General features: G+C 37.4%; 7 protein-coding genes across 7 annotated transcripts; 6 read left to right on the top strand and 1 right to left on the bottom strand.

The window, feature by feature from the left end:
• Positions 1–19656: 19656 nt before the first annotated feature.
• LOC148210748 (uncharacterized) lies at positions 19657–20336 on the top strand. Its single transcript, XM_088125171.1, has 2 exons — positions 19657–19942; positions 20083–20336. Exons 1-2 carry the CDS (start codon positions 19657–19659, stop codon positions 20334–20336), a joined length of 540 nt encoding a protein of 179 aa, XP_087981297.1.
• A 17513-nt stretch (positions 20337–37849) lies between these two features.
• On the top strand, positions 37850–41433 carry LOC111019910 (uncharacterized). Its single transcript, XM_022296428.2, has 5 exons — positions 37850–38866; positions 39454–39536; positions 39967–40078; positions 40592–40644; positions 40889–41433. The coding sequence occupies exons 1-5, from the start codon at positions 37912–37914 to the stop codon at positions 41030–41032; spliced, it is 1347 nt and encodes a 448-aa protein (XP_022152120.1). The 5' UTR covers positions 37850–37911; the 3' UTR covers positions 41033–41433.
• A 23460-nt stretch (positions 41434–64893) lies between these two features.
• Positions 64894–66256, top strand: LOC111019892 (germin-like protein subfamily 1 member 13). The gene is made up of 2 exons (XM_022296415.2): positions 64894–65101; positions 65592–66256. Exons 1-2 carry the CDS (start codon positions 64957–64959, stop codon positions 66131–66133), a joined length of 687 nt encoding a protein of 228 aa, XP_022152107.1. The 5' UTR covers positions 64894–64956; the 3' UTR covers positions 66134–66256.
• Positions 66257–79996: 13740 nt separating this feature from the next.
• LOC148210747 (uncharacterized) lies at positions 79997–82473 on the bottom strand. The gene has a single exon (XM_088124760.1). The coding sequence runs from the start codon at positions 80666–80668 to the stop codon at positions 79997–79999; it is 672 nt and encodes a 223-aa protein (XP_087980886.1). The 5' UTR covers positions 80669–82473.
• Positions 82474–103467: 20994 nt separating this feature from the next.
• On the top strand, positions 103468–104468 carry LOC148210746 (uncharacterized). The gene is made up of 2 exons (XM_088125170.1): positions 103468–103764; positions 103926–104468. Exons 1-2 carry the CDS (start codon positions 103468–103470, stop codon positions 104466–104468), a joined length of 840 nt encoding a protein of 279 aa, XP_087981296.1.
• Positions 104469–111147: 6679 nt separating this feature from the next.
• Positions 111148–112503, top strand: LOC111019889 (germin-like protein subfamily 1 member 13). Its single transcript, XM_022296412.2, has 2 exons — positions 111148–111336; positions 111829–112503. Exons 1-2 carry the CDS (start codon positions 111195–111197, stop codon positions 112365–112367), a joined length of 681 nt encoding a protein of 226 aa, XP_022152104.1. The 5' UTR covers positions 111148–111194; the 3' UTR covers positions 112368–112503.
• A 1539-nt stretch (positions 112504–114042) lies between these two features.
• Positions 114043–114869, top strand: LOC148210745 (uncharacterized). The gene is made up of 2 exons (XM_088125169.1): positions 114043–114548; positions 114599–114869. The coding sequence occupies exons 1-2, from the start codon at positions 114043–114045 to the stop codon at positions 114867–114869; spliced, it is 777 nt and encodes a 258-aa protein (XP_087981295.1).
• The last annotated feature ends 12700 nt before the right edge of the window (positions 114870–127569 follow it).

The raw sequence follows: 127569 nt of genomic DNA, 5'->3' as shown, positions 1-127569 counted from the left end.
AAAGCGGTGGATGGACATAGAACCTGTATATCTACCCTTCAATATCGGTGGAAATCATTGGGTTATGATTTGTATCGATTTTGAAAAAGGTGAACTCATCGTATGAGACTCCTTCAAATCAATCACCACAGATACAAAGATAGATGTTCACTTCATGGTCATGTGCACCATCATCTCAGCAGTATTCAAATGTGATGTCATGGAAGTTGAGCCTAATCTACCCGTTACACCATGGTGTGTTCGTAGAGTTATGTTAGCAACGCAACAGATTGGTAGTAGGGACTGCAGTATATTTTGTGTCAAATATTTTGAGTATGATGTAACAACCTTAAGACAAGATATGATTACAAACTTAATGAGGCAAATTGTCTTTCGACTTCAAGCAAATAGACTTGTTTTTGATATTATCAAACATAATTAATGTAATATATTTTATTTACATGTTACAAAAATCTTGTGCAACATCAATCAATAATAAAGAATATACTTATTTGGTTTAACAAAAAAAATAGTAATAATAAAAATAAATAACACGTATAATATCACAGTTGAAGGAAGAATAATAAGTTTTAAAATTTTTCAACGAGGTCGAGAGTTGCTCAGCCAGGTTTTTTTTATAGTGTTTTAAAACTTTATTAATATTCCTCGGGCGAGATCATCTTTATTATGTCTAGGTTATTTGATAGAATAATAATTTTTGGATTATTAAATCGTTTCTCACGAGTCTCTACTAACTATGGCTCATGTGGGTCACGAGAATTTAGACAGAGTATCCATAGGAGTGAAAGTAAACTGAGAAATTACAGCATCACAACAGATGAATATTTCACACAATCCAAAGTCCAACAAAATAAATTTCTGAATTAAATACACCGGTCTATTTAGTTTAAGTTATTCGAAGAGGGCTGTTTGCATGTCTTACGGTTGTGTCCTACGTTTCCACAACAATTGCACTTATGTACTTGACGAGGTTCACCGGTTGAAGGTATTCTTATGATTTGGTGGCATCTAAATCTAGGAACGAAATGGGCGGCTTAATGATTAATGGCACATAGTCTGCCGGTAAAATCCAATCCTCTTCATCTCCAGGTGGGTACATTGATTCAGTATATGCAGTTATAAAGGTATCTATTATATAATAATCGAAACATAATGTATGCGTACTAATGTTTTGAAGGACGGCACCAGCAACGACGTGAGAGCATAAAATCTTGTAGTAGTCAAACTCTTTGCAGGTGCATGTCTTAGTATTTAGGTTCACATGTACCTTGTTCGTTCCACCATGCATTTCAAATTCGAACCAATCAATTGTCTTGAAAGAATGACATTGAGCTCGCTCTGTCGCTTCTTTTAGAATATTCTCTGTATAATTTGTCAGCGAGGTTCCTCGACTAGATACGGTCTCTTGCCTCTAGTAAAACCATCCTTGTAGGAGAGCTCAATAATGTTCAAATAGTGTAGTTACCGACAAAGCACAAGCATAAACGAGTATTGCATTCATGGACTCAGAAATATTAGATGTCATTTGGTTGTACCTCATTCCGGTTGATATCCACATGCCCATTTATCAAAACTGATGTCTTTTAGATACTTATGCATTCGAGAGAATCCGACAAGTTGGTCCTAATAGTATCGAAACTTTGATTCCTTGAAGGCCTTTGCTGCTTTATAAAAAAGTTTATGCATTCTCAGATCTTTAAACTTCTCGTTCAGTTTCATCTCTACGTGATGCATGTAGGTGAAATGTGGTGCATTAGAAAACACCACCGACACAAAGTTAATTACACTTTGATGCCGGTCAGACTAAAAAACTAAAACCATCTACAATCCCTATTGAAATCTTAACTCTTTCCAAAAACATGTCCATGACTCATCAGATTATTTGTCAACAATTTCAAATGTAAGAACGTAGATTTGATTGTTTACTGTCTACTAAGGATGCAATAAGTATGATGCTCTTGTACTTACCTTTCGGATGTGCTCCATCTATTACTATTACTGGCGTATGCAACTTGTAAAATGTCTAATTGAGCAACATAGGGCCATCAATGCATATTTGAAATATGTGTTGTTCTCCAACTTCATGAAAAAAGTGGTGCCTTCATTCACAGCATTTAGAACCTCTCCATACTTATGTAGAGTAGTATATGACTCTTTCGACGATCCCATCAATAGGCACAATGCAACTTCTTTGGCCGGCCATGCCTTGTCATGTCGGATACACTGTAATACTTCCACATATCATTATGAATATCTTTAAACTGGTATCGACGACTGACCTCCTCGAAGTTTGACTTTATTAGCTGACCCACCTTTCAACTACTAGTTTGTCGATGATTATGTGTCAATATCTATTGTTTGCAATTGTGACTCTCGAAAAACTTAGAGATGAGGACAACCTTTAATTCTTCTTACACGCAGTCGCCATTTGCATTCGTCTTTCGTGCACCCAACAGTTAACAATCTTGTAGTAGATTTTTTAACACAGAACTCAAAAAAAAAATTTTTTTATCGCCAACATGGATAGTTTAAATCATAATTCATCCTTAAAGTGAAAATATTGTCAATTGCAATGTCATCCACCGAGTCATCTTCATTATCAGTCGTAACAATCTGCTCGAAGGATGCGTGCACCCCCTCAACTGTTGGACATGGAACATTCCTACTTCCATATGCACTTCAACAACATGTGTTGTTGGTAATGGAACACCGTCACAAACAGGTTCTACCTCATCCTCAGCTTCATTATCATCCTCATTCTCAGTGGGTGAGTAAACATCATCCTTAAGATCATCCTCAACCATCGTATTCTCATGGTCATCATCATCTTATTCTTCAACCTCATTCCACTAACTGATATATTGTTGTTCATCGTCGTTTAAATTGCATGGGACAACATTGTCTATCAATGGAGTCATGACTCGTATAGAAGATGAGGGATGGACAGTACATAGGGGGAGTTCTTAGGATTAAATAGGATAGAAGAAGGAACCATTTTGTCCTACGTAGTATGAAAATTTAGAAAACGTTTCAGTTCGGGGACAGAATGGTATATTGTGTGAGTTTCTACCACTACCCATGTCTTTCCTTTGGTACGACAAATTCGTACAAGGGCACTTGAAAGAGATGTGGAGGGCCGTTAAGGAAATAAACTAGGGCTTGTATCATCAAAGACATAATAGTTCGACACTTGGTACTGGAACTCAAATTTGTAGATACATTGTATGACAATATTGAACAGGTTAGAATTTATTCAAGTAAGCTTGAAGATCGCATTTACGAGGTCTTTATATGTTATGTCTTCATTGACATCCAAACCTCTAATAAATCCACCTTTGTATACAGTTCTTTCCTCATTCCACTGATCCTCATAGCCAACAAATAGATGAAAGATTATGTTCTGCAAGTGACAAAGCACAAATGAAAAATGAGTACAGATAAAAACCGGGGAAAATAAAAAAATGTAAACCTCGAGCGAGGACACATTTTCTCGCTCGCGGTGTTTTTGATCTACACACCACGGTTAGAGAATACGACCACTACAAATTTTCTTCCTTAACATTGACCTCGGGCGGGGACTACAATAATACGTCCAAGGCTCTTCTATATAAAGAAAACTCATCTCGTAAAACATAAATCTCGCGAGAGGATAGTTATAAAACTGCACAAAAGCTAAGAGAAAAAAATCGGCCATAATATTGAAAACTGCTCGAGGACATGAATGAAATTGTTATAAAAACAAACAAAAAATAGAGCCAAATAAAATGTACTGTTCAAATGTAGCCCATTAAGAAAACAACTATATAAAAGAACAGTAGAAGTACTCCCACCTTCCAACTCTTCAAATTAAAGGTACAGTTGACGCTACCTTCTTCAAACTTCCAAAAAGATAATCGTAGTACTGTTCATTTTTTTTATTATGCAGAGAGTATTTATGATAAAGACTTTTTGTTTTTTGAAAATTAATGGTAGTACATATTGGTTGATAAAACTTAATACGAGGGTACAGTAGTTGGTGAGAAGTAAATTTGTGGAATTAAATGTACCTCAGGTGGGTTTTATCTGGAACTAAGACATGATTTTCTTCCAACGGTTAATTAAAAGTCATTTCCTGACATTTCATTAATGCTTAAAGTGGGTCACAAAATTATGTTTTGAAAAAATAGGTCAAATGAGAAAAGCCAAAACTTTTGTGGATCGTTTCAATCAATTTCCCATGGATTTCCATGGTGTATCATGGGTTGATCCCAAGATTTGAAATGTCGATTTAAAATGTCAAGGCCCTGATTTTACGGAGATGTCGATATCAACAGAAAAGTCTTCCGAGGTGGGAGACTTTGCGATTTTCTCCAAGAAACAAGTTATCATTTCGGAAATAAGTGTCCAAGTTCGATTTGCTCGAACCCGACATGTCCGACATCAAATCCGACCAAAGTAACCGCCAATCGTAACCTAAACCTATACCTATAAATAGAGGGCCTCATTTCACCATCATGTATCGTACTTCTCCTTGAACTTAATATTGAGTCCGAGCTGCTTACTAACTTGAGCGTCGGAGATTTTGTCCTCTGGTGCAGACCTTCCTTTAAAGTTTCAGGTTGGAGTAAGGACCGAGTTCGAGCTTGACTCAATTTGATGTTGTGCAAACTCTTACATAAACATTTGGCGCCATCTATGGGAAAGGACAATTTAAGTCGTCTTAACAACTAAGTGATCCGAGATGGTTCAGTCAACAGAGTCTGCAAACATAACAGAACGGAGAGGCATGAACGGAAACAATGGCACTCAACACGAGCTTGATGCCAAGGTGGCCGAGGATCAAGCACAGGCATGGCAAGAGGTAGACCTACCTTGGAGGTCGACTCGCAACACGAATACGATCTTGCCCCTGCACATACGAGACCTAGTAAGACCAACCGAGGTCGAGGTGGGATCTCAAAGAAGACTTTTTGAAGGGCCGCGCCAGCTGCGGACCCTAAAGTTCTCGCTACCCTCCAGCAGGAACTAGATGACATATGTAACCAAGTGCACACTATGGAGGAAACTTATAACGAAGTGATGCAGGCAAATCGAATTGGGTCCCGATCCAAGGCCCTAGGCGGAGCAGACGACCTACCTACGACGGAGACGACAAGGATCCCCCCTTCATCCCGATGACGATGAGCGCATTGCTGACAATGGAGGGGTCGACTATAGTCGGCGAGATCACGATCTCAGAAAGCACCTCGTCGACAAGAAGAGGAACATCTCACGAGGCTCGGAGCTCTCCCCATCCTGCTCCAACAAATACTCCAACTCCAACCTCGAAGCTCAGTCAAAGTACCAACCCTTGACATCGGAAGGAGTGATCACGAGGGAAGAGTTCGACCTTATGAAAAACAGGTTTGACGAGCAAGTTGAAGTACTCAAGGCGAAGTGCGAAAAGAAAGAAAGTTCATTTGATGACAGCGAAATGGGTGAATCGCCGTTCACCTCAGCATTTTGGAGGCCCCAATTCCTCCAAAGTTCAAGACACCCGCTATGAAGCCCTATGATGGGTCTAAGGACCTGAAGGACTATGTGGAGGTCTTTGAAGGCCTCAAGGACTTCTAGGCGGCGATCGATGCCATCAAGTGCCGAGCATTCCAGATCGCCCTCACAGGGAGTGCTCGGCTCTAGTACGAAGGTTGCCAGCCAGGTCGATCTCGACCAACAGTCAGCTGAATAAAGAATTTATCAGTTAATTCTCTTATCGGCACTACAACAGAAAGACAACCACTCATCTTGCCACCATTCGACAGAAGGAGGGCGAGATGTTGAGATAATACGTGACCCGCTTCCAAGAGGAGCAGCTCAAGGTTGTGCATTGCTCCGACGATTCGACCATGTGCTACTTCCTCACCAGCCTGGCCGATGAAACTCTGACAGTCAAACTGGGCGAGGAAGCGCCATCAACTTTTGCTGAGGTCTTACAAAAGGCCAAAAAGGTCATAGATGGGCAAGAACTACTTAGAACCAAGCTGGGTCAGACAGAGAAAAGGTCCGACCCGAAAAAGTCAGGAAACCAAGATAAGGGGAAGTCTGATTCCAAGTCTAAGAACAAGGGGTTATCTTCTCAGCCCTCCCAAGACCGATTCGACTATAGGAGATTCGACTCGGACTCCAACTAAAGGGGACCGTATGAGAGGTACACCTCAACCACCATTCCGATCTTTGAGATTCTCACTAACATCAAGGAGAACAAATTGGAGAAAATCCTCAAGCGACCTGATAAGCTCAGAGGGGATCCAGAGAAACTCAACAAGGACAGGTACTACTGTTTTCAACGCAACCACAGCTATGACACCTCAAGTTGTTGGAAACTGAAGGGCCAGATTGAATACCTGATTCAAGATGGTTACTATATGTTGGCAAGCCGGGCTTGAGCTCGACAGAGAAGAAAGAAGAGAGGAAGTGTTCAAGGACGCCACCTTGGAGGGATGACCGACCTACGATCATCAACACTATCTTCGGCGGCCTAAGTGGGGGCCAGTCCGGAAATAAGAGGAAGGAGCTTGCTAGAGAAGCTCGGCATGAGGTTTGCACCATCTGAGAATAGAGGCCGAGTTGCCCTATCTCCTTCTCAAACTTCGACTTGGTGGGGGTCTATTGGCCCCACAATGATGCTTTTAGTAATCTCGCCGCTAATCGACCATGTGAAGGGATGTGATTCCCAGAGCGGAAGTTGATATTCGTTGCTGATTTTCGGGATACAAAATCCAAATGGAAAGAAGGAAATACATGGGAAAAACCAAACCTTTGAAGAACGTTTATTCAGTGAGTTCCCCTTGAACACTACCACCGGATCTTCCTCGCTATCCTCTGGGTACGAGACCGTGCTTGTGGGAGCAGTTCTTTGGAATGAGATAGAAAAGATCAGATAGAGAGAGCTTGATTTTTGAGAGAAAATCAATGGGAGTTTTTTTTCCTTGTTCTATTCTGTTTTCTCCAACCCTTGGAGAAGAAGAACAATGACGTGGGGTAACTCCCCACGTCACAGCAACCTCCCACTCCCCTGCAATATTGCAAGGGAGTTTAATAATAATAATAATAATATTATTATTATTAATAAATAATAATATATAATATATAATAATTAATATATATATAATTAATTAATCAAATTAATTAATAAATATAATTAATTATTAATCCAATTAATAATTAATAAATATATATATACATAAATAATTAACACTTGATTATTTATTATAAAATTAGAATCATATTCTAAAACATTTCTCTCGTATAACCTATAGTTTTAATGTACATCTTATGTACATTATTTTTAACCTATAGTTTTAATATGAATCTTATTCATATTAATTTTATTTGAATCTCATTCAAATAATATCTTTCATAATATATAGTTTTAATTTACAATTAACTATATATTATAATGTATCAATATACATATAATCCCTTAAGTAATTTGAACAATTCAAATTCTTCCAAAAACTTGATCCTCGTTTTACCCGTTATGAGCTAACAAGGGGACCTAATGGACCTACAGATCCGAAACTCCAACGATGCAAGATTAATTGGTCAAACTCATTGACCGAGTTAATCTAGATTCGTTAACTATGGGTCATTCCACTAAAGACCCGCAGTTGCACTTTTCTCACTGCAGAATGTTTTCGTGTCCATGGATATACAACCATTAATGACGAGTCAATCCTTCACGAGTGTTCGTAACTCAAGATGGGTCAAATTACCGTTTTACCCATGAGTTACATCTTACTCCTTAAACACCACTGCTCCTCTAATGAACAACCCGGTTATGGTCCAACCAATAACCGGAAGTCCCTCTCGGCCAATGAGAGGGTGGGGCCCCTTGTTCAAGTCCCGGAGTCAGCATTTAAGGGAACACTCATCTACTCCCCTAAAGTCGGGGAGGAGTGAATTCCATCTTGTGAAGTTATGTTCCCAGCTCCCCACTCGGTCTCGTCCCCAAAATGGTAGGAATGTTGAGTCGGCGACTCGAGCCACTCTCACCGATACAGATCAAAGGATGAGCCCTCACAGGCAGGAGTTTATAACTCACTCAGGATTGAGAATGAGTTGCCTGGTCATCCTAAGAAATAGCAATCTATTAGTTAACGGTGTTACATCTAAAGATTGCCTATTTCGTGGTCCGGTCTTATACAAATTCATTGTATAGGATACCCCCATTCGCATGTCTCCACACGAACGACCTGGATCGAGTCGTCTGTAACCTTTACAGAGTGGGCCGTATCCATAGTGTTGCCAGGATAAGGTACCCAGCCTTATCCATATATTATAGACCCTTTAGGTTATTCACGGGACATTATCTATTCATATATTAGGGGTATATTAAATATATACCCCGTATATCAATTATATACTCAATATATATACTGTCCCGATTACATCATAAATAACCTTGGATGTTTAGTTTATTGGATTTTGGACAATGCAAAGCTATGATTCAACAACAAATTTATTGAATAAAACTTTATTAAATAGACATTTGTTTTTACAAAATACAAACTACGAGTTTAGGGCAACACACGCAACAAACTCCCACTTGAACTAAACTCGAGTGGGGTGTACATTATCATAAAGCAAAGGGAAAATACAATAAACTAGGGCATACACTATACCCAATTACATTTCTCCCACTTGCCCTAGACTAACTGTACAAAGATCGTAAACCTAGATTTTCTAGATTGCCCTCAAACACTTTAGTCGTGAGTGCCTTTTGTAAAAGGATCAGCAATATTGTGCTCTGTAGCGATCTTTGTGACAATCACATCTCCTCGCTGCACTATCTCCCGTGTAAGGTGGTACTTCCTTTCGATATGTTTGCCTCTCTTATGGCTTCGAGGTTTTTTAAAATTTGCCACAGCACCACTGTTATCACAATAAAGTGTGATGGGCAAGTTCATGTTCGGAACGACTTCCAAATCTGTCAAGAAGTTTCTAAGCCAAACCGCCTCTTTTGCTGCTTCACAAGCCACAACATATTCAGCTTCCATGGTGAAGTCTGCGATACATCCTTGTTTGATGCTTCGCCAAACTACCGCTCCTCCGTTAAGAGTGAATACTGACCCCGACGTAGATTTCCTTGAATCCTTGTCTGTTTGGAAGTCAGAGTCAGTGTATCCTGTGAGGATCAAATCCTTAGCGCCATACACGAGCTTGTAATCCCTCGTTCTCCGTAGATACTTTAGGATTTCTTTAACAGCAATCCAGTGATCATATCTTGGGTTGGATTGGTACCTACTGACAATGCCTACCGCATAGCAAATGTCAGGTCTAGTACACAGCATAGCGTACATCAGGCTGCCCACTGCTGAAGCATAGGGTATACGTCTCATATCCTCAACTTCTTGAGGTGTCTTAGGACACTCTTCCTTAGACAAATGAATTTCATGCCTGAAGGGTAATAAACCTTTCTTGGAATTCTGCATCGAATATCGAGCAAGCATCTTGTCAATATAAGTTGCTTGAGACATGGTTAACGTTCTGTTCTTGCGATCTCTTAGAATTTGGATACCAAGAACATACTAGCTTCTCCCAAATCCTTCATTTGGAACTCAGTCGCTAGCCACTTTTTTATGTCAGTAAGGTATCCTACATCATTCCCAATGAGTAGAATATCATCCACATACAACACTAAGAAGGCTACGGTGTTGTTGACGATTTTCTTGTATATACAAGGCTCATCAACGTTTTGGTCAAAACCATAAGATTTGATCGCAGTATCGAATGTTATGTTCCAAGATCGAGATGCTTGTCTTAGTCCATATATGGACTGTTTAAGCTTGCAAACCTTTTGCTCTTGACCTTGTTCTATGAACCCTTCGGGTTGAGACATATAAATACTTTCTTCAAGATTGTCATTCAGAAAAGTAGTCTTGACGTCCATTTGCCATATCTCATAGTCATAATATGTGGCACTGGACAAAAGTATTCTAATAGACTTAAGCATAGCTATAGGGGAGAAGGTTTCTTCATAGTCCACCCCTTCCCTTTGTGTGTAGCCTTTTGCCACAAGTCTCGCCTTATAGGTCTGTACCTTTCCTTCGGCGTCTCGTTTTTGCTTGTAGATCCATTTGCACCCTATGGGTTTTACCCCGTCAGTTTGATCTACAAGTTCCCAAATGGAATTGAAGTACATCGACTCCATTTCCAGGTCCATTGCTTTGACCCATTTGTCCTTGTCAGTATCTTCCATTGCCTTCTTATAGGTCAATGGATCCTCGACGCCGTCATCAGGTATGACAACTTGAGTTTCAGTTAAACCCACGTAGCGGTCAGGTTGTGACACAATCCTCCCACTACGTCGAGGCACCCTCAACACTTGAGGTGGATGTGACTGACGCGATGTGCTGGCTTCATCAACAACTCTTGTTGTAGTGCCAGTTTGATCAACAACTCTTGTTGACGTGTTTGTAGCCTCTTCGGAAATCTCGTTAATTACTACCGTACTCCATGGTTTATGATCTCGAACATGGCCTTCTTCTAAGAAAGTAGCATTTATCGATACAAACACTCTGTTTTCTTTATGATCGAAGAAGAAACCACCTCTCGTCTCTTTTAGGGTAACCTACGAATAGGCATACTTTTGAACGAGGTTCCAGTTTCTTCAGGTTAGTCATGAGCACGTGTGTCGGGCATCCCCAAATGCGAAAGTGACGTAAACTAGGTTTACGACCCTTCCATAGCTCAAAGGGTGTTTCAGAAACATTCTTTGATGGAACTACGTTCAAAATATAAACTGCAGTCTCCACTGCATAACCCCAAAACGAGTTAGGCAACTGAGCATAGCTCATCATTGATCGAACCATGTCCAACAAGGTTCTGTTTCTCCTTTCTGATACACCGTTTTGTTGAGGTGTACCAGGGGCTGAGAGTTGGGATGTGATTCCATGTTCTATCATATAGTCCTGGAATCTCAAGTCCATATACTCTCCACCCCGATCTGATCAAAGTGTTTTAATGGTTTTACCTAATTGATTTTCAACTTCAGTATTGTATTCCTTGAACTTTTCAAGGGCTTCAGACTTATGTTGTATTAGGTATAAATAACCATACCTTGAATAATCATCGATAAAAGAGATGAAGTATTCATACCCTCCTCGAGCTCTAACATTCATCGGACCACAAAGGTCTGAATGTATAAATTCTAAGGGCTCTTTGGCTCTATAACCTTTTCCAGTAAAAGGTCTTTTAGTCATCTTGCCTTCAAGACAAGACTCACATGGTGGTAAAGAATCGTCTTCTAACTCACTTAGAATGCCATTCTTAACCAACCTCCCAATCCTATTGAGATTAATGTGACCTAATCTTAAGTGCCAAAGATAGGTATCTTCCTTTTGAGAAACTTTTTGCCTTTTATTTTGAGTTCTAGCATTTTTAAACAACTCGGTATTTAAAACTGCTTTAGTTATGGTTGATTTTAGCACATACAAGTTGTTTTCAAGTAAAGCTGAACAAATATTAACACCATTTCTTGAAATGAACGCTTCATTTAAATGAAATGAAATTGAATACATTTGTTCTAACAAACAAGAAATTGAAATTAAGTTCCTTTTAATTTTAGGATTTACGTACACATTATCTAATAATATATACATATTCTTGTTTGTAAACAACTTGAGCTCCCCTACCGCCACAGCTGAGACGACCTCTCCCATTCCGACCTTGAGAGTCATCTCTCCAACGTTAAGCTGCCTCCAGGAACTAATTCCCGGAAATGAAGAACAAACGTGATTAGTGGCTCCTGAATCCAGTATCCAGGCGGAGTCATCATTCTCCACTAAACATGTTTCCAATACAAGTAAATCATATTTACCTTCGTTGGCTTTCTTCTTTTCGGCCAAGTACTTTGGGCAGTTACGCTTCCAATGCCCTTCCATATTGCAGTGGAAACACTTTCCTTTCTCTGCAACCTTGGCCTTGCCTTTCTGGGCAGTAGCAGCTGAGTCAGGTTTAGACCCCTTACCAGCAGCCTTCTTCTTCTTAAAAGTCTTACTTCCAGAAGAAGAGGGCGCAGACCTGGTTTCAGAGGACGATCCTCTGTTGAACCTCTTTGAGGTGGCAACATTTGCCTCCCCTTCTTGTCCCTTACATTTCATAAGAGACTGGTAGGTTTGCAGTTCGTTTAGAAGCGTGGTAAGAGTGTACTCCAACTTATTCATAACCGCATTGCTGCGGAATGGTAGGAAACTCTTCGGAAGAGATTCCAGAATGAAGCTGACATGACTCTGCTCGTCTATGACGGCCCCGTTCGACTCAGCCACGTTGAAGTAGACCATCAGGTTGAGAACGTGTTCTCGCACTGAGGAGCCCTCCTTCATGCGGGAGTTGTAAACGAACTTAAGAGCTTCATGTCGAGCCTGTGAGGACGGTTGTCCAAACATGCTCTGCAGTGAGTCCATGATCTCCTTAGCGGTGACCGTGTCCTCGTGCTTCTTAGCAAGCACATCAGATATGCTCGCCAAGATGTAGACTTTCGCCTTGTCATTGGCCTTGATCCACCTGTCATAGACGTTGCGCACCGCTACAATGGCGTTAGGCACAGGAGCTTGAGGACAATCCTCTTGCAGGACGAACCTAAAATCATCTATCACGAGAATAGTGTTTAGGTTTGACTTCCATTGTTTGTAATTTTCGCCATTAAGTCTTTGCGCGGCTAAGAGTGCAATAATAGAAGTAGACATGCTGAAAGTAAAAACAAATCTATATTAGTTTCATGTCTTAGCCTTTTAAACCCAATCAAAATTTTAGCAAAAGTAATTAAGCACCCTAACAAAATTGTTTTGCAACGACGCTTCAGTGATTTAGAGCAACAGCCACCGTAGGGCGGACATGTACTCCTTCACTGAATTGAGACATTCTCAACTAAATTTTACACCAGAATAACTCTTATTCCTATAAATTTTAGTCATCGTTTATTTGGTCAGGAAATTGCGAACTAACTTAACAACTCCTCGTAAGTGTGACCCAACATTTTTGGACCTCAGAGGTCAACCCCAATAATCCTGTCGTAGGGAAGGAAAATATTGGAGCAAAACCTAAGAGACTCCTATCCATTTCTGGAGTTTGCCTTGGTTTTGGTTTCCATACAATGAACCCTCCATAGGGATGGTCGCTCCAGGACGACACACATGTCATGTATGAAAAACCAATGGCGGAGACAGCAGGATGTGTTGTTACACATCCTTCTCCCACTTATTATGAACACTATCTCCATTCACCTCAATATTGAACCATGCAAACACCTTCCATAGGGAGGCCGCGCCCAGGGCGACACGAGGCTGAGCATGGAACTCACAGCGTGAATTTAAATGAGAACATGAGAGAGAGAGTAAAGTATGTTATATATACTTTGTATATCAAATATATACGTTGTATATTACATATTCTCTTTTGCTCCCACCTAGTATTCTAAGACTAGGGTAAATTACTTAGATAAATCCCGGCTAAGTGAAATTAACTAAGTGAATTTTTAGTCGGCCCAATATAACTATTATATCGGAAGTTGTACAATAATGTTTTAGTTCGTTAAACACTTTAATAAACCAACGACATTATTGCTTGTATATAAAATATTGACTAATTCAACCCCCAGGTCGGTTCCCAAGTAGAGGTGTTCCCTTACGGTCAGCTTAAATACCTCAACCTAGACAGAACCTTCCTTAGACAGGGTTCCCTTATAGACAACATTTTATATTTAGTCTTTTATTATTCCATTTTAAACCTAGTTAAAACAAAATAAAAGACTACCCCCTAATCACATTAGAAGATATAACCTAAGGTCTAATTAATTTTAAACCCCTTTAAAATTAATTAGACCTTAGGTTATATCTTCTAATGTCCTTTAAAATTAATTAACTTAGATCTTAAGTTTGCATGCAACTCTTTATTATAGATTTTAATTTCTATCTACCACATTTTATAACTCTTATAAAATTTAAGAAATTAAAACTATAAACATGCATTGGAAGCATACATTAATATAACAATTATATTATCCAAAATAATGTCATGCTCAATGCAACTTTATTTTCATCTAATTAATACAACACTTATATTAATTCTGAAAATAAAACATGCATACATACATTATAACATTTATAACTATATGATGCATGACCATACATACATACTATATATCAAATATACATATTATGCATATAACCTATGGTGGGATTTTAAAACTATATGGCATACAATATGCTATATGATTTTAATTAAAATATATATTCATAATGCATAAAATAATTAAATAGCAAAGTTGGAACAGTTTTTGGCATCCTAGGAAAACGAAATAATACAAAATAAGAAAACCGACTGCATCCGCCCTCGAACCACGAACCGGAGCCTCGGAACGGCGTCGAAAGACACCCGGGATAGCGCCTCAACGCCTAAGAGCAGTGCCCTTGCACCGTGGCGCTGTGTGCTGTCCCCGCAGCGCCATGGTGCTATCTGCGCAGTCTGCTTCGTCTTCTTCGGTGTTTTCTGCAACTTTTCGCCCAATCCGACGCCACGAATGACTTTTGAGCGACCTGGACTTACAGAAACAAAGCAGAAACATAATGCCCAAAACACTGGGCCCTTACATGATCGAATCACGAAGAAAAACGCTATCTAAGTGCAAAAAACCGGAAATTTTCTAACCCTCAAACCCATATTTCGAAAATATGAAATCACCCACCAAACAGCGATTTTGATCCCAAAAAATCTGAACTGCAACCTGGCTCTGATACCAATTGAAGGGATGTGATTCCCGGAGCGGAAGCGGATCTTCGTTGCTGATTTTCGGGATACAAAATCCAAATGGAAAGAAGGAAATACAGGGGAAAAACCAAACCTTTGAAGAACGTTTCTTTAGCGAGTTCCCCTCGAACACCACCACCGGATCTTCCTCGCTATCCTCTGGGTACGAGACCGTGCTTGTGGGAGCAGTTCTTTGGAATGAGAGGGAAAAGATCAGATAGAGAGAGCTTGATTTTTTTAGAGAAAATCAATGGGAGTTTTTTTTCCTTGTATTTTTCTGTTTTCTCCAACCCTTGAAGAAGAAGAACAATGACGTGGGGTCGTCACAGCAACCTCCCACTCCCCTGCAATATTGCAGGGGAGTTTAATAATAATAATATTATTATTATTAATAAATAATAATATATAATATATATATATATAATAATTAATATATATATATATAATTAATTAATCAAATTAATTAATAAATATAATTAATTATTAATCCAATTAATAATTAATAAATATATATATACATAAATAATTAACACTTGATTATTTATTATAAAATTAGAATCATATTCTAAAACATTTCTCTCGTATAACCTGTAGTTTTAATGTACATCTTATGCACATTATTTTTAACCTATAGTTTTAATATGAATCTTATTCATATTAATTTTATTTGAATCTCATTCAAATAATATTTCTCATAATATATAGTTTTAATTTACAATTAAGTATATATTATAATGTATAAATATACATATAATTCCTTAAGTAATTTGAACCATTCAAATTCTTCCAAAAACTTGATCCTCGTTTTACCCGTTATGAGCTAGCAAGGAGACCTAATGGACCTACAGATCCGAAGCTCCAACGATGTAAGATTATTCGGTCAAACTTATTCACTGAGTTAATCTAGATTCGTTAACTACGGGTCATTCCACTAAAGACCCGCAGTTGCACTCTTTTCACTGCAGAATGTTTTCGTGTCCATGGATATACGACCATTAATGACGAGTCAATCCTTCACGAGTGTTCGTAACTCAAGATGGGTCAAATTACCGTTTTACCCCTGAGTTACATCTTACTCCTTAAAAACCACTACTCCTCTAACGAACAATCTGGTTATGGTCCAACCAATAACCGGAAGTCCCTCTCGGCCAATGAGAGGGTGGGGCCCCTTGCTCAAGTCCCGGAGTCAGCATTTAAGGGAACATTCATCTACTCCCCTAAAGTCGAGGAGGAGTGAATTCCATCTTGTGAAGTTATGTTCCCAGCTCCCCACTTGGTCTCGTCCCCAAAATGGTAGGAATGTTGAGTCGGCAACTCGGGCCACTCTCACCCATATAGATCAAAGGACGAGCCCTCACGGGCAGGAGTCCATAACCCACTCAGGATTGAGAATGAGTTGCCTAGTCATCCTAAGAAATAGCAACCTATTAGTTAACGGTGTTACATCTAAAGATTGCCTATTTCGTGGTCTGATCTTATACAAACTCATTGTATAGGATACCCCCACTCGCATGTCTCCACACGAACGACCTGGATCGAGTCGTCTGTAACCTTTACAGAGTGGGCCGTATCCATAGTGTTGCCAAGATAAGGTACCCAGCCTTATCCATATACTATAGACCCTTTAGGTTATTCACGGGACATTATCCATTTATATATCAGGGGTATATCAAATATATACCCCGTATATCAACTATATACCCAGTATATATACTGTTCCGATTACATCATAAATAACCTTGGATGTTTAGTTTATTGGATTTTGGACAATGCAAAGCTATAAGCTATGATTCATGACTGAGGTTATGCTGAACGCACACACTAAGCGTGGTAACAATTCTACAGATGCAAGCGCACACCTGTCAGAGTAATATAAAATGGATGGAGTATCCAAGTATCGATCCTCAAGGACTTCTAAATAATTTCCAAACTCTAAAGTTTTAATGAATAGTGAACGTTGAAATGAGTGATTCTTGTAAAATGGGAAGTGGTCATAAATAATGGTTTTGGATTTGGGATTTGGTCTTAAAATGGTAAAACCTAGCCCAAATTACTTCAAGTTAGCCAACAAAGAATCAACGACTACGCTTTTCACTTGACTTATGTCTAAGCAAGTTCAAAGTCGTAAGACATTCCCTAATATGTCTATTATGAGAGATATCTTAGTTTTAGGATGGAAATAGTCGCAACCTCGGGTTAAGGTCCTATGTCTAGGCTACTTAACCGGAACCCTTATGTCTAAGGCGCTCCTCTCCTCGGTTTAACCTCTCCACAATGCAAATAAGCAACCTTTTCAGTATTGACTTGTTAAGACTTACAGTGGCCTTCTCTAAATCCTAACTTTTTGGGAAAACATGTTGAGCAATGAGTGGAAAGCAAAAACACTACTTCTTAGCAACCCTTTTTAGAAATAAAAGGCTAACTATCCATAACCGGGCTAGAGACGGGAATTTAGAAAGACATATTTAAGAAAATACAGCAAGTAAAATGGTTGAAATTGAAATGCATGTGTGAAAAACAAAAGTTAACTAACGGAGAGTTTTGCTCGGGATTGAGAGCTTCGCCCTTCTCTTTCAATCAATGGGGAGTGTCACGTGCTCTTCCCTCAAAAAACACAATTCTCTTAACTAAAAATAAAGTAAAGGCAAAGTAAAGATAAGCTAAGTGCTGGATTTTTATAAATTTGAATAGGTAGAAAATAACTAAGTAACAACGGAAACAAAACAAAGCTCAATAAAGGAATGTAAACTGCTCGGGATTTAAAAACTAAAAGTAACTAATGAAAGCAACTCAAAAGTACTTAGAAAGCAACAAAGAAACACTAAGAATGATCAAGAGAAGGAAGCAAGGCTTCATGAATTTGGTGGAGAAGCTGCTGGAATTTATAGTTGTGCAGAATTGGTTAGGTAGGTCCTAAAACGCTGGTGGATCACCCATTTCCAACTCCTTTGACTGACTAAATCGTGCTCAAACTGATAGTGGAACACTTCTTCTACACGTATGCATCGGTTGGAACCACCAAAACACATTGGAAGACGCGTTTCATTAAGGGCAAAGTTGGAAGAAAACCAGTTTTTCTGCAGCCTCCCAGGCGCCTGGCGCCTCCAATGATGGTGTTTCGGACTTTTTGCTTCTTTTGATTAATTTGCACTCCCAAATGGTCCTAAAATGTCATAAATACAATATAAGCCAACCACAAACCATCATATATGAATTTTGCATGAATTGGAACTCAAACGACCGAGAAAAAGTCCGAAACAAAGTTAAAACATAGTAAAAATAGCATCTAAAACCTTCTTTTTACGCATGTAAACAGGCGTAATCAATTCAACAACAAATTTATTGAATAAAACTTTATTAAATAGACATTTGTTTTTACAAAATACAAACTACGAGTTTAGGGCAACACACCCAACACCATGTACAGGTCAGAAGGGTGCTAGTTGATGGAGGTGCCTCTATCAACATCATGTCCCTTACCACTTATCTAGCATTGGTGTGGACCAGAGCATAGCTGAAGAAAAGTCCAACGCCCTTAGTTGGATTTGCCCGGGAGTCCCGAAGGTTGTATTAATCTTCCTATCACAATCGGCCAAGATGACACCCAAGTCACTTAGATGACCGAGTTCGTGGTGATTAATGGCAGATTAGCCTACAATGCCATCTTTGGACGACCCATCATCCACTCACTTCGGACCATTCCGTCAACTCTGCATCAAGTTATGAAATACTCAACTATCAACAAAGTCGGCATGATTCAAGGAGATCAGAAGACATCCCGAGAGTGCTATACTTCGGCACTTAAAGGATCGACAGTTTGTGCCTTGGAAGAGGAGTCAGTTCTTCTAAGTCGAGTTATTCCACCTTCCGAGGATTAACTACCTAAAGCTAGCCAGTGAGAAGTAGCTGCGCCCATTGAAGAGTTGGAACTTGTTCCTTGCTCAGCCTAGAGAAGCAAGTGAGCATAGGCACCAAACTAGGGGCGGGTGATAGGGAAGAGCTCATCTCTTTCCTCAGGTCAAACTTGGATGTGTTTGCATGTTCCTATGAGGACATGCCTGACATTGATCCGAAAATAATGGTTCATTGCCTCAACATCGACCAATCATTCCGACTTGTCAAGCAGAAAAGAAGACCTGTAGATAAGGAGAGAAGTGATGTAATTGTTGAGAAGTGAACAAACTATTGAAAGCTGAATTTATAAAAGAAATTATGTATCCCAAGTGGCTCTCTAATGTTGTCTTAGTTAAAAAATCCAACGGCAAGTGGAGAATGTGTGTAGACTTCACCAATCTTAATAAGGCTTGCCCAAAAGATTGCTTCCCACTGTCGAGGATCGACCAGCTCGTGGACGCTATGACCAGGAACGAGCTGGTAACCTTCATGGATGCCTACTCTGGATACAACCAAATAAAGATGCACAAACCAGACCAAGTCCACACCTCCTTCATAACCGATTAAGGCCTTTACTGCTATAAGGTCATGTTCTTTGGCCTAAAGAAGGCAAGGGATCAGAGGATGGTGAACAAAATGTTCGCCAACCAGATCGGATGCAATATGGAAGTATACGTGGACGACATGCTTGTCAAGAGCAAGCAGTCCAGGTTGCACATGACTGACGTGACCGAAACTTTCGGAGTCCTTCAAAAATATCAGATGGAGCTTAACCCGGCCAAGTATGCCTTTGTAGTTTCATCCGGGAAGTAACTTGGATTTATGGTGAATAACCGAGAAATATAAGCCAACCCGGAGAAGATAAGGGTCGTGCTTGAGATGCAAGCCCCATAAACTCTCAAGCAGCTGCAATGCCGTAACGGTAGGATTGCTGCCCTCAATAGGTTTGTCTTCAGGTCTACTGATAATTGCATCCCCTTCTTCAAATTGTTAAGAATGAAGGGGTCATTCAAATGGACAGCCGAGTGTGAGGCAGCCTTTGAAGAGCTCAAGAGATATCTCTACTCGGCACCATTGCTCGCGAAGCCTATGCCCGGAGATAAACTACACTTGTACTTGGCCGTGTCCGATAACGTAGTCAGCTCGACCCTCATCAAGCAAGATGGAGTGCGCCAAAGTCCAGTTTATTACATAAGCAAAGCCATGACCGAGGCCGAGACCAGGTATCCTCAAATGGAAAAACTGGCTCTTGCCTTAGTCACCTCGACACGTAGACTGAGCCGTACTTCCAAGCCCATACCGTGACCGTACTCACGAACTTGCCTTTGATGCAAGTCTTTCACAAGCTAGAGACATCTAGCCATTTAATGAAGTGGGCCGTGGAGCTGAGTGAGTATGACATCTTGTTCGAACCCTGAACAGCTGTGAAGGGGCAAGTCGTTGCGGACTTCATAGCAGAGCTCACTCCCCCGCCGGTTCAAACCTTCACATCCGACCTAACATGGATCATGTACGTGGACGGATCGGACAACGAAAGAGGATGTGGCGCAGACGTTCTCCCTCTCATCCCAAATGGCATGCGCTTTGCGTATGCCCTTTGCTTCAATTTTCGTACCTCAAATAATGAGGCTGAGTACGAAGCCCTTTGGCCGGGCTGCGTATGGCAAGGGGACTAGGAGCCAGCCATCTTCAAATTTTCAGCAATTCCTAACTGATAGTAAATCAAATTAAGAATGAATATCAGACGTAAGATCCTCAGATGGAGAAGTATTTGGGAAAGGTCGGGTCGCACCTCACCCACTTCCAGGTTTATGAAATCAGCAAGATTCTGAGGTCAGATAACTTTAATGCCGATGCCTTTGCCAAATTAGCATCTGCGTACCAGACCAGTCTGGCAAGATTTGTCCCGGTGGAGATATTGGATACCGCTTCCATTTTGGAGCCAAATATGATGGATGTCGATTCCCAACCTCCATCATGAATGGACCTAGTCAGAGACTTCCTAACAAGTAATGTCCCAACAGATCCAAAGGAAGCAAAGAAACTGTCACGGAGAGCAGCTCGGTACCTGCTCCGAGATGGAGCTATGTACCGGCACGGATTCTCCTTACCCCTTCTTAAATGCATCTCCAAAGAAGATAGGAACTACGTTCTGAGGGAGGTACATGAAGGAGTTTGTGGCAACTACTCGAGGGCCAGATCGTTATCGGCCAAGATCATCCGTCAAGGCTACTACTGGCACAGTCGATCAAGACGCAAAAGAGTTCGTGAAGGCGTGTGACTCAGCGCTTCGGGAACATCATCCATAAACCCCCTGAACTGTTGACTCTGATCTCAGCTCCAAGGCCCTTTGTACAATGGGGAGTGGATCTAATTGGACCTTTCCCATTAGGCAAGGGACAAATCAAGTACGTCGTCGTAGCCATGGACTACTTTACCAAATAGATCGAGACCAAGGTGATTTTCACAATTACGGAAGCTAGGGTCACGTCCTTCATTTAGACAAACATTGTCTGCCACTTTGGTATACCCAATGCCATCGTGACAGACAATGGCAAACAGTTTGACAATGCGATGTTTAAAGACTTTTGTCACAAGCTCGGAATCAGTCATTTATGTTCGTCCCCAGCTCACCCCAAGGCCAATGGACAGGTAGAGGCGATCAATAAAATTATAAAGCACGGCCTTAAGCTACGCTTGGACACAAGGAAGGGCAGGTGGGCCGATGAGCTACCTGAAGTACTCTGGTCCTACCGAACAACACCACGGGAGTCCAACCTGAAGTACTCTGGTAGGACTCGTCCCTAGCCAACCACGCTCCGGAGGCGAAGAACCACTTTCCGACCCACTTCTTTATGGAGGTCGGCCCTTTGAGGATGTCTCCTGCGCCATTCCTAGCGTACAAGTAGTAAGTCAACCTTACGTAAGTAGACTCGGCAATAGGGCAAACTTATATATTTTTTTCAAGGACAAAAGTTCTTTAAGGTGGGTAGACTGTAACGCCTCGTATTTTTTTATGTATGATATTTTAGTAGTTTAAATCCATATACTATAGAATTTTTTTTTTTATTTTCGTTACAATAGAGATTTTTTCTAATTTAGTCTTATTGTTCTTTGTTATTATTTTTTCTAAAAAAAAAGATAATATTTATTAGGTAAGATGAGATTAGATAAATCATATTAAGAAAATAAAATAAAAGGAAAGAAAGATAAAAGAAATAAAAATAAAATAAAATAAAAGATTGGTTGGGCTAGAATTAGTTAAAAGAGAATATGACAAACCCTAGGTTATATTGTTAAGTTTTTTCCTTTCCTCCCTCCCAATTTTCCCTCTGTTTTATTTTATCCTCCCTCGTGCACACGCATCCAACGTTAGTAAGTCACGAATAAATTTTTGGTTTGGTAATCCTTATACCAGGTGTTAAATTTCATCAATTAAATTTTATTATTTTTTTAATTTTAGTTAATTTTTGGAAAATTAATTTAGGCTGGGCCAGTAAATTTCGTGGATTAAGCCAACATTTATTTTGGATCGCTATTGAGGTAAGTGGCTTTGCTTTCGGAATGCCTTAGGGCTAAGTTGGAATTTTTGTACGATGTTTTGAATGACTATATAATGATTGTTGTTTGGGAATTGAATGTCATGTGAAATTGTTGCGTTGTATTACATAATGTTTAGTTATGGGATCTCATGCATGATCTTGAATGTGAAACTGTTATATATATATATATATAAAGAAGCTGTGGCAATCACCCTACTGTAATGCACATACTAGACTAAAATTGAGGACCTAGGTGGGTGAGACTCGACTCTGCTGGCTGGGTGCCAACTACCATCAGTTTGGGTAGAGTCTCCCAGGAAACTCACCTATGTACCATAATGGAGTTGGTATCATTTGTGTGGGGTTGGGTTAATTGCTCACTTTGACCAAAAGGAAAGGAAAGAAAATGAAAAAGAACAATAATTTGACTGGATAAATATTTAGGTCCCACATGTTCATGTTGTATGTGTATGCATGTCTGACCCAGTTAGCTGGGTTACTTACTCGGTATTTTTAATACTCACCCCTTTCCCCTTAGATTTTAAGTCCCAAAAAGTTGGGCTACTTATTTTAGGGATTAAGACGTACAAGGTGTGTGATGTCTACAGTGCCATGAGTTTTCGCTTCCGCTTTAGTTTCATTTTTTTTAATAATTTGCATTAGAAGTCATTTATCTTGATATTATGTTTTAGGTAAACTATTTATGGGATCCCAAATAAAGTTTTTTATTTTATTTTATTTTATAAAGTTATGTTATGAGATTGTATTTTGTTTTATGGTTGAAAAACACATTTGGTCCCTGTACTTTCGTTAAAGTAACGATGTAGTCCCTGAACTTTCAAAAGTAACGATTTAATCACTGTACTTTTAAATTGGTTACAATTTAGTTTTTGCCATTAAAAATTAGGTTAAAATTTAACAAAAGTGTGAGGTGCTGCCAACTAGGATATGTGTGAATAAATTAAATGGCCACCTAAGCATAATAATGGTTCGGTTCAAGTTTCAAGCTTGGGTCGGTTTGGTTTAGGAACTAAAAAAAGCAACACAAATTGAAATCTCCTCCTTCAACTGACGACAAAATCTCTATTCTCAATTTATACCATATTTTCCCACTTCTCCCAGATTGAATTTTCACAGCTTGAAAAACATGACTCTGACAATCTCCTCCGCAAAATCATCACCTCCATTTCTTAAACTTAAGCTCTGAAAATACCTTTGTAGAAAGAAACAAACCACATTTCGCTAAAATTTGTTTTCCCCCTTTTATATCCACTCATTTGTCACTTGCAATTTCCATTGATTCCTCCATAGTTTCAAGAAAATCCATTGTCTGACGACGGCCGCGAAACCTTACTCCGGCTAGGTTATCAAAATTCGGCCGTGAAACCTTACTCCGCCTCCATCGCCCCCATCTTCTTTATCAGTACCTGCGACGCCACAATATTTCCCCCAGCAGCGTTCAGCGGAGTTTCCTAAGCTCGTACAGCGATGGACATTATCGTGGAGTGGAACAATGAGATTTAGTCAAGTTTGAACCAACCTTAAAACTTGAACCTACCCATTATTTTGGATGCCTTTTAATTTGTAAACATATATCTTCGTGGGCAACCACGCCACATTTCCGTTAAATTCTAACCTAATTTTTAAAAGACTAAATTATAACCAATTTAAAAGTACAGGGACTAAATCGTTACTTTTGAAAATTCACGGACTAATTCGTTACTTTAACGAAAGTATAGGGACCAAATGTGTTTTTTAACCTTGTTTTATTTATTATCATTTATTTTTAAAAGAGTTTTAAAATATTGAAAGCATGCATGTAGTAATATCCTTAGAAGTTTAAGTCCTAAAAAGTTAGGTGGTTACAGTTACCCACTCAAACTTTTCATTATAGTCTATATAAAGACAAATAGAGAGTGAGGAATGCATAATTGGGTTTTAGAGTGGGAGGTTAAATATAGTTTATCATAACCCACTTTTTTATGTATTCATGAATTGGGTCTTAGTAATATTTGCAAGAGAAATTGAATTGAGTAAGTATATCTTTAGCCATATTTACAAGAATGTCTAACTTCTTTTGTAATTTACAAATATGTCAAAAATTTAAATTTTTGTATTTTCAGAATTTTTATTATTCCAATTTTACTGTTATTGTATGTAATATATATCTGATATACATATGATGTATGTACCTCTGATTTCTTATTGATATACGTCTAATGTACGTGTGACATGTTAAATGTTAGTACATTTCTTGAACCTTTTTTAGATAATCCCTTCAACCTCTTTTGTATTTTATAAACATGGCAAAATATTTAAAATCTTATTTTTGGAATTTTATTATTCCAATTTTTATAACCTATTACAAATGTAGTAAGAGGTTTTGGATTTTGCAAATATGGCAAAATTATTTGAAATATTATTTTTTGTTTTTTTATTCCAAATTTATCCTTCTACTTTGTTTTACGTGTTTTATCACCTTTCTTGGTCTTTTTTTCGAATTTGAAACTTCCAATTTCTACAAATGTTATTGTTCGTCAAACGGCTATAGAATCTAAAATTTCTAACTTCTACAAATCTTCTTCTTTAAGCCGAACTGCTATAGAATCGAAACTGAAACTTTTGGCTTCGCGACACATCATCGTTCAAGCTGAATCTGAAACTTTTGGTTCAAACTGAAACTTCTGACTTTGCTACAAATTTTTATTCTACAAATTATTCTTCTTCATTCACATTGAAACTTTCAGCTTCCCGCTCATCATTGTTCAAGCTCATCTTCTTCTTCGTATTTTTATCTTGGTTCATCGAAGAAAACAAGAAAAATAGGAAAATTAAACATAAATTTAAAAATCGTAGGTCAGGTTTTTCAATTGAACCCACTTTGGAATCTATCCGTTTTTCTTCTTTTTTTTCTTCTCCTCTTAGTCTCTTGGTATATTAGTTTTTGAAGTTTATTCATATTTGATTCCTATTTTGCTTTGGTTTATTTATCGTTTAGCTTGTAGAATACAATGTTGTATATCAAATTTGATGTAACTTTGATGAATATCAAACATTGGTTTCTATTTGAAACATATGTTTCTTACAGTTCTAAGGGAAATGATTTTCAAGTTCAACCTCTGCAACCAAGTCACTATTTGTCCGTAGATATCATAGTTATATTAATGGTAAATCAAAAATATATTAGTGATATATAAGAGATATATCAAGTATACATGGGACATATAGCAGAGTTATATCAGTAGTAAATCAGTATTGTTGTATCAATATTGGCTACCCTAGGGGTGAATATGGTTTAATGATAAAATATATATTTTTTAACATGGTGGACTCACTTTAAAAAATTAACAAACTTTTTAGAAACAATTCATTTTAACACAAATTAATCAATAAATTAGAAATACATTTTAAGCACACTAATTAATTCTAATCTTAATCTAAAGATTGACAATAAATATTAAGAACAAATTTTTGTAATTAATTTCATGTAACACTAGAAAATTAATTGTACAAATTAAATAAGAGAGGGTTAGAGAAAATGACATTGAAATTTTATAGTAGTTCGGTAAACTGCCTACTCCAATCTAATTTTGGATATATTTCCTTTGAACTTGTTTCGGTCAAAACTTCTTCGTTCAAGCTCCAATCTAATTGATTTAAGAGAGGTTGGAATCATTGTATCGAGCTCTACGATATGGATACTTCAAAATACGAAAATTATCAATAAACAAAATTAGGTATGTTATCATCAAAACATTAATTAATTAATTAATTAAAGTTAATTAATTTGAGATTAAGGCCTAAAAAGCCAACTCTGATATCGACAAATTATTAATAAATTAGCAAACATAGGATTAAATTCAAAATGTTTTATATATAAAAAAGCTTATTGCCATATCGTTCAAAAAATTAGTGTTTACTAAAATAAAAATAATAATAGTGTATATATTAGTAGTATATCAAAACCCGTATCAGAGGTAATATACTTGAAATCATTGGGATATTAATGATATAGCAGTGATAAATCAGTAGTAAATTAATGGTACATCATTAATCGTACCAGAAGTATTTATCAACACACATATATCATAGTTATATCAATAGTTATCATAGTTATATCAGAGGTATAATATCAAATATATATCAGTGGTAAATCATATAATCATATCAGAAGTTATTTTAGTCGATATCGTAGTTATATTAAAAGTAAATCAGTTGATATCAATGGTACATGAGTGTATATCAAAGTTATATCAAGTATATATCAGTTATATATCATTGTTATATCAGTAGTAAATCAATAATTAGTAAATCATATAATCATATAAGAAGTTGTATCAGTAGATATCATAGTTATATTATTAGTGGTGTATCAGTTGTACATCATTGATATATCAGTTGTATATCAGTAGCATATCAGTTAAATATCAGTGGTATATCGGTGATAAATCAGAGGTATATCAAGTATATATCAAACATACATCAGTGCTATTAATGTTCTGGGCTTCCAGGGTAAATTGTACCTTTTCAATTTGTACCTCCGTTTTGTTTTAAATTGTCATATTTTCAAAAACTAAATGTGGATGCTAAATGTGCTGCTATTTTACTTAATTTTTTTTTGCTATTATTGCAAGTGCCCATTTTTGTAATTATATATTGAGATTAGGGTTTATGAACAGGATGAGGTTGATAAGTGAGGATACAGAGGTGCAAGAGAGGGAAATAGATGAAGAGATTGAGAATGGATGCGGCAAAAATGGACTGCAAACGTGAAAATGGTGAGAATCAATTACAACGGCTGGAGATTTTGGACGAGGAATTTGTAAGAAGAAGAAGAGGTACAATTTTCTTGAAGGTAAATGTGGGAGGAAGAAAGGAACAATTAGAAGAAATGGTGGGAGTGGGTGGAATAATATAATTACTGCTCTACCCAAGTTTAATTGATCAAATTCTAGGCTTCACAAAACTATAGGCCAAATGTGGGGTTGGCTCAAGATGCCAAACGCGGCCCAAGCCAACACCACGAGTCAAACAACCCTTAAATGCTTCTTTTTATTGTTGCTCAGGTAAGGATAACTTTTACATTCTCGATGTTTAGAGAGTTTTATTCAAATACATCTCTGCCGATGTTGTGCCTTTCCTTCCAAATCATTACGACATCTGTTAATCCAAGCCCCATTTTGTGAAGCAAATTCGGACAAGGAAAAAAGGCATGGAATTGATAGGAAACTATAATCCAATGGTTAAGGTACAAATTTGCAAAATTTCTATTAGTCGGGATCTATAGCTACAATACACAACATCAAAATCATTATTTCTATAGTTGGCTTTATTAGTATTTAAAAAATTCATCAACTGTCTGTTTACTTATTACCTATTTGTCTACTTGTGTTTTTTTTTTATCTTTTAAAACTTCGTGAAAATATTAATCCAATTTTAGAAACCCTTTTGGTTGAAAAAGGAAGATTTCAAGAGTAGTTTAATGCATGGACAGAAGAGTAGAAAAAGAAAAAAAAAAAAACTAAAAGCAAACGGTCAACATATTGTTCTAGCCTCATCTACTTCTTGAACATGATTGGGAATATCAAAAGAAAACTGTGTTTTACAAAAGGAAAAATTTTTTAGTTGTCCCATAATGAAAAAATTTTGAAGTGTGAAAGAAATTTATAATGGGAGTTCTTTTATTGATGAGCTTCAAAATGTATGGGGTAAGCCCAAGACATCTCCGCACACGTGTGCTGCCGTCGTTCATTTGGTCGGACGGGTGGGTAATTATTATTATTGTTATTATTTTATTTTGGAGAAATCGTTTTTAATTTATAAATGTTCGGTTTTTGTTTTAATTAAAAGCTAAAATATTTTTATATTTAATTAAAAAAATGGGTTCTATTAATTACAAAATGTTTGAATCTCAAAAAATGTTTTTCATTTAATTGTGTAAAACGTTTTTGGTTTTTGAAATCCTATATAAATCTCTCTTTCATATAAAACAAATTCTACTTCCTTCTCTTATGTTTTCCAAAAAATTCTTTTGAGCTGATTCAAACAAGTGTATGCTTGAATTTAGATCTTGTGTTAACCTTGGGAAGCAACCAGCAATAAACGATTTAGCACCAAGGTCGTGCTGAATTTTGCTTTCAAAGGAAGTGGGTTCCACGACAAAACAACATTTTCTAATTTCTTGCTTACTGATTCTTCTTCTCCAACAATCTGAAAGCAAAAATTATGGTTGCTGCAATCCGATCTGGAAAGGTTATGTCATATCTGTCTAAATTGGGATCGCTCGATGGGTCCAATTATCGCCACTGGTCTCAAAATCTGTTTATATTATTCGAGAAAATGGAGGTCGATTATTATGTCCTCGTGCACCAGTTCTCATTGCTGCTGTTGTGTCTGCTGATCAGCCTACTGTTGATGCTACTCAACCAGTTATCGAGGTCGATCAATCCATCGTTCCTGCAACTCAGCTAGCTGCCACTGTTGCTACTTCACCCATCGATTCTGACAATTTTGAGAAAGACAATAAGATGATCTATAGTCATCTCTTCAACCATATGAACGACTCCCTCTTTGATCTATTCGTATCTGAAAGATCCAGATATGGAGGGGACGAGGTAGGAAAACATACGTCGTTGGTAAGTGGCTATAATTTCAAATGTCGGATGACAAAGCTGTCATGGACCAGGTGCACGAGTATGAGAAATTGGTGGCAAATGTATTATCTTAGGGCATGAAGAATCTATGAGATTTTCCAAGCGAATGTGCTGCTCAAGAAATTTCATCCTTCTTAAAGTGATTATCGCAGCCATCTAAAACACATGAAGAAGGATTTGACTCTGCAAGAATTGATGAATCACATGTGCAAAAAATAAGCCAATATGCAAAAGGTTAAACTCTCTTCCTAATCTTTAAATTCAATTAATGCTAACTTAGTTGAATATTTCAGTGCAAATAAAGACATATTCAAAAGTAAAGGAAAACATGTTTCCAATGGTAGAGTAAAAAAGAAGAAGGGCTTCCAATTCAAAAATTCCAGTGGAAGAATTGAGAAGACCAAAATAGTTTGTTATGTCTGCGAGAAATCAAGACACAAGTTATAACCATTGTAATATGTGATGGGATGTAAATCCCGGAGTGGAAGCGGATCATCGTTCATGAGTTTGTGAGAAACAAAATCAAACGTTCAAAGATGAAATACATGGGGAAAAGTTGTTTACCTTTGAAGAACTTTTCTTTAATGGATTAACCAACGAACACCACCAAACGATCTTCCATGCTATTCTTTTGGGTCTCGAGAACATGCTTGTGGGAGCGTTTTATTTGGAATGAGAGGGAGAATTGAGAGAAAAACTTGATTGAGAGAGTATCCTTACTCTTACCCGGGAAGAACTGTACAGAACTATTTTGTACAGTTTAAGCAAATGTGACGTGGGATAACTCTTCCCACTCCCCTCCAATTTTGCAGGGGAGTTTTTAATTATAATTAATATAATAATTAATTAATTAAATTTAATTATTAATTATTAATCTAATTAATAATTAATTAATTAAATCTAATATTAACTAAATAAATAATTAACAATTAATTATTTAAAATTTAATTACATATCACATATTTAATTAAACTCATATATTTGAATCTTATTCAAATGCATCTCTCTCGTATAACCTATAGTCGTAATGTACATCTTATGTACATTATTTTTAACCTATAGTTTTAATATTAATCTTATTCATATTAATTTTATTTGAATCTCATTCAAATAATTACTCTCATAATATATAGTTTTAATTTAGAATTAACTAGAATGTATCAATATACATATATTCCCCCATTTGAACAGTTCAAATTCTTCCAAAAACTTGATCCTCGTTTTACCCATTATGAGCTAGCAAGGGGACCTAATGGACCTACAGATCAGAAGCTCCAATGATACGAGATTAATCGATCAAACTCATTGACCGAGTTAATCAACATTCGTTAACTACGGGTCACTCCACTAAAGACCCGAGGTTGCACTCTTCTCACTGCAGAATGTTTTCGTGTCCATGGATATACGGACCATTAATGACAAGTCAATCCTTCACGAGTGGTCATAACCACAGATGGGTCAAATTACCGTTTTACCCCTGTGTTACATCTTGCTCCTTAAATACCACTACTCCTCTAATGAACAACCCGGTTATGGTCCGACCAATAACCGGAAGTCCCTCTCGGGCCAGTGAGAGGGTGGGGCCCCTTATTCAAGTCTCGGAGTCAGCATTTAAGAGAACACTCATCTACTCCCCTGAGGTCGGGGAGGAGTGAATTCCATCTTGTGAAGTTATGTTCCCAGCTTCCCACTCGGTCTCGTCCCCAAAATGGTAGGAATATTGAGTCGGAATTTCGGGCCACTCTCACCCATACAGATCAAAAGACTAGCCCTCACTGGCGGGAGTCCACAACTCACTCAAGATTGAGAATAAGTTGTCTGGTCATCCTAAGAAATAGCAATCTGTTAGTTAACGGTATTACATCTAAAGATTGGCTATTTTACGGTCTGATCTTATACAAACTCATTGTATAGGATACCCTCACTTGCATGTCTCCACATGAACGACCTGGATCGAGTCGTCTGTAACATTTACAAAGTTAGTTGTATTCATAGTGTTGTCAGGATAAGGTACCCAGCCTTATCCATATATTATAGACATTTTAGGTTATTCACGGGACATTATCCACTCGTATATGAGGGGTATATCAAATACATACCTCGTATATCAGAGGTATATCAAATATATACCTAGTATGTCAAATATATATCCAGTATATATATTGTCCCGGTTACATGATAATAACCTTGGATGTTTAGTTTATTGGATTTTGGACAATGCAATGCTATGAATTCAATAACAGATTTATTGAATATACATTTATTTTTACATAAATACAAACGAGTTTAGGGTAACACACCCAACAAATATGAGAAAAGGAAAGCCAGATCAAAAATATGCTCCACAATCCAACCTTGCTGAGATAAACAAAAGCATTACTAACGTGGTCGTGGAAGCGAATTTGGTCGAAAACAAGTCCAACTGTATTATTGATACTGAGGCTTATAGACACTTCTATTCAAACTGGAACCTCTTCCATGAGTTGTAGGACTCTACGTCGGCAAGTGTGTTTTTATAGGCAACTCGGCAACTGTTGAAGTGTTGGATCGGTATGGCAACCCTGGAGGGGGGTGAATAAGGTTTAATTAACAAAATATAAACTTTTTAATAAATGGACTCAATTTAAACAAAAGTAATACACTTTTTGAAATATGCAATTTTAAAAAAAGTACGATAAAATAAATTCTAAGGCAAACAAGAGAAATTTAAAGCAAACAATAAAATTCTTAGATTAATTGCAAAAATAAATAAAGAGAGAGGGTTAGAGAAATTTGACACTGTGAATTTTTATAGTGGTTCGACACAACTGTCCTACTCCACTTCCCAAGCACCTTTTGGGTTGTAAATTTGAAATTCTGACTCTTTCCACGGTAGGAGTTAAACCGGTACACTGCTTTTCACAAGAGCAAAGACGATCATCTCCACGGTGAGGATCACACCGTTACAATGAGTTGAAGATTTTGAAACACACACTTACAAACTCTCAAATAGAGTAAATATAAAAATTTGAGCTCACAAAAATTTCAATCCTCACAACAATAAATTTCTCTCACAAATAAGATGGAAAGAAAAATTGAGAACTTGGAGAGATTAGCAAATGAGAATTTTGAAGTTATGGAGGATTGAGAATAAGAGAATTGTTGTATTAATTTTGAAGGAGAAGTTGAGTTTAAAATAGAGGAAAGAAAATGGTAAAAATAATCAAATTTAATTTTGAACCATTAGATCTGAATTATTAAAAATGAAGGGTTGAGATAATTTTAAAAAAATAAATTAAGAATAATATATATATAGAATGATGTGATAGAATATATATATACATATTGAATAATCTCAACCCTTCATTTACATATATTTTTTTATCACATCATTCTATATATATTTTTCTTAATTTATTTTTTTAAAATTATTTCAACCCTTCATTTTTAATAATTCAGATCTAATGGTTCAAAATTAAACTAGATTATTTTTACCATTTTCTTAAATAAAATATATATATATATATATATATATATATATATATATAAAATGATGTGACAAGTTTGAATTGTATATATATATATATAAATAATAATAATAATAATAAGATATATATATATGTGTGTGTGAGGAACGGTAAAATTTTCAAATTTTTTTTTACAATGACACATGTCAGCATTAATTGCTGACATGACGTAATTAATTAATTAATTTTTTTTTATAACTTTTCAAAGTTACAACGGTAACTTTTTTTTAAACCATTTCTTTTCTTTTTCTTTTATATATATATATATTAAAACGAAACTTGCCACTTGTCAGCCTACGAACTGTCCACGTCATCTTCTCGGGTATTTTTTCTTCCAATTTTGTTTCGATCCTAACTTCTCCGTTTGAGCTCCGATTTGGATGATCTAACAGTCGTTGGAATCGTTGTAACGATCTCTACGATGTGGATACTTTAAAAAACTAAAATTATCAATAAATAAAAATTAAGTTTGTTATCATCAAAACATTAATTAATTAATTAATTAAAATTAATTAATTTGAGATTAAGGCCAAAAAGCCAACATGAAGTACTCGAGAAAGGGAATGTTCTTTTAAAGCTTACATTGGCAAAACTTTATCTTTGAATGATGTTTTGTATATTCCTTCACTACGTAGGAACTTCATGTCCGAAAGTCTTTTGAACAGGGTTGGGCTTAGGGTTGTGTTTAGGTCGATAAGGTTATCATCACAAAAAATGGTGACTTTGTTGGTAAGGGTTATTTAGCTGATGATTTATTTGTTCTGAACACTACTTCCACTTCTGCTGTAAAATGAAATTAATTCTCGCTCTGCATATATCGTTGAGTTTATTGATTTGTGACATGGTAGACTAGGACATGTGAATCTTGCATCGATTAAAAGACATAAGTTTTAATTTAATCAATGCTTCTTAAATTTCATGAAATTATAAAATGTCATGTCTTCGTAGAGGAAAAATTTACCAAAAAGTCTTTTAAACCTGTCACAACTAAGAGTACTGAACTACTAATATTATTCATTCTCATTGAGCCGATTTCAAAAACACCACAAGTAGAGGTGGTAAAAAATACTTTATTTCCTTTGTTGATGATTTTTCTAGATATACAAAAATTTATCTCCTAAAATCTAAAGATGAATCAAGCAGTATGTTCTTTAAATTCAAATCTGAAGTAGAAAACCAATTGGATAGAAAAATAAAAAGGTTAACATCAAATAATGGTAATGAGTATAGTGATATTTTTGTGAATTGAATGGTATTATATAATGAAGTTATTGCTCCTTATTCAACTCAACATAATGAAATGATGAACGTAAAAGTAGAAGTTTAAAAGAAATTGTGAATGTTATGCTATTGAGTTCTGGTTTATCTGATAGTATGTAGGAGTGCTTACCAAAAGTGTCCAGATTTATTCTTAATATGATTCTAGACAAAGATTTGGATAAAACGACATATGAGCTATGGAAATGATATTCTCCTAACCTGAACTAAGATACTTTAGAGTGTGAGGGTGCTTAGCAAAAGTGAGCCTCCAGATTTTAAAAAACCTATGATTAGATCTAAAACTTTTGATTGTATAATTTTTTTTTTTGTTATACTTAGAATAGTTCTGCATATAGATTCATGTGCTTAAGTGATAATTCAACTTGTAAATATAAATGTACTTAAGTGATAATTCAACTTGTGAATATAAAGATGTTGTATTTTTTAAAAATACTATTCCTATGATAAAGATTGTTGGTGAATCTAATGGAACTTCAAAACAAGTTTTTCCTCTACCTTTGATTATATGATAAATTATGAACCTAGGACTAATGTATCTAAACCTAGGAGAAGTAAAAGGTAGAGGATTAGTAAAAGTTTTGAACCTGATTTCTTAAACTACTTTTTTTGTTGAAAACTTTGATAAAGATAAATTATCATTTTGCTTACTTATATCCGATAGATGAAGATCCTAAAATCTACTAAAAGGCTATAAATTCTATAGATTCTAGTTTATGAAAAGAAGCAATTAAAAGCGATTTAGACTTCATGGTTATGAATCAAACATGAGGCTTGGTAGATCCACCTATAGGAAATAAACCTATAGGGAACCAATGAATCTTTAAAAAGAAAATTAGACCAGAAAGTTCAATAGAAAAATATGAGAATAAATTAGTGGTTGTGGGTTACGTACAGAAATATAATATTGATTATTTTATACATATTATCCTATAACCAAAATAGCTACTATTAGATCTCTAATTGCTATTGCTACTATTCGTAGCCTATTAATACATCAAAAGGATGTAAAAACAACATTTCTTAATGGAGATTTAGAGGAGGAGATCTATATGACACAACCTGAAGGTTTTCTAATTCTTGGTCAAGAGAGTAAAGCAGGTAAGCTTAAAAAAGCTCTCTAGGTCTTAAACAAACTCCTAAACGTGGTGTGAAAATTTTAATGGTACTTTAGTAAACAATGATTATAAAGTAAATTGTTGTGATACATGTGTTTACTCAAAGTTGTTTAGAGTTGATTGTGTGATTATATCCTTATATGTTGATGACATGCTTATTTTTTGTACAAATTTAGATGTTATTAATGATACCAATCTATTGCTATCTTCAAATTTCGAAGTGGAAGATTTAGGAGAGGCTGATGTAATAGTTGGTGTTAAAACAAGAAAAAATAATTATAGTTTTCGTTATGTCAATCACACTATATTGAGAAAAATGTTGAAGAAATTTGATTGCTTTTATAAACTACCTATAAGAACACTAATGATGCTAGCATGAGTCTTAAGAAAAATAAGGGTGATAGTGTATCTCAATCTAGATATGCAAAATTCATAGGTAATGTCATGTTTTTTTATGAACTATGCTAGACCAGATATTGCATATGACATGAATAAATTAAGTAGATATAGACCTAATCTTGGTAAAGAACATTTGATTGCTCTCCATTGTTTGTTAAGGTATCTTAGAGGTAAAATAGATTATTGTTTGCATTTTAACAAGTTTTCGGCTGTGCTAGAAGGTTATAGTGATGCAAACTGGGTTACAGATAATTATGAGGTGAGCTTCACTAGTGGATATGTGTTTCTTTTAGGTAGAGAGACTATTTCATGGAAGTAAACGAAATAGACTTACATTGCATGTTCCAACATGGAATCTGAGTTCATAACAAGAGGCTCAATAACTGAGAATTCTTCTTGGAGACGTGCCTCTGGGGGTGGGAATCAGTACTAGTATCCCTACATTGTGACTCACAAGCTACCATATGGATTGCCAAGAACAGTGTACACGACAACAAGATAAGGCATATACGCCTAGGACATGGAGCTGTGAAACATTTGTTGAAAGGTGGAATTATCTACTTGAAGTATGTGAGGTCTCAGAGGAACTTAGTGGATCCTCTCACCAAAGACCTAACAAAGAGGGTAATTCTTGAGTCCTTAGTATGTATGAGGCCAAAACTTTGATGTTATACATTTATGTATTGATGAATTCTGAAAATTAATAGCTCTTTTGGGTGGTCTATATATGGATTTGATGAATTATTTACAAAATCTTCATAGTTTAGTTTTTGAGTGGTTTATCTATTAATAAAATTGATGAAGCACTAATATGATTGTGAAGGTGGGACCGACTTCTATGAAAGAGTCGATGGTCTCTTCCTAAAGCTTTCACTATAATCCGAGGTTTTATGTGTATGCTCATTAATAGCACTTGATGTATATCACAGAGTCAAAATTAAGGCTTAAAATATGTGTTGTGGGGGTCTCAACCATGATTACTGAAAGTTCAAGAGGTAACTCACTTTCATTTCTTTGGTTGTTGTCTCACTTTATTATGCATTAATTCAAATCAAAAGATATTAATGCTTAAGTTTTTTTTTTTTTTTTTGCTCAAAAAACCATTTATTTTACCTATTGTCATTCGTGGGGATTGTTGAGAATGTCAAATGGAAAAATGTTTTAGTTGTCCCACGTGGAAAGATTTCAAAGTGGAAAGAGGTTCATAATAGGAGGTCTTTTATTGGGTTGTTAAAGATGTATGAGGTAAGCCCAAGACATCTCCACATGTGTGTCGCTACCACGAGAAATTATTTTATTATATTTTATTTTGGGGAAATCGTTTTTAGTTTATAAACGTTACAATGTTTTTTTTGTTTTAATTAAACATTAAAAACTTTTTCTATTTAATTACAAAATGGTTTCTATTAATTACAAAACGCTTTTGATATCAAAAGACGCTTTTCATTTAATTGTATAAAATGTTTTTGGTTTTTGAAATCCTATATAAACCCCTCTTTTGTTTCATTTTCGAAAAATTCTTCTAAGTTGATTCCAGTTCGATTCCGACAAGTGCACGCTTGTATTTGGATGTTGTGTTAACCTTGAGGAGCAACCGACAACAAACAATTTAGCTGCCGAATTTTGCTTTTAAGGCAATGGATTAGATTGGTCAATATTTCTAGCTAACATAAGTATATATCTTTTAACTCTACCACATTTTTACATTTATTTAATGGTCATATTTTCTTTAGCCAACATTATAATTTTGTGTTTTTAACTCTAAGTTTATTCCATTCATGCCATAGTTTACTACACATGAGTTTATTCTTCTCTACAATTGCTATATAATAAGCCTATGACAAAAGTCAACCTGGTTTGACCAAGTGGTCAATAAGGATTAATGTAAATAGTAAATGACTTAGTGGAAATGAATTATGTTGATGCAGAAATTATGATTCCGCCAATATTCACATCAATCTTCTAGAATAAAGGGATCAACGATACCTGCAAAACAGAATAGCACTAAGACCGGTGTGACTTTTGCCACACGAGTTCCGATGCTTAAGTCATGATCGGGGTAGTTGAGTGTAAAATGTAGGATATTGTGTGCATATCTCTGGTTTGGCTTACCATTCTATTTATAGAAGTTGAACCCTAATCCCTTCAAAAATTACCAAAATTGAATCCTAGTGTGCCCAGGAGATTTTGACTTCTGGGTCTGTGTGTTTCGTAATTGGCCCAATGTCGAATCTTGGGTTGAGACAAGGTAAACTCGGATCGGGCTGCGCGGGGGTTGGGAGAGAACCATTAGGGTTCTTGGCCGGGGTGGCGAGAACTCCTTAGTCGGCTATGGCTGGCTCGAGTCGCCGGGTTTCGATCTCCTTACCTAGTAAGCCCGCTCTTCCTCTGGCCCAACTCCTATCTTCTGCTCGTCCAATCTGATCTCGTTTTATCTTGGTATAACAAGTTAAGACTAAAATGGTTTAATATAAAAATGTAGTAAGGTCACATGCTTCTTGTGAGGTTAATGAAGTGCATGAACCAAAATGAACGATAATGATAAAAATAATATTTTAACCTAAAAATTAAATGAATTAAAACTTAGACACGAGGGAAAAAAAAAAAGTTCGGTCGGGTCGTATAAGAAAATCAATGGGGCAACCCGACCCGGTTCGGTTTGGGGTCAATTTCTGCGGACATTTCTGAAACCCTAATCACCTTCTTCTTCCACCGTCAAAAACCTCTCTCCAAAGCTTCTTCAGTCGCTCTTCTAATGGCGCTTCAGCTCAGCCTCAGACCCAAAAATCTCAAAAACCTCAACGCTTCTTTCGCCCACCTCTTCTCCTCCAATTCCTCCGCCCCATCTGATCCAAATGACGACGCCGCCGATACTTCTTCCTCCTTCGCCGCCGCCGAAGCTCAGTCTCCCATGTCCTCTTACTTCAGCGACGTCAAAGCGCGCCTCAAACAGCAGCCACAATCGAGTGCCAGAAGGCCTTCGTACCCCTTCACTTCGAATCCATCGAATTCTCCGGCTTCGAAAGCCGCTTCACTGGAAGAAATTAGGAAGAATCTCTCTGAATTTCGCAGCCGATCTGCTGCGCCTCCGCCCTCCGATCCCGGCTCCACATCTTCCTCTTCTGCTCCGTCGTCTTGGGAGCGCGGTATCTCGTTTCAAGAGCTTTACCAGAGAAGTGCGATGAGGAAGGGCCAGGATGGTAATGCACCTGCTGCTGCCCGTAGTGGCATGCTGCCATTCGATTCTATTCGGGAGAGCTTGCGACAGGCGGCCCCGCCAAGGGCAGTGCAAAATGAACGCAAGGGCGGGGATTCAATATCTTTATCGGCGTTTAAGAACAGCTTGAAATTGAAACCATCGGATCCCGCGACAGCGCTGTCGCTGGGTTTGACGGGGAAATTTCCGTCGTCGGTTTTTGGGAAGGAGATGAGGGACAGAAAAGATGGGGAGAATGGGGGAATGAAGACGGAGTTTGTGAAGATGTATAGCCATGGAGAATTGGGAAGCAAGTTGAGAGCTCTGAGGCCAGATAATACGAAAGGAAAGAATTGGTTCTCATTGGCGGAGTTGAATGAGAGGTTGATGAAGTTAAGGGCAATGGAGGAGAAGGAGACTGAGTCAAGGATTGGGGGACTTTCATGCCAGGATTTGAGAGAGAGTCTGGAGAAGATCAAGATGTCTGATGCTGAAAAGGCAAAGAAAACCACGAGTGAGTAAAACAAATTCATTCACAGTTGGGAATTATAACTAGTTTCTTTTAGAATTGCTGAAAGAAATTTTTTTATGTTACTGAAATTAGGCTGGAAGAAAAACTGGACTAAAAATGTTGCAAAGTAAGATTGCTTTGGTAACGTAAATAGTATTGTAACTCCGACACTCATGGATTAATGAACGATGAAATAATATTTTTAGGTATGTTTTGGACCAAATTGGAAACAAGAGAACATAAATAGTTGTCAAATGCTTAAGATAAAATTAGAAACGCAGGAATGTTTAAGGTCCTAGATCATATGAACTATTAAGGGCTACTTTTAGTTCCTTTTCCTATTCAGAGTTGACAAAATGGAGATTGGGATAACTGAACTTTCATATGCTTATATTATTTTGTATCGTAGAGGAAGTACATAAATCTTCCCATTCTAGTGTAAATCAAAACTTGGTTACGGACTATGATCTCTCTTGGGGAGTGATGAACTTTTCCTATGTTAGTCTGTCTTGTTTGAAAATCCTGTCAAGAGATGTAAGTCTAGTTCTATAGTGGCTGTAAGTTTAAAATTGATTCTTTTTTCCTCCCAGTTCAGCGTCTCAATATCCTGGGTCAGCTGGGTCGAACCCCGGATTATATGCTACAACCTCCAAAGGAATATCTGGTTGAAAAGGTATGGGATTTGTTTTTGCACTGATAATTAGAACTGGTATTTCTTTTTTCATTATCAGTTTTAAACTATCATATTCCTTGAAAGTTGAAAATATGTTGGACTGCACATATTTGCTTGTCCTCGTGGCTACCAGAATCTTGGCTCTCACTTCTAATTCTATCGCTCGGTGTATGTTCATCATTTCTTTTGGAACTATCTGATTGTTCTTGAAAATATTGATTTTTTCCTGTCCCATTCTTCAAGTCATCTAAGGTAATAACAGTGTTCCTGAGTTTTCTATTAAATTTTTAGAATGCAAGCAGGCTTCTGATTCTCATTTTTAAAATTACATTTGAAGCTGTAGTTTCATTCTTATTGTTTTATGTTAAAGTTGAACTACTTACTACTTGCTTTTGATTTTTCATTAACTTAAACCAGTAATTTCATGCAGTATTTCCATCCGGATAACATGTCATCTGCTGAAAAGCTGAAAATTGAGTTAGCAAAAGTTAGAGATGAATTTAAAATGTCGGAGTCAGACTGTGGATCGGCTCGAGTTCAAGGTATAGCTTTTAATTGTAGTTTTGTTAAACATTCATCTCGGCAGACATCATATTTCTAACTTGTATTTTGAAATGTACTTATCTCCAATCTTTCCTTCCCCTTAATATTTATATTTCTGTTGTCCCTTAAGGCTGTAATTTAACTGACATGAGATGCGGAAGTTGCTGGGCCTAATGCTTAAGTTAAGCTAAATAGTTTAAAGTTATGATTTCGACATCCTTTTTCTTCATATCCCGGGTTTGAATATTGCTGGAGATTAGTTGTCTTTGTTTGATTCTTTTTGTAATAGTGTTCTACATCTCTCTTTGTTTTGGTGGTGCTAAAACTATAGAAAATTCTTTTGTAACTATAGGCTTTCGTTAACTATTAGTGATTGAAAGATCCTTCTTGTGTAGTTCTTTGGGTTCCTCCAAGCCAGTCCTCTAGGCTCTTCTTTTCTGCCTTTATCTTGAGTATATTTCTCCCTTTTCTTTAAACAAACTGCTGAATTTTGTCTGCTGTGTAATCTGCAGTCGCACAACTTACAACGAAAATCAAACATCTGTCTTCCGTCTTGCACAAGAAGGTGAATGAAACTGTATTTTCCTTTATTCTACACATTTTCAGAGAAGAAGGTGAATGAAACTGTATTTTCCTTTATTCTACACATTTTCAGAGCATAGTTACAACCGTCTTGATTCTGTTCCATCTCTCGTAGAATATATTGAATTCATACTTTGAATCTGCGTTATGTTATCAAAAGTGTAGCTACAAAATACCATTTGGCTTGAAACTTTTAGATGGTCACAAAATTGCTCAATATGGTTCAGGATAAGCATTCTAAGAAAGGTCTTCTTGCAATGGTGCAACTGAGAAAAAAGCTACTGAAGTATCTTCGACGAACTGACTGGGACTCGTACTGTCTGGTTCTTGGCAAACTTGGTCTTCGAGACAACCCGGATTACAAACACTGAAGTTACAGGTGGTATCTCTTAAATGCATTCGAATCTCTTTCCTGAGGTTTGCACTCAGTTTTGCTGGAAAGAAAGTTCACCTAGAATTTTGTTTCATTCATAATCATCATATCATCAAAGTGAGAGCTTTGTGCTTGTGGATGGATGTCCATGAAAAGGCAAAAAAGGCTGTTGATGCTTGGAGATGGATCGTGGCTTATAGGAAAGTGCAAATTTCTTAAGTTTTATTTCTATAGATTATATTACCAAATCCTGATCTGATGTAATTCTTGTTTTTGGATCTCTTCCTTTTTTCCTTTTTTTTTTTTTTTTGCTGCAAATGGACTGTCCTGCCCCCATTGGCAAATAATGGAGTTGAAAGTAAAGTGGCTGCAACAGTTTTAGTCTGCAGTTTTGAACTATTGTTCATTTTCAGATTTATTACCTTTTGTACCAATACTGCCCTTTACCACATTTGTTTTTCTTTTTTCCTTTCCTTCTCACAGTTTGAAAATGTTGGTGACAATTTGGTTTTTATTTAGTTTGAAAGAACTCAGATATTTATTTTGGTTAAATTTGACTTTTAATCTTTACGCTTCAGTCTTAGTTTTAATTTAGTTCTTTAAAAATTTCATTTGTGTCTCTATCCTTGTTAAAGTTTACCAGGCATTTCAACCATTGGTAGGGAGTCATATTAGTCTCACTTCAAAAGACGGCACAAATATTCAATTGATATTATTGATTGTATTTAAATTATTTTTATTTTGTACTTCGAAGAGCTTTTGCATGACCTTATTTTGTAGAGAACTTCGAATACGAAATGTTAAAGAATTAATACATTTTTCAATGCGTAGAAGTTTGAATTCTCGTTAAAAATTTAGTTGCGTTAAATCTTTGGTGGAAAAAAATTGACAACTCCGTTTCTTATTTCCATGTCATTAATTAATTTCAATTGACGCTTCGAAAACTAAATTAATCTATTTAAATATTTGAAAATTTATAGTAGGTATCCCTATTTATCACCTCGATATTGACGCTTCGAAAACTAAATTAATCTATTTAAATATTTGAAAATTTATAGTAGGTATCTCTATTTATCACCTCGATATTGAAAATTGGTCAGATCATCCTTGAAAATAAAAAATATCCATTTATATTCTTCTAACTGTTTTTCAAGTTTCATACTTGACACTTTTACCCTTCTATTTAGTTATTAGTTTTAAAATTAAAATATCCTAACTTCCATTATCTCACTTATATTTTATCTCTCCTTGATTCTAGTTTTTTTTCCCTAACCACTATTATTATAAATTTAGATATATATTGAGATAGAATTTGCCAATTATAAGGAGACATCACATTGAGGGAGACGATCAAAGAGGGAATTTATCAGAGTCGAGTTGACTAGAGAGGAGCGAGGGAACAATGGTGGGCGACGCAGTGGGTTGCAAGTGGGGCGGGGTAAAGGAGAGAGATGCCTATATGTTGAGTTTCTATAGTTCGTGTACCTTTTTTATTTGAGGTAGAGTGCTTTTATTTTTTGTATTAATTCTCTGTTCATCGTAATTGTTGTATTTTTGTGTTCACCGTATTTGTTATCCTTTTGTTTCTCTGTTCACCTTTGTTGTTTATTGTATTTTTGCTTCTTTGTTCACTGTATTTTTTATTTGTTGTGTTTGTTCATCAATTTGTTTTAGCTTGAGTGTTATTTCTATTTTCTAATTATTTATATTTGTTAGTAAATTGGTTAGAAAACTATTTGAATTGAAAAATATAGGTAGAATTCTTAAAATATTTGAATTATCCTATATAAATATGGTTAGGTAGGATTCTCTCATGAAAAAGGAAAAATAACAAATTCATTTTAAAATTATTCTAGAAGAGGGTAATTTCGTCCCTAAAACATTAGTACAGATCTTCCTATTTTATGTTGGGCATTAATGAAAAGCGAAAGTTGTTTGGTCATATTTTGAAATTGTCTATCCCTGAATATTTTCGCCTCTCTTAACTTTTTATTCAATCTTCACTTCCTCTTTTCATCGTCTTGAGATCGGAGAAATGTCCGAGGAGGGGAACGGTCCTCTCGTCTCTTTCATGGAGATCTCCTGATCATTCGGGAGACTCTTCTTCTTCGTCTTCCCCATACTTTGTTCCTTTAAACCCCCCAGTTCTCTCGCCGGTTGCTGAGGAACCTTCCTCTAGTTGACGACCACGATACGTCGCGCCTCCCTCACGCTTTGAACTGCGGACGGTCGAAAGGAAAATTATGAAACTTGAGAGGGAAGTCGCTAACTTCGAGAGCAAACTTTAAGAAACGACCATTAAGGCCTTGAAGTTTTAGTTTGAATGCCAGTCGCTAAAGGAGGAGAAGGAAAAATGGGAGGAAGAGAAACACGCCATGGAGGAAGATAGGCGTGTGAGGGAAAGGAAGATCGCCTTTCTGGAGAGGCGATTGACCATGGAGAAGTGGCGAGACCGGGGCCTCAACTGGTAATATCCCTCCCCCCTTTTTTTGTTACCTTGACAATATCCTGAGTACATAACAGCATAACAACAGAAGATAGAAGACGTGATAGTCCCTAATTTGAGTAATATTTGAAAAGTATTGATTGAATTACATATATTATTGATAGTACATCTTTAAATGCTCGGCATTTCAGGGATGCACAAGCTACTTTTCGTTCAAATCCATCAATTGGTATGTTCCAGTTGGGACAACCTCTTTAACCTTGTACGAGCCGATCCAATTAGGCTCTAAAGCCCCAGTCTTTTGAAGTACTTTTTTTAGCACCAGGTCTCCTGGTTTGAAGCATCGATGCTTAACTCTCGCATTATAATATTTTTTCATCCGATTCAGATACTCAGCGTTTCGTAATTGCGAAAAATTTCTTTGTTCCTCAAGTAAATCCAAGTTTAAACATAGTGCTTCTGAGTTCTGCTTTTCGTCGAACTGCCACTCAGTTTGCTCTAATGGTAATCCAATTTCTACCAGAATAACTGCTTTTGAACGGAATGCCAGTGCATATGGGGTTTGATTCGTGCAGTCCCTTAGTGTGGTTCGATAGGACCACAGGACACTTGGGAGTTCATCCACCCAATTTCCTTTTAATTCTTCTAACTAAATTTTTAGTCATCTTTTCAGAATTTTATTTATTGCTTCGACCTGTCCATTAGCTTGCAGAAGAGTAGGTGATGAAGTAACATGTTTGATTCCAAGTTCAGCATAAAAACTATTAAATTTTTCATTGTTAAACTGTTTCTCATTGTTTGTTATCATTGCATACAGTATCCTGAACCGACAAATGATATTTCGCCAGACAAAATTCCTTACTTTAGCCTCCGTTATGGTTGCAAGGGGTTCGGCTTCAGCCCATTTAGTGAAATAATCAACGATGACAATGGTAAACTTTGTTTGACCCTTTTCGGTCGGGAGTGGCCCAATCAAGTCAATTCCGCATTGCGCAAATGGCCAAGAACTCGAGATTGATGTTAAATTCTCTGGTGGTTGTCTAATTATATCTGCATACCTTTGACACTAATCACATTTTTGCACATACTTTTCCGAATCTTTGCTTATGCTCGGCCAATAATAACCTTGTTGAATTATTTTTTACATTAAAGTTCGGCCCCTGTATGAATTCCACAAATTCCTTCATGTATTTCGCGGAGTACATACTCTGTTTCATTTGGGGTTAAACACTTCAATAGTGGCAAGGAATACCCCTGCTTATATAACACCCCATCCAGGAGTAGATAATGACCGACTTGTCTCCTTAGCCTTCTTTATTTCACTTTCGTCTTCTAGTTGTATTCCTTGGAGGAATTCGACTATTGGATCCATCCAACAGCGGGCTTGCATGATGATTTACACTATTCTTCTTCGTTTATTGAAGGTGTGCCTAGCACCTCGACCGGAACGATACGAGTTAAGTTAGTTTCATGAGCGGAAGCCAATCTTGCTAAAGCATCAGTGTTTGAATTTTCTGAACGAGGTATCTATCTGATCGCATAGTCTATAAATTTTGCCAAATTTTCCAAGGCCTTTCGCAAATATTTAGCCATTTTTTCATCTTTTGCTTGAAATTCCTCGGCGATCTTGTTAACTATGAGTTGGGAATCACTAAGGATCAATAAGCAAGCTGCACCCATACCTTGGGCCATTTGGAGTCCAACCAACAAAGCTTCATACTCGGCTTCATTGTTGGACGTTCTAAAATTAAATCTCAATGCATACTCGAATCGTGTTCCTTCTAGAGACTGTAAAAGAATTCCAGCTCCACAACCTTTTTCATTAGATGACCCATCAACAAACAAAGTCCACTGCTGCTTGTCCCTTCAATGACACTCGATGCTCAAAATTGATGTCATACTCACTCAATTCTAACGCCCATTTCATCAATCTGCCCGAAGTTTCCAGCTTCTGGAAAACTTGACGCAAAGGAAAATTTGTTAAAACAACAATCTTATGTTCTTGGAAATACGGCCACAACCGCCAAGCAGAAGTGACCAAAGCCAACGCTAATTTTTCAATGCTTGGATATCTAGTTTTTGCACTAGTCATGAATTTGCTAGTGTAGTACATTGGATTTTGCCAACCTCCATTATCTTGGATAAGGATTGAACTGACCGTCGAGTCCGAGACTATAAGGTATAAATACAAACAATCGTCTGGTTCAGGCTTCTTGAGTAAAGGTGTTGTACCCAGGTATTCTTTCAGCTTATTAAATGCTTGTTCACATTCTTCCGTCCACTCAAATTTTCCTTTAGTTCTAAGAATTCTAAAGAACGACAAACATTTGTCTATGGACCTTGAGACAAATTGATTTAATGCAACTATCCGTCCATTCAAACATTGGAGTTGCTTCAAATTTTTGGGAAATTCCATCTCTAGTACAACTTCGATTCTATCCGGAATGGCTTCAATTCCTCGACGATTAACCATAAAACTTAGAAATTTTCCTGAAGAGACTCCAAATACACATTTGGTCGGATTAAGCTTCATTTGGTAGTGTCGTAACACTTTGAAAGCTTTCGTTAAATCTGTTACACGTTGTTCAGAAGTGGTGCTTTTTACCAACATGTCATCTACGTAGACCCCATATTCTGATCAATCTGTTTATTAAACATCATATTCACCAGTCGCTGATATGTCGCGCCAACATTTTTTAGGCCAAAAGACATTACTTTATAGCAGTAAAGTCCCTGATCAGTCACAAATGTTGTGTTGTTCGGGTACATGCATATTTATCTAATTATATCTTGAATATGCATCAATGAAGGTTAATAGCTCATGTCCTGCAAGCATCTACTAGTTGGTCGATTCTGGGCAGAGGGAAGCTATCTTTAGGACACGCTTTGTTAAGATTTGTGAAGTCCACACACATTCTCCATTTTCCATTTGCTTTATTCAACATTACTACGTTAGAGAGCCACGCAGGGTAATACACTTCTTTAATGAAATTAGCCTTGAGGAGCTTATTAACCTCTTCTAAAATTACAGCATTTCGAGCAGTGTCCACAGGTTGGTGCTTTTGCTTGACTAGTTTATAATCTAGGTCTATGTTAAGTCTATGGACTATTACATTTGGGTCTATTCCTGGCATGTCCTCATGGGACCATGCAAATACATTCAAATTGGTTTGGAAAAAATTAACAAGTTCGTCTTTAAAGGAGCCATTATTCCCATTCCGATGCTAATAGTTTTTTCAATAGACCCTAATTGAATCTGTTCGAGTTCTTCCTTTGATGTTCCCCAACTCCCGGGTTCTTTGGCTAATTCATCATGTAGGCTTTCTTCAATCAATGGGCCTGGGACTGACGAACCTTTGAGAACCACATCATAGGTTCGTGTGCCTTCTAATGTCGTGATGTAGCACTCCCTTGAAGCTTTATGGTCCCCTTTTATGATACCAGCTATTGGGTATTTCATCATTTGATGGTACGTAGAGGGGACGATTTGCAAGTCGTGAATATATGGCCTTCCGAGTATGGCGTTATATGCCGATGCGCCATTTACTACGACGAATTCGGTCACTTTCCGAACTTCATCTTTCCATTCACCAATAATTACTGGAAGATTAGTGCAGCCTTCGACAGTGACAAATTCACTAGAGAAACCTACCAAAAGAGTTGGACACTGCTTCAGTTGTGATCTTTCCCAACCTAAAGCCAGATAGGTTGAGAGTTGGTGGACACCCCTCCATCTATGAGAACCCTTTTTACCCGCACATTGTCGATCACAAGGGAAATGACTAGGGCGTCATTATGCGGAAAATGAATTCATTCTGAATCTTCAGGGAAAAAAAGTGATTGCCGTTACTGGCCGAACATAGGAAGTATTAACTTCGTGGTGCACCCGCGGATCAGAGCCTTCCTTTTGTTACCCGAATGACCTATGCTCGGACCACCAAAAATGGTGTTTATCACCACCGATATTTTGCCTTCGGTCTCCCTCTTTTTTGGTGGAGGTGACCGATCTTTGTCATCCCTGTTCGAGCGATCATACTTCCTTTTCCTTTGTGACGAGCACGCATCCTTTTTACTCACGTACTTCTTCAAACGGCCGTACCATATTAGATTCTCAATTTGATCTCTTAGGTCATAGCACTGGGAGGTGTCATAACCATGATCTCCATGGAATCTGCAGTATTTGCTTCTATTTCTATTATCCGAACTCAAATTTATTTTGCCTGGCTTCTCCAGCATTGTATGCAAGTCACTATTCTTGATATTTACTAAAATTTCGGTGAGTGGTACATTGAGAGGCGTATATCGGTCGAACTCCCGTATACGTCGATCATGAACACGAACAGTCCGATCTTGCTATTGCCGATTGTCGTAGCTCAACTTTTTTTGCTCTTGGTCCCTGCTCAAGTAGCTTTTCTTTGATTGCGAACTCTGGCCCCGAGCTTGGGCGTGCTTTGAAGTAATAGTTTGATGCTGGAGTTGTTTGGCATTAAGTTCATCTTTTGCATGCATGTACTGACGTGCGCGTTGAATTGCTTCACTGTAAGTTCGTGCTGGTTGCAAAGCATACGAGTGGATCAAGTCGGGGTTGTTTATGGTGGCAAACATGAATGTCATTCTTGCCACGTCATCTGAACAATCTGACACCTTTATAATTTCTACCATAAACCTCCCAACGAACTCGGGCAATGACTCGCCATCTCCTTGATGTATGGTTAACAGATGCGTGCCTGGTTTCTTCATGTCATGCTGAGCAGAAAACTGGTAATAATACTTTCCTCAATTGTTTCTAGGAGCCAATGGAATGAGGCTTTAGTTGTCGATATCATGACCGAGCTTGACCTTTTAATGTCACAAAAAAAAACTTGGCATTTCATTTCATCCCTCGCTGCACTTAGCTCCATTAGCCCTTCATATAACTCAATATGATCAACCGGATCTTCCGATCCATCAAATGGCTTTATATCGAGCTTTTTCATTTTCGGTGGGACATGATATGCCATTATTGGAGCTGTGAAGGGTGGATCTTCCCTTTCCCCTAGCTCTACCCAAGTTGCATATTTGACTTGCAACTTTGTCGTAGAGCCTTAAAATCGCTATGGAGTTTACTGATCACTTCCTTCATAGGATTATGAACTTCCGGTAGTTCTACCGTCGCCTGGTATATAGACGTTGTTGCGGACATTGTCATCTGGGGTTGTGGGTTGGCATTTGACTGTACCCCACCAGTGGTCGGTGTAGACCCCAAGTTCTGCACTAGTGGAGTTTGTTGTCCCGCTTGCTAGGCCCCATTGCACCCACTCGTCGTCAAAGGTAATATGTACTCGAAGTCATTCCCTTGGATCGAGGGTGGCCATTCTTGATCCCAAATTTAGTCGTTCGTGCACAAATACACGAGGTTGCATATCACCATCTCCCAATAACGCAAGAGCTTTCCCGTAAGCTAGGTCTCTTGGGACCAGTGACTCTGTAGTGTCTTCCTGTACATCTATGCCTTGGACTCTGACCCCTGGAATTTCTCCAGTCGCGGCTTTTGAAATCTGACTACGTCGTAAAGCCGCTATCAATTCTGCAATTTTTACCCTCACGCCTCCAAGTTTTGAGCAAACTTTGTTGAGTTCTGCGCGCAGTCCCATTAAATCTTAGCCCATCTGCCGAGTAGTATTTAAAGTACTGGGTCGGGAGGCGTTCCTTCTCGCTCCTCCTCCTCGCATCAAGGGGGCCTTCCTCGCCCTCGAGTAGGGATGAGCACAAAATTGTGGGTCCGGCTGCTTGTGAAAGATTGTTGTGACATATTATTGTCCGCTATCACTTTGTCGGTTTTTACTAGGTTCTTGAGGATTATATTAGATAGAAACTTTCGTTTCCCACAGACGGCGTCAATTGTTCGTATCAAAAGAATATTCCGATGTCACAATAAATCTTCGAGAACACTCCAAGATATGAACTGTACAAAAAGGAGTTAACACTCTGAAGGTTTTGTCAGTATTCTGTGTATCAGAAAAACAAGTATCGAATAAAGAATAATTTCACCTCCCTTTACACTCCCACAATGCGGGTATTTATAGAATACCAAAAGTAACCGTTGGTATGAAGGAAGTTCCCCATTTGAGTTTACGATTTTCAACTCGTAAAAGCAGGTAACCGCACGCATAGTTGGTAGAAATCAATTTAAACTCCACGTGTCCTGGTCATTTAATCAAGTTTGGTATAATAGCTGTCCAGTTCGGTGTTCGTCCGAACTGGTGTTGTCTTCACACATGTTCTTTAAACATCTTTTCTCTTATTTGAATCACTGGTGACGTGTCGGGAAAATCAAAGGTCAATCATGAAGGAATAACCAGTTACACCAAAAGATGTGGTCGATACCGACAAAACCACATCTGTACCCTAAGTCAAAAAACGAAATTCATTTGAAATATATCATGATTTTGAAATCTCTCGAAATTTGAAATCTGAATTATGAGATTGAGCATTCCAAAAATAGAATAAGCTTTATAGTGACGTTTTGCATATGTGACGTTTACGAGTTTTATTTCTTGAAATAAATTGAGTTGGGGGTAAAGCTTTTGAGCATACAATTTGACGTTGTTTCAAAGCCCAAAACATGATCAATGATTGCTTTCACATTCCATAAACCATTGTAAGATTAATTTCTTGCTTCACCTGTAATTTGTTATGTCTATTTTCTTGGCAATTTATTTATATTTATTTAGGGTTGTGGGAGAAGGTTGAGTAGACATTTGAAACACACAATACACATTTTTTTGTTTAATACATCCGTAAAGTATTAGACTATTTTAAAAGTTAAATTGATTGATAGACACAAAATTAAATGTTGGAACAACCATTTTTCTAAAGTTTAGGAACGGTATTAGACATGTATGTGTGTATGTGTGTATGTATGTATCTATATATATATATGAGAAATTGCCAAAGCGAGCATAGCTCATCGGTAATTGACATATATCTCTAACCAAAAGGTTGTGAGTTCGAACCCCCCACTCCCATTGGAGATATGTGTCAATTACCGCTAAGCTATGCTCGCTTTGGACATTTATTTCCCCACACATGCCCATCTTTCTTAGGATTTTTGGGCTGAATAACATTTCCCCAATGCTAAACTTAATTTTGCCATACTTTTGAAAACCTAAGTTTTTCAAACTTTTGCTTATGTCATTTTTGTGTGAAATTACATATTTATGTCATTTTTGTGTAAAATTACACATGGTCTCTTGTTACTTTTTATTGGGAACATATCGTTGTGTTATTCAATGGTTTGAAAATTATTTTTCATAGCTGGGTTTTCAATTTTGGTCATTGCAATATATTTCAATGTATTGGAAAAAAGGAAAAAAAAAACAAAAATGCATGAAATAAATTGGGCAAATTGCAAAAACCACCCTTAAAGTATAATGATTGTTGCAATTGTACCCTTAAAATTTCAATTGCAAAAATTATACCCAAAAACTTTTAATTGTAAAAATTAAACCTCCAAACTTTCCTAATTGAAAAAATTACAACCCTAAAATTTATAATTTTAAAAATTAAACACTAAAAACAATTTTTTTTTTACGGTCACATTGTTATCCTTTCTCTTTCATTGCTCTCCCTGTCTTTACTTTGTATGCCGGCCGGCTAGAAGACATACGTAGAAAACAATGGAAAGAGTGGGTAGGTGTTGTGGGTTGGGAGGATTTGGGGCCATGTAAGATAAGAATGCATTACTCTAATGGAAAATCTCTGATGTCTCCAAAGCCTCTCGAAATTGGTGGACGACATCCATGCGTTTCAATGTCTTCAAGATCTGGATCTTGAAGGAGACATTGAGAGAAGGAAACGCAAACATTGGTGAGGAGTTGAGGTCATTCCGAAATCTGGAGAGGTTGGAGTTTCTAGATATTCACAAATTTTGGAACACCCAATTTTCTCTCAGGTTGAAGGAGGTTATTATGAGTGTAAATTTTCTCTCAGGACAGAGTCTAGAGATATGAAAAAAACTCAGACCAGCCTTTTGGGGAATAGATTTTCCGGCATGGATTAATCGGAAAAGTTCCTCTAAGAAATCTCTTGCACTTGACGGTAATAGCCTTGAACGAAAATTGTCGATACGGCTGACTACCATTTCTCCATAGTTTCATTATCAATTTCCATCAGCCTAGTGCTCAACTTCTATTTTTTATGGTTTAATTTTTAAAATTGAAAGTTCCATGGTCCAATTTTTTCATTTATGAAAGTTTAAAGGTTTAATTTTTACCATCCAAAGTTTATGGGTACAATTTTTTTCACTTACATAAGTTTAAGGGTTTAATTTTTCTACTTGAGAAAGTTTAAGGGTCCAATTTTTACAATTACAAATTTAAGGGTGAAATTGCAACAATTATCATATTTTAAGGGTGGTTTTTGCAATTTGTCCAAATAAATTTAAGTCCCAACATAAAGTTTTGGATCTACCCCTACGTAACATAGTAACATGTAATGACACAACCAAAAACTAAACCACGCACATATCAACATAAGAAACGTGTATTTGTAGCTTACCCCAAACATATACTTTATCCTAAAGCCACGGGAGAGAAGCTACTTATCTCGATCCTGAATCGAATTTCCATCTTTTTAATGTTTATGATTGAATCCACTACAAGAAAAATGACCTTCAATGATAGTTATAAACTGTCATAGACTTCATTTATGTCAGTTAAATAATTGTCATCTTTTAAGGCATCAAGAAAAGTAATATCAAGATAGTTGTAAAAAAATTGTCATGAATACACTTATAACGACTGTTATAGTTTGTCATAAATAAATCATCCATCACAGTTATATATTATCACAAATAACTTATTTGATGACAAATTATATTTGTCATGGAATAGAGCAAAAAACTTTCTTCCCAGTCGAATAAGACGTTTTCACAACAATTTTAAATTGTCAAGAAAATCTTTCTAATAACGTTTCATAAGTGTCACGACAAATTGTATAATGACAATTTAACAAATGTCATGGAATATTTAATCACGACATTCTATTCATTGTCATGAAAATTTATATAACAAGAACTAAAAACTGTCATGATAAATGTCACACAAAATTGTTTTGTGACAATTTAAATCTATTTTATTGACCTTTATAACTGTCATTAAACTTGTAACATGACAATATAGTTGACTTTCAACATTGTCAAGAGAAGTTCAACAATGACAATTAAAATCTTTTTTGTTGACATTTATTATACTTTTTCAACTGTCATAACTATGAAATTGATGACAATTTTTGTATAACTGAATAAAACCTATGATGACATGTTTCTTAAAGTTATTTTTTTACCACTATAGCTAGTACCTGTCTATTGTAACATATTTCACCTACGAAATCATATGTAGTCTTACATCAACCTTATGCATTAATAAATTATATTCAAATGGAGATGAACCAAGCATATAAACAAAGTATTCATATATAGTAAGATAATATATTGAAAGTTCGAAGTATGTACACAATGTAAACAAAGTAGTCAACTGTACATCAATAGACCTAGTGCATGCTAACCTAACCAAAGAAGGGCCACAATCACAATCTTTGAATGACAGTTCTCCATGAGGCATATCGCAATACCTAAATAATGAAACAAACTAGAAATATTTCTCCATGCGTGAGAAGGACAAAAATTAAAGGATGGAAACACACCAGAGAAGAAATAACCATTGTCATGAAAACACACGAAAGAATGGAAACACACAAGAGAAGAAATATTACCTAACAGGAAAATGGAGAAAGGGAAGAACTGAGAAGTACGAAAAGAAATAAAGGCGGATGTGGGGATGTGTGAGAAGGAGAAAAATTAAAGGAAGGGAACTACCTCTAAACGGTAGGTCGACATTGATGGAAAACAGAAGGCAACACAGGGAAGAAGATTTTAGCAATTTGTCCCAATTTCTCACTCTCCCCTTCTTGCTAAGATTTTAGCAATCCTCAAAGGCATCCGGGTTGCGCGCTCAATTTTTTTGTAGTCGCCTAATTGTGGAATATAAATCTGACTCCCTTGGTGCAATCTCTCTTCTACGAAGAGACTCTGAAACCATACGAGATAAAAGTGTCTCAGACCTTTCATTTTGAATCAATCTCCTTCAAACATATTCATCGTGATCTCAACAAACCTGCAAATTTATTAGCAAAAAAGGGGAATTCAACACATATGGCACTTCCCATCCCTACACAAACCACATCCAACTTACAAAGATAAATCAAAATTTATAAACAAAACAAATACAAAGACTCGAAAATACCTTTCAGACTTGAACGAGTTCTAGTTCCAGTTCAATGATAAGTACAAATCTCTAATTAACATGCTTTTCAAAAATCAAAATACATTTCCAGTTCAACAATAAGTACAAATCTCTCATGTAATATCAACTAAAGAACATTAAAACAATCCACAATCCAACATATTCGTGAGACATACTAATTTATATTTCAATGAAGAACAATGACCGAGAATCATACCTCAATAGAAAGTAGAAAGTAGTAAACAAAAAAAAAAAAAGCTAAACAACAACTAATTGAACCATGGATGCCAAACTAAAATTGAACATGTATTGAGGATAACCAGGCTATGTAGGTGTTTTAAAAGCTCCTGCACGTTATTGAGGTCCATAAACTAGCTTCAAATTGGTCTAGTCCACCCCTAAAATAAGTAGGCTACCATAACTATAGGATAGCCACACAACAACGTAATTAATCTTATAAATCCACAAAATGCATGAAGTTGAACTGACTACCATAACTGTATGATAGTCACACGAGAATGCAATTAATTTAATAAACTCACTACATGCATGCGACGTAACGACCATAACTACAGGATCGTCATACAACACTAGTAGAAAGTTGGTCTTCCATGACAATTGTGACCAGTAAAAAAGTTTGGATGAAAAAAAACTGTCATAAATGATGGGGACGCGTTTTTGGTGGGAAAAAATGCTATTTTTCGGATTTTGTAAGTTTTATGACAGTTAAAAACTATCGCGAAAATCGAAATTTCAATGACAGTGGAAAACTATCACGAATGGTGGAGGCGAATTTTGGCGGGAAAAAACGACAATTTACGAAAGTTTTCAGGCTTTTATGACATTTTATAATTGTCAATGAAAATGAAAAAAATTTCAAGTATTCCATGACAATTACCTAGATCATCTTGATAATGTATGACATACAAAAACAAATTATTTTGAGCGCGTTTCATTTCTGTCGGAAAAACTGCAGCTTCGTTAACGATATTAATTATTTCGGGATTGTTCGGTCGCATCGAGTATAGATTTATGCTTAATAGTTTCTCCAAATACTCCATGAAACAAGTAGAAAATGGTATTTGTTATAGTGGTATGGTTAGCGTAATTGTGCCCTTCCTCTTTTCGGTCCCGAGTTTGAGCCCTATAAATTTAAATTATTTTTTCAACCCTCTATTAATATATTTTTATAAAAAATAATATAAGTTAATTTTAGTTTCACCAAGCATTCCGTAAATAAAATATTCACATTTAAATTATATCTTGATTTTTTTTTATTAGAATGAAAGGTAATCAACTTAATTGAATGGTTAGGAATTAATTTGAGTTTAAATTGGAACTAGTTAGGTTGATGAAGCTTTAAATTTTTATAACATAAAATTTTGAAGTTTAGATAGAAATTTCCAAAATTAAATCTTAGTTTTGAGAATTTGTTTTTTTTATTAGATTCTTGTCTAAATTTTCAAGAATATTAATAGTAACTTTTTGAAAGAAAATAAAAACAAGTCAATAAAATGAAAATAAAAACGTAGTAGATATTTCTTTTTGTAATATATATATATATATTTATTTATATATAACGATAACATATTTAGTTACCTGTGTGAATTGAACGCTGAAGACCACTGAGACTTATGGACACATGTGTATACCAAACACCAACAAAATAAGTTGATTTTATGAAATGTTCAAGTATAATATTAATATAGTAATCATTTTTTCATTGTAGGTAATTACAATTAAAATAAATTAAATCAAACCACGCCATTTTGCAAACTTCTTTCTTCCTCATCTGTTTTCGATGTTCTTTTCAAAAAACCAAAAGTTCATTATCTTCCTCACGCCGTCGTTCAAGATCCGTTATTTAAATGATGCAAATTCACATAATCGATAGCCAACACTACAAGAATTATGAGTTTTTTCCAACGCTTTTATTCTCGACACTGGGCAAACATTTTTTTCCCAATTAAAGAATAATAGTCGAGACTCTGCCGACTATTGACTAAAATAATCTGGAAAGGAATATATTTTCGACGCTTTTATTATCGACATTGGGTGAAGTTACTCTTACCGACGCTTTTGCCTAATAGTCGAGTAAAATTTTGTTTTTATATATTACCACTCCCGACGATTTTTGAAATAGAAGGGAGAGATTTCTATTCCCGACTATTTTATTATATAGTCGGTCAAAATTTTTCTTAATTTTTTTAAATTACCACTCATGACTATTTTTAGAAAAAAAGTTGAATAGTGGACTTTACACCAATATTTTAATAAATTGTTGGGCGCTATTGTTTTTTATTTTTTTAAATATTACAATTCCTGACTATTTTCGAAATAGTCGGGACATATTAATATTCCCGACCATTCTAAAATAGCGTCGGTAATATATATTTTTTTAAATATTACAATTTCCAACTCTTTTGAGAAAGATGAGGCTTCTAATGTTGGGGAAGAAGATATTGAGAAAGATGATTTCTGTAACGTCCCAAGTTTTCGAGTTATTTTTATTTTAAGATTTAAATTGTGCATTTAGATTTTTCCTTTAAGGATAATTAAATTACTAGATCTTCTAATTTCAGAGATCTATTTTTGGGTAAATTAGAACTTAAAGTCTAATCTCTCCTTAGATTGAGATGAATTAAGTTTTAAATTTTTTTTAAAGAGTTTTTTTTTTTTTATTAAATCTTAATCTAACGTTTAGGGAATTTAATTTTCACTTTTGCATTTTATGGTTGGGTTTTGAAATTTAATTATTTTTCCCAAATCCTTTTTAGAGTGGGATTTCGTGTAACATAAAGAATTATAATTTATTTCAAATTTATTCTAAACTATTTCCTTTCCTTTCATTTTGTTTTTTTATTTTATTCTGGATTGACGTGAGTTTGTTATGAATTTTAATTCTAATTGCATTGGTGTTTTGGCTTGGGCTTTTGTTCTGAAAATCGTTAGTTTTAAAGAAAATTAGAGTTTTAGTTTTACCCATGGACCTCTTTTTAATTTGGGTCTTAGAAAAAAACAAAGGAAAGAAAACAAAACAAAAAAAAGGGAAACCTAGACCATCTTTCTTCCCCTCTCTTTGTCACCAGTCGTGCCCCCCCCCCCCCAAACTGTTTTCTTCTTCGGTGAAATCACGCAGCCGTGCCCTCCTCGCTTCAAAAAGTCGACGACCCACGACAGCTTGAGTGTTCGACGACATTTGGTTCACCTCCGCGGGTTCTGCGTGATTTCACGGCGACTCAAACGCTTTTCATCGATTTTCTCGGCGGCTCAGCTATCCAACGGCAACCCACGAACCTCGAACACGTGCGCCATCCTCAATGTTCCTTTGGTGACTAACTCGACCTGCGGCAACTTCCGAACAGCTCGACTTTAGGTGCGTTTTCTTCCTTCGGCTTTGACCCATACCAAAACGACGTCGATTTGTGATACCCACCCCCTTCGACGTTGGTTTGACGCTTACCCACTCCCAAACAAAGGTCGATTTGAGCTATCCACATCTTTTACTATGTAGGACCAGCAAGTTCGAGCTCTTTTTGAACTCAGTTTTGCAATGGCGAACCCATTCGACATCGACCCACCAAAGACCCAAATTGGTTCAGCGAGATTTAGTAGGTATTGAATATTAAGGTGTTAGTGACGCGTTAGGACCCTTTGGTTAGTAGTTCTTACTTGTCCATATTTGCTCTTGAACGTATAAGTTGCTTGGTTGTTTGGTTGCCTTTAAACTTTATACTACACTTGCTATATTGTTAATGAACTGTTGGATACACATGTTGGTTCTTGTTTAGTTCTGAACACGTGGGATTGAATACTGTTTTCTGGAATTAATGGACGTATTTCTCAATGGTGTTTACTAAATTGCTTGCTTGGTCGTGTTCCTAAGAACTTATTGAATATTTGTGATGAGGTTGTAGGGCTGAAACATGCTGAGTTTATGTTGGTGGTTGTGGCTTTGAAAGATTGTTGTTATGTTGGTGGTTGTGGCTTTTAAAGATTGTTGTTATGTTGTCGTTTGCTTGGTTGTGTTTGAAAAGCATGCTGAACTTTTGTGAGAATCCTGTTGGATATATGTTCGTCGTAAGAGAGGTTGTGTTTCGTTTTGAAAAATTTACATGTTCTAGTTATGGAAATATGTTGGACTGCTATGAGCTGAATATTGGCCGTTCTGAGATTGATGATGTGCTTCGGGCTAGTTGAGTTCATGGTTTCAACAAGAAGGTTTTCTAATTAATTCTCATCATGTTATTATTTCATCATATGGGCTTGGTGCAGCCGATGGCAAGGATTTAGAAGTAAAGGTCTACCTAATATTGAAACTTTGACAACAAGACATGTAAGTGTTTTCATTCTTCTCAATTGAATAATTATTGGTATGAATTAATGTGTAATTGATTATTTTCCCATTTCATTTTTTATCTCTTTTAGGTGGACTGAATGTATAGATGTAATTATTATGTCATCTTAGTTCATAGAAGTTATGGTTTTTAAACATAGGCTAACTTTCACCTTAACAATTTTTTGTAAAAATATTTGCTGCTAGTTTTATAACTCTAAAACATCTGTTGTCTAGTATTGTTTCATTAAGAAATGTTAGAGTTTACAAATCGTCCCATACATAAGGCTTCCAACTAAACTAACATATGGAACTGACAAATGGTTCTTCAATTTCATATGATGTAAAAGGAAACTGACATGTTGACAACTTAAAATGTTAGGCTAATGTAGTTTTAACTGTCTTAGCAGACTCCAAATGGAAATGTTTTATCACCTTGTTCAAGTATTCAGCTTGTGATATAAACAATATGAGTTTCTTGGACAACCTCTACGAAGCTCCATACCCAGAATTTTCTTGCCTTAGCCCAAGTCCTTCATCTCAAATTCACTTCTAAGTTCATATTTTATCTTTTCAATCTCGCTTTTATCTTTAGAAGCTATCAAGATGTCATCGACATAGAGGAGGAGTAGAACAAAGACATCACTAGTAATAACTTTCTTATATACACAACAATCATAATAATTTTTCTTGAATCCCTTTGCTATATACACAAGAAAAATGAGTAGGGAAGAAAAAAAAACAAGTGCGTTTATTTGCTATATTTTAGGGAATATGAAATAGGAATAGGAATAAGAATAGGAAGGTTTCTACTTTTTCCATGTTAGTTTAGTTAAATTATACCTTATGAAAGTTGTCTAATTGTTAGACTAACCAATTTAGATACTATAGTTAGATATTTGCTAGCCTTCATATCTTTGCAAGTTTGTTTGTTTCTAGGAAACTTCTCCTTTTAATGACCATTATACGTCATGATAGTTTCTTTATTGGGATGGTCCTCCCTACGATGCCTTTCATGGGATGATCTCATGCTCTTGAAGTTTGGCAACAAGTTTAATCATACTGTCCATATTTGATGTACTTTGAATAAACCTTAAAATTAGTCTCGACCTGTAGTTTCTTTCTTTTCCATATTATCATCAGCAAATTGTTTACGTCATCATTTAATAAGTTGGCTAATATCAGGACAATGGACAAATCATGGATGGAAAAAAATAGATTGTCTGAGGATTATGAGTTAGGAGTCGAGTCATTCATTGAATTTGGATTCAATCATGCAAATGGTTCTAAGGTTATACGTTGTCCCTGCTTGAAATGTGGAAACTATATAGATAAGGATGCTGTAACCATTAGAAATCACTTGTACGAACACGGTATTGATAAGAGCTATAGGGTATGGTTCTGGCATGGTGAAGAACATGCACCTAGAGTAGATGAGGATAGATTAAATGGTGAGTTCAATAAGAATCACGAAGATGATAATGATTTGTTCGATGTGATTGACATGGTTCAGACTGTGTTGATTCCGAAGGTCTGGAATATAATTTTCTTTTGTATACAATGAGTAGAAAGAGGAAGTAAACTCAGTGTAAGAGATTTGAAAGTTTAGGTTCTTCACTTTTGTGTATGTTTGCCGAAGTTAGATTCGTGTTTTCTTAATTGTTTGTTTTGAATATGTTGTTCAACATGTGGGAGCGAGAGTTGAAGGAAGCAGGGCCGAGCGTTTCTGTAATATGTTAGTTACATTTTGTAGTTTGACCTTTCATGTTTACACGGTATGAACTCTAACAACATATAATAGTAATATATTAGCTACATTTGTTGTAGTTTGACCTTTTGCATATACTATTGTGAAATATTTGAGGTTTTTATCCATTGCTTAGGTCTTCCAAGAAGAGCCTGGAGAACCACAACGGGTAGCTACTTGGAATATCTAAAAGATGACTGTTGGGTAATTTTTTGTGGGGTTAGTAGTTACTTGGTATAGTTTGTTTATGTACGTGGTTGATGGACATGAAAAACCTTCGTTCATGTATATATAATTTACTATATGTATACACTTTATATTTGTAGGTGAGTTGGTGTACTAATGGATATATATGTTTTTGTATGTAACATACGTTACAATTGACAGATACAGGTACAACTATGGAAAGCGATTTTTAGAAACATTTCAAAACAAGTTTATATGAAAAGTTACATTTATAAATGTCAACAAAATAGGTTTCCTGACAAAAAAAAAAAAAAATTTAAACTGTTTCTTGACAATTAAATGTTGACATTATCAAGTATATCATGATAATTCTAAATTGTCGTTGTAAACCTTTACGTGACATATATCGAATGTCTTTATTTAATGTTGCATGACATTTTTAAGTTGTCATTATATAATTTTTCGTGATTGTTAAAACTGGTAATATTGACTATCAAAACTATCACTACAAAAGTTTTCATGACAATTATAAATAATCGTAAAAAAAAAATTCATGTCAATCTTTAACTGTCGTTAAATACTAGTTCATGACAATTTATAAACTGTCATCTTTAGGTATTTATTGACAGAATGACAAAAATATTTGATTGTTTTAGTGACACTTATAAATTGTAATTAAATGACTTTCTGTGACATTTATTAATTGTGATGGAAAATCTATTCATGACAAAGTATAACTGTAGTTGAAAATGCATTGATGACAATTTTTAAAATTTGTCATCTTCTTCTCTTTCTTGATGCCTTAATAGATAACAATTACATAATTGTCATGAATGATGTTAATGACAGAATTTAACTGTCATTGAAAGCCGCCTTTCTACGAGTGAACCCCACTGCACTAAACAATCCCCAATATTGGGGATTAATCCCTTGCAATGTGTCTAACTAAAATTTACATAACTTTCCCCTTTGCATTTATAACCTTCCACTCCCCCCGCATAATGTTATGGGAAGGTTTAAAATCCTAGCTCCCACTAGTGACCAATTTACAAGACCGAAGTATACAACGGCTAACCCATAAATTATAACAATAATCTCATGTTAGTTATGGGATGCAATGTTGATCAAAATGGAAATATCTCTACCTCAATGAGATTTCCAGTATTGGGGATGCAATGCTCTTAAAATTTCAAACGTCTTAACTACAACAGTTATTACATGTTAGTATTCCCAAAATACAATCCACTTCCCGGTTAGTAAAAGAAGAAAAACAGAAAAGTTATGACAATTTGCACGGTTAAAAGCACCTTAACACAAAAATGAGTCACTATTATCATCAAAATTTCAGTGGCCAAAACTAATGTATAAGAAACGAAGAATTAATGGAAGTGGAAAACACAAATCGAGAGGAAGTTTAATCTTTCGGATGCCATAAGCCAGTTGGTAGCGATGCGAGTCTGACTTCTTTGTTTCTCGCTTTTTAACTTATTTTTATCACATTCAATACACAAAATAAAAAAACTTACGAAACCAAATCCAGCAGCGACGATTTGATGCAAGGATTGGCAACTACTGTACGCGAGGACCGATGATGACCAGCAACGACTGAAGACGAGGGAAAAGAGAGAGATCGAGAGAAAATCGAGGAAAAGGGGGAGGGAAGCGCACTGTGGAGTTAGGGATTTGGAGAAGTTGAGGTTTTTCGAAGATCTATTCCGACTTCGGCACCAATATTTTCGTCCTCGTCGTCCTCCGGTCCCTTACTTTCCTTTGTTGCGGTTTGGAGGGAATATTCCTCACCACTCTTTTATTTCTTGGTTGGCAATTCGTGATCACCTCTCTATACGTGATTGTCTTCGTCAGTGGGATGTGTTGGTACCTGCTACTTGTGTTTTTTTTTGTACTGATTTAGGTTTTAGGGATCCTCTGTTTTTTGACTGCCGTTATAGTAGGGAGGTTTGGGCTTGTATGCTTTCGTGGGCTTGTTGGTCACATTAGGTTTCCTATTAGCCTACTCAGTTTACTCGGGTTTGTGATGTTAGTGCTGGGTCGTCTACTCGCGTCGTGTGTGGCAGTTAGCTTGGACTTCGATTATTTTTCATCTTTGGAGGGAGCGGAATCTGAGGATTCATGATAGTAGGGGTCACTCGGGTGTATTTTCGTTGCACTACTTGGTCTGGGAGCTGTTGTAGGAGCTCTGAGCTCATGTTTATCTCTGTGTGAGACTTATTTTCGTGATTTCCGTTTGTTTCTGTTCGCCCTTGTAGTTTTTTGGTGTCTTAATCTCATGAAATCCTCCTTATGTTTTTCTTGTTTAATATATCTTACTTTACCTTTAAAAAAATAAAGAAAACATTCCGGATTCTTGAAAAATCGGGGAGGCACCACAAAAAAAAGAAAAGATTTGATGAGGGGAAAAAAGGCTGGGCAGTGGGAATCTCAGAATGTTCAATCTGCCAAAGAGGAGGCAATAAGAAAGGAATTGTAATGAGAAATGAGTTAGGGTTTTTTATCACCCCAATATTTTTCTTTTCTAATTTTTGACTTTCTTTTTCTTTTTATTTTATTATTATTTTTTTAGTTTGGGAAAATATTTTGTTTTCTTTTTTTCAACCTATGATGTCAGCTTTTTCAAATAACATTGTATCTATATATGTAGTGATGGTTAGGTACTAATATTAAGAGTCCATATATATATTTTTAATTAATTTATTTTTAGTCATTTTATGTCGCTTACTAACCGACATCATATCCGTACACCTTCTCATTTTTTATTATTTATTTTCTCGACATTCGATGTCGCTTGTAAACAGACATCCTATCTCCATATTTGATGTCACTTGTGAACTGACATTACAGATCCACTTTTCAAAAATTGACACTATAGATGAAAACGTAATTGTTTATAAGCTACCAACCGACATTAAATGAGACAATTGTTGTAGTATCCAAATTCTGAAACCTAATAGTTAATTCGCTTGCAAGTCGAAGCATCGATTAAGCCACAATAAATAATGTTAATTTCTGCAATGATTTCATTTACTTAATAAATCAAACGTCTTAATTCTTTTGCACAATCAGACCAAAAAACCAACATGAATAAGAACCCAAGCAATAAGAAGTTTGATGCAAAAACAAAAATGGTACTCGACAGAAGGCTCCCACATTCAAAATTGGGCAAATACTTTTACAGAAATTACTAATTTCTTAACTAGTTCCCAAGAAGATGGAAACACAACAAAAGGTAGAAGAAATTATTGAATTCTTACAAAAAGCAACATGCAAAACAAGCTTGAAACTATTTGTGACATTCTTGACGCCAAACAGAGGGTAAGAGAAAGTATTGAATTCTTGCAAAAAAAAAAAAAAAAAAAAGTAAAACATGCTCGAAACTATTTGTGACTTTTTTTTTTTGGTAGTCCAAAATGGTTAAATAGAGTTGTGATGGTTAAAAAATGTTCTTTATTTCTGAAAATGATGGCAAGACTATAAATCATGTTTGTTTTTAATTGTAATGAAATCTTAAAAAAAAAAAAAAATAACTATCATTGAATCAAAAAAGAAAAATTTACAGTTAACTGTCACAAAATATACAAAATTAGAAAATTATCACTTTTTTCCTGCCAAAATTGCATGTCTACCATTTCTTAACAATTTTTAACTGTCATTGAATAAATAAAAAAAGTCCAGTTTTCATGACAGTTTTTAACTGTCACAAATTTATACAAAATCCAAAAACTAGCATTTTTTTCAGCCAAAATTGCACCTCTATCATTTTGTGAAAATTTTTAACTGTCATTTCAAAGAAAAAATTCTAATTTTCGTGACAGTTGAAAAATGTCATAAAATTTTAAAAATCTAAAAATTTATTTGTGATAGTTTTTTTCCAAACTTTTTTTTACTGTTCATAACTATCATTGAGCCAGTTTTGTACTGGTGATCCTATAAAAACAAGTTATATAAATTAAAAAGGAAGTGAATTATTGAAAGAAAGAAAGGGTATCCGTCTCTCCCCACTCAAGTTTGCAAACCAAGTTAATTATTGAAAAAAGAAAAAGAAGAAGAAGAAAAAGAAGTCTTCTGAATGGAGGGTATGCGTTTACATATATAGGAGCAACCACCGCCATCAACCATTCTTTCATTTTAATAATTTTGTTTACTTAAATGGTAAGTTAGTTTAATTTGGATAACTTTGATTTTAATTATTAAAGCAATTCCTTACCAAATGGAATGAAGTCTGATTCATTTATACAATTAAGGCTCAAGAAAATGACAAAGACTAAAAAATTGGTTTTGAGATGGAAGTTCACTATATATATAGAGGTAAACGTATCGATGAATGTTTAAAATGTCGATGTATATGTTAAAGATTTCAATTTTATCGAAATAACGATGAAAATATAAATAAAATGTAAATGTCGATAAATATTTATGAAAAAAATCACAAATTTCATAAAATTCATAAAAAATAAATAAACATTTTAAACATTCTAAATAAATTAGAATTATTATTAATATATTTTGTTTATATTAGTGACATTTGTTGCTATTTTCTATTGTTTCATGTATTCTATTACGATGTAATGGAACTGAAAATTCACCTCCGGAAAATTTAAAACCCTATCTAATAATACAAACATGAAATATTATGGACAATTTTAACGTGTTCGCCAATATATATCTGTATATTAAAATGTTTGCGTATTTGAATTTGGATCTTAGAAAGTACAGAAGAAATATTATTGTAAAATTCCAAAGGGGTGGTTGAAGAAATTTCTTCAACTCAAATTTTTGTTGTTGAAATGTTAAGTACCAACAACACTTTAAATCCAAGTCCATCCATCTATAAATAGATTTGATCTAATGACAAGATTTGCATCAAATGCTTAAACTTGGTGTTCTCTCAATATACGAATAATTAACTATGAAGGGTTTTATTGGGTTTTCTTCTTCAGCTGCCATCTTGCTCCTTATTTTACAGGCAGCAATCTTTGTTTCTTGTTATGATCCCAGCCCTCTTCAAGACTTCTGTGTAGCCATTGATGAACCCAGTGACTTCAAATATGCTGGTAACTTTTAGCCGTATTCATATCTTTCATGTTACAGTTTCTTGTCTCTCGCTCTCGTTGAATTATTATCGAATTAATAAAACTTGACTTTTTCTTATTCATGGGAGTGGGAGGAAATGGTATTATACAAATTTTATCTATTGTCCATTTCACCACCGTATGTGTTAAATTATCCATAGTCATACAAAAATTTATATAAGGTAGTAACTATATTGATAATGATAATAATAGTAGAACTATGCGCCAATTGGCATTAGTTATTACTAAACTACGACAAATGTAGTTTTTTCTGATTTACATTCCAACGCAATCTCACTTAAATAATGTCCTTTTCATCTGCATGTATAAATGTATAAAACATAAGAAAAACCAATGCATACATAGGTTCCCATCTACATTCAACATAAATTTAATGAACCAAATGAGACATAGCCTTATTTATGTATTTATTATTTCACCTTTTTCATATTTTGTTTTTGGTGGAATGCAGTGTTTGTGAATGGGAAGTTCTGCAAGGACCCAAAGCTTGTGAAAGCTGAAGACTTTGTTTTTCGAGGACTCGAGACTCCTGGAAACACAACTAACAAATTGGGGTCCAATGTGACTCTAGTAAATGTTGAGCTATTTCCTGGACTCAACACTCTTGGCATCTCTTTGGCTCGAATCGAATTTGGTCCATATGGCCTTAACGCACCCCACTACCACCCACGAGCCTCTGAAATTCTGGTTGTTGTTGAAGGCACTCTCCTCGCCGGTTTTGTCACATCAAACCCCAACAAACTCTTCGCAAAACTTCTTCACAAAGGAGATGTGTTTGTGTTTCCCAAAGGCCTCATTCACTTCCAGTTGAATGTTAACACACATGGCCCAGCTTTTGCTTTCGCTTCGCTCAGCAGCCAAAACCCAGGTGTTGTTACCATTGCTAATGCCGTGTTTGGATCTGATCCTCCAATCTCCCTCGATGTTCTTATGAAGGCCTTCCAAGTCGACAAGCACGTCATTGATGCTCTCGAAAAGCAATTTGAAGATTGAGAAGAAAAAGAATTACAAAGTTAATTATTTATCTCTTCGAACCTGTGGATGTTCTTCAACTTTCGTGAAACGTGAAACTATAAAATATATACCGGAATAAAATGGAACTCTCGCATTATTATATAGGTTTTCCATCTCTTGAAATAACACTAAGGCGTGTTTAATTTCTGTTTTTAGTTTTTGGATTTTCTGTATTATGTTTTCTGTTTTTAGTTTTCTATTTTTATTTGATAACTGTTTTTGTTTTTTGTTTTTTAAAATTAAAAACCAAACATATGTTTGAGTTTTCTGTTTTTAAAAATAAGAAATTTAAAATATATGTTAAAGAAAGAAAAATCTATGTAAAATAGAGATTGCAACAATGTGGGGTAGGAGTCGGGATGCCCTCATCCACGAAAGTTTATAATTTTCATCTCCAACTCGTTCTCAGATTTCGGAAATCAAGGTCTAGGTTCAAAAATCCTCATTTGAGATGGGGATCTTCGTGAAAAAAATTATAGCTTTAATAATTTATAGAATTTAAAAAATAAAAAGTAACAAAGATATATAATTTACATTATTTTACTCAAAATTTATTATTTTCTAGTATAAATAATTAGTTTAAAAAATATTTAAGATTTATTCATAATTTAGTAAAATAGTAAATATAATATATATTAATTATTTAAAAAATTGGAATTGGAGGTTGTACATGGTGTGAAATGCATTTTCTATTCTTAGAGTGGGGACTCAACCCTATGCGAATTTTAGTCATCTCTAATGCAGAGACATGAAAATAAAAGTTCAGAGATATAAAAAAGCTTTTGAAAGAGAAATTTAAGAGAGGCTAAACTTAGAGAGTTAGAGAAAGATTAGAAAAAAAAATTGTGAGAGAAAAGTTGAAGTAAAAAGTAGAAAATTATAGACAGAGCAAAACTGAGAACAAAAAACACGTTAAAGAAACAAAAAAAAATAGAAAGAGAGAAAAATTACCATGAGAACAAAATTTGGACAATAAAAAGTTCAAAATATATTTGTTACATACCATAGATAAATAAAAAGAGAAATAAAAGTTATAAATGAAAGAAAATTGAACGAGAAATCTAAGAAAAGTCGAACAATATTTGTTTGAGAAAAAATAAACTAGAAAGAAGGAGAAATAAAAGTTATAAAATGTTAAATTTGAGAATAAGAATATAAAACATTTGGAAATTCTTAGAGAGAGAAAAGAAAGTTATATGTTTAAACAAAATAAAAAAAATATAAATATATACAAATGAAAATTTTGGAAAGGGATAAATATTTTGGAGATAGAAAATTTAAAGAAAGAAAAATTTAGGTAGAAAAATATTTTAGAGCGAGAAAAGTATTATTAGAGTGAAATATACCAAACAAAAAAAATTGATCATTAGAAGGAAAAAAAAAGTGAGATTTTGAAAAACATGAACTTGTCTTTTAAAACTACTTTTTTTTATTTGAAATTTACAAAAGATTTCGAAAACGATTTTGAAAAACAACAAAACAGAAAATTGAATTGGTTATCAAATACCTAATTTTCAAAAATTAAAAACCAAAATCAAAAACTGAAAATCAAATGTAATTTTACAACAAGAGGTAAGAGGTGGATAATACTCTCCCTTATTCAGGTATATACTTGGGTATATATCATGCAAGTATCGAAGTTGAACAAGTTAAGACACGAGGGACTAAAGTGCAAAAAAGAAAAGATCTGACGGTCGGAAATGTTATAGCCTATCTTTTGGTAGAGTAAAATCTGAGCTGCTATAGGCATATTGTTGTAGCATTTAGCAAGGCACTCTAGCCTAAAGGATAGCTGGAATAATCTACTTAGAAAATTAAGTCTCCTTTTAACAGAAAAACCATAATTTATCTTTCAAAATCTTGCAGAACAATACACAAAGTCTTGCTTGGAAAATTAAAGTTATGAATCACAATTTAATTAATCATTAAACACACTTGCCGCGACAAAGAGATATATTGCATTGAGGCTCCATTTACTTATCGAAAATCGTAATCAATGAATCGTAATGAAAACTTCTATTCTATTTGATAATATTTACCAATTGGTAGAATGAAATCAAATGGTAAGAACCACTTTAAATTTTGTAATCTCATTCCTTAAATGGACCGTTGGTTGAAGATTTGAAAAATGTATCCTGGGATTAAGATGCGGGGAATGATGTCAGATTTGTTTTAAAATTAATCAAAGTCAAGTCTCAACCATTAATTTACCTGAGATAATTTTAAATAAATAATTGATAGTTAATTCATTTTTTATTAAGTTAAATTATTAAAAAATAGTTCTGAACAAATTTCTTTTATATATATATATATTTTTTTTAAAGAAAAGCTACTTCTCAATTCTTAAACTTTCTCGTTGTAAAATTTTATTTTAAGTTTTTGGAGGGTGGAGTGAGTTTGTTGCTCAACCTCAAAAGAAATTTTAGTTTTTATCCAAATTAAAATAACTAATAGAGAAAAAAATATAATAACAAAGCACCAAGAAAAAAACAGAATGTAAAATGGTCATATTTGTTGGGTATTCTCTTTAAAATATTTATGGTATTGAATCAATTGACACTTGTATTTTATCTTCCTCCTTGGATTTTGGTATTGCAATATATCATGATCATCTCTCTTGAATATTCTATTGTTTTCCTTTTACCAATTTGCTTTGTTTGAAGCTATTTATAAAATATTGATGGTATTGAGTTATTAGAACTTTGTATTTTTATAGGTTCTTGCTTGGATTTTGGCATTGCAATATATTGCAAGAAACAAAAACAAAATGTAAAATGGTCATCTCTCTTGGGTTAATATTCTTAATTATGACATGGTGAATCATGATGTTTTTGTAGGTTTTAAAAGTTCTGTACTCAATATGTTATCGTCACCAATCCCTTTGTATATAATAAAGCCGTCAGATCATTTTCGATCTCAAGTAAGTTGTCTAATCTCACTTCGCAACGACAATCAAGAATATTAAGGATAAGTTGAGCATACTCAACTTGAGATGTTCAGAAGAACACTTTTTGGATCATTTCTGGATGTAGATATAATATTTAATGGGTAGTTGATCCATTATTTGTTATTGAAGGAGGTGGAGTAGAAGAATGATGATTGTATTAGCTTTATGGTTGGAGGAGTGATGTGTACCTTTTCAAGGTAGGAGTTCGATATGGTAACTGGACTATGGCGCCGTGGAAGTTGTTCAAGTGGGACCAAACTAAGTCATAGACTTGGAAAGACATATTTTAATGATAAAGGGTCTATCACAGCAAATGAGATAGAAAATAAGTTTTGAATTTCGAGGGTGATGATGAGGATAGGGTGAAGCTGACACTGATATACCTCATAGAGTTGGCTTTGTTAGGGAAGGATAAGAAAACAAAAATCGTCACTAAATCGATTTCAATTGTAGATGATTGGTCTACATTTGATAGTTATGACTGGGGCTCAATAATATACGAATGCATGTTGAATGGGCAAAAGAAAGCATTGAGAAATGCTCGAACATCTAATCGAGAAAAATATTGTATAAGCGGGTTTCCACTAACACTACATGTATTTTAATTACAATACCTAATTTTAATTATTTTACCTAATTTTATGTATATAATAAACTTCCATACTTAAATTATGTTTGTGTCATGTGTTGTAGGTATGGGCGTATGAGTCTATATCGACCATGAGTGGTTATGTTGTAAAGAAATTGGATGAGAATGTTATCCCTCGCATGCTTCGTTGGTCATGTTCACAATCGTCCTAAGCTAATTTTTTAGAGAGTGAAGTGTTTGATATAAAGAAGGTATGCAACAATTATAACATAAGGGTTTACTATAATAATTATGTTATATTACCTAACTATTTTTTTATCTTTTAGATGGAAGTTAGAGAATTCCTCGAGTTGACTGATGATGAAAAGTTGTCCATTCATGCAATTAGAGGTCAACCACCTTCCAAACCATGTCTCCCAAGTTCTAATGTTACATCCCATCATACACTAATCTTCAAAAAACAAGACGCTACACCCCATGAAGACTAGTGCTATTGATTCTGCACCATATTGGATTCTTTGATAGACGAGGTGAGTCACCTGAACATGTGCAGCCTTGGCCAGTTGTAATTGTAGATTCAACACCAACTCAACGTAATTGTAGTGACTGCGGTGTATTTACGATTAAGTTTTTCGAATACATTGTAACTGGTGCTCATTTTGGAACTCTAAATTACAAGAACCACTACAAGAAAAATGAGTTTCAGAGACATAAGAAAAATGTCGCTGAAAACCCAATTTTGTCGCTAAAAGTTTCAGCGACGAGACCTCGTTCGTCGCTAAGGACGTCACAGATAATACGTCGTTTAAAGTTTCAGCGACATCGTCATCTGTTGCTGAAACTAATTTTCAGCCACATCTTTTCTTGTCGCTGAAAAGCGTTTTCAGCTACATATATTTTTCTGTGTTTTTAGCAACAGAAAAATATATTGCTGAAGGACATTTTCAGCGACAGACCAGTATGTCGCTGAAAGATATTTTCAGCGACAGAAGATGATGCCGCTGAAAATGTCTTTCAGCGACATATTTTTCTGTCGTTGAAAATGTCTTTCAGCGACATACTAGTCCGTTGCTGAAAATACGTTTCAGCGACATCTTCATCTGTCACTGAAAACCAGTTACAAAATACGCATATTTTCTTTTCAATTTTGCCTTCAATTTTGTTCAATTTCTGTGCTTTAAAACAACACATATATAAAACGTCGCTGAAAAGTATTTTTAATATTAAATTGCAACACTACAAGAGAAATAACCATGTTATATCAACACTATAAACAACCCAAAATGCTCATAACTTCATAAAATACTAATAAACTTATTTGTATATATATACAACACAAGTGATGACTACCATAACTGTAAGATCATCACGACATTTCAACTACATCAAAATTAATATTTATAAGTATATGTATCAAACGATCGTTGTTATGCTTCGATTAACATCATAAACCTATATTAGACATAAAATATAAGCTATGACTACCATAACTGCAGAATAGCCACAACACTTAGCTACGTCAAAACCAGTATTTCATAAGTGTACATGCATAAAAAATGTAGCTACACTTCTATTAACATGATGAGCAACTCAAATGCTCCTAACACTTTAATTTACTAACAAACTTTTATTAGACATAATATATGCTATGACTACCATAAACTTATATTAAACATAATATAAACTATGACCACCATAACTGCAGGATAGCCACAACACCAAGCTACGTCAAAACCAGTATTTCAGAAGTGTACAAATTCATATCGATATAACATAAGTCTTGACTACCATAACTACAGGATAGTCACAACACTTCAAATCACATCAAGTCCAATATCTATTATAAAGTATCATCTGCTTAAATACTCATCTACTATGGACAATTTGTATGAGTACCTTTTTAAGCATCATTCGACGGTTGAGAATTAGGTTGTTGTGACGATCCTTCTCCAGCATTGCTTAGCCTGTTTACAGTTTCTTGTAACTGACTCAATTGCGCCATTGCTGATTCAAACAGGCTTTGTTGCGTCTGTACAACAGATTGCAATTGAGCGATTTGATTTCTTGACTCTCTATTTCTTTGAGAACTTCGTTCATTCTGAGTCGTCGCCGTCGGTGGTCCCCATCCAAGTGCACCTCGCCTGCCTAGTACTTGAACACTGATTTGTCGAGCTGAAGGAGGTTTTGCACCTTGTTCCACTGGTGCATTTTTCAATTCAACAATTTGTTCCTAAAATGTCCATATATAAATACTATTAGTACATGTCAAATAACACAAAAATAAAAAAAATAGTTTTACCTACATGTTTTTGACCAGCCACCGGGCTCACCCACTCGTCGTTCATCCTTTTGTGTGTTACTTCGAACAATTCAATGTCACCTATCTCTCATCCCTCTTTGTTTTTCTACATAATTCAAACAAGGTTATGAGTAGTGAAATATTTTCTAAGTTATAATAAGAAAAGAGATACATACAATGTTTTCTCTATGACGTAAAAATGCGATCGTTCCTGCTGTATGACCGTACGGTACAGACGCTCGAGCTCTAGTGTTTGTTTCAGAAATTTTTCTGACATATATATAATAGTTAGTAGCAAAATACTTAGAATAAAACTAATTCATATCTACAATACGTACCTTAAACTTCTCTGTTTCCCAACGATCGCATAAGCGATTCCAATCTTCATCTCGTGCAACATCTTTGTGTTTGTGATGTCGTGCTTATTCTGGAGAATATTGCATGTAATACTTATGCAACCTGTACCGGAAATCTCTATGCCTACTACTCATCTCATGCTCCAGATAACGATAAACAATTGGATCATTGAGATCGAGAATGAATTGGTTCTAACAATAAACAACAAAAAGACGACGTGTTAATGATAATCACAATATAACAACATTTTAAAAAGGGTCACTAATTGAAACTTATGCTAAGTCTATCTATGATACTGTTTTTATCGTCTTGGTTGACGTCTGACCAATGTTCACAATTCAGAGGAACGATTCACTGCACCCATACCCTAATTTGAGAGACCAGTTTCGAACTATGGCTACAAACTGGCTTGCCATCTTCTTCTTCGATATTAATTTCTATCAGACCATGATTTTGGACATGTTTATCAACATTCAGCCCTCTAGTGTTGCGTCTACCTTTTCTTTTAGTCGTGCCAGAACCTACACGAAAGATATCATATATTTATATATTTAAGTTTAACTTGGAATAAAAAAAGATTTCTATTTAAATATCATACCCTGTACTGTTTGATTAGCCTCTCCCGGTTGAGTGCTTTCTATTCTATCGACATTGCTTGTGTAACTCCGTCGGTTCCCTGGTCCAAGATTTGAAGACGACATCCTGTAACATAGTAATGGACAAAATCAAACTGTAATTAATAATAGGTCGAAATAGAAAAAAAGTGTAAATATAAGATGAAATGTTACATGCATATTTAACGACTTACAAATAAGTTATATGTCACTATCGCTCTCTTCATCGTCTAATAACATATTGGAATCTGTGCTTCCAGAATCATAACTATAATACTCAAAATCAAACTCTTCTTCATCACTTGTTGTTTTCTCTTCACTATCTATATATACTGCATCTTCAATAGGATCGGCTCAACATCTTCTCTATTGAAGGTTTGTGAATGTAAGTTATCATCAACTTGTGGGTAACATGTGTGAATGCTTTCATCCGCCACTACTTCTTTTGTTTCATTATTTTTAGCCTCTAGAATATCCCATACATGTCTTGGTTGAATTTGTTGAACAATCTTCCATTCTTGTCCAAGTTTGTAATCATCTAAGTAGAATACTTGGGCAGCTTGACTTGCAAGTATGAATGACTTGTCTTTGTACCATCTATAACGAGTATTAATCGATGTATAACCATCAGATACATTAATTCTACCCTTTCTTGAACTTGTATCGTACCATTCACATTTCAAAAGAATCACTGACTTCAGATGAATGTATTGTAGCCTAATTACTTCATGCAACACGCCATAAAAATTTATTTGTCTGGTTTCATCATCTCCAGGCACTATCACGCCACTATTTTTTGTAACTCGACGACTATCACGCTCTTTTGAATGGAATCGAATTCCATTAGCTATACACCCAGTGTAAGATGGAACACAGTTGTTCGGGCCAATTGCTAGGGCATATAATGCATCAGAAATCCCTTTTTCACGATACAATACTTAAGCCTAGTCAAAGAGTTTAATTTATAGTTAAAATAATGGAGATAATAGAGTTGTCATTCTAAAAAGTACCAACTTACTTTTTTGTTAAACCAAGTAGGAAATTCTAATTGTTGTCTCATGTGCAAATCACCATGACCATTTGATTGGAGAAAACTCATATGCTCCCTAAACATGAAACATATCTTAATTTCATCATAATGTCAAAATATAGTATTAGAGTTGTACTAGAATAGATACGTATTCAAGGTAAGGTTCCACTTCATCACAGTTGTTTAGTATATACCAATGTACTTTTTCTAACTCATCAGAAGTCAAGCGTTTAAATTGGCTACCACCCAATAGTCATACACGTCCAGAAAAAACCGATGGCTCACTATCGTTCTCCACATCCTCGACATTATCATAATTACGCTCACTCCTATTGAGTCTTGTTTCAATCCCATGTAAATACATAGAACAAAAACTTAAAGATTCATTTATGATGTAAGCTTCTGCAATTGAACCTTCAGGTCGAGCTTTGTTTCTAACATATTGCTTCAAATATCGCAGACTCCTAATACAAAAATCGTGAAGAATGATTCAGGACTTAAAATCAATCGTAGGAAAAAAAATGGAACCAACGAAGAATGATACATTTTCATACCTTTCAATTGGGTACATCTAACTATAACCCACTGGACCAACGATCGTTGCTTCCCATGGCAAATGAACAGCTAAGTGAACCATAACGTCAAAAAATGCTGGTGGAAAGATCTTTTCCAACTTACACAAGATGAACACTATGTCAGTCTGCATTCTTTCTAATTCTGATATGCGCAGAATTTTTGCACATAAATCATGAAAGAAGTTTGACAATTCTTATATAGTTGTAGCAATGTCTTTGGGTATATATGGTGGAATACCAATTGGAAGAAGTCGTTGTAATAAAACGTGACAATCATGACTTTTCAGACCAGTGATTTTGCCCTTATTCGCGTTCACACACAGAGATATATTCGAAGCAAAACCATCTGGAAACTTTACAGATTTTAAAAATGTACAGAAGCTAACTTTTTCACTCGCAGTTAATGTGAACGATGCATGGGGCTTCACACGCCTGCCTCCAATTTCTTGTATATGAAGTTCTTTTATAATTTTCAAGTTTGCTAAATCCTCACGAGCTTTAATGGTATCCTTAGTCTTCCCATCAAATATTTAGTACAGTACCAACCAAATTATCACAAATGTTTTTCTCAATATGCATCACATCATGTTTATGACGTAACATAAGATTTTTCCAATATGGAACATCAAAGAAGATACTTCTTTTACTCCAATTGTGCTTGTTAGCTAATCGCTTACGTTTGTTATCAGATACCATTGTAGGATGCTTGCTCAACGTAGGGAAACTCAATGAATTCAATTGATTTATAATATGTTGTCCACAATAGGTGCGAATACCATTCACCCACAACTCATTCAACTCATCTATTAAGGGTTATAAATAAATATCAATCTCTTTACCAGGAGAACCTGGCCCAGGGATGAGTAGAGATAGAAAAATAGATGCTTTTTTCAAGCATTTCCAAGGAGGCAAATTATATGGAATGAGCATAACTGGCCACATACTGTATGATAAACTCATATTTCCAAAAGGGTTAAAACCATCTGAAGAAAGCGCCAATCTCACATTACGAGCATCTGCAGCAAAAAGAGGGTACTTTCTATCAAAGTGTTTCCAACCCTCAGCATCAGCAGGATGTCAAAGTATTCCTTCAGTTTCACACCTTTTGTCTTTATGCCACCTCATATCCTCAGCAGTATATTTTGAAACATATTATCTCTGCAACCTTCCCTTCAATGGAAAATATCTCAGGATCTTGTGGGGAATTTTTTTTCCTTTTGATTTATTCAATTTGTACCTCGACTCTCCACACTAAGGACAATTGTCAAGAGATGCATATTCTTTCCAACATAAAACACAATCATACTTACACACGTGAATTGATTCGTATCCCATCCCTAGATCACGTAATTTTTTCTTAGTCTCATAATTTGATTTTGGAAGCTTTACACCATCTGGAAATGCATTGTTCAATAATTGGAGGAACATATCAAATGATTTATCACTCCAATGATTAAGAACTTTAGTATGCATAAGCTTAACCAAAAAATTAAACGATGTATACTTCGAGCATCCTGGATACAACTCTTCGTTAACATTGCGAAACATTTCAGAAAAAATATTATTCGTCTTCTGCTGCTCACTGGATTCTCCGGAAATGTCTTCAAACACTGGACCATTTAAATCATTCATCATTTGGAGCATCTCATTATCATTGACTACATGTGTCACTTGATCCATATGATTCCCACCATCTGATCTATTATTTCTAACAGAATCTGAAAATGTTGCTCCAAGAAACCTTGATCCAGGTCTTAAGAATGAAGAAAGATCTACCTTTTCTCTATGGAATGTCCATCTACTATATGTCGGAGACATACCATATTTGAATAAATGACGCTCTACATCATTCTAATTATTCCTTAGGACATTTAAACAATTCGAACAAGGACATCTTGTTTTTCCTTCTTCATCCAAATAATTCTTAGCGACCTCAATAAAATCCTAACGCTATTAGAATATTGACTAGATCTCCGATCTTTCAAAGTTATCCAAGTACGATCCATAGCAATGTTTTCTATAAAAACATATAGCTTATAGTTAATTACCTAACTCTAAATTTGATTTAACTAAAACTAATGTGAATTATAACTAAAACGGTATCGAGACATATTGTCACATCAAAAACTACATGATCAAAATATCAAATTAAATTCAAATAAGTCTCACCAGAACATAAACACCAAATTCATATATATAATCTTCATAATCCATGTCTAACATAAAATTTATAAAAAAAAAAAACACTTCTGAATTCATATCCAACACAAACTTCAAACTCATAAACTTCATAATCAAAACTAAGTGTTAATCAATATCCAAAACTACACTTCAATTTCCATCACGCAACTAAGTGCTATGACAAAATCCAACAATTCAAAGCATCAAATAAGAATCGAATAACTCACATCACTTCATTGCAATATTAATTCCATTTTTACTCCCAAAAACTACATCAAAATCAACTTCAGCAACATCCAATACAAAAAACATTCAATTGACGTCATAATTAGTACACAAACACTTCATTACTAAATTCCAATTCAGATCCATAATGTATATTTCTACAAAAAATGTTGAAAACATCGATAATTTTGAAGCGAACCTCGGGATGGTGATGTTTACAGCAGCCGACACGGATGGACAGTAGCCACAAAACTCACGGAGCAAGGCACGACGAACCAAAACTGAAACGAGAAATTATATGAATCATAAACTTAATCGAGTGATATTTTGACAAAAGAATTCATTCGAGGAGGAGAAGAAGCTTACTTTTTGTAAGATTGAAGGGGAATACAACAAAACCCCCAATCTTCCCACGGCCGAACTTCAAAATCTATCACCAAACTTCATTTTAGAGTAATCATCAAAATAAAATATATAAACTTTACAATCCATAGTCAACATAAACTTCAAAATAAGAAACTAGAGAATCCATATCCAACATAAACTATACAGTCCTTACCTCCCATAGAATGTTGATGAATAAAAAACATAATTAGAATCATAAATGCCTTTCAAAAGGCAAAACAAGAACTCTACTTCTATTAGCTCAATGACTTGCACATACCAAATCAAAACACCCCACATAAATTTCTATTTAAAATAGGATTCATAAATGTAAACAATCCACATTTTAACTCATTCCAAAATCAAATCCTAAACCATCCAAAAGTGAAAATACAACTTAAGGGAGAGATTAAAACACCCTAAATTTTAACTCATTCCAAAATCAAATCCTAAACCATCCAAAAGTGAAAATACCAAATCAAAACATCCTACATAAATTTCTATTTAAAATAGGATTTATAAATCTAGACAATCCACATTTTAACTCATTCCAAAATCACATCCTAAACCATCCAAAAGTGAAAATACAACTAACACCTCACATTTTAACTCATTCCAAAATCAAATCCTAATCAAAACAACCCACATAAATTTTTGTTTAAAATAGGATTCATAAATCTAAACAACCCACATTTTAACTCATTCCAAAATCAAATCCTAAACCATCCAAAGTGAAAATACAACTAACACCTCACATTTTAACTCATTCCAAAATCAAATCCTAATCAAAACAACCCACATAAATTTCTATTTAAAATAGGATTCATAAATCTAAACAACCCACATTTTAACCCATTCCAAAATCAAATTTGAAACCATCCAAAAGTGAAAATATAACTCAAAGGGAGAGATTAAACAATACCCACTCGAATCCGGCGACTATCCACTCGAATCCGCGACTACCCACTAGAATCCGACGCTACCCACTCGAATCCGGCGACTATGGGCGACGACAACCACCACACCTCGATACCGGCAACCGGAGGAGATGAACGGAGAGGGGAGGTGCTGAAATCGGTGACGCGGCGACGGATGGGAGAAGAAATTGCGTTGGCGGCGAGGGTTTGTGAAATCGCGAACTGATTTGGGATAAAAATCAGAGATTTTCAGCGACACATACAACTTATGTGTCGCTGAAAATCTCTTCAGTGACGCCGTTAATTGACGGTCGCAGAAAGTGCTTTTTCAGCGACATTTACCTAACAGCGTGCACTTTCAGCGACATTCTGTTGACGACGTCGCTAAAAATGAATTGTAAAATCTTGAAGTGGGTTTTATTTGGGATAAAATTACATTTTCAGCAACAAATCCAACTTATGTGTCGCTGAAACTGTTTTAGCGACACCGTCAATTGACGTCGTCGCTGAAGGGCACTTTCAGCGTCAGTTTGTTAACAGTGTTGCTGAAAATAGACTTTCAGCGACATACGGTTGACGGCGTCACTGAAAACAGTATTAGCGACACAGCCTGTGTCGCTGAAAGCACATTTTAGTGACATTGTTGTTAATATGTCTCTAAAAGTTTGTTGCTGAAAACTCCGTTTCTTGTAGCGAACGTGAATTATTTTAGAAAACAACTAGCCTTCCAATTATGGACGAATACTCCTATGTATTAATGCTATTTGATGTAAATATATATGCAAGAAATATTTGATATTTTATAGATGCTTTTTATCTTTCTAGTGAGGTTGGATGAGCATTTTCATGGGTTGTTTTTTGGTTTGCAACATATTGCAATTGCAATACATTGCAATATATTGCAAGAAAAAAAAAACAGATTGTAAAAATGGGTACTATTTCCCTATTACTGTTTTCCTCTAACTCATTTGCTTCATTTGAAACCATTTTAAACTCAAGGATGCTATTAAATGAGTTGGGTCTTGCATTTTCATGGGTTGTTTCTTGGTTTGCAACAGATTGCAATCCATTGCAAGAAAAAAAAATAGATTGTAAAAATGTGTACTTTTTCTCTACTATTGTTTTTCTCTAACTCATTTGCTTCATTTGAAACCCTTTTAAACTCAAGGATGCTATTAAATGAGTTGAGTTTTGCATTTTCATGGGTTGTTTTTTGGTTTGCAACAAATTGCAATCCATTGCAACATGTTGCAATACATTGCAATATATTGCAAGAAAAAAAAATAGATTGTAAAAATGAGTACTACTTCTCTACTATTGTTTTTCTCTAACTCATTTGCTTCATTTGAAATCATCTTGAACTCAAGGATGCTATTAAATGAGTTGGGTCTTGCATTTTCATGGGTTGTTTTTTGGTTTGCTACAAATTGCAATCCATTACAATTTATTGCAATACATTGCAATATATTGCAAGAAAAAAAAACAGATTGTAAATGAATTGGAACTTGCATTTTTGCTTTGCAATAAGTAAGTTGTAATACTTTGCAAAATGTTGTAATATATTGTTTCAAGAAAAAAAAACAATAAAATCTAAAATGTCCACAACTTGGAATTGCATTACCAATATAACAACAATAACAACAACATTTGTGATAATCAATGGACATATGCATTACTAATTAAAAAGTGATCCAAAATTGAATTACAAACAAAAAGTATTTAGTTTAATTCCATACACTTAATTTGTCCTTGTATGTAATGGGATTACGACATGTCAGTTTATTATGGCCTCTTTGGTCACATCTACCACATCTACCACATCTATGCATTTTCAGGGTTTCACCTATAGATGTGATTTTCTTTTTTTGATGCCGCCCAACCCTTGCCACAAATTTTGGAGGTAAGACTTCTATTTCAACATAGTTTGATGGTGTCTTCCATTCCGAGACATTACCAACTGGAAAAATAGTCTCTGCATATGTAGCCAACAAACATTCATTAGTATAGTAACGATCACATAAACTATATATTTTAATATTTCGCTCCCTTGCTGCAGCAATTGTATATGCACATGGTAGTTTGTCTAACTGAAAGACCTTACAAGTGCATTCTCGAGTATTAAGGTCTACTGTCTCCTCTTTGTCAATGTCTGCCACTTGAAATTGATAACAATGAATCAGATGTACCTTCATTGTTACAGATTCATCTTGGTTTTTTTGAACAATTTCTTCTGCCCATTTCGTCAACGTGGATGTTACTTTTGAGGCTTCATCACGATGCTCCCAAAACCACCTTTGTAACAGAGCTCTCACATGTTCAATTAATGAAGTAACAAGTAATTCTCTAGCTTCCTTTAGTAGAGCATTCATGGAATCTGCTATATTTGTAGTCATCATATTGTACCGTCTTGTGGGGCAATGCCTACGTGCCCAACGTGAAAGTCCAACTTCTTCCAAATATGTACCCACGCCATTATCAAATGCTGTGATACTCAACCAAAACTCCCTAAATTTTGACTCCTGATAGGCTTTAGCAGCATTGATAAAAAAATATTCAATTGTTTCATTCTTCAACTTAGCACTCAAATTCTACTTCAAATGGTGAATGCAAATACAATGAAATGCATTGGGAAACACGGAAGCAATAGACTTCGATATGCTAGTATTTCGATCTGAAACAAAAACTAGGTCCTTAACCTCACCTATTGCTCCTTTTAGCTTTTCCAAAAACCATTTTATGGAATTATCTGTTTCTCTATCAACAATTGCAAAGCAATGGGATAAATTAAATTATTGCCGTTTAAGCAGGTGGAAATTATCAAAGTACTTCGATATTTGCACGTCAAATATGTTCCATCGATAACAATAACAGGTCGTATGCAATTCAAAAATCCTCGAATACATGGACCTAGCGCCATAAAATGATATTTGAAGTTTTTTCCATCTTCAAGTTCAACCTCATAAAATGTACCTGGATTGGCTAACTTTAGTGCTTCACCATATCGACGCAATAGATTATATGACTCTACAGGTGATCCCCTTACTCGCATATATGTAAATTCTCTCGCACGCCATGCTTTTTCATAACTCATATTGATCCCGTAGTCTTGTCTCATGTCTTCTATGATCTCTTTTGGCTTGTATTGGCGACCAATTCCACTATATTTAGATTTTATTAATTCTCTAACTATCCAAGCTTTAGCTTGTCTATGATCATGATTCAAAATATTAAGTGAACATGAATGAAAGTTCACATACTTTGATATCTTGAATATTTCTGAACCATCCAATCTGACTGCTCGCATTCTCCACTTACAATTATTATCAATACATGTAACATAAAATATCTGTTTCGTAGACTTCTTTACTCTGAATTTGAAATTTCTTTTCATTGCCATAATACTCAATTTCATAAACAAATCCCTCTTGTTAAAATATAAATTTTCAACCTCAAATTCATCATTTGTAGATCTTCCTTCCAACGAAACAGTTTTTCTCATGTATGTCTTCTGTCTTGTTGATATAGATTCATAGTTGACTTTACGATCTACTTTAGGAACATAATCATATTTGGTCTCCATAAGAGCCTCCCAATCTACATTTTCATCTCTTTCTTGTGAGGTATTGGATGATTCCAAATTGAAGTTCTTACCATCTCGATCATCAAAGGAATTCAATGGAAGGTTATCGTCACGTGAATCATAAGATTCCCATCTACTGGTCTCATTTCTCTCATCAACCCAGCCAACTGGAACTGTAATATCATCTAATGCATCCATTGGTATCGATACATTTGGATTTAAATCTTCAACTTGATTGCTCTCAGAAATAGATTTATAATAAGGTTTTTCACCTTTATTATTCTCATTGATGCCTTTCGTCAAACCTCTACATCTAGGTTCAAATGAGATGTACAGAGGGACTTCAGCCACATCTTCGCCCATCAGATAAAATCTCAGATCACTGTCATTGTTGATTTCAAATGGAGGAGTTTGAGTCTGAGCTTTAATCTCATATATGCACTTGATTCTCATAACGAACTCTGCGGGATTAGCTGCGGTGAGGAGGTATAATTTATCTAATAGATCTTTGTATGTTATTTCTTTACGTACAATGATTCCTTTCAAAAGGTCTCATTCATACCCTGTTTGTTTGTCATCCCATACTCCGCCATAACGAATGAAAACTCGAACATATGTCATTTTTAAAACACCTTGCAATTTTTTTAATTCCTACAACAATATAGAGTCAAAATAGATAAAAAAAAAATGATAGAGGAACACATAAATGACTATTTAAATTCTTCTTTTTTTTTATCTAAGCAATACAAATAAAATGCAAGACCAATGATTTTAACATTCTGCAACAAACAATGAAAATACAAATTTTAATCTATTGAATAACAACAATACGTTCCAAATAAACCAGAAATATGCAAGGCAAATCACCATTTTTCATTATGTTTTTATTCCTACAATATATTGCAATATTTTGCAATGCCAAAAAACTCAAGCGACGAAGAAGTAATCACAAGTTAATCAGTAAAGGATTAGAAGAAGAAGAATAATAAAGAGAAGATCGAATAAAGAAGAGCTGAAGAACTAAAATAGTATTTGAACATTGGGTGTTGAAATCTTAACGAAGTTCGTCGTTTATCGTTTGCGTGCTGTAAGGAAGAGATTTCGTTGAAGGATTTCGTTCAGTTGGGTATTTCCTACTGTCACTGTCTCAATCGTCGAAAAGTTCGCTCGCTCGTCGTCACCGGAATCAATAGGAGGTTAGTCGCCAAAGGGGAGAAGCTGAATAGTCGTTGGAGGAAGAAGAAAGATTTCGTGCGTTGGAGGGTTTCTTTTTCGTGTATAATTTCATGTGAGAGAGGGAGGGTTTATACACTTAAAAAGGAAAAAAAATATAATAAGGGTAGTTACGACTTTTTACCTTTAAAAAGTCCTACAACTCTTTAAATGAAAAAATGATCCTCAATCTCTTTAACCCTATTAAAGTTTTCCTAGTTTTGGCAAATTCTGAAGAACAAGTTCAAAATATATTTGTTATATAAAATAGATAAATAAAAAGAGAAATAAAAAGTTATAAATGAAAGAAAATTTGAACGAGAAAACATTTAGATAGAGAAAAGTGGAACATATATTTCTTCCATAAAAAATAAACTAGAAAGAAATGTTATAAAATGTGAAATTTGAGAATAAGAATATGAAACATTCTGAAAAAAATATCAAATTTTTAGAGAGAGAAAAAAGAAACCGATATGTCTAAACAAAATAAAAAGCAATATAGATATATACAAATGAAAATTTTGGAACAGGAGAGAAATATTTCAGAGATGAAAATTTTAGAGGGAGAGATAAAATTTTTATAGAGAGAAATTTAGGTAGATAAATGGTGAATTAGAAGAAGAAATTTACATGTAGCAACCCATCGGTTTTCTTACTGAAGGACAAGAAGATAAAATATGTAAATTAATGAGGTCAATTTATCGCCTTAAACAATCTTTGAGATAGCGGTATATCAGATTTCACCAAGTAATCATCTCATATGATTGATGAGGACAACTGTGTGTTTGTCAAAATAAACGAAGATAAGTTTGTAATTCTTTTACTATATGTGGATGACATACTGTTGGCTGTAAAGGATAAGAAGTATGTGTTAGCCAATAAGGAATGGTTGTCCTCAAACTTTCAAATGAAATATATGGGTGAGGAAACTTATATACTCAGAGTTAAGATGGAAAGAGATCGCTCCAAAAGGATGTTAGCCTTATCACAAGGCCAATACATCAAAAAAAAAAAAAATCTTGAAAGGTTTAATATGCAATACTGCAAACTCATTGATACTTCTATCGCAAAAAATGAAAATTTGAGTCAAAGAATGTGTCCTTTGACTCCTTAGGAAATAGAACTCATGAGAAAAGTTCCTTACCAGAGTGCTATTGGAAGCCTCGTGTATACAATGATATGTACGAGACTAGATATCTACTTTAACGTTGGCATGGTAAGCAGATACCAGTCAAACCCAGGCCAACCCTATTTGAAGGCTATTGAGAGAATACTTCGGTATCTCAAAAGCACTATGAATTATTCGCTGTGCTATCAAGGAAACAACTTAGAATTAGATGGCTACTCGGACGCTGATTGGGGAGGGGATGTGGATGAAAGAAAATCCACATTGGGATATATCTTATTACTCAATGATTGAGCAATATCTTGGAGTAGCAAGAAACAAACTTGTATAGCCTTGTCTACAATGAAAGTTGAATTTATAGCATTTTCAACAACGGTAAAAGAAGCAGTATGGCTTAAGAGATTCTTAAGTCATTTGGGATTTAAAGAAAGTACGCCTGACTCAATATTGATAAATTGTGATAGTCAGGCTGCTATAACTTTTACGAAGGATCCCAAATATCACTCTAAAACAAAACACATAGATATAAAATGCAATTATGTTAGAGATATGATTGCAGAAAAGGAAGTAAATGTGCGTGCAACCTCTTTTTTTTTTTCTCTCATCTCCAAAGACTTAGTTTTTTCAAAGGAGAGTGGAAAAAAGTGGGGAGGGGGTGGCCAGTGGCCTACTCCCCTCCTCTTCTTATCCTCGCCGTCAAGGGTATGCATTTTATCTCAGTCCTCTTGCTGAGTTTTTTAAGAGGGTTTTCCTTTATGATTTGTTTCAGTTTTTTCGTAGTTTTCTTCTAGTAAGTAGCATAGATCGAGATATTTCGGGGACTTCTATTGTTGTTGTGGAAGCGGTTGTTAGGGAGGATCCTTCTTTCCCGCTAGTTCCTGTGATGACGGATGGTGGTAGGTTGTCAGGGATCTCCCCATTGGATTCCAATAGTGTTGTTGTGGCTAACAAAATCACAGCCAACATTGTTATGAAGAGCTTCGTCATCGAGACATTTTGAAAAGTTACCATGCACAAAATTTGAGAGGGCTATTCACCTGTAATCTCTTAGGATGACTCTTCCTCTTCGTTGCATTCTAGTTCAGAGAACTTACATGGTTCCAATGAAAGGATCGATTCCTTAGCCGAAGCGGTTGATCGCTTGTGATTCAACTAGATTTATAAATGAAACAATACCGGTTTTTAAAACAGAACCATTTCTATTTTAAACTAGAGGTTAAAGCCTCTTGGGGAAAAGAAAAACTCACATTTGAAAATCGTTGGCAAATGTTTTTCCTCGAGCACGGATCTTGTGACAGCACGAACAAACGTTCCTTAATGCGCGATTGAACATACCACTTAGTAACTTTGCTATATCTCAAACAACAAGAATGAATTGTGGGATCCTCTTTCTCCTGGAAAGAAAAATTTTTGGGATTGAAGGGAATTTTCAACGGAATGAGAGAGACCAATATGCTGTAGGAATGTCCGAGGAGAAGCAATAAACAAATCACAGAGAATTTCCATGTGTTTTTAAAAAAATGAGGGAGGAGAGAGAGAAGAGTAACCTCCCACTCTCCACCTCACTACTTCTCATAAAAAAATGCTGGGAAGTGGTGAGTTGTGTGTTAATTATGTTAATTAACAAAATATTGTTATAGGTAGCTTCCGAATAGGACACGTGTGTCCCTCCGTGAGCGCAAGCCCACTGAGAGTAATTTCTCAGTCGGGGTGTCCCTGAGCAGAAGATGTATCTGCTCACAATGGGACGAAGCACCACGAACGGTTATGCCCCATACATGGCCACAGCTAGCAGAGCGTGTTGTCGGCACGACGAATGCATCCAACGGCCCTAGGCGACAAGGCAACGCAGGTAGCAGCACAACCCTGCACTGTCGGGAACGTGCCCCTCTATGTCTAACCGTACAACACGTGATGCCCCTGCCACTTCCAATTGTCGTCCCTTTTGGTCTGTCCCCTAAGGCTATAAAAGGAAGGATGATCCTCCACACCAAGTAAGTGAAAAACCTGTCACTGAAACCTCCGGTGTCCTATTCCTATTCTTACTTTGCTCATTGACTTCAGCGCTAGAGTGTATTAGTTGCAACACTACACCTGCGTTGAGTTCTTTGGTTTCAGGTTCAGTGGATCCATGGTCAAACTGCTTGTCCGGACGCCACGTGGCCCTCTCCCAAAATTCACCGTCGATAGTTGGCACCGTCTGTAGGGACCAACGTTTTCAAGCCTAAAACGAAAACTAGTTCTCTGCACTAAGACACTATTGGGATGACTTCCGACAAAAAGTCGTCCTACGAGAATACCGTTGACGGAGAACGTCGAAGTGACAAAGCTACAGACAAGTATGTCCCAACTCCCCCTACCCCTCAAAAGGCAAAAGGGATACGTGACACAGTTATCTCGCTCCGCCCGATGAGGCACTTTGGCAAAAGAAAAGTGGGCATCTCCACCGAAAAAGTTCTGGGTTCCGCAGTAAGATAAGGACAACTCATGCCTTGATGACCGCCCAGGTGGGGTGGCTGATCGAAATCATCCTGAGAGATTGGAAAAATACGACAGATCGGTAGATCTCGTGGACCATGCCACATTATACCACGATACAATGCGACAGGCGAGGTACAATGACGTCGAACAGTTTAGAGGTTTCTCCAGAACTCTCATCGAACCCGCTTGGCAATGGTTCCAGGATCTGCCTCCACATTCGATGGGGAGCTACCACGACCTAGCAAGCAAGTTCGTAGATGATAACTCTCCAAAAGAGAGTTATTCTAGTGTTTATTTGGGTAGTTTTATACAAGGAATTGTCAAAGTGGATTGGTTTTGGTGCGCAATTAGCATAAAAAAAAGTAGAAAATGGAATCCGAGCTAAAAGCCCCAAGTCTTAAATGTCGTAGCTAAATATTGCACTAAATGCTCTTATTTCTAGTGTAAATGCACATGTCTGGAAGCAAAATACTAAGAATAAAGGAAGTGCAAAAATCCAGAGAAGAAGAGTGGATAGGATAATTTCGAGGCAGAACAGAGAAATGCTGGAGCAAAGCAGAGCTGGAGCATGGATTCACTGCTCAGTAACAGCCCAGACACGGGATTTACCGTGTCCGTACAATTTTCAGCTGGATGCCCTAAATTTGAAACCCGCTATAAAAGAGAAATGTTGCCTTAGCCGCCATGGACAGATCCCAATGGAGACACACTTTTGAGAGTTGAAACGACAAGGGGGAGGATTTCTCCATTTTTGGGGGCAGAAAGCTGACAACAGAAGGGATTTTCTGCTGCATTTTCGAGCTGTCAACTTCTTCTTCTTCTTCTTCAGTTTTTCTGCTATTTCCCTAAGATGAGTTGTCTTCTTCTTTCACCCATTTTATTTTCTTCTTCATTTATGAGGTAAACCCCATTTTGGGGGAAATTCTCATGTTGTAACTACTGTAAACTGAACCTCTAACTACTATATTCTAAATGAAGCTGTATTAATTTCTGATATCTTATTCAGCATTGTTGGCCACTTTGTTCTGTTTTAGCTACTATATTGACCCAGGAGGACTTATGGTTGCTGACTTGCTTCATTTGGGATTAGTACTTTTCTATAGTATTTTGTGGATTCTCAGGAATGGGGTCCCCTAATCTTGCCTAGAACTTGATTTTACTGTTTGGAAACTTAGCAATGGGAGTTGTGGGTTTTCATGTTCGGGTGTCTCGGAAAGAAACCAATTTGTGTTGGGCATTAACAGATGTTTGTTAGTTAGAGGGTAGGTTGATAGGGTTGTGAATGCATGTGAAATCTCCCCAACTTTTCCATATCTGTTTTCTCCCCGTTTTCATATTCTGTGCTATAACTTCTTTCTGTTATCAGCTTTGCGAAGTGTGTTTGCTGTTGAGATTTGTTTACTGCTTTTATTTTATATATATTTGTTTAGTTATGACACAACACCTATATTTCTTTGTAGCCGATATTTCGGCAGGTTTCCCTTTGTCAGGTCGAGTCGCACGTTGTTCCGTTAGTAACCATGTCCGCGACAAAACAGTTGGACAAGTCCCACGTTGACAGAGTCGTCGAGATCGAAGAACAACTGTTGTTCTTGAGGGAAATCCCTGACAATCTTAGATATGTGGAATCTCGGCTGGATGAGATCTCCACCAAAGCTAACGGAATTGACGTCGTAAATGCCTGCATAGATGGGCTTGCTATACGTGAGTTGATGCTTCGTGTTGAGACCTTTGAAGGCAAGGTTAAGCGAACTGATAACCTTAAGCGAGGCGAAAGCTCATCGAGCTCAATTGCCCACATGGAAGAGCGTGTCGAAGAATTGGACACCTCGCAAAAGACTATTGTTCAGATGGTCCGTGAGCTGGCCGATGACTTCAAAGCCGCCATTGACGAAATGAGGGCGGAGATTGCCGAATTAGGCACCTGAGTAAATCTCACCATGAGAGTAGTGGGAAATCAGGCCCTAGCTGGGGGACCTATTCAGTTCAACAAGGTGAAAGTTCCCAAACCCAAGCTCTTCTATGGGGCGCGAGATGCTAAAGCTCTTGAGAACTTCATCTTCGACCTTGAGTAGTATTTCAAGGTGACAAGCACTGTGACAGAGGAATCGAAAGTCACACTAGCCACAATGCATCTTGCTGACAATGTGATGTTGTGGTGGAGAACGAGATATATAGATGTACAAGAAGGTAGATATACCATCGTCACATGGGAAAAACTAAAGCAGGAACTTATATCCCAATTCTTCCCAGAAATTGTAGAGATCCTCGCCCGCCCGCCGTAAATAATTTATGATTCTATTTTTGTAATAAATAATTAAGTGTTAATTATTTATTTGATATATTTATGAATTATGATTAATTATATATAAATATATATATATATATATATCAAATAAATAATTAACACTTAATTATTTATTATAAAAATAGAATCATATTCTATAGTATTTCTCTCGTATAACCTATCGTTGTAATGTACATCTTATGCACATTATTTTTAACGTATAGTTTTAATCTGAATAATATTCATATGAATCTCATTCAAATAATTTCTCTCATAATATATAGTTTCAATTAGAATTAACTATATTTACGGCGGGCGAGGATCTCCACATTTTCTGGGAAGAATTGGGATATAATTTTCTGCTTTAGTTTTTCCCATGTGACGATGGTATATCTACCTTCTTGTACATCTATATATCTCGCTCTCCACCACAACATCACATTGTCAGCAAGAAGCATTGTGGCTAGTGTGACTTTCGATTCCTCTGTCACAGTGCTTGTCGCCTTGAAATACTACTCAAGGTTGAAGATGAAGTTCTCAAGAGCTTTAGCATCTCGCGCCCCACAGAAGGGCTTGGGTTTGGGAACTTTCACCTTGTTGAATTGAATAGGTCCCCCAGCTAGGGCCTGATTTCCCACTACTCTCAAGGTGAGATTTACTCCGGTGCCTAATTCGGCAATCTCCGCCCTCATGTCGTCAATGGCGGCTTGGAAGTCATCGGTCAGCTCACGGACCATCTGAACAATAGTCTTTTGGGAGGTGTCCAATTCTTCGACACGCTCTTCCATGTGGGCGATTGAGCTCGATGAGCTTTCGCCTCGCTTAAGGTTACCAGTTTGCTTAACCTTGCCTTCAAGGGTTTCAACACGAAGCATCAACTCACGTATAGCAAGCCCATCTATGCGGGCATTTGCGACGTCAATTTCGTTAGCTTTGGTGGAGATCTCATCCAGCCGAGATTCCACATATCTAAGATTGTCAGGGATTTGCCTCAAGAACAACAGTCGTTCTTCGATCTCGACGACTCTGTCAACGTGGGACTTGCCCAACTGTTTTGTCGCGGACATGGTTACTATTTTCCAACTCGATGAGCCAACTAGGCTCTGATACCAACTGTCACAATCGCACTTTAATGGGACTCAAAAAGCGATTGTGCGGCACTTGCTTCCGCCCTCTAGCAAGTTAGCCAATACGAAATCAAATAGCCGGCGGCACAACAACTATATGTCGCAACCTCCACTCCCGTTCTCGAGAAAACGGGGTTAGAGAAAAATGTTTTAGAAAACGTTTGAAAGCATTTTGGGAAGTTGTTGTAAGCTTAAATGCAAGAGAATAGATTAGCGGCAAGATAAGAATACAACGCAATGTAGGGAGGATGACTAGGTGTATCCTCCTATAGTTCATTCTAAGGCATATTTGCTCTGGCAGACATGAACGTGCAAAGTGGCGAGGAATCACTCGCCACCAAAAGTACAAGGAAAAGAAAATAACATGCAAAAGTAAATACATGGCATAAAAGTATGTGGAAAGAGGTTGTTATGGGCACGCGGCCACAGACAACAGGCCCTGGACGAGCATGACCATGACTCGGGGCAACACCTTGTGAGGTTAGCCCGTCGTTGATGCCGTGACGCACGCGCAGAGGGCGCTTTCGTGAGTGCATGGGGTGTGTCCATGCGAGGTTGGTGCGCACCTTATAGAGTTGAGTGTGTGGTGGTGCTCTCCTCTTCACATGATATGGTTCCAAGGATTTCGTGCCAAATATGATCGTATCATCTCCTTTTGCTTGTAAATGATTCATCATCGAATCAGTATTGTAGCCTACACATAAAGAAAACAAATTAGTTTTCTCCAAATCATTACTCTTACCTTGTTGAGAAAATGTGAAATCTTGTGATAATGATTCTCCTATTTACTTCCCTTTGAATGTACATTTAAAGCATTGTCGTTCTTTCTAAAAATGTTTTAAAACCAATCATTTGGTTTGTTGACATTATGCTTGGATTTTCTTGTCCTCTATTTGATGCTTGGCGTTTGAATTCTCCAACATAGCAATTGGCGTTCTCGGTCATGATGTTGTTTAAAGGACTTTTTGAACAAGTATTTTTCCACAATTTTTGGCCACACTACTTGTTAATGATTACCTACACAAAAACGAGACAAGTTAGTACCTTCAAAATTAAAATTTGTCATATACATACCTTGTAAGGTGATCTTGAGATTGTGAGAAATTGGTAGGACAAGTCCATGAATCTCCATCTTGATACCATATTGCAAGAATCTTAGAAGGATTCAAACATTTGAATAAAACACATGATTTTGAAGGTAAGGATTCTTCTCGAATAATCTCTTAAGATTTGGCTTGTGAGGCACAATAGTGTGGACCATTCTCTTTTTCTATTCTTTCTTTCCATAGCTACCTTCTTTCAACTCACCTTTTCCTTCTCTCTTTCCAACTCACATTCAAGTTGTGAATCTTCATGAATTGGTGGAACAAGCATGGATACTTCATAATCACAAAAAAATTTAGTAGCTAAAGGACTAGGAATCTGGTGCATAGAATCACAAGGTAACTTCGTAGTACTCTCTTCCTCGGCAAGTGACAAAACATCATGCATTTCCTTGTTAGCAATTGGAATAGTAATTTCATGCATGGTCTTACAACTTTCAAGTTCACTACTTTCATTTTCAACGATAGGCATAAAACCATGTAAGTCATTGCAATTAATAAAATATGATCAACATTCATATCATCGCAAGGCAATTTATAGTCAACCTCATTTTAACTTACCTTGAGGTTCTCAGCCTTCTCACCTTGGTTGGTGGCACTTACCTTTCCCACTTGAATGTTGGTAGCCTCCTTGATTGCAACCTCTTTTATTCTTTCCTTTGACTTGGTCGTCTCCTTGGTTGTGAACTCTTTTCTTCTTTCCTCCAACTTTCTTTGGTCAATTTGAACTTGTTATGGTGACAATGGGATTAATGTGGTTTTCTTTCCATTATTAGCAAAACTATATCGATTAAGGAAACCATCATACTTCACCTTCCTATCATATTTCCACGGTATTCCAAACAAAAGGTCACAAGCATGCCTAGGTATGACATCACAAATAATCTCATCTTTATACCTACCAATTGCAAAAGAAACTCTAACTTGACTTTGGATCTTTATTTCACTACTACTAAGTTAAACCTTGCAAATTATATGGACATGGATGTGATGTGGCGGCTAAGTTCAATCTATCTACTATATGAAGGGATCAGATCCCACAACGGAAGCGCGCAAACGCGTGTGCTTCGATCATGTTTCAGAATTACAACAAAGAAAAGACATAAACATGAATAAGAAGGAAGTTAGTGATACATACCCTTGAAGACACCTCTTCAATGTAGACACCAACGCCACCACAAAATTTTCCTCGCTATCCTCTGGATATTAAGAACTTGATTTTTAGGAACCGTCTTATAATTGAAAGGAAAATTGAGAAATCGAGACGGAGATTTTCCTCGTTAGAATTTTGGAAACTCTATCAATCGATGTTCGGGAATTCGAAAATAAATGGGAGAACCTCATTTTTATAGGGAAGGAGGAGTAAGGGGGAACTTACCACTTCCCCACTCACTTCCCCACTTCCCACCATTAAAGGTGGGAAGTGGGAAAACCTTATATAACATTAATTTAATTAAATCATATATAATTAAATTAATAAATCATATTAGAATCAAATTCTAATATTTATCTCTCTCATCATTTTGAATCCAATTCAAAATTAACTTTATATTATAATGTATCAACATACATTATATTAATTGCATCTGATACAATTAACCTTAATTCCATTTATCTAATTTGAACCATTCAAATTCTTTTCTAGACGTTTGATTTTTAACTATGCTTTTTGAGCTAGCAAGGAGACCTAATGGACCTATAGATCTGAAGCTTCAACGATACGAGATTAATTGATTAAACTCGTTAACCATATTAATCAACACCCGTTAATTGTCGGTCACTCCACTAAAGACCCGCAGTTGCACTCTTCTCACTGTAGAATATTTTGCATCCATGGATTCTGACCATTAACGGTAAGTCAATCCATCACGAGTGTTCGTAACCACAGTTGGGTCAAATTACCGTTTTACCCCTGTGATACATCTTGTACCTTAAGTACCGCTGATCCTCTAATGAACAACCCGGTTATGGTCCAACAAATAATCAAAAGTCCCTCTCCGGGCAGTGAGAGGGTGGGGCCCCTTGTTCAACTCTTGGAGTCAGCACTTAAGAGAACACTCATCTACTTACCATAAAGTCTGGAAGGAGTTAACTTCATCTTGTGTAGTTATGTTCCCAACTTCCCACTCGGTGTCATCCCCAAAATGGTAGGCATATTGAGTCAACGACTCGGGCCACTCTCACCCATACAAATCAAAAGACAAACCCTAACAGGCAGGAGTTCATAACTCACTCAAGATTGAGATCGAGTTACTGGTCATCCTATTGAAATATTAATCTATTAGCTAACGGTGTTACAGCTAAAGATTAATTATTTTGCGGTCCGATCTTATACAAATTCATTGTATAGGATACCCCCACCCGCATGTCTCCACACTAACGACTTAGATCAAGTCATTTGTAACTATTACAAAGTGGGCCGTATCCATAGTGTTGCCAGGATAAGGTACCCAACCTTATCCATATACTATAGACCCTTTAGGTTACTACTGAAAGATTATTTACTTGTATATATATACACTTATATCAAATATATACGTTGTATATTAAATATATACTGTATATCTGTTATATATTATTCCAGTTACATGACATAACCTCAGATGTTAGTTTATTAGTTTGGGGTTAATGCAATTCTATCAATAACAACTTTATTGAATGAATATTTGTTTTATATTTACAAATCACGAGTCTAGGGCATAAAACCCAACACTATATAGGTGCTAATTACATTAGTGCAAGTACCACTATCAATACGAACACTACAAGGTGTGATATTTATTATGCATCTAGTGTAAAAAAGATTATCTCTATGTTCCTTCAAGGAATCTTCCCTAGATTTTGCATTGAGAGATCTCCTAGCATCTTATGACTACTTACATTGTGGACTTACTCCTTCTTCCTAAGAGTTGGTGGTGGCTTGTTGTGAAATCTCCATTCTTGACTCCATCCAACACAAGTACAGGTTAGAACAAAATAGCAATTTATACCTCTCACTCACTCCCTTACTTGTCCTCTTGATTTCTCTCCTTTTGGTAGGGTGGATATTGGTGTCGATACTCTTTTGGAGATGTTCACTTGATTGCTCGTGGCGAATTCGGCTCTTAAACATGCAAGCACAAGCCTACAAGCAACTATGCAAAAATATACAACATGACAAGAACCTTTACGGCAATCGTATAGATGATACCAAAGACAAGAACCAAATGGTAGAAAACGAATACCCAATGATATTACAAGAATAATGAAACAAAGATATAAACAAGGAAAGATAAGATGCAAACCTTAAGCCTAATGCTCTCAGTACTAAGGATTTGACAACAATATACAACATGAAGTCAAAGCTCCACGAAGAAAAACTATGTAATAAAAATCAATAAAAACAAAAATAACTTTTAAAGATGTACAAAATCCTACTCGTAGTTCAAACACACACAAAAATATTTCTTACCAACAAAACAGTAACCTTTGCGGCAAGAGAGATAACTTTGAGCGAGGGGTGAGTGTTGTGTACAGCTTGGATGGGGCTCAAACCCAACGTAAAATAAAGTCAAGGAGTGTAATTATCGTGTATAGGATGCCAAAAGGTTTTGAAAACGTCGGAGAGAGCTATTCTCTCAAAAGAACTCTGGGGTTGCGGAAAAAGGCTCTCTCGGGTGGCCCGGGGGAGTATGGCGGTTGTCCTGCTTCTTTAGAGCTGTCCAAAGTTAACAAAATAATCCCAAAATATCTTTAGGTTAAAATTAAACCAATAAGCGAATTATTTGGCAAATTTTTTTTTATTTGAACCGGATTTGATTGCCCAAAAATTTTCTCCAAAATTGTCCAACTTCAAATATGTAAAGTTTTATGTCTGGACACATTTCTTTCTAATGCTGATAACTTTCAATGTAGATCTTGGATGACTGTAATCTTTATGTTCGTAGAAAGCTCTTTCAAAGACCTTTAATTTGATATCTCATTGGACTACAAACAATAAAATGGTCAGAGAGATATAAATCGTCGAAGTTGGGACTGTGTACTCCCGGCGGCTGCAGGCCACTTGAATCTAAATGTGAGAAAATAACGTATATCCTGGTCTAGAGCCTAAGCTCTGATACCAAATGATACGTGCCAACCCAAGCGTATTAGATTACTCGAGCCACAAGCCACTTGAATCCAATCTTATTGATGGTTTCAACTCAAAAGGCTAAGGTTAGAGGGATTACCTTTGCAATCATTACCTTGAGCAGACAGATAACTCACTATGCTCAAAGCCGGAAACACTCCACGAGTTTGCTGACCAACCAGACAAGCATACTCCGAGTGAAAATATGGATTCCCAAGTTCAACCACACAAAAAAAATGATATTTTGGGGGGGGGGGTGTTTGCACACGGCAAGAGTGAGAGTAAACACTCAAATTTCTATTCAAATCAAAGGTGTCTAAAACAAGAGGGGTGCAAACCTATTTACAAGCTAAGGCCCTTGGCCTTTAAGGAAAATAATAACATTAAAAAAAAAATTAAAAATGATAAATTCCTAAAAAGTAAGAAACTTGCGTAAAAGGTACCAACTTTCTAAGCAAGGAAAATAAAATCTATGGAAAAATAAACTCCAGCAAAATACGCCTAAAAGAAAAAAGATATTTTCTAGAAAATAAAATAAAAGCAAATAAAAATCTAAAGCAAAAATAATTAACACAAGTGTTTGACAAATTAAGAAAAGGAAATCTTTTCCTAATTTGTCAAGGAGTAGGCGGCAAGGCACTCCAATTTTGGTGCCAAAGGGGGTGGCGCCCATGAGGGGTTTGCAGAATCGATCACGTGGGCGCCCATGGGAATGGCGGTGCTCGTGCGTGAGCAAGCGTAGGCGAGGGTGCGTGCAATGGCAAGCGAGGCACACTGGGAGGCTGGCATGGTAGTTGCCGCGTGCGAGCGTGTGGGTGGCACGACATGGAAGAGCGGCAAGGGCACGTGAGTGTTGGCAGCAGAGGCGTGTGGGCGCACGGGCAAATAGGCCCTGGCGGCAAGAGGGGCGTGAGAGTGTGGGCGTGCCGGAGTCGGGCGATGGGCAGGCATCCGGTGGGCGCACGTGCTGGTGTGGTCACTGGCCTTTTGTGAGGTTAGCATGGTCGGAGTGTGCGGGCGCTGGCAAGATTGGGGCGCGCGTGGGCGTTGACAGGAGGTGGAGGCGCGAGTGCATGCATGCGCAAGCTGGATGCAAGCGGGTGCGCGCGAGGTAACACCTTGTGAGGTTAGCTCGCTGTTGGCGTGGTGTAGGCGCACGCATGGAGTGCGCTTTTGTGCGCACATGGGGTGTGTCCATGTGAGGTTGGTGTGCACACTTTATGGAGTTGAGTGTGCAGTGCTGTTCTCCTCTTCTCATGATGTGGTTCCAAGGACTTGGTTCCAAATACGATCGTATCAAACAATTTAATTATGTTATTATTGATTTCCTTTTGTATCAAGTAGCTAAGTATGAATTGGATATAATTTAGGATATGATTTAGATTTCCAATTCCTTGATTTAGGTATCTAAATTTATTTGATACTAGTTGATTTAGTTGTCTTCATCGAATTATAAATACCTAGGTTGGGTTGTATCTTCTCTCCTCCTGAAAGCCACCTAAATTTAGTAAAAGGACACTGTAATAAATCTTAACAGATTGGAAGAGAAATTTGTAGAAAATGTCTCCTGTAAAAAAAAGGGAGATTCTTGTACATGATGAGAGAAATTTTGGAGAGAATCTTTCTATATTGCAAAGAGGAAAAAAGGGAATTGATGAGGATGAAAGAATTCCATTAGCAGAAAGGTCGAGATTATGTAAAAGGTGGAGATTAATCATTCACAAATTTACAGACACCTAGCTCCACTATGTTTTTTTGTGTTTCTTCTCCCACACTACAATAAAAATTAATCAATTATTTATATAGGCGAAAAGAAACTTGGAGAGAAAAGGAAGGAAAAAGTTAGAAACATATTTATATTTTTGAATTTTCTCTGGTCTAACATCATAAAATCGTAATTTCAATTTCAAATTTATGATTATTTTAATTTTTGCTATTTTGTTATTTTTATATTTTTTAATAACAAATGTCAAATAAGATTTAAAATGATATGGACAAAATACAGAATCTACCTTCTTTATACAAATATGTCTGTTTTTTAAAATACAAAAAATGTATGTGGTGAGATATTCAAACCATAATTTTATGACAGTAGTTATTAAACAAAAAAAAGAAAAACAAAATTATAAAAGTAGTTTTCATCTTCAACAATTCTAAATCATGCAGACACCATCCTCTTTTTACCGATTTTTTTTTTATTTATACATATACATTTGTATCTCTTTATTTTCAAGTTATACACTACTCTGTTATATATATGTAATATTTTTTCTATAAACTATTGTTCAAATATTTATTTTATTATTTATAAATTATAAAAATTTTGAAATTTGATTGTTCTTTGTATAATTTTTATTTGAGTTTTAGAGAGTCTAACGAAAATTTCAATAAAACTCTCTTTAGAAGTGTTATTTAGTATGTTGGCAGATAAAATATCCAATTGCCACGTGCAGGACAGAGATTGGCTGTCAGAAGAGATGGTTTAAGAAAATTGTTCAACAAAGCTTCTCCTCGGAACCTGCCGAGGAAGGAAGTTCATTACCCCTAATAGAATTGCAACATCGAACGTATCCGAGTTCGACCAACCCGAGCCCGACAAGTCCGACCTCAAAACCGACCAAGGTAACCGCCTGTCGTGACCCCTGTCGAGACCTAAACCTATAAATAGAGGGCCTCATTTCACCATCAGGTATCGATTCTCTCCTCGAACTTAATATTGAGTCCGAGTTACTTACTGACTTGAGCCTCGGAGATTTTGTCCTCTTGTGCAGGTCCTTCCGTCGTCTTTCGCGTCGGAGTGGGGACCGGATTCGAGTTCGAGATCTGTTGTGCAAATTCTTGCATAAACATTTGGCGTCGTCTGTGGGAAGGACATTTCAAGTCATCCCAACGACTATAAAGTGATCCGAGAATGGTGCAGGCAGCGAACTCTGCCAATACAACAGAACGGAGAGGTTTGAACGCTGACAATGGCACTCACCGTGACCTCGACGCCAGAATAGTTGAGGACCAAGCCGAGCAGGACAAGAGAGAGATCTGCCATGAAGATCTATTCGCCATGCAAATCAGGAATTACCTCCTGCTCACCCTAGACCTTCAAAAGGTAACCGAGGTCGAGGTGGGACCTCAAAGAAGACCTCTCAAAGGGCTGCCCTTGGCGCGGACACTGAATTTCTGGCTACCCTTCAGTGGGAGTTGGACAACATGCGCAATCGAGGGCGCACCATGAAGGAGATGTATGCCGAGATGACACGGGCCAATCGGATAGATCTCCCTCCAAAGTCCCAGGCGGGGATGACATGCCTGAAGACGGAGAGGATCAAGATCTACCTCTCCACCCTGATGACCGTGAACCCATCACCAATAACGAACGGATTGACTATAGCCTGAAGGATCACGATCTCAGAAAGTACCTCGTCGACAAGAAGAGGAAAGCCTCAAGGGGTCACGGGGTCTCTCCGCCCTGCTCTCGAAGATACTCAAACTCTGACCTCAAAGCTCAGTCGAAGTACACACCTGTGACACCGGAGGCCGTGATTACAAGGGAAGAGTTTGACCTGATGAAACACAGATTTGATGAGCAGGTCGAGGCATTGAAGGCTAAATGTGAGAAAAAGGAGAGTCCATTTGATGATGGTGAGATGGGCGAGCCGCCATTCACCTCAGACGTCTTGTAGGCCCCTATTCCTCTAAAGTTCAAGACGCCCGCCATGAAGCCTTATGACGGGTCTAAAGACCTAAAGGACTACATAGAGGTCTTCGAAGGCCTCATGGACTTCCAAGCAGTCTCAGACGCGATTAAATGCCGAGCTTTCCAGATCGCTCTTACAAGGAGCATTCGACACTGGTATCGAACGTTGCCGGCAAAGTCGATCTCGACCTACAATCAGATGAGGAAATAGTTCATCAGCCAATTCTTTTCTTGGCACTATAAAAGGAAGACAACCACTCATCTCGCCACCATCCGACAGAAAGAAGCCGAGACTTTAAGAGAATACGTGACCCGTTTCCAAGAGGAGCAGCTCAAGGTCGCGCATTGCTCCGATGATTCGGCCATGTGCTACTTCCTCCCTGGCCTGGCCGACGAGACTCTGACGGTCAAGTTGGGTGAGGAAGTACCATCAACCTTCGCTAAGGTCTTGCAGAAGGCCAAGAAGGTTATAGACGGGTAGGAACTGCTCAAAACCAAGGTAAGCCGGACCGATAAGAGGTCTGACCAGAAAAAGTCAGAAGCCCATAAGAAAGGGAAGTTCGACTCCAAGTCTAAAGACAAGGGGTCATCCTCTCAAGGGCGAACTGACTATAGGAGGTCCGATTCAGATTCGAGCCGGAGGGGGCCGTACAAGCGGTATACCCCAACCACCATTCAGATCTCTGAAATTTTAAACAATATCGAGGAGAATGTTTTGGAGAAACTCATCAAGCGGCCTGATCAGCTTAGAGGAGACCCAAAAAAGCACAATAAGGATAGGTACTGCCATCGCGATCACGACCATGATACCTCGAATTGTTGGGAGTTAAAGCGCCAAATTGAAGACCTGATTCAAGATGGCTACTTCAAAAAGTACGTCGGCAAGCCGGGCTCGGGCTCGGCAGGTAAAAAAGAAGAAAGGAAGCGTTCAAGGACGCCACCTCCGTGGGATGACTGACTACGGTCATCAACACCATTTTCGACGGTTCTAGTGGGGGCCAGTCTGGAAACAAAAGGAAGGAGCTTGCTAGGGAGGCTCGTTGGGAAGCCTGTGCTATTCAGAAGCAGAAGCCGACCTGCCCAATCTCCTTCTCCAACTCCGACCTAGAAGGGGTACACTTGCCCCACAATGATGCCCTAGTAATCTCACCAATGATTGACCATGTCCAGGTCAGAAGGGTTCTGGTGGATGGGAGCGCCTCTGCCAACATTTTGTCTCTCACCACGTACCTGGCACTAGAATGGACGAGGGCACAGCTGAAGAAGAGTCCAACCCTTTAGTGGGATTTACAGGTGAGTCCGTCACCCCGGAAGGATGCACAGACCTTTCCATCACGATCGGCCAAGGCGACACTCAAATCACTCAGATGGCTGAGTTCGTGGTAATAGATGGTACATCGGCCTACAATGCCATATTCTAACGACCTATCATCCATTCACTGCGTGTTATCCCGTCGACCTTGCACCAAGTCATGAAATATTCCACGGTCAATCGGGTTGGCATAATCCGAGGTGAATAGAAAGCATCCCGGGAGTGTTATACCTCGGCTTTAAAAATATCAGCAGTCTGCGCCCAAGAAGAGGTGGAAAAACTTCCAAGTCCGGTAACTCAAGCTTCCAAGGACGAGCAGCCCAAGGCCAACCAGCGCGAAGTAACTGCGCCCACTGAAGAGCTAGAGCTCGTCTCCATACTCAGCCCAGAGAAACAAGTGAGCATAGGCACCAAGCTGGGGGCCGTGGACAGGAAGGAGCTCATCTCCTTCCGTAGGGCGAATTACGACATGTTCGCGTGGTCGCACGAGGACATGTCGGGCATTGATCCAAAAATAATGGTTCATCACCTCAACATAGATCCATCATTCCGACCTGTCAAGCAAAAAATAAGACCTGTAAATAGGGAAATGAGTAATGTAATTGTTAAAAGCTGAATATATAAAGGAAATTATGTATCCCGAGTGGCTCTCTAACGTCGTTCTAGTTAAAAAATCTAACGGAAAATGGAGAATGTGCGTAGATTTTACCAATCTTAATAAGACATGTCCAAAAGATTGTTTTCCGCTACTGAGGATCGACCAGCTCGTGGACGCTACGGCCAGGCACGAGCTGCTCACATTTATGGATGCTTACTCACGGTACAACCAAATCAAGATGCATGAGCCAGATCAAGCTCACACTTCTTTCATAACCGATCAAGGTTTATACTGTTACAAGGTCACGCCCTTCCGATTGAAAAACGCAGGGGCGACTTACTAAAGAATGGTGAATAAGATGTTTGCCAGCCAGATCGGACGAAATATGGAAGTCTATGTGGATGACATGCTTGTCAAAAGCAAGCAGTCCAAGTCGTACCTGGCCGACCTAACTGAAACCTTTGAGGTACTACGAAGGTACCAAATGAAGCTGAATCCCGCCAAGTGTGCCTTTGGAGTTTCATCTGGCAAGTTCCTTGGATCCATGGTTAATAACCATGTAATTGAGGCCAACCCAGAGAAAATAAAGGCCGTTCTCGAGATGTGGGCGCCGAGGATCCTCAAGCAGCTACAATCCTTAACGGGAGAATCGCTGCTCTCAACTGGTTCGTCTCCAGGTTCACAGACAAGTGAATTCCCTTCTTGAAAGTGTTAAGGACAAAGGGGGCATTCGAGTGGACAGATGAGTGTGAGGCTGCTTTCGAAAGACTCAAAGCCTATCTCTCCTCGGCACCATTTCTTGCAAAGCCAATGCCAGGAGACAAACTACACTTGTACTTGGCTGTTTCAGAGAACGCAGTCAGCTCGGCCCTGATCAAACAAGATGGAGTACGACAGAGTCCTATCTATTACACGAGCAAGGCCATGACCGATGCCGAAACAAGGGATCCCCAGATGGAGATGCTTGCCCTCGCCTTGGTCACCTCGGCAATGAGACTAAGACCGTACTGTTAGGGTTGACTTTTTACTGTAGAAACATGTGTCGGTAGCCCTGTTTGACCACGTTTTTGACCCATTTCCCATTATTATTTTCCAAAAAGGACCACATATTCTTAAAGTAGAACATGCATAGATTATTTCTGCATAAAATTCAAACTATGGTACGTTAGGAAAAATATGAGATAAATGCGATCAAAGTTGGAATAAAATAACAGAATTCTATTTTTTGCAGAATTGCGCCGAGCGCATTTTTGGAGAGCAATTTGTCAAAACACACGTTTTGATTAATGAAGGGCAAGGAGGACATTTCCCACATGTTCAGAAACGTGAGTCCAAGTCCAAGTGAGGTGGTTAGGTGAATCTCAACCCTTTTCCACCTAAATGGAGGGGAGTTTCAACCAACCTATGGTGCTATAAAAGGAAGTCATCCATCCCTCAGCAAATAATCCCTTCCAAGCTTCATTTCATCTTCTTTTAGATGCTCTCTAGTTGTATAACACATTTTTAGAGTTTATGTTCATGTTCTAGTTGTTCATTTCTTCGTTTTTCACACTTTTTTCTTTCGTAGTGCTTTTAATTCGAGTTCTTACTTCCGTTCTTTGTTCATTCTATTATATTAAAGTTATTTAGCGAGTTTTAACTCCCCTCACGCTTGAGAGAGAAGAAGGTCAAGCTAGAACTCCTTGTACGGCTCATTTATTCATTTAAATTCAATGAAAAATACTTTCTTTATGTTTTCATGCATTTACTTTCATTTAATTATGTTCTAAATTAGTTATCAACCTCCTTGTGGAATGCCTTAGTCAAATGATTTGATTTTCAACACGCTCGGGATTTTGGCCAGATTGCGACTGGCACTTTTTTGGGTTGGTTTCTAAAAACTTCTCTTTACGTCTTTTTTCCATTTGGCCAGTGGGAACTTGATTTATACACTAAAGCCCAACCTTGGGAAATGTGAGTTAGGTAAAATAATAGGAAATCAATATGGGATGTGACTTAGGAATAAGCGCATAAAACATGGTCCTAGGCATAGACCCTCTGACCCATAATGCAAATGAGTTGGTAGATATTCTCTAGGATTGTAATCACACATAGGAATATGATTGTAGGTTACCCTAGCCTTTGCAGCAACCAAAAGCGGTAGTGAAAGAGTGGAACTCAAATCTCAAAAAAAGTTAGGAATTGCGCCTGATGTATTTTCCCAACATAGTGTGTTTTCCATGTTTTGCATCAAAACTAAGGTAGGAGACAAGGAGGTTGAGTTTCATTAAATTGCTTGTTAGTTAAAACCCCAAACGACAACATTTCATTTTATTTTTCTTCCTAAATTAGAATTGCATATTTGAACTATTCACTTCTTGAAAACGGTTTTGAAAAGCAACAAGTCCCTAAGGATTCGACATTGGATTACTTCCGAGTATTACTTTTGACTGTGTGCGCTTGCATGAGTCTCTAATCTTTTTAACGGTAGAGAAAGTCCCAACACGTACTTCCAAGCCCATACCGTGACCGTACTCACTAACTTGCCTTTAAAGCAGGTTTTTCACAAACCAAAAACATCTGAACGATTGATGAAGTGGGCGGTGGAACTTAGCGAGTACGACATCCAATTCGAGCCTCGAATGGCTGACAAAAGACAAGTCGTCACAGACTCCATAGCCAAACTCACTCCTCCACTAGCTCGAACCTCTGCGTCCGACCAGCCGTGGACGATGTACGTGGATGGGTCTTCGAATGAGAAAGGGTGCGGAGCATGTGTTCTTCTCCTCGCCCCGGATGGCATGCGTTTTGAGTACGCCCTGCGCTTCAACTTTCGTACTTCGAACAATGAGGCCGAGTACGAAGCCCTATTGGCCGGACTGCGCATGGCAAGAGGGCTGGGGGCCACTCATCTTCTAATTTTCAATGATTCACAACTGATAGTGAACCAGATCAAAGAAGAATATCAGACAAAAGACCCTCGGATGGGAAATATCTGGAAAAAGTCAGGTCGCACCTTGCCTACTTCCAAACCTGTTAAATTAGTCAGATTTCGAGGTCACAAAACGCCAACGCGGACGCCTTGGCCAAATTATCGTCAGCATACGAGACCGATCTGGCGAGGTCGGTCCCCGTGGAGATTTTGAACAATCCCTCTATCTTTAAGCCAGACATGATGGAGGTCGACTCTCACCCCCCGTCATGGATGGATCTTATAAAGAATTTCCTGGAGGGAAAGGTCCCGACAGACTCAAGGGAGACCAAGAGGATGGCAAGGAAAGCAGCTCGGTACGTGCTCCGAGATGGAACACTGTACCGGCGCGGTTTTTCCCTACCCCTCCTTAAGTGTATTTCCAAGGAGGATAGAGAATATGTTCTTAGAAAAGTTCATGAAGGCGTCTGCGGTAACCATTCAGGGGCTAGGTCTTTGTCAGCAATAGTCGTTCGTCAAGGATACTACTGGCCCACGATGGATCGAGATGCAAAAGAGTTTGTGAAAGCATGTGACAACTGTCAGCGCTTTGCAGACCTCGTCCACCAACCTGTCGAGCTGCTGACTCCGATCTCGGCACCATGGCCCTTCACGCAATAGGGAATTGACCTTATTGGGCTCTTCCCGTTGGGCAAGGGACAGACCAAGTACGCAGTCGTTGTAGTAGACTACTCACCAAATGGGCTGAGGCCGAAGCACTCTCGACAATCATGGAGGCTAAGGTCACAAGCTTTATTTGGACAAACGTTGTATGTCGCTTTGGCATACCTAACGCCATTGTGACAGACAATGGCAAACAATTCGACAACGCCAAGTTTAGAGACTTTTGTCGCAAGCTCGGAATCGCTCACCTCTGCTCGTCCCCAGCTCATCCCAAGGCCAACGGACAAATAGAAGCAATCAACAAAATCATCAAGCGCGGGCTTAAGCTAAGGTTAGACGCAAGGAAAGGACGGTGGGCGGAGGAGCTACCTGAAGTACTCTGGTCCTACCGGACTACGCCGCGGGAGTCAACTGGCGAAACCCCATTCGCTATGGCCTTTGGCTCCAAGGTCGTGGTACCCGTCGAGATCGGTATGCCAACCGAAAGAGTTGAGTACTACGAACGTGTTAGGAACGAGGAGGAGCTACTCTTGAACCTTGACCTCATCGATGAGAAAAGGGAAGCAGCCCAGCTGCGCTTGGCCGAGTACCAAAATCGAATGGCAAGGCACTATAACTCGAGAGTTCGACCTTGGAGTTTCCAGATCGGACATCTAGTCCTTCGCAAGGTACAGAAGCACGTCGAGGTGATGGAACCGAGTTGGGAGGGGCCATTCTAAGTCAAAGGCATTGTTCGACCTGGAACGTACATGCTTGCCGACCTCGAAGGAAAGTTACTATCGCATCCATGGAACACAGAACACTTGAAGAGATATTACCCTTGAAATGTTGAAATGGTCCAAAAATGAGCTGGACTTGTAAAAATTTTCAAGGGCTAATCCTAATAAAAGACTCCGTATTATTTAATTTCATGTCTCCTAAAGGACCAAGTTCGATGTGAAATTAAATGGGGGCCACAGGTGAAGATTAAAACTTAGTAAGAATAAAAAATCTCTAGAAACAACTTACGAGTTCGAGGTAAGAGACGAGCTAAAAAATTCAATAATTATTTTGTTATTAAGAATTTATTTGAACCCCAACAGACTCGTATGTACGGAATAAGTAACACGGTCAAAAACTGATTCGAAGTTGTATTAGTAAAGAGAAGTGTTGGCCGAGGTACATAGGCCTCGCGACCAAGTACAAAAAGGGAAAAAGTTAAAAAATAACATAAGAAAGGCCGTGAAAGAGGAGGAGCTTTAGCTGCTTTCGAGATGCGATCTGAGCTCTCCCTGGGACCCAAGGATGTCAACCTCCTGGGAGTCTGTCCCCCCAGGTTCTTGGAAGGAGTTTACACTGACTGTAGAAGGAATAGCCCCGATAGCGTTTTGGGAAGAAGGGTCCTCGTCGAGCTCCACATCGGAGTCAAGCTCCTTCAGGCATTGATTGATGCAGTACTGGGGGCCAGGGGTCCCATTGGGACCCGAAGCCCACTTCTCTACATATCGCACTTTGATGGGTGTAAGGTCGAGCTCGGGGGCCACTTCCTGGACTCCCTTCATCAGGAACTTGAAGCCAGCATCGCTGAAATCTTTGGCGAACCAATCAAAATCAGGATGTTGGCGGAAAGCTTCCTCCAGCAGAACTCTGTTGCTGAGCTTGGACTCAGATAGCTCAAGCTTGGCCCTCAGCTCTGCCATCTCGGCATCTCGGGCCTTTAGTTTGCCCTCAAGGTCATCTCGAAGACGTTCGAGGTCGTCGTTCTGCTTCATCAGCGCGAACTTCTCCTTCTCCAGGCAGTTGGCCACAACGTGCATGCCTCGCAAGTTCTCCAGGTGTAGGGCAGCCTCTGCTTGTGCACTTTTGAGCTCAGCCTTATCGGCATCAGAAGTGGATTTCCACGCCTGAGCCTCAGCGCGAGCCTCTTTGAGCTCCCCCTCTAGAGCAGCAGCAGCCTCCAAAGAAGCAGAAAAGGCCTCTCGCTCCTTCACAGTGAGCAAGTCACGCCCTTCTAGTTCGGCCTTCACCATGAGGGCCGTCTGGCAAGCAATAGCGTGAGCCTGCCGAAGTGGGCAAACAAAAAAAAGGAAGAGAGTTAAAAGGAAAGCTTATAGGGTGAGGCCATTTAAAACTTGAGGAAAAGGAAAAGGCAAGCTCGTACCTCGGTAGTGTAATCCAACAATCGTTGGATGGCCGATCCCGGAGCGCTAACAAACTTAGAAGCTCTCCTCCAGCAGCGGTCAAAACAAAACCCGGAGATCTTCATGGCTCTCTCCCTCACCCCAGCACTTGATTGCTCGATCTTGAATCTAATCTCGAGGTCAGAGGTGCCACCCATCCTGGCCTTAGGATCGTCCACCAGGTCCTCGAAGGGACTGACCCGCCGACTAGCACCCATCTCCCTCACTTCGTCCCTAGAGTGGTGGGTCTTTCTCCTTTTCTTTTCGGACTTCTTGGGAGAAGCCTTCTTTTTAATCTCCCTAAGGGGAGAGACCTCGAGGATCTTCTGATCCTGCGAGGTCCCAATCGGAACTACTCCTTGAGATGAAGCAGCAGCAAGGTCAGCCCCGACCACCTCGACCTCGGCAGGAAGGTCGGCTACCATGGGGCTGGGCGCCTCAATGCTTTTGGCAGCTGTTTTAGCGCTCAGGCGTTTGCGCTTCACGCTTTGAGAAAAGCCACAAACCATCGCTGCAAAGAGAAACAATAGCGGATTAGAACTGAAGGGTGCAAAAAGTGTCTAATAAGGACAACGAGCAAAGGCGACTCACCGCGAGGGTTGTAGTCGAGGAGTCTCGAAGCGAGGAGAAGTTTATCTGTTATAAGGGTACTGATCTGCTTTCCACTCTTGAACTTATCTTTGAAAAATTTCAAGGCGTTGAAGATCAGCTCAGAGAGTTGAGGAATCGGCCGAATAGCAACTGAAAGTGACAAAGATATAGGTTAGACCATGAAGAAAAGAAACTAAAAACAAGGAAAGACTCAACCCTTTACCTAAGTTCCTAAACCTACAAGGGACGCTGTGGAAGGGCAAGTCGAACTCGTTCTTAGCCAGCCACGATCCGGAGGAGAAGAACCACTTCCCAACCCACTTCTTTATGGAGGTCGGTCCTTTCAAAACGCCTTCTGCGCCCTTCCTAGCACACAGATAGTACGTCCCTAGCTTTCTAGAAATTCGCTTGACTTCGAAGAAAGCCAAAAGTTGGTCAACTCCGAGGAGGTCCAGGTCGTCCACTTCTCTACACCTAAGCCAGAATAACACGGCGAGACCAAAGACAACTCCCTATCCGTTGGGGGCCACTTGTACAGGAGCTAGTCTGGTTCGGAACAAAAACTCCTGCACTAAAAGGTGAACGGGAAGACAGAACCCATACTCGAACATTTTAAAGTAAAGGATTACGCACCCATCTTGAGGATTATCGGCTCTTTCTCGTCCCTTGGGAAGCCTAAGGGTTATGTCATCAGGTATGTTATATCTCCTACGAAGAGGGCCGAGGTAGTTCTCAGGGATCTGGAAAGGATATTCTAAACCTTGACCCGAAGTGGACGTGTCACTATCATCCCCGTCATCATCAGAAAACCTAAAGTTTTCTATCTCTTCCTCCTCTAGTTCGGAATCTAACCTACTGGAGAACTCCTCTACGGAATCAGATTTCTTAGGCGAAGAGTCCCGATTCCGAACTATGTAGCTAGATGAGCTACTAACGGAGGATGAACTAGAGAACTCCGACATGACCCGAAAAGTAAAAGGAAAGAATAAGAGAAGCAAAATCGGAAGAACAAAACTGACCTAGAGCAAGAATTCCGATCTGATCAGGTCGGACTCCAAGATTTCGTATAGCGTAAAAAGTGGAAAAAGAACATTGGAGGTATTTATAGCAACCCGAAGTTTAATCTCAGCCGCACACGTGTCAGAAAACAGACGTCTCATATCGAAAGAATTCCGAACGTCGCAAGTACTCGAGTGTGCGTCGAGCGCCGGTTTTGTTTTCAAGATCCCCCAACGGCATAATTAATATATTGAGATTGGAATTCGACACGTGGGGTTGTTCTTCTCAAAGATGATAAGTAGAAACAACAACAAACTTCTCTGCCACGACGAGGTCGAACCCAGCAGAGAGGGGGCTGATGTTCGGGGATAAAATATCTAATTGCCACGTGGAGGACAGGGATTGGCTGTCAGAAGAGATGGTTTAAGAAAATTGTTCAACAATGCTCCTCCTCGGAACCTTCCGAGGAAGGAAGTTCATTACCCCTAATAGAACTGCAACATCGAACGTATCTGAGTTCGACCTACCCGAGCTCGACACGTCCGACCTCAAAATCGACCAAGGTAACCGGCTGTCGTGACCCCTGTCGGGACCTAAACCTATAAATAGAGGGCCTCATTTCACCATCAGGTATCGAATCTCTCCTCGAACTTAATATTGAGTCCGAGCTACTTACTGACTTGAGCGTCGGAGATTTTTGCCCTCTTGTGCAAGTCTTTCCGTCGTCTTTCGGGTCGGAGTGGGGACCGGGTTCGAGCTCGAGATCTGTTGTGCAAATTCTTGCATAAACATAGTATATAATTTTTAATTGTATATGAAAACACTTGTTTCCATTTAAAGTAATCAATTTAGATTTCTATATTTTATTATAGATACATTGCAGGTCATATATATGTTTTCTAATATTTTAAATCCATTTCTAAAACATCTGCAAGTATGAAAAATAATTATTTTCATAAGTTTAATTATTTTTCTTATAAACTTATATATATAAACAAAAATCTAATAACACTTCTCTTTAATAAACTTGTTAATTATGATTTTGCTTTCCACAAATTTAAAAGTTGTGTCTAATATATAGATTACAAAATTTAACAATGAGTTTTCAAACTTTCAATTTTAAATCTAATAGAATGTCTAGATTTTTAATTTGTGTCTAATACATCATAACCTATTAGACTATTTGAAAAGTTAAATGGACTAATAAACACAAAATTACAATTTAAAAAACCTATCCAGTTGACCTTTTCTAAGGTTTATGTGTGTTTAAGCACTCCATGTAACATTTTGGATCTGTCACGGTAAACATAACCAAAACATATTAAACCACACCTATAACGCTTATCTCATGCATTTAACTTATCCTAAAGTCATGAGAGAGAAGTTACTTTCCTTGATCTTGAATTTAATTCCTTATTTAATGTTTATGATTGAACCTTATTAATAAAAATGAGTGAAATTAACAAATATGTTATATGAACTAAAAAGAAGTGAATTGAAAGGAAGAGAGGGGTGGATATGGATTGAGAGAATATGTTATATGAAGTAAAAATCTTATTAATAAAAATTAGTGAAATTAACATATTAACAAATATGTTATATGAACTAAGAATTCGTCTCTCCCCACTCAAGATTGTAAACCACGTTAATTATTCAAAAAAGAAAAAGGAAAAAAGAAATAAAATAAAATAGAAGTTGGGCATAACTTCTCCCCGTTTGTATTACTAAATTTTACTTACTTAATTTCCGAGTTAGTTTAATTTGGATAACTTGAATTTTAATTGTTAAAACAATTCCTTGCCCAATGGTTGAGTTGATTTTGATAAACTTCATGTTTAAGTATTACTATTAATCAACTATAAAACCTATCCGAGACTCAATTGTAATATCTTTTTCTCCAATCCAACATTAATTACACACCAAATAAACTTTAAACAACTATATTTTCAATGATTTTGTTTTGTCCACAATTTCAAAATTTTTTAAAAATATCCGATTAATCCAGACATCACTAAAACTTAAAAGAATCTCAAAAATAAAATGGAAAGATGCTTTAATCATTTAAATAAAATGAAGATATATATTACAATATTACAATATATATATATATATATATATTAAGATTGCTATATTAAAAAGATAAAGAACCCAGCAAAGGTTAATAATATTAAATCGGATACTCCTTTCATTGGCCAATTTACATCATGAATATTGATATCAGAGTTTAACAAGCTTAAATATGAGTATCTGGTCAAAAAATGAAATTCAACCCGTCACCATGTTGAGGGGTACGTATGTTAAGAATCCCATGTTGAAACTTGATTTTGAGATAACACCTCATGAAAATTGTTATATATATATATATTTATATAGGCAATCATATTGATCAATATTTGGAATAAAATGTTGATGTCCATGAAATATTGAGGTCTCACTTTATTGAAATGAGGATGAAAATATCAATAAAATGTAAATGTTGATGAATATTTAGGGAAAAAATCATAAGTTTCATCAATTTCATATAAAATAAAATTAACTAATAAATAAACATTTTAAACTTTCTAAATAAATTAAAATTCTTATTATTAATATTTTGTTTATATTAGTGATATTTGTTGCTATTTTCTTATGTTTCATCCAATTTCTTATGATATAATAAAAATGTAATACCCTATCTATCTAATAATACATGCCAACATGAAATATTGTCGACAATTTTAACTTATTCACCACTATTATATCTCTATATTGAAATGTTTGCTTATTTGAATTTGGATCTTATAAAGGAAATAAATATTGTAAAATTCTAAGGGGTGGTTGAAGAAATTTCTTCAACACAAATTTTTGTCGTTGAAATGTTAAGTATCAACACTTCAAATCCAAGTCCATGCATCTATAAATAGATCTGATCTAATGACAAGATTTACATCAAACACTTAAACTTGGTGTTCTCTCAATATACAAATAATTAACTATGAAGAGTTTTATTGGATTTTCTTCTTCAGCCATCTTCCTCCTTGTTTTACAGGCAACCATCTTTGTTTCTTGTTATGATCCCAGCCCTCTTCAAGATTTTTGTGTTGCCATTGATGAACCCATCGACTACAAATCTGCTGGTAACTTTTAAGCGTATTGATATCTTTTATGTTATTGTTTCTTGTCTCTCACTCTCATTGCGATGTCGAATTAAAAAAACTTGAATTTTTTTTTTTTTTTCTTTTTCTTTTTATTAAGGGGAGTGGACGGAAATGGTATTTTACAAATTTGAACTATTGTCATACAAAAATATATCTAAGGGTAGTAATTATATTAATAATGATAATAATAGTGTGTTATCTACCGAACTATGCTACAATTGGACTTAGTTATTAAAGTACGACAAATGTAATTTTTTCCCATTTACTTTCTCACGTAACCTCACGTAAATGTGCATTTCATCTTCATGTGTACAAATGTATAAAACATAAGACCACGAATGCATAATTGGTTTCCACCTACATTCACACATAAATCTAAAGAACCAATCTTATTCGAATCTTATCAAACAGAGCCTTATTTATGTATTTATTATTTCACCTTTTTTATCTTTTGTTTTTGGTGGAATTCAGTGTTTGTGAATGGGAAGTTCTGCAAGGACCCAAAGCTTGTGAAAGCTGAAGACTTTGTTTTTCGAGGACTTAACATTCCTGGAAACACAATGAACAAACAGGGCTCCAATGTGACTCTAGTAAATGTTGACCTACTCCCTGGACTCAACACTCTTGGCATCTCTTTGGCTCGGCTGGACTATGCTCCATATGGGCTTAACCCACCCCACACCCACCCACGAGGCACTGAAATTCTCGTTGTCGTCGAAGGCACTCTCCTCGTCGGTTTTGTGACCTCCAACCCCAACAAACTCTTCACCAAAGTGCTTCACAAAGGAGATGTGTTTGTGTTTCCCATTGGTCTCATCCACTTCCAGTTCAATGTTGGTCATGGCCCAGCTCTTGCCTTCGCTGGACTCAGCAGCCAAAACCCAGGTGTTATCACCATTGCTAATGCTGTGTTTGGATCTGATCCTCCAATCTCCATTGATGTTCTTATGAAGGCCTTCCAAGTTGACAAGCACGTCATTGATGCTCTTCAAAAGCAATTTAAAGATTGAGAGGAAGAAGAGTTACAAATGTATGTATCTCTTGGAACGGGTGTATGTTCTTGAATTTTCGTGAAACTATATAATATATATCCAAATAAAGAAAGGGTCTTTACCCCTATTATTAAATGAAATTCTCGCATTATTATATAGGTGAGTTAACAGGGGAATAATACTCTCCCTTATTTATATATATACGTAGGTATATATCCTGCAAGTATCAAAGTTGACCAAGTAAAGATATACGTGAGGGACTCCTAATCACATAAAAATGAAATATTGCATAATATAAAAATGGCAGAGAATCAGCAAATGAAGAAGATGATAAAACAGAAGAAATTCAAGGCATACAACACCTCTCAAACTTAGTTTACTCCAAATCACTAGCTTTCTCCCATTCCTTCTTTCTATTTTCCTTGCTCCTCCTCCTTTCTTTCCCTCTTAGTTCTTCTAGCACTTCTCTTATAATTTCTTATTCTTCCAAGAGTTTCTCGACTGGCTCGAGGGTGCCCTAGATGGCCCACCATTGGCATAGACTCCTTATCCTTCTGTTTCTTTTCCTTGTTTTCTTGACTTTGGGCTCTCTCATTCTCTTCAACATCTCGCTCAACCTATACTTGTGCACTTTCTACCTCTTGATGTTTTCTCAGGTACACTCTCTCACTTTCCCTTATGTCTGAATTATTCACTCTCCACATGCTTACTCTTCTCTTTCTCTTGGTTTCTCTTGTTCAAGTTCCACCATTACCGGTGTACAGACATCTTGATGCTCTTGGACTATTTGTGGAGTCTGTGTCTTTTTCTTGTACACAACAGATGATAAAATCGGCTCTCAGTAGAGGCAAAGGCTTCTTCAGCGTGATAAAGAGTGTACTGACTACTGCATTAGAGGCAGTAGAATCTTTAGTGGATCGGGTTGATGCTGTTTTAAACATGTATTATTCTAGATACATTATGCATATACATTCCTAGGTATATGATACATGTACATGAACTAGTACATTCATGTATTTAGATAAGCTAATTGTGTGTTCATGTATGTATAGATTCATAGGATGGAGTTTATGGATCTAGATTCTTCCACAGAGTCTTACAAATAGGATGATCTCTTGTTATATTTCAAGCAAGTGTGTGGAGAAGAAAAACAAGAGAGTTTGTGAATCAAGTGTGTATTTGGTGAGAAATTTTTCAATACAAGTGAAGTTGTTTATTCTCAAACGGGTCTTGTTGATTCTAAATTAGCAAGTGTCCATCACACGCTTCCAATAAAGTGGTATCAGAGACTGAGTTTGAAAAGAGTTGTTTTTTGCAAATGGCAAACAACAATTTAGATCCATTCCAAGTGCCTCGTCTTACCTAAGAAAATTATAGCAGTTGGTGTATTCGTATGAAGGCTTTACTTGGTTCACAAGATGCATGGGAGATTGTTGATAGAGGCTATGAAGAACCAACAGAGGATGTGGCTTTGAATCAAGCTCAACGAGAGACTTTGCAAAATAATAGAAAGAAAGACCAAAAGGCTCTCACCATTATTCATCAAGCCATTGATGATTCAAATTTTGAGAAGATTTCTGGAGCAACTAACGCAATGCAAGCATGACAAATTTTGGAGAATACTTATAAAGGGGTTGATCGGGTCAAGAAGGTCCGACTTCAAAAATTGAAAGGTGATTATGAAGCATTACATATGAAGGAGTCTGAATCAATTTCAAATTACACTTCAAGGTTGCTAGCTGTGGTAAATGAAATGAAGCGGTATGGTGAGACGATAAATGATGAGCAAGTAGTTGAAAAGATACTTCGCTCATTTGATGAAAAATTTAATTTCATCGTTGTAGCAATTGAAGAATCAAAGGATTTGAGTACAGTGTCCGTTGATCAACTTATAGGTACTTTGCAAGCCCATGAAGAGAAGCTTTTCAAGAAGAGCAAACAGACAACCGAACAACTCTTTCAATCAAAGTTGCAGTTGAAGATAAAGAAGATAGCCAAGAAAGAGGTTATCGAGGTCATGGTCGTGGTAGAAGTCATGGACGTGGTGGCTTCAGAGGTCATGGTCGAGGAAACTTTGGTCAAAGAAAGTTTGATGGGAGTAATTTCAACTCCAATTTGTCAAGAGGTCGTGGCAGACAAAATTGTTCGAGGTCGTATGGAGGAAAGTCAAATGATGATAGGAGGTATGACAAAAGCCGAGTTGAATGTTATAATTGTTATAAATTCGATCATTATTCCTCGGAGTGCAGAAATAAAGTAGAAGAAAATGTCAATTACGTTGAAGAAGATGTTAAAAGCAGTGAACCATCATTGCTTTTAGCATGCAGAGATGAAGAAACATGTGAGAACAGTTTGTGGTATCTTGATAGTGGTGCAAACAACCACATGTGCGGAAGCAAATCCATGTTCGTGGAATTGGATGAATCTGTTGGTGGCAATATCATATTTGGTGATGCTACAAAAATCCCTGTAAAAGGAAAAGGTAAGATTTTTATCAATTTGAAAAACGGGAAGCATTAGTTTATCTCTAATGTCTATTATGTGCCAAATATGAAGAACAATATTTTGAGTTTGGGACAACTCTTGGAGAAAGACTACAATATTTTGACGAAAGATTATAGTCTTTCAATATGAGATCATCATGACAATATGATTGCTAAAGTCCAAATGACGAAGAATAGAATGTTTCCATTAAACATTCAAACTGATGTTACAAAATGTTTGAAGTCGTGTTTAAAAGATTCATCATGGATTTGGCACTTAAGACTTGGGCATTTGAACTTTGATGGCTTAAGATTATTATCCAGGAAGGGCATGGTGAAAGGATTGCCATATGTCAAGCATCCAGATCAACTTTGTGAAGGATGTCTGCTTGCCAAGTGTCACAATCGCACCTTTTCGAAGCAGCTCGAGCGATTGTGCGGCACTTGCTCTAGCTCAAACGAGCAAGTCAGCCAGGAAAAACTGTAAGTTGCGGACAATCTCGGTCGTGGGTCTAGCCTCCGCTCACGTTTTAGGAGAAAATTGGTTTTAGAAAACGTGAGAGAGAAAAACAGTTGAAAACATCTTTAAAACAAGCATTGTAGACATTGGATGCAAGAAAGCTTTGATTGCAAGAAAGTATACAACACTTGGTCGGGGGGAGGTTTGATGACTACTTGGTCCCCCCTAAGGTACATTATAAGGCATTTTTGGTGTGGCAGGTGTAGACGTCCTAAGTGGCGAGGAGTCACTCGGTGGCCTACAGGGCCCGTGTGAACTCCGATTGGCTTGAAATTTGGCGTGCTTACATATCCTACTAATACACACCTAGTTCCAAAGCCGCTCGGCCAAATTCCACCTACAACCCCAAAAACCCGATACAAGAAAATTACACTAGAAAGCTTTAAAGACATGAAAGGAAAGCGAGTGGTGAGGATGGTTTGGACATGCGACCATGGGTAACACACCCTGGACAAGCATGCCCACAACATTCTCCCCCACTTAAACGGTTGACGTCCCTGTCAACTGCTGCAACTTGAAGTCCTCGATCTTCGTCTTCCAGGCTTCAAGGTCTTCTTCTCGTTTCCAGCTGGTCTCTGCATCGGGTAGGTCCTTCCATTTAACGAGGAATTCTCGAACTTTTCGAACGGGTCTCCCCACCTTTCTGGTTCTCTCTGCAAGGATCTCTTCTGCTTCTTTGTCTTCCTTCCGTTTGAAGTCGATGGCGGGCCGCACAACAGCATTGCGTTCGTCATCCTCAAGGTCGGGATGGTAAGGTTTTAAATTGCTCACATGGATTACCGGGTGGATCTTCATCCAAGCGGGTAACACCACCTTATACGAGACACTCCCCACCTTCTTAACGACTTCCACGGGTCCCTCGTACTTTCTCACGAGTCTCTGGTCTTTGCGTCCTCGGAAACGAATCTGTTCTGGCCTCAGCTTGATAAGAACTTTGTCACCTACTCGAAATTCGAGAGGGTGTCTCTTGCGGTCGGCTCATTTCTTCATATGCTTGGAAGCTTTCTCCAAATATGCTCGAGCAATTTCTGTCGTCTGCTTCCATTCCTTTGTGAAGTTGTGGGCTTGAGGACTTTTCCCCGCATACGGGTGGTCAAGAATATGTGGCATAGACGGCTGTCTTCCGCACACAATCTCAAAGGGGCTCTTTCCTGTTGAAGAACTTGTCTGGCCGTTAAAACAGAATTGAGCCACATCTAACAGCTGGACCCAGTTCTTTTGTCTGACATCGATGAAGTGACGCAGGTATTCCTCAAGCATGCTATTGAATCTCTCTGTCTGACCATCGGTCTGTGGGTGATAACTCGAGGAAATGTTCAAGCTTGAACCCAGAATAGAAAAAAGTTCCGTCCAGAAGGTTCCTGTAAATCGGCCATCCCTGTCGCTAACGATGCTCGTCGGAACTCCCCATAGCTTTACTATATGTTTAAAGAACAACTGCGTCGTCAGCTCGGCGGAACACGTCTTGGGAGTCGGAATGAAAGTTGCATATTTGGAAAATCGATCGATAACGACAAGAATGGCTTCATGTTCTCCTACCTTGGGCAAGTGAGAGATGAAGTCGAGCGACACACTCTCCCATGGTCTCGTAGGAGTTGGTAGGGGTTCAAGCAACCCTGCTATTTTAGTCCTTTCTACCTTATCTTGCTGACAGATAAGACAGGTCTTCGTGTATTGCATCACATCTTCCCGCATATTTGGCCAAAAGTACCCCTTTTTCAGCAAGGCGTAAGTCCGTTGCCACCCCGGGTGACCCGCCCATAGCGTATCGTGACACTCATGTAGGAGCTTCTTTCTCAGGTCTCCCGTTCTTGGCACGTACAGTCTGTTTCCTCTTGTAAATAATAGGTCCCCTTCGACCTAGAACTGGCGGGTCTTCCCGGTTTTGGCCAGCTCGACCACAGTTCGGGTGGAGGGGTCTCTTTGAAGATATTCTCTAATGAGGTCACGGATCGACCCGTCCGCTTTGCTGGTGTGAATGTGGGCTAACATGCACAGGGCCGCATGTTCTCCTTTACGGCTAAGAGCGTCGGCAACTTGGTTGGACTTTCCTGCCTTGTGTTCAAACTTAAAATCAAACTCGGCTAACAATTCCTGCCACCTGGCCTGTTTGGATGTTAGCTTAGGCTGATTGAAGAAGTGGCAAATTGCACTGTTGTCCGTCTTTACCACAAAATATGAGCCCAACAAGTACTGCCTCCAAGACCTAAGGCAGTGAACGACTGCTAGCATTTCTTTCTCTGATACGGTATAACGTCGTTCCGCATTATTCAGCTTGCGACTTTCGTAAGCAATCGGGTGACCGTCTTGGAGAAGGACACCACCTAAAGCGTAGTCTGAAGCATCCGTTTCTACTTCAAACGGCTTCGTCACGTCGGCTAGCCCAAGTACTGGGCCTTTCATCATGGCCGCCTTTAGATCTTCGAAGGCGTCCTGACTTTCCTTCGACCACATCCAGGTCATTCCTTTCTTGAGTAACTCTGTCATTGGGGTGGCTCTCCTTGAGAATCCTTCGATAAATCGTCGGTAGTAGTTGGCCAACCCTAAAAAGGAGCGCAACTCGGTCACAGAGGTAGGGACTCTCCATTCTTGGATCGCCTTTACCTTATCTGTGTCCATACTGATCTGCCCCTGTTCGATCACGTGGCCAAGGAACGTGATCCGCTTTTGTGCGAACGCACACTTTTCCTTCTTTACGTATAACTGATTCTGCCTTAGTTTGTCGAAGACCAACCTGAGATGGATCTGGTGTTCTTTCAGCGTCGGACTGTATACCACTATATCGTCTAGATAGACTACCACAAACTGATCGAGATATTCGTGAAAGACCTGATTCATCATAGTACAGAACGTGGCAGGGGCATTCGTTAATCCAAAAGGCATCACGAGGAATTCAAAAGCCCCATACCTCGTCACACAAGTAGTTTTAGGCTCGTCACCTTCTGCAATACGCACTTGGTAGTAGCCCGACCTGAGATCCAATTTCGTGAAGTATTTAGCTCCATGTAATTGATCAAACAGGTCGGTTATGATAGGGAGGGGATACTTGTTGCGAACTGTGACTTTGTTGAGGGCTCTATAGTCAATGCACAGACGCAACGTCCCATCCTTCTTTTTCTGAAACAGCAGAGGGGCTCCGAAGGGAGCTTTAGCTGGACGGATGAACCCAGCGTTTAACAACTCATCTAGCTGCTTCCGGAGTTCGGCTAACTCCGGTGGAGCCATCCGGTAAGCATTCTTTGCCGGAGGTTTAGCTCCTGGAATGAGCTCGATTTCGTGGTCAATCCCTCGTCGAGGAGGTAAGGTCTTCGGTAAACTATCTGGCATTATGTCCACGTACTCTTTCATGACAACTTGAATTTCAGGTGGGACATCTCTTGTCTCCACCGGCTGTTTGACCATCGGAATGGCCATAAAGGTAGGTTCCTCCCGGTTGAGGCCTTTCTTCAACTGTAATGCGGATATCATCCTTATGCCACCAGGTTGTTTGATGCTAGCTGTGACCACAGTGGGACTATTACTAGTGACAATCATACACTTGTCCAGAGGCATCGGTATGACCTTATGTTCGAGGAGGAACTCCATCCCCAGTACAACGTCGAAGTCGTCCATGCGAACTACTACGAAATCGACACTGCCTGTCCACGTCCCCAATTTCAACATCACTCTTTTAGAAACTCCTACAATGGGTAGAGCTTCGGAGTTGACGGCCTTCATCTTACCCGTATCCTTCTCAATAGTCAATTTCAGTCGGCGGGCTTCCTGTTCTGACATGAAGTTGTGGGTTGCACCTGAATCCACCATGGTGCTCTTTGCAGGGTTACAATTGATCGTAGCATCTACGAACATAAGCCCCTTTTCGGACGTTCCTTTGGGTCCATTGACCCTCTTTTGAATGGCAGATAGGAATTTTAACGCCCCCATTCTAGGTATTTCTTCGTCTTTTTCCTTCTCATAATCCGTTTCGACTCCAGGTTCATTGCACGACTGAACGGATGCTTGAAGGGCAGTAAGGGCAGCTCGGTGTGGGCATTCAGCTACCCGGTGGGGACCTTTGCACAAGAAGCATGACATCAGCCTTTGAGATTTTTGACTTTGTGGATAGGGTCCTCGGGAAGGACCGGGATTCGGGCCTTGAGGTCTCTTGTCAGCTCCCCCACTCTTTGGGGTAAAGGGTTTGAACGTCTTGTTTCCCCCAGTGGGGTTTGTAGCATTCTTTTTCGGGTGGGATGGTTCACTGTTATAGTCTAGCAATCTTTCGGCAGCGGCCATGGCGGTGGCAAGGTCTTGTACCCTTTGTTCATACAGCTTGGTTCTGGCCCACGGTTTCAATCCTTCGATAAAGACGAACACCTTGTCTTTCTCTGACATGTCGCGAATATCCAGCATCACGGCAGAGAATTGTTTCACGTAGTCCAGGATTGTTCCAGTGTGTCGGAGTTCACGTAGCTTCCTTCTAGCCATGAACTCGACATTGTCGGGGAAGAACTGACCCCTCAATTCTTTCTTCAGATCATCCTAGCTATTGATCGTGCATCGACCATTCTGAATGTCGTTGACTTTAGATCTCCACCACAGCTTTGCATCATCAGTAAGATGCATGGTGGCCAAAGTCACTTTCATCTCTTCTGACGTTGTCCCCGTAGCCTTGAAGTACTGTTCTACGTCGAACAGGAAGTTCTCGAGATCTTTTGCGTCTCTATTGCCATTAAATGGTTTGGGCTCTGGGACCTTTAACTTGTTGAACCCCATGTTTGCTTGGTTGGGAGCCTGATTTCCCACGGCTCGCATGGTTAGGTTCACTCTAGTGCTTATTTCAGTCATCTCAGCTCGGAGGGTGTCGATGGTTACTTTGAAGTCTTCTGTCATTTCGTTAAACAATTACATCATTGCGGAATGCGAGTTATTTAACTCACCCATACGTACTTCTATCTGTGTGTTTGGGTTCGTGGAACTATCTCCACGTTCGAAGCTACCAGGACGCGTAGCTTTGCTTTCTAGGGTCTCAACCCTCATGGCTATATCTTGTATTGGCAACCCGTCTATACGGGCATTCACTGCGTCTATTTCTCTAAACTTCTCGGAGAATTCATCTACTCGCGCCTCCAGCAGACGGAGGGAATCTGAGACTTCTCTTAGGTAGAGAAGTTGTTCTTCTATCTCTACCAGTTGGTCGACGTGCGACTTGCTCAGTTGTTTTGTCGTCGACATGGTTCCGGACTTTTTCGGGTCGAGGAGCTAACTAAGCTCTGATACCACTTGTCACAATCGCACCTTTTCGAAGCAGCTCGAGCGATTGTGCGGCACTTGCTCTAGCTCAAACGAGCAAGTCAGCCAGGAAAAACTGTAAGTTGCGGACAATCTCGGTCGTGGGTCTAGCCTCCGCTCACGTTTTAGGAGAAAATTGGTTTTAGAAAACGTGAGAGAGAAAAACAGTTGAAAACATCTTTAAAACAAGCATTGTAGACATTGGATGCAAGAAAGCTTTGGTTGCAAGAAAGTATACAACACTTGGTCGGGGGGAGGTTTGATGACTACTTGGTCCCCCCCTAAGGTACATTATAAGGCATTTTTGGTGTGGCAGGTGTAGACGTCCTAAGTGGCGAGGAGTCACTCGGTGGCCTACAGGGCCCGTGTGAACTCCGATTGGCTTGAAATTTGGCGTGCTTACATATCCTACTAATACACACCTAGTTCCAAAGCCGCTCGGCCAAATTCCACCTACAACCCCAAAAACCCGATACAAGAAAATTACACTAGAAAGCTTTAAAGACATGAAAGGAAAGCGAGTGGTGAGGATGGTTTGGACATGCGGCCATGGGTAACACACCCTGGACAAGCATGCCCACAACACCAAGCAATCAAGAAAGAGTTTTCCACAAGAATCTTCTTCGAGAGCAAAGAGACTGCTAGAGCTTGTTTACACTGATCTTTGTGGTCCTATCAAGCCAAGTTCTTTTGGTAAGAATAATTATTTCTTATTATTCATTGATGATTTCAGTCGAAAAACTTGGGTTTATTTTGTTAAGGAGAAATCAGAAGTATTTGGCATGTTCAAGAGATTCAAAGCTCTTGTTGAAAAAGAAAGTGGTCTTTATATAAAAGCTTTGAGATCTGACAGGGGAGGAGAATTCACTTCGAATGAATTCAAAGATTTTTGTTCAGAAAATGGAATTCGTCGGCCTATGACAGTTCCATGGACTCCACAACAAAATGGTGTTGTCGAGAGGAAGAATAGAACTATACTTAACATGGCTCGGAGCATGTTAAAGAGTAAGAAGATGCCAAAAGAGTTTTGGGCACAAGCTGTTGAATGTGCTATTTATTTGACCAATCATTCTCCCACTAGAAGTGTATGGAATAAAACTCTGCAAGAAGCATGGACCGGAAGAAAACCATCTATTTCTCATTTGAGAGTTTTTGGGAGTATTGCCTATGCCCATGTACCAGATCAGAAGCGCAGTAAGCTCGATGATAAAAGTGAGAAACATATTTTTGTTGGCTACGATGCAAGCTTCAAAGGCTACAAGCTTTATAATCCTGCTACAGAGAAGATGGTGGTAAGCAGAGATGTCGTGTTTGATGAAGAAGCTGCATGGAATTGGAGTGATAAACCAAAAGACTACAAGTATCTATTTTTTCCAGAAGATAATGATGAAACTGGTGATATTGCTTCTCCATCAACACCACTTCCATCACCGGTCACGCCAGTAGAAACCATGCCTTCATCATCTACATCAAGTTCAAGTGAAGAGGTTCATCGCATGAGAAGTTTGCGGGACATATATGATGAAACTGAAGAGTTAAATGAAGGTTTTAATGATCTAACTCTCTTTTGTCTATTTGGTGACAGTGAACCTTTAAATTTTGAAAAAGTTGTACAAGATGAAAAATGGAAGACCGCAATAGATGACGAGATAAATGCTATAAAGAAGAACGACACATGGAAGCTTTCTACTCTTCCAAGTGGAAAGAAAGCAGTAGGTGTCAAATGGTGGTACAAGACAAAGAGAAACGAAAGAGGAGAAGTGGAAAGACATAAAGCGAGATTAGTTGCGAAAGGCTACTCTCAGAGAAAAGGCATTGATTACGATGAAGTATTTGCTCATGTTGCTCGTTTGAAGACTATAAGATTGATTATTGCACTTGCGGCTCAAAATAAATGGAAGATTTTTCAGATGGATGTCAAATCGGCATTTCTGAATGGATATCTTGAAGAAGAAGTATATTTAGAACAACCTCTTGGTTATGTGGTGAAAGGACAAGAGGATAAAGTTCTAAAGTTGAAGAAGGCACTGTATGGGTTGAAACAGGCTCCAAGGACGTGGAATAGCAGAATTGACAAATATTTCCATGACAATGGGTATTTAAGATGCCCACATGAACATTCTCTTTATACAAAGACTAATGATCATCGAGATATTTTGTTGGTTTGTCTATATGTTGATGACTTGATTTTTACAGGAAATTGTCCAAACATGTTTGACGAATTTAAGAAGGCAATGATTCAAGAATTCGAGATGACAGACATTAGTCTTATGTTATATTATCTTGGCATTAAGGTGAATCAATCAGAAGAAGGAATTTTTATCTCTCAAGAACGATACACTATAGAAATTCTTGAGAAATTCAGGATGTTCAATTCGAAACCAGTTGCTACGATCGAAACTGGAATGAAATTGTCAAAATATGAAGATGGAGATGTTGTTGATCCTTCATATTTTGAAAGCTTAATTGGGAGCTTGAGATATATGACATGCACAAGACCTGATATTCTGTTCAGTGTTGAATTGGTGAGTCGGTTTATGGAATCTCCTACAACTACTCATTTAAAAGTAGCAAAGAGAATCCTTCGTTATCTAAAAGGTACGCTGGATTATGGATTATTTTATTCTTCATCTGGAGAATTCAAACTTGAAGGCTATTGTGATAGTGATTGGGCTGGAGATCTTAATGATCGGAAAAGTACAAATGGGTTTATGTTCTTTATTGGCAATACTGCTTTTACATGGAGTTCTAAAAAAAGCAGGCTATTGTGATGCTATCTACTTGTGAGGCAGAATATGTTGCTACATCATCATGTGTGTGTCATGCAGTTTGGTTGAGAAATTTGTTGAAGGCAATTGGAATTGTACAAGAAGATGCAACTATGGTCCATGTAGACAATAAGTCAGCAATTGCTCTAGCAAAGAATCCAGTGTTCCATGATCAAAGTAAGCACATTGATACGAGATTTCACTTCATCAGAGAATGCATTTCAAGAAAAGAAATTCAAGTTGGTTATGTGAAGACTGAAGATCAAATTGCGGATATCTTCACAAAACCACTCAAAGTTGATGTCTTTAACAAGTTGAGGAATTTACTTGGAGTTACGAGGAAGACATGTATTATTCTAGATACACTATGCATATACATTCCTAGGTACATGATACATGTACATGAACTAGTACATTCATGTATTTACATAAGCTAATTGTGTGTTCATGTATGTATAGATTCATAGGATGGAGTTTATGGATTTAGATTCTTCCATGGAGTCCTATAAATAGGATGATCTCTTGTTGTATTTCAAGCAAGTGTGTGGAGAAGAAAAACAAGAGAGTTTGTGAGAGTTTGTGAATCAAGTGTGTATTTTATGAGAAATTTTTCAATACAAGTGAAGTTGTTTATTCTCAAACGAGTCTTGTTAATTCTAAATAGCAAGTGTACATCACACGCTTCCAACAGATACAACCATGGTTGTACGCTCTATGGATTATGCTTGTAGCGTCCCATGATTTTCAACATCCCAAGTAGGGACCGTTACTAAACCTACCTAAAAAAAAATTTACTTGAGAAGAGAAATGACCACAGCAACCAAGATTAAGCAAGTAAACTATCATGCTTCTACTCCGCTACTCTGATTAATAACATTCACCACAGCTTAAATACGAACAAATCAACTAAAGAATTTATCAAACTTCAATCCCATAAAATTAGCAAATTACAAAGCAAGCCAGCTTAAACAATTTCTCTATGGAACCAACAACCTCACTTTTAACAAGGAACCAAACTCAATAATTAATCAAACTAAACTTTTAGCCAACTATCTGAACTTCGTACAATTAGGGTCTCGAATAGAGTACATAAACAAGAAAACTAAACAGCACCAACTACTAGCACCTCAACTATATAATGAAATAACTACAACTATCCTAAATAAAAATGAAACTGAAATATAACACAGCATTATATGGTCTTTCTAGTCAAGTCTCCTTCTCACCATCACCATTCCCATGAGTGACCTCGTTACCTACAAAACCTGGAGGGAAAAAGAATGGACGAGTACAACCACGGTACCTAGTAAGCAGCCCTTATCTGAAGGGTCACGCACAAACAACATGCTTATCACAGAAAGTTCAAACGACATGCATAACAAATCATCATGCTTTACATAATAAAAATATAATAAACATAACTAAACATGCAACCTACATGCCAAACCCATCCTCACAACTCAATTCACTAGCTTGTTTTCCTGTTTCTCAAAGACTTACTCCTTCGAGCAATATCGACCCTTGACCTTTGTACCCATGGCATCGACACTTCTCTACGACACTTGATGTTCGACCCTTGACCTTTGTACCCAAGGCCTCGAACTGTTGCGCCGACCTCTGACCACGCATAGCCAAGGCTGTTGGGTGTGTTGCCCTAAACTCGTAGTTTGTATTTTGTAAAAACATATGTCTATTTAATAAAGTTTTATTCAATAAATTTGTTGTTGAATCACAGCTTTGCATTTTCCAAAATCCAATAAACTAAACGTCCAAGGTTATTTATGATGTAATCGGGACAGTATATATACTGGGTATATAGTTGATATACGAGGTATATATTTGATATACCCCTGATATATGAATGAATAATGTCCCGTGAATAACCTAAAGGGTCTATAGTATATGGATAAGGCTGGGTACCTTATCCTGACAACACTATGGATACGGCCCACTCTATAAAGGTTACAGACGACTCGATCCAGGTCGTTCGTGTGGAGACATGCGAGTGGGGGTATCCTATACAATGAGTTTGTATAAGACCGGACCACGAAATAGGCAATCTTTAGATGTAACACCGTTAACTAATAGGTTGCTATTTCTTAGGATGACCAGGCAACTCATTCTCAATCCTGAGTGAGTTATGGACTCCTGCCCGTGAGGACTCGTCCTTTGATCTGTATGGGTGAGAGTGGCCCGAGTCGCCGACTAAACATTCCTACCATTTTGGGGACGAGACCGAGTGGAGAGCTGGGAACATAACTTCACAAGATGGAATTCACTCCTCCCCGACTTTAGGGGAGTAGATGAGTGTTCCCTTAAATGTTGACTCTGGGACTTGAACAAGGGGCCCCGCCCTTTCATTGGCCGAGAGGGACTTTCGGTTATTAGTTGGACCATAACCGGGTTGTTCATTAGAGGAGCAGTGGTGTTTAAGGAGTAAGATATAACTCAGGGGTAAAACGGCAATTTGACCCAACTTGAGTTACGAACACTCGTGAAGGATTGACTCGTCATTAATGGTCGTATATCCATGGACACGAAAACATTCTGCAGTGAGAATAGTGCAACTGCGGGTCTTTAGTGGAATGACTCGTAGTTAACGAATCTAGATTAACTTGGTCAATGAGTTTGACCGATTAATCTTGCATCGTTGGAGCTTCAGATCTGTAGGTCCATTAGGTCCCCTTGCTAGCTCATAACGGGTAAAACGAGGATCAAGTTTTTAGAAGAATTTGAATTGTTCAAATTACTTAAGGGATTATATGTATATTGATACATTATAATATATAGTTAATTATAAATTAAAACTATATATTATGAGAGAAATTATTTGAATGAGATTCAAATAAAATTAATATGAATAAGATTCATATTAAAACTATAGGTTAAAAATAATGTGCATAAGATGTACATTAGAACTATAGGTTATACGAGAGAAATGTTATAGAATATGATTCTATTTTTGTGAATTATTTATTTGATTTATATATATATATATATATATTAATTATTAATTGGATTAATAATTAATAATTATTTATTAATTAATATGATTAATTAATAAATTAATTTTATATTTTAATTATTATATATATATTATATATATTATTTATTTATATATATATATATATATATATATATATTATTAATATTATTAATATTAATAATATTAAACTCCCCTACAAAATTGCAGGGGAGTGGGAGGTTAGTTTGACGTGGGGAGTTACCCCACGTTACTGCTTTTGTTTTTTGCAATTCTGTAAAAATACAGAACAGAACAGAAGAAGCTTTCCTAAGTTTTTTTGCTCTCTCGATTAAGCTCTTTCTCTCGGTTTTTTCCCTCTCGTTCCAAAGGATTGCTCCCACCAGCACGATCCCGACACCCAAGAGGATAGCGAGGAAGACATAGTGGTGGTGTTCGAGGGAAACTCGTTGAAGAAACGTTCTTCAAAGGTAAAGTTTCCTCTGTTTTTTCTTCTTTAAAATTCGGTTTTGCATCCCGAAAATCAGCAACGAAAATCCGCTTCCGCTCCGGGAATCACACCCCTTCAAAGGCATCGACACACTTCTCTAAACTCATTAGTTCTCTTTCCTATTCCTCCAAGACTTATTCTTTCGAGTCGTATCGACCCATGACCTTTGTATGCAGGGCCTCGACACTTTTCTACAATGCTTGGCGTTCGACTCCTTGACCTTTGTACCCAAGGCCTCGAACTGTTGCACCGACCCCTAACCACGCATAACTAAGGCATCGATGACTTTGCAACATATTGACCCTTGTCCTTTCCTCTCAAGGCCCCAATACTTATCTTCCTTTAAGACTCATCGGATCGACTCTTGACCTTTGTACTCGAATTCTCGACACTCATCTTTGTCCATAGTTTGGCGTATCGACCCCGACCTTGGTACTCAGACCTCGGTACCCAACTAGTGACGTATCAGCCTTCTGGCCCTAATACTCACTCATTCGCTTCATCACATTTCATAACTCTCACCAAAGCCCGACTAGATGCTTTTCTATGCCATGACCCATGCAACATTTAGCTCACAAATGATTCACCATACTTCCACAAACCACATCGTATATGTTTCACAAGGAGGTACAACCAACAACATAACCAATATATACTCAGAAACACATCCAATGCTCCTATAATTTTCATAATAATCAAAACACAACC

This window comes from Momordica charantia, assembly GCF_013281855.1.
Source record: "Momordica charantia cultivar OHB3-1 chromosome 6 unlocalized genomic scaffold, Mcharantia_2.0 BLBB01000006.1, whole genome shotgun sequence".
NCBI lineage: Eukaryota > Viridiplantae > Streptophyta > Magnoliopsida > Cucurbitales > Cucurbitaceae > Momordica > Momordica charantia.
The sequence above is the reverse complement of the archived record's forward strand: the minus strand, read 5'-3'. Positions and strand labels throughout refer to the sequence as shown.

Bases quoted from the DNA above. Each gene is read 5' to 3' on its own strand.
- LOC111019889 (XM_022296412.2), top strand. From the start codon at position 111,195: ATGAAGAGTTTTATTGGATTTTCTTCTTCAGCCATCTTCCTCCTTGTT. The intron at 111,337-111,828 runs GTAACTTTTAAG...GGTGGAATTCAG, and splicing joins CATCGACTACAAATCTGCTG to TGTTTGTGAATGGGAAGTTC.
- LOC148210745 (XM_088125169.1), top strand. From the start codon at position 114,043: ATGAAGGAGTCTGAATCAATTTCAAATTACACTTCAAGGTTGCTAGCT. The intron at 114,549-114,598 runs GTTGAATGTTAT...CTCGGAGTGCAG, and splicing joins GGAGGTATGACAAAAGCCGA to AAATAAAGTAGAAGAAAATG.
- LOC111019910 (XM_022296428.2), top strand. From the start codon at position 37,912: ATGGCGCTTCAGCTCAGCCTCAGACCCAAAAATCTCAAAAACCTCAAC. The intron at 38,867-39,453 runs GTGAGTAAAACA...TTTTCCTCCCAG, and splicing joins AAAGGCAAAGAAAACCACGA to TTCAGCGTCTCAATATCCTG. The intron at 40,645-40,888 runs GTGAATGAAACT...AATATGGTTCAG, and splicing joins CTTCCGTCTTGCACAAGAAG to GATAAGCATTCTAAGAAAGG.
- LOC148210748 (XM_088125171.1), top strand. From the start codon at position 19,657: ATGAAGGGGTCATTCAAATGGACAGCCGAGTGTGAGGCAGCCTTTGAA. The intron at 19,943-20,082 runs GTACTTCCAAGC...AACCCTGAACAG, and splicing joins CTCGACACGTAGACTGAGCC to CTGTGAAGGGGCAAGTCGTT.
- LOC111019892 (XM_022296415.2), top strand. From the start codon at position 64,957: ATGAAGGGTTTTATTGGGTTTTCTTCTTCAGCTGCCATCTTGCTCCTT. The intron at 65,102-65,591 runs GTAACTTTTAGC...GGTGGAATGCAG, and splicing joins CAGTGACTTCAAATATGCTG to TGTTTGTGAATGGGAAGTTC.
- LOC148210746 (XM_088125170.1), top strand. From the start codon at position 103,468: ATGAAGTGGGCGGTGGAACTTAGCGAGTACGACATCCAATTCGAGCCT. The intron at 103,765-103,925 runs GCAAGAGGGCTG...TAAATTAGTCAG, and splicing joins TATTGGCCGGACTGCGCATG to ATTTCGAGGTCACAAAACGC.
- LOC148210747 (XM_088124760.1), bottom strand. From the start codon at position 80,668: ATGATGACTACAAATATAGCAGATTCCATGAATGCTCTACTAAAGGAA.